The sequence below is a fragment of the Thunnus thynnus genome, chromosome 1 (genome assembly GCF_963924715.1).
Source record: "Thunnus thynnus chromosome 1, fThuThy2.1, whole genome shotgun sequence".
Taxonomy (NCBI): Eukaryota; Metazoa; Chordata; class Actinopteri; order Scombriformes; family Scombridae; genus Thunnus; species Thunnus thynnus.
The window spans coordinates 21,187,855-21,301,614 of record NC_089517.1 but is presented as its reverse complement, the minus strand read 5'-3'; the positions used below and the strand labels follow the sequence as shown (position 1 = coordinate 21,301,614).

At 39.4% G+C, this 113,760-nt stretch overlaps 10 protein-coding genes across 11 annotated transcripts; 3 read left to right on the top strand and 7 right to left on the bottom strand.

Moving 5' to 3' along the window:
• Positions 1-15,670: 15,670 nt before the first annotated feature.
• On the bottom strand, positions 15,671-23,874 carry cmtr2 (cap methyltransferase 2). The gene is made up of 3 exons (XM_067590514.1): positions 23,790-23,874; positions 19,741-21,000; positions 15,671-18,558 (listed from the first exon to the last, which is right to left on the bottom strand). The coding sequence occupies exons 2-3, from the start codon at positions 20,989-20,991 to the stop codon at positions 17,497-17,499; spliced, it is 2,313 nt and encodes a 770-aa protein (XP_067446615.1). The 5' UTR covers positions 20,992-21,000; positions 23,790-23,874; the 3' UTR covers positions 15,671-17,496.
• Positions 23,875-33,166: 9,292 nt separating this feature from the next.
• On the bottom strand, positions 33,167-42,068 carry slc38a8b (solute carrier family 38 member 8b). Its single transcript, XM_067590500.1, has 11 exons — positions 41,365-42,068; positions 40,632-41,177; positions 39,181-39,379; positions 37,143-37,299; positions 36,953-37,057; positions 36,794-36,851; positions 35,431-35,545; positions 35,198-35,345; positions 34,887-35,089; positions 34,092-34,143; positions 33,167-33,588 (listed from the first exon to the last, which is right to left on the bottom strand). Exons 2-11 carry the CDS (start codon positions 40,818-40,820, stop codon positions 33,486-33,488), a joined length of 1,329 nt encoding a protein of 442 aa, XP_067446601.1. The 5' UTR covers positions 40,821-41,177; positions 41,365-42,068; the 3' UTR covers positions 33,167-33,485.
• Positions 42,069-46,492: 4,424 nt separating this feature from the next.
• Positions 46,493-55,863, bottom strand: nrn1lb (neuritin 1-like b). Of its 2 annotated transcripts, none has more exons than XM_067590483.1 (3): positions 52,751-55,863; positions 50,667-50,817; positions 46,493-48,546 (listed from the first exon to the last, which is right to left on the bottom strand). In XM_067590483.1, exons 1-3 carry the CDS (start codon positions 52,806-52,808, stop codon positions 48,243-48,245), a joined length of 513 nt encoding a protein of 170 aa, XP_067446584.1. In that variant the 5' UTR covers positions 52,809-55,863; the 3' UTR covers positions 46,493-48,242. The 2 variants fall into 2 exon arrangements, with proteins under 2 accessions (XP_067446584.1, XP_067446589.1); XM_067590488.1 differs by having other exon boundaries at positions 50,667-50,814.
• A 1,916-nt stretch (positions 55,864-57,779) lies between these two features.
• thap11 (THAP domain containing 11) lies at positions 57,780-60,084 on the bottom strand. The gene has a single exon (XM_067590473.1). It carries the CDS (start codon positions 59,670-59,672, stop codon positions 58,839-58,841), a length of 834 nt encoding a protein of 277 aa, XP_067446574.1. The 5' UTR covers positions 59,673-60,084; the 3' UTR covers positions 57,780-58,838.
• A 2,889-nt stretch (positions 60,085-62,973) lies between these two features.
• On the top strand, positions 62,974-69,836 carry gfod2 (glucose-fructose oxidoreductase domain containing 2). The gene is made up of 3 exons (XM_067590459.1): positions 62,974-63,148; positions 64,678-65,058; positions 66,093-69,836. The coding sequence occupies exons 2-3, from the start codon at positions 64,806-64,808 to the stop codon at positions 66,992-66,994; spliced, it is 1,155 nt and encodes a 384-aa protein (XP_067446560.1). The 5' UTR covers positions 62,974-63,148; positions 64,678-64,805; the 3' UTR covers positions 66,995-69,836.
• A 2,348-nt stretch (positions 69,837-72,184) lies between these two features.
• On the top strand, positions 72,185-75,955 carry LOC137183409 (uncharacterized). The gene is made up of 3 exons (XM_067590444.1): positions 72,185-72,683; positions 73,605-74,039; positions 75,260-75,955. Exons 1-3 carry the CDS (start codon positions 72,398-72,400, stop codon positions 75,598-75,600), a joined length of 1,062 nt encoding a protein of 353 aa, XP_067446545.1. The 5' UTR covers positions 72,185-72,397; the 3' UTR covers positions 75,601-75,955.
• Positions 75,956-76,954: 999 nt separating this feature from the next.
• Positions 76,955-85,846, top strand: cog4 (component of oligomeric golgi complex 4). The gene is made up of 19 exons (XM_067590419.1): positions 76,955-77,294; positions 78,567-78,649; positions 78,791-78,905; positions 79,343-79,517; positions 79,767-79,960; positions 80,275-80,380; positions 80,468-80,625; positions 80,707-80,765; positions 80,843-80,967; positions 81,060-81,178; positions 81,876-82,042; positions 82,168-82,333; positions 83,271-83,333; positions 83,416-83,529; positions 83,897-83,989; positions 84,067-84,150; positions 84,243-84,344; positions 84,666-84,794; positions 85,351-85,846. The coding sequence occupies exons 1-19, from the start codon at positions 77,157-77,159 to the stop codon at positions 85,483-85,485; spliced, it is 2,325 nt and encodes a 774-aa protein (XP_067446520.1). The 5' UTR covers positions 76,955-77,156; the 3' UTR covers positions 85,486-85,846.
• Positions 85,847-86,376: 530 nt separating this feature from the next.
• On the bottom strand, positions 86,377-93,260 carry gnao1b (guanine nucleotide binding protein (G protein), alpha activating activity polypeptide O, b). Its single transcript, XM_067590432.1, has 8 exons — positions 92,883-93,260; positions 92,674-92,716; positions 89,968-90,109; positions 89,543-89,703; positions 89,323-89,451; positions 89,055-89,184; positions 88,233-88,386; positions 86,377-88,115 (listed from the first exon to the last, which is right to left on the bottom strand). Exons 1-8 carry the CDS (start codon positions 92,998-93,000, stop codon positions 87,928-87,930), a joined length of 1,065 nt encoding a protein of 354 aa, XP_067446533.1. The 5' UTR covers positions 93,001-93,260; the 3' UTR covers positions 86,377-87,927.
• Positions 93,261-94,346: 1,086 nt separating this feature from the next.
• On the bottom strand, positions 94,347-105,385 carry tradd (tnfrsf1a-associated via death domain). The gene is made up of 5 exons (XM_067590407.1): positions 105,274-105,385; positions 99,487-99,640; positions 99,103-99,383; positions 98,495-98,642; positions 94,347-96,252 (listed from the first exon to the last, which is right to left on the bottom strand). Exons 2-5 carry the CDS (start codon positions 99,635-99,637, stop codon positions 95,954-95,956), a joined length of 879 nt encoding a protein of 292 aa, XP_067446508.1. The 5' UTR covers positions 99,638-99,640; positions 105,274-105,385; the 3' UTR covers positions 94,347-95,953.
• A 1,594-nt stretch (positions 105,386-106,979) lies between these two features.
• Positions 106,980-113,386, bottom strand: ogfod1 (2-oxoglutarate and iron-dependent oxygenase domain containing 1). The gene is made up of 13 exons (XM_067590394.1): positions 113,129-113,386; positions 111,096-111,241; positions 110,956-111,002; positions 108,932-109,032; positions 108,719-108,835; positions 108,531-108,622; positions 108,320-108,448; positions 108,103-108,216; positions 107,952-108,031; positions 107,581-107,849; positions 107,377-107,505; positions 107,234-107,292; positions 106,980-107,146 (listed from the first exon to the last, which is right to left on the bottom strand). Exons 1-13 carry the CDS (start codon positions 113,289-113,291, stop codon positions 106,997-106,999), a joined length of 1,596 nt encoding a protein of 531 aa, XP_067446495.1. The 5' UTR covers positions 113,292-113,386; the 3' UTR covers positions 106,980-106,996.
• Between the last annotated feature and the right edge of the window lie 374 nt (positions 113,387-113,760).

Below are 113,760 nucleotides of genomic sequence, written 5' to 3'. Positions count from 1 at the left end.
GGCGTTCAGATGGAGAGGAGGCAGAAGAAGAAGAAGAAGACACTTTATCTCTTCCCTGCAGAGCTGTGCATTGATCAGAGAGAAGTGAAAGAAAACAAAAAGAGAGTTAGAGAAGACAGATAGTGTGCGCCTAAAAGTAGGATAAATGCATATGTACAAGTACTGTATGTATAAGTAGGAAAGGCAGAAATAGAGAGAAAATAAACAGAGTGGCAGGGTGGGGGAAGATATTTATAGGAACTCCCATTATAAACCCTAAACTGTATGAATAATAATCACAGAATTTATAGGAGTTGTTTGCTGAGCTCTCTGTTTAGAGTGATGGAATGAATAGTCTAATGGAAGAAATGTGACAACTATGATGGATAAGGGACACAGATGTTAATGGACCTCTGATCACCGTTCAAGTGGAGAAGTGTCATGTGAATATGAATACTTATGTGCATGTACATACAATATGTACACGTGCCGTACACACGGACACGCTCAAAGACAGGTGTACATGCACACATACAGTGTGAATTTTAAACAGGCTGCTGATAGGAAGGCAGAGGTGTTCGTTTTGCACGCCAGTCATTACACATTTGTGGGTCACAGATTATAGATAATTATGCAATCTTGTTAATGCTGTATTAAACACATTGTATGAAATTTAGATTAGCTGAAATGGCTCAATGTTGATAATTAACATGAAAAGGGAAAGTGGGAAGAGGAAATGTTGCAGGGTGGCCAGGTGTTTAAGAGGCTTTTCAGTTCACTTTAATTTTCTGAAATGCACTGAAAATGAAGCATTTTTGTTGTTATGAATTACGCAGCAAGCAGTGCAGAATGCCGGCTTGTGTTTAAACCAACAAAGAACTTATTGGTCATACTGAAAGATAATAAAACCATGACCTACAGGTCCAGGTGTACAGATGTACTAATGTAAACTGAATGAAGACTGGTTGTAATTGAAATAAGAACAGAAAAGTTGGTGCAGGTTGAAACTGTGAGTTAATGATTTTTCTTATGGATGATTATTACCTTCAGTGTCTGCCTGTCTACATCTGTCCTGCTTCAATCAATGAAAACCATTTACTCGTTCACTCTGTCTCAGCCCTCCATTAAGTAACATAAAGTAAAATCAAAGCTTTAATAGTTGAGATTTTAAATTATATAACTCAAGGCCTCATGCTTTCAATGTCTCTAAAAAACAAAGTTCTTGTGTCACGCTGTGATACAGCCTCCGAGAATGAACCTCATTCCTTTTCTTACAGACACTGACATTAATCCAAAGGAAGCATCTTTTCTCAAAGAGTCGACAATAATTTTAACCTTTTGAGAAGTAAAAGTGAAGCAAAAGTTGCCGAAGGTTTTCTTTCCTGGTTTATTTTGGTTTTGGTTTTGGGTGCTGGGATGCTATGGTTTATATGATGAGACCCTTATTTATGCTTGAAACAAATGCAGAGGAGTAAACATATTATATTAAACATTAGTGTCCTTTGAATAACACAAATGCATCAAAGAAAGGGTACAACTTCTTTCCTTTCACTACAGCGAGAAAAAGTCTGATGATTGCTGATTTACTGCAGTCAGCAAGAAACTGCTTGACATACTACTACTGCTCCCTACAAACTGTGAATGTGTGATGTACGTGTGCGTGTGTGGGAGGTATTTTTGAACCTGAATGCAGGACAGCAGCTGCCTGATGAGCTCCTTGCTGATGTTTGCGTGCGCTGAGTAACCAGCAGCATGCAGCCGAGTCATGGTTGAATCTCTCAGTGCCTCATTCTGATTTCTGCTCAACCAACAAACCAGCACGCAAACCAAAGAGTCAGATCACCTGACACCATCACTGAGCCCGACATGTATGGAGAGAACAGATCAGAGTTAAAAAAAAATAACAGTTTATAGAAAAGAGAGGTCAGAGGGTGTGAGGTGTCAGGGTGAGTGGTGGTGACGAAACATAAAACATGTTCTGCTCTGATCAATTGAACTTTGACCCCCGGCTGCTGACCCTGTTTGCAGACATTCAGATGTGGTTTGCTTTATTGGCTTTAGTAGATGTGAATAAATGTGATTCAGTTGGTTGTGTTGACCTCTCTGCAGAACATGAAGACTTAAAACATCCTCCATTGTTCTCTGGGACAAACACTTTGTGTCATCATAAACTACATGTAATGGTTGTTTCTGGAACTCCGACATTTTTAAGTCACAGATCCGCTCAAACGTGTTACGGGAAGAATGTTTATAATATAAAATCACTTGATGGTAACTGCCTACAAGCTGAGAAATCAGACGGCTGTAAAGTAACCATAGACTTATATAAAGATGGACCAGCATGGTGTGATATCACCTATTGGTTTGCATCAGAGCCGGTTTGAAGCCCAGAGTTGATTATTATGGTTGGCACCATCTTTTCATGTTTTCCATTTGGAGCCAGGACCTCCCAATTAAGGAAGGTAAACTTACTGAAATATTGCGGCAACAGTCCAATTTACTGCAAATCCCGGAACCAGGGAGAGCAGCAGGTGAGCAAGCTGTCAATTAACGCCCACACAGCAGACATCAAAGCTAGTATAAGTCTTCAAATCTTATTAATGGAGCAATCATTTCCAAAATGACCACCAGCACTCATTAGAGGGCCTGAATTTAGCAATTGAAACCAAAATGAGTCATCGAAAAAAATGATTTTTCGAGCCAGCATCTAGTGGACGTCGGTGTCATTGCACTTTAAGGTACTTCTACATTGGCTTTAGCTTCAAGCCATTGGAGTTGCACTTGAAAATAACAAAAAAATCTTCCAGCCACCTGTGTCAGCACTCAGCAATCTACTGCTAAGTGGCACGAGGAAGGAGTCCCGCATCATCTTTGATTTTGTATTGGCTTTAATGGAAGGAGAGCTTTTCATTCAAAATAAATCATGTTTTTGTTCATTTACAGCCACCTGTCATAATTTTTTTTTTTCCCCAGCTCGAAGGTCTTTAAATAGATTTTCCACCATCCCGTGGGTTTGTATTTTCAATTTGTCCTGTGACACATTTTATGATCCATGACTGAAATGTCGGAGTTCAAGCAAATATCCATGCAGGACCGTGATACAGTCCTGAATCATCCATGTTGGTTTAGTCCTGCATATCCACACATTAAAGATAACTGCAGGCAATATTCAGCATGCAGAGTACTGCATGCTGAATATTGCACTTACAACATGCCTACACTTGGTATTCAATACATACACCATCAGGACACATAAAAGCATGTACAATTCAGCAGACGATCACTCTTCTGAACAGCCAGGACGCTGTCCAATCAGGCCACTTTGGATAACAGTACAGTGACCCACGTGGCTGTTTGTCTCACCCACCTGTCATCATTAGCTCCGCAGCCGTTCAGGACAGGCGTGTTAATGTGCTCTCTGATGTGCAGGACGTCTCTAAACCTGAACTTTCACTTCCTCCAATAAACCTCTCACTCCTGTAGTTTCTCATCATTGCATCCACTCAGGAGTATCATCTGAAATGCATCAATGAAGTAAAAAATTTACATTGACATCCTCTTTTCTGATGTGACGCCACCGAGACAACAGCGCACATCTGAAACTGCATAATTACACGCTCAAAGGAACAATAAATACCAAATGTGCATATTGTTGGTAGGAATGGATATCACAGTGTGGGATTATTTGTGTGGAAGTGTGCACGTAGATTAAATTAGGCTTTCTGCGTTTGACTGCCAGAGACATTTGCTCCGGCGTTAATACGGTTGAGCAGCAGTCAGAGTGGGAGCGTACAATTTGTGTAAATTAGAGTGACAGAGTGCCTCATCGCAGTAATCAGCCATTTTTATCAGCTGCACAATGCAGACTGAGTAACTATAGAGTGATCATCACAGATAGTAACTGTTGGAGTTGCTAAAGGCCAGAAAACCTATGCTGAAAACAGATAAAAAGCAGAGTCCAATTTTCAGTCTATTTGGCAGATTGTGTTGTGATTTTCTTCCCTGCAGAACACTGGAACAGATAAACGCTGCACCTTACAATGAGAACAACTGAATCATGATTTACTGCATGCCACATGTGCGGGCAACAAATACATAGAGAATCACATACATTACTAGCAGCTCACCAAACACTAGCGTCACGCTGTGGCCTCCTGCTGAGATAGGAGCTGAGATATAAACTCACACAATGTGACCCAAACATCAGCATATGGCAATTCAGAGACGAGGCGTGTGTTAATCTCGACCGCCAGTTTCCCATGATAAAATTGTATTTTCTAGTTTGCTGAACAGTCAGAAGCAGGAAGACATTTCCCTGAGTGATGACAGGACAATATCCCCCCCCCCCTCCCACTCTCTATAGGGAACAATTAAGATTCTGGACCTCCCCAGAGCACATCTCCGAATTGCAAAAACAACCCTACTGCTGGTAATAATGTCACCCGAGACAAGAAGTGATTATTTGTTTTCATGATGCAACAGTGAGTCCTGCAGTGAAGCTGTGAGGCAAGAAGTTGATGAATACACAACAAGAAAAAGTGCTGGGAATGCAAAGTCTAATGAGTGTCAAGTTAATCAGAAAAGACATATTGTAGAGCTGGTGAGAGAAGAGTCGTTTGAGTGTTTAAGGAAACTTGATACACAAACACACACACACAAACACACACATATACGTATATATAGATATAGATATAGATATAGATATAGATATATAGATATAGATATAGATATATGCATCTTAAAGGAATGGTTAGTAAAAAAAAAATTAAAAATTAAATTAATTTGCTTTATTGTTCAGAATTAGATGCTAGTGGTATCCGTTGGTTAGCTTAGCTTAGCACAAAGACTGGAAACAGGGGGAATCAGCTGACTGGGTTGTTAGGTTGCCAGGCAACCAGCGTTTTACAGGAGTAAAACCACCATGTGTCGTTTCACACATAGGGTTTTGTACGGATTAAACAAATGAGGTATAATGTGATAATTAATGAGCTTTGGAGCTGCTGGTAGAGAGATTTTGTTATCTTTGGACAGAGCCAGGCTAGCTGATTGCTGTTTCTCGTCTTTATGCTAAGCTAAGCTAACTGGCTGGTAGCTGCAGCTTCATATTTATCATACAGACATGAGAGTGGTATTGATCTTAAGTGGATAAGCGTATTTCCCAAAATGTTGAATATTCCCAGAGTTTTACACATGTTTACCACAATTTTTTGGTAAACTTGCTAATCATAACCCACCAACACCAGTTTGTGAACATTCTCAGAGATCAGTTTCACCAATCTACATTCATATACTAGCTCACTGATATTTGCTTTCCCAACCCACATACAGGTGAAAAACACAGTCGTCCTCTAGGATTAAAACTTCTCTTCAGTTTTCTTCTACAAACAAAGTTACAGGACAGGTCATGAGAGATAGAAGCCTCTTAACATCCATCCTTTGTTTGGAATTTTTACCTATTTTGCATACCCAAAGGGAAAAGCTTATAACAGAAGAACTGTGAGGCCAAAAAGCATGAGTTAGGCTTCATTTGAAAGGTATCATCTTCTAGTTTCTGAAAATGTGTTTGCATTGTTTGCATTGTTTAGCATGTGGCCAAAACACAACATAAAAAAACAATATCAGTTCAAATATGGCTCAAAAAAGTGTTTTTGGTCCTTGTCTATAATGATTCATATTTGAATAACAATAAATAGGACATGCTTAATGCCAGAACTATGCAGATCACCACATACCTTCTACATCTTATCAACCACACCTGTATGAAATTTCAGACCTCTAGGTCTAACCTTACAGGCGCTTTTTAGTTTGTGGTGTCACTGGTGTCCCCAAACCTCCCCAGAACGTCTCCAAGTGGCCAAGTTGTGCCAGTTGCTTTTTCTCATTACTGCCTGATACTAAAGCCACTTACAGCTTTACAGCTTGGCATCACACAGAAATGTTTGTGGTTTATTACACCTATCTGACAGCAGTGGTATATTCTATGTGATACCCCAGAAACCTCCATCCACATTGTTTGATGCTCTCACAGTGTTCATGGAGGTTTCCAGGGTACCATAAAGCAAGTGTCCCCCCCGCCCCCCGCCACTTCCACATACACACACATTGTAGTTCAATTAAAGGCTTATGTCACACCCCAACCAGCATCCACCACTCTTCATCATCTGTGTTTTTTGGGAGGAGAAATATGAATTTGTGCAGACAAACATGGATCACACACATGCAGCTGTCTAATGGAGCTCAGAGCTGTGATGAATCATCCTGGGTTGACAAGCTTCCATAAGCAAACGCACTGAAGCACAACAAGTACGCCCACATACACATAAAGTACCCGATACGTACAGAACCGTAGCCTCAGTGTGTACTATATATGTGTGTGTGCGTATTGAATGCCAACAACAAGTGGACCCCTGGCCTGATTTGTGCCCTCCGCCCCACCTCTGTCCAGGCAATTCCTTTTATTGAGTCAATTCAATTCAGCGGGTGAACAGAGGTTTATTGATGTGCCTTCAAGCAGAACGACAGAGAGACAGACAGACAGCGAGACAGAGAAACACCAATGTAAAGTAAACACTGGCAAAGATTGAATCTATCAGCTATTGATTGTGTGATTGTTCAAACATAGAAGAGTAAAGGTTGTGAAATCAGTCCCTGTGATTGTGAGTGTTGAAGCAAATTTATCAAATTAAATTAAAACCATTGCAGACCATATGGGACATAATCTAGCTGGCAAACGGATGTAAAACATGTGTGACCCAGCAGATACGAAGCAGCTTCAAACAGTAACAGTTTTGGCAGCAGCACATTTAAAGCTTTGGCTTCATCGTGTTTTTATTTTGGACAGAAAAACGACACAATGAGCTCAAAGTACAAGCTGTTGGCTCTGAATACAGGCCAGGCAGGTTTTAACCTTACCAGATTAAAATTTTAGATTTTTTTCAGATTATAAATAAATATATAAATAATACATAAATGCATATATGCATCTAAAAAAAAAAAAAAAAGCTGATGTTTCGGTTTTCAATAGATTTTAGTCTCCTTAACATCTGTCTCACGAGGTGGAAATGACAGTATATGTTTTTGGAGTGATTAAAGACTATAATGATTCTTCAAAAGATCAATTTTAATGATTCAGTTTTGCCTTCTTCTTTTTAATCTTTCAAATATATTCCCCATATTGCTTCCAGTATCCAACCGAAGATTTTTCAGTAACAAAAAACTGCAAGTGAATCCAGTTTCTGTCTCTGTACATGTCCAACCTGTCACACATAAACACTGCTTCCTGTATTTGCATCACATTGCTTTGATTATACAACTACATTATAATGTAGTTTAGAGTTATAATTAACAAACCTTAGAATCACACATTCAGATGACTGAACCAGATGTTAAACAGAAATTTATTCCACTTCAAATGTGCATTGGACATAAAGCACATGTATGACAGAGGTTTTGTGTCCCAGTTCATGACCTGCATTTCCTGCTGGTTCCTCTCCCCACAGATGACTCTCAGAAGCAGGAACGCCTGTGAAGAGAGTTGAACTGATTAGCATTTTAAGAAGACAAACCCAAAGACCATTGTGGTATGGCAATAAATCTGCAACTATCCAACATGATTTACATACTCAATCCATAAAACCAGCCATTAGAACAGGAACTAAACTGCAATATTTCCAAGAATCGACAAAGATTGACACTCCAATTCTGGCCAGGTGTCAGAGGTTAATTGGCTGTTGTTGTTTATGAATGGAAATCACCTGCCACCATCACAGATTCATGACCCCCAAATTCCTCTTTTCCCCTCTGGTGAGTTTTTAATTTTTCCCTACAGGCGCCTAAGCTGTGTCTACAGCCTTGTGGTTGAGCTTCTAGCACTAAAACCATCCCTTTAACACAAATGAAAGTTGGATCAATTAATTCCTTCCTCCCACAGATTTTCCATCTTCTCTTTCAGGAAAGTCTTGAGGATTAATAAAAAATATACAGTATAGTATATATTCATCACTTCAAACATTATCTGCAGCAATCTTATAGCTTATATGCAGGAAATATCTCACGGGAAGATGATTCAAAGTCGACCCATCACAGTTTCGTTGGATTATATCTTCACAGCGCTATTGTTTCTTATCTGTGGTCTTGTTAGTGATTTCCATTTCCACTAATACAGCAGAAAATAGCTGAGCTTCATGCACTATCAGTGACTGTTCAGCAGAGTTCAGAGGCAGTAAATTTTAAAAGCCCTCTGCCTTTTCAGAAAGGATGTCAGAGGCTTCACCAGCCCCCTCTCCAGTGCTGTTAATGCAAATTAAAACCTGGCTTTTCATATTTGTTTATATCCCTGTTTATACTGTAAAAGTATTGTTTGTGTCTACCACGCCAGATGTGACATGCCTCATATCTCTTTCTAATTCAGAGATTGAGCTCCCTTCTCTCTGCTCAGATGATCCATCTTTCGTCTGTGAAAGCGACAGCGATGGTTTGTTGTCAGACAACAGGTGCAGGAGGAGAGGGAGCGGCTCGTTTGCATCGCTGCAGTGTCGCTGTGACAGAGAGCAGGTGTTCGCTGTGATTGCTTGGCGGTGTGTTTATTTCTACTCTGTTCCTCATCGAGTTGGAGCTGAGACATAACTGTCATCCTGCAGGAAGACTAACACTTCATTGTTCCAGAGTCATCCAAACTTTAAAAGCTTGACATGTATTTACCTTTCATATTTCATTGTCATTTTCTGTTGTGATACTATAATAGCCCTCATGGTGTAAACTGGTTCATTCTATTTGCTGCTATGCAAGTCTGTAATAACAATACTGAGAGTCCACAGCCGTGCTAGCAGCTCTGTGAGGCTGTGATTTGGCACAGTGGTGCTTTGATCTAAATGTTAACATGCTCACAATGACAATGCTAAGTTGTTAAGAAGATATAATGTTCACCATCTTGGTTGTTAATTAGCAGTAAACACAAAGTCCATCTGAGGTTGGTGGGAATTAATTTTCAGGAGCTATAGCGAAAGTTCAGTCAGGAAGACAATCTGCATGCATAAGCCTGTAGTTATATTTCTCATACCATCATGCTTGTCACATCTCTCATGCATGCTCAACCATAATATCCTTTGCTGTCATTATCCGGGGCTGTCAGTTGAGCTATCAGCTGGTCACATTTATCCAATAGCAGGGCAACACACCTCCATTGTCAGCCATCTTGTGGTTGTCTTTTTAAATACGTTTTTCTCCTTCTCTGCCTTTAGTGCTTTCATGCTGCATCATCACCATCACTGCCCAGTCTTCACAGATTCATCACTTCATCAACCTCATCAGCCTTATCAGTCTCAGTGGAAGTCAAAAGCCACCACCAACACCAGTGTCTGGACTCTATGGGGGGGATTTATCTTGATGCTGCTCAGGACTGATGTCCCTCCATTACAAAATCTCCCTGTAGAATCTAAACACCAAAGACATTTTATAAGACTAATTATCAATATCATCTGTACAAATAACAATTATCTTTGCTTAATTCATTGTCTCTCCTGATTGGAATAAGTATTTTAAGTAATTATCAAATTTAGATTTGACCCTGATGATGGCAGTCTTTGTAAAGCTTCAGTATGTGAACATATGTCAATTCTTTAAAATTAAATCAGTATTAATGTTCCAAATGTATGAACACAAGAGGTAAGAGATACAGCAGAGAAGATTATTTCTAAAATTATTCAAATGGATCAAAAGTTTTTAATATTAGGGTGTATCCAGAATAGCACAATTATATTAAAGGATTTGGCTGTTGATTTTCTATATTTTTCTTATTGTCAACAAATCTCATGTACAGAGCAAAACCAACAATGAACTCATTGACCAACAAATCTGATATGTCTTATTCCTCTGTGCCAAAGACCTCTGTTATTGTCCAAAACTATTAAAAATCTGTCAGTGAGCCACATCACTGCACTGGGTGATATGTATCTTTGCACCAAAGGCAATGGTTATGTTGGTTTGTTTAGAAATGTCTCCAAAAATTAATAACAGTGATAAGAATTTTAGTCTCAGGAGAGTAGTTCCTTGTACTGTGGACACCACTGAGCATGTGCAGGAACATGGTTCAGCTTCACTAGCTAGTTTACATATCACAATCTTTTCACTTTCAACTGAAGTAGTACAATGTAGTACAAAGAGGAATAACATACTCCACAATTTTAGTTATCATTTTATGATAACTGTTAATGACGTGGATTTCTGCGTCCCGATGACCAGCATGTAGTCTTGCCCGGCTGTTGAAGGGAAAATACACATAAAATAAAGAGAAATCCCTGTGATTTGTGACTGTAAGCTATTCGTTATCTAAACTTATCTTAAACATTACACACTGCTGTGTCACATTTTGCGTTGTGATGTGACAATTTACAACATGGGATAGAGCAGAATTAAGACTAGATTAATGTGATCATATAAACAGCTTCACCAGAGATTTTTTATTTTCTTTAATTTATTTCTAATCCACCCCTAAGTCTCCTCCATGAGGAAGAGGACTCACTGACTTTCTCTTCTTTTCTTTATTGTACTGCAAAGATGACACAGCAGCTGGTGGAGGCATCTGTTTCAATTCAATTAACATTTCCCAGTAGCAGTCTGGAAATAAATTCACTGTTTTTAGTGTTTCACCTAAAACTTTGACTCATCACAACACTTTGGTATTTTGGGATAATACACTTATTTGCTTTCTTGCTGTTCGATGGGAAGATCAATACCAACTTAATATCTTTCAGGTAGCTTGGCTTAGCATAAAGAATGGAAACAGCCAGCCTGGCTCTGTCCAAAGGTAAAAAAAAAATCCACCTTCCAGCACCTCATTGTAATTTCCTGAAGTCTTGGCAACACAGTGAGGCAACCAGCGAGACTCCCTGCTCATGCGTCTTTTTTTTTAAACAAACAAGATGTAACATGTTAATTAGAGAGAACTGGCAAATTTTGTTACCTTTGGATAAAGTCCAGCTTGCTGTTTCCAGTATATGTGCTAAGCTAAGCTGGTTATTTGTACAGAGCTTCATGTTTACTGTGCCAACAACACAGTGGTATTCAGCAACAACCACAGACTGTATATAAGGTTGGACGTAGCAAGTTGTGACATCACCCATCGGTTTGCGTTGGAGCCCGTTTGATGCCCAGCAGGTGAGCAAACTGTCAATCACAGCTGTCAATCAAACACCCACACGGCAGACATCAAAGCTACTATAAGTCCTCAAATCTCATTAACAACATCAATAATTTCCAAAATGACCACCAGCACACTTGCTAGAAGGCCCAAATTTAGCAATTGAGACCAGAATGACTCATCAAAAATAATGATTGATTTAGTATTCCTAGAGAGAAGTTGACACTTTTTGAATGGGAGACAGTTGGAGCATCTAGCGGCCGTCAATGACATTTGCACTTTAATGTACTTCCACACTGGCTTTAGCTTCAAGCCATGGTTGTTGCTGCTTGGCAAGAGCACAAAGAAAAATATTGAACTTTTCCTTTAAAAGTTGACTCCAGTTCCAAAAATGAGGACTTGAGACTTGACTGCCTTAAACCTTGAAACCTCTATTAATATACAATATGCACTTTAAAACAAGCACTTTAGTTGTAGTGTTTCTAGTTGTTACAATGTACTCCGTTATTATGCACTTTTTAGGATTTTTACAATTTATTGTGTCATTCTTTCTGGTGTGTTTTGTTGAGATGTGTTTGCTCTGCTGCGTGTACTTAAATTGCTCTGCCGGCGATAAATAAAGTTCTTTGAATTGAACTGAATTACACTGACCTGGTAAAATCCTGCAGCAATAAAGACATAGACAGAAGCAGTCAGGTCTTGAAAAGTCAAACACCTTTTAAATTTAATTATCAGGCTCATAAACTTTCAAGAAAACAATGAAAGGAGTAAAACAGAGACTTTAATTGTTGTCTTATGTTGAGGATGTTTTTAAGAATGTTTCTTTTCTGTAGCTGTGCAACTCATTTTATTTATCGCACAGACTGCAGTTACAAAGCAAAACTAACAAGACAGCTTCACTAAAAATGAGATCAGAGGGAGACACCTGACAGACTGAGCTGCAGTCTGCTGATGAACACGTCCTGCTCTGTGGGAAACACCGCTCTCCTCCTCACAGCTTTATACCTGCTGCCTGATTTGTGTTGCATAATGAAAGTCTTGCATTGCCTGATCTGTCAACATCGTCTCTTTGCAGACAGCAGAACGACTGGCAACTGGCGACTGGATGTAGAAACAGCTGCACTCATAGAATCAAGGAGTCAACATAGCCTTCATTTCAATCCCAAGATGCTGCTATTGTTAAGTTTTACAGCAATTTAGATGTTTTTACTGACAATATAACAATGTGTCATCACCCTGAATCATTATTACTTTTCTTTTCACCATAATAACCGTCTGAACAGCTTCATCAAAGCCTGTTTAATTTGTTTCCCTCCGTTTCAAAAGAAGCAGACAGGCCTGTAAACATGTCTTCACCTCATATAGTTGTAGTCGTGATAAAACAAGTTTTTATTACAGTTTTAATTGTCTGTATTATGGGATTTAAACCTCCAGCTAGCACACATAAAATGATGCACACTGGAATAATTAAGTGTTGGTGGTCGATAATTAATTAGATTAATTCAGAAACCACATTCATTTTCCAAAACTGTTTTGTTTCCATCTTGAATGAGTTCAGGATGAGACTGGACTGTATCAACTGCGGAGAAGTGTGTGTGTGTGTGTGTGTGTGTGTGTGTGTGTGTTCATATTTGGAAAGGACAGAGAGGTGACAGAACAGTATTGCACGGAGGAAGGATTACGTTTCTGTTACACAATACAACCCAATCATGACTCAATCTCTCTTTCTCTCACACACACACTTCCACACTTTCTTTTTTTCCAAACATCACTATCCTATGATCACATACTGTACACAATAATTAATTAATGCCTTCTCTTCTCATTTCATCTGCACAAAAAAATACCGCCTCCTGAAACATTCATTTGTCTTAATCTGTCTTATGTGAATTGTTTGTGTAGGTGTTGGTGTCCCTGGAGACTGACAGAGATTAGGGGAATATGACCTGCTGATTTGCACTGTGATCCAGTTTTAAACTGTAATCCATAATGCCACAGGAGACTCCACAGATATTAAACTGACAAATTAAAAAACTCTATGAGTAATCTTGGGTTAGTTTCCTGTGGTAAGGATGGAGCCAAAATACTAACTTATATCAGGGGTAAAACAATGAGTTGAACACAAGAGACAACAACCAAACTGCAATCGACAGATTAGAGTTTCATCCCTCGTTTGATCTACTGAGAAATCAGCAGGTAAATAAAAATGTTACGACTGTGTTATGTTTATATCTTGTTCTACTTCTGTTTGGATCTGTTTCAATTTTTTTTTTCAGGAAAAACAAGTGTTGCTGTTCTACTTTATAACCAAGATATCCTACTGTTAAAGAATAGCTCATGTGCACTATGTTGGAGAATTATTATAATTATAATTCTGTTCTTCATCAACAAGGTGAAGACATGCTGCAGTGCTACAATGAGCTGCCTCCATAAACTTCAGCCTCCTCTGATTATAAACAGATCCTGAGGAATTCTGGTTAATCAAAGTTAAATTACTCCACTCCGTCCGCAGGCACAGTAATTCACCATAACTGTAACAACAAAAAATCCATCATCAAATCCACCATCTGCCTGTTGAATATTACACGAAGTCAAGCAGCTGAAATATGATTGCTGTGGACGTCTGGTTGAGTTACGTGATTGATTGGCAGTGGGATGAAATATAAGAGTTACTACAGTTATCTCATATTAGTTACATAGGATGTGACAATACTACTGAAGACACTAATATAGAGGTTAAATTGAGAGTCGAACTGAATTATTACCACCATATATTTGAGTATAATGGAAAACATCAGGCTGTGATGTCACATTGTTTATCTACAGTGCTATCAAACAGGCTCCACACACTTACTAAAATCTGTTAAAATCTGTTTGAACCCTAAAAATGGTTGGGATTAATCTTATTATGCATTTTAATTCTCACACATAAAAATGCACAAATAAATGTTCCAAATCAGCAAGTCTTGTGTGTGTTAACACTGTTCTAATGTCTGCATGGGGTGTTGGATCTTCAAGTTTGATTATGCTAAATTAAACATTAACTTTGTGTCTATCACCATCACCTGACACTCTGTCTCCTCCTTCATGCAACAATCTGAAAATACTGATAGAAATCATAGTTTGTATTCAGTGGCTATTTATTTTAATTAATCTGCATGTTGCAAATCGCAGCACGTAGCTGTAATTCACATGTGCATTAGAATTACTAATTTGTAGACATTTTCAATTAATCAGTGGATTGTAATCATGTAATGTGATGCTAACAGCTGCTCTTATTAGACTCAGAGTCAGTCTGTGTATCTGTTGTCAGTTCAACACGGAGAAAATATCTTGATAAATTGTCTTTAAATTTTGTACTTTGGTCGCCAGCAGATGAACCAGCAGGCCAAAATTTCCACTTCTCTAATAGAGGAAGACAGAATAAACTAATGACCAAATCCTGCTTCAACTACACTTTGAGTTGAATGCTAACGTGCTGAATATTAGCGACTTACACTGATCTGGTGAATGTTACAAATGTTACCATTGATCTGTTTATTACAATGCAACACATCAGTCAATAATTTTATTAGTTACACTGTGGATGGATCAAAATGTCTGCTGTGAGAAACTTGTATTCAACTTTAATCCCACTCTTTTTCCCCTGTGTGTCTCTGCAGTGGCTCTGACCTCTCCCCCTAAACTTTACATTTTTGCCGCTCTAGTGGCACAGATCTAAGAGAAGCTTATAAATGGCACTAAATCAATACACATCCTCTGCGGTGCACCTGCATGAGAAGTGTTGGATGAGCATGTTTTTCCTTATCTGCCACTCCGGTTTTTAATTCATCTCTCTGTTTTGTTTTCTGTGTAATGAGCCTCCCATTAACTCCCAGACTGTTAGTTCTCACAGTATCTGATGATATTTTTTCCTCTTAATATTCTGGATAATCCGATTACAGCATCAATCTAAAATGAACCATTTCATATAAATCCTAAATTTGATCCTAGCAAATTGTGCTTTTATTAGAGAAGGTAATTTACTCATTTCTGCAAGGTTTCAAAATATTTTATTGTTGGAAGACACCAGACTTGTGCAACACCTTTAGTTAATATGAGGACCTCCACATTTTCACAATGTTAGTTAGTAAAAACTAAACATTTAAGCTGTTTAAGGGAACAGAAAACTTCAGGCTTCATGTCTGTCATCAGTGCACTTTTTAATTTTTTTATGAAAATAAACACCTCAGTTACATTGCATTGATATTAAAAACCAAAACCTAAAAATAAACATATGCATCTAGACGCATGTTTCCTTTCTTACCATTTTCCAAGCTGTATCCCTCATGCAGTATGAAACATTTTAATGCGCTCAGACTATCCACAAAAGAGAGAAACTCGGCTATAAGCTGCAACATGGCTAAAAGGCAAAAAGATCCACAACGTCCTGGGACAAAATAATGTGTTAACAAAGACAACAAGCACTCGAGGGTAAACTTCAGGCTCCCTCTGATGTGGGTTTCAACACAAACCATCTGTGACTGACAGGAGGTTTGGTGCTGAGGGTTAGACTATTGTTTATTCAACCTCCCCTAAAATCCTCTGTGAATTTAGTTACGGATGAATTCTGCTGATCAAATGTTGGAAGTAATTTGCATCTTCATGCACTGCATGTTTGTATAATCAGACAGTGTTGTTCTCGCCTGCAGGTTGTCAGTAGTGATTGTATGTGGCAATCTTAACATTTCGTTGAAACTGAAATGATAACAAAGACATTATTTGAACATGGATGAAGACCTAACTGGCTTAACTTACAGTACATGCTTTGTCTCTCGGCCAATACATGATGGTGTAAACTGCTGCCACACAGTCGCCCTGAAGATGAATAAGTGGGAACAATGAACGAATGGATGGATGAACTAGATGTGGTACACGCGTCCTGACAAATGGACTAATCACTGCATCGTCTTTAATAACTTCAAAGATGCTATACTGTAGCTCAATTAGAAAGTATCTTCAGAAAGATAAATAGGCCTATATATTTTGCCTGAAATACATGATTTTTGAGGCTGATACTGATATTGATGTTTAAAGCAGTATGTTGATTTTTTTTCTTGTGGCCACTTTGGAACAACAGAACAAACTGTAAACAAAAAATGACACATTATCACCTTATTACGTTGTTATGATGAATATGTTAGCGAACAGTTGCCTGTTTCAAGCAGTAGACATGTAGCAACATTAGCTTCCAGTTTGAGTCGTGTTTGTGTCCATCTGATGAATTTAAGTCTGATACTCACTCCCCTTTTAGCTCTGTTTTACTCTCCGCCAACTCCTGAGTGAAATATTTGGCCGTTTAGCTGCTACATGCTCCATTTTCACCAGCCATTAGCTAACTTTTTGCCTGCAGTTGGACACGATGTTGATGAGAGCGGTGTGACTGAACCAAAACAGTAAAGTTACAGGCCAGAAAACCAAAACAATGAGCTGAAAGACACCAAAAAGCCCCGTAGAGTTGAGGGGAAATGCAGAGTTTGGTGATAATTCTCTATGAGTTTGTCACTATGAGTGACTCCTTTCACATTTCACACATTTCATCTGACCCACTGTTAATATAAAAATATTGATTAGTGCAACTTAAACATTAGAAAAAATTGATAACAGCATATCAGCGAAAATATGTCATAAACAAACATTTTTAAAAAAGATCCCCTAAATGTGTTTTTTATTAATTGTAACCAAGATTTATACTGAGTTGAGTATTTTACCAGTGAAAAATATATTTGTCATTACTTTCTCTGACATTTCATACAGTATATGCTGATAAATATATCTGTGATCAGCTGAAATTGGCTGATAATATTATAACATTGGCCAAGTCAACGTATCCATCTGGCTCTGATTCTGTTCTACAACACTCTCTATTGTTTTCTGTTTGCTTTGTAGCCAAAACCATAGACTTCATATACAGTCTATGGTCAAAACTCAATACAATATCCAGAAGTGTCCTAATCTAAAAGGCAGAGTGTCCAATTGTCCTTTAAAACTTTGCCACCATGACACCATCCTCCTGAAGTCAGTAATTTTAATTTCTTCATCATTAGATTAACTAACAGAAAAACCCCTTAGAAACAGTATCCAATACATCATCATATCAGCTGGAGGGGAAAAAAGTCCATAATAATTAAAAGGCATTGAAAGCACAGTGTAATATGTAGCAGTTCATCTCTGCCGCAGAAGCATCATCATTAGCCTCAATATCAACATATAAAACTTATTCAGTAGCTTTAACTTGAACTTCATAAAGTTCGTGCACTCTGTTGATTCAACATGAATAAAACAGCCTGTAAAATAATAAGGGGATATCATGTATCGCAGTCACAGTTCACTAAACTGCGCTACGACTGCATTAGCAAATGTAGCTTCTGTCGGATGATTTCAGAGTTCATGGTCCACAGGAAGTCCGTCAGTCCTCCTGTGAGCAGTTCCTCCATGGGGACGAACTGTAACACCTGTCTGTCACATCCAGAAGATGGATTTTCACCCTCTTCTCCTCTTAACAACTGACCAATGTAGTTATGGACATCAGTAAGGACCGGGAGTATTCGGGCAGCAGCTTCAGGGTAGAAGCCAACACATACAAGCACTGCTCCGACCACGCCTGAGGGGGGCGGACTCCTGAACGTGACCGTGCGAAAACACGCGTGCAGGCAGAGCACAACTGCTGCAGTAACACGAGTGAAGGCAGAAAACACAGGCAGCAGGAGGGCGTCCCCAGAGTTCAGGTTCTGCAGGGAAAACACAACGCAGCCCAAGAGCTGGTGCTGATAAAGCGGCTCCCCGTCGTGCAGCGTGATGCAGCCTCTCTGAGGGAATGAAGGCTCCCCAGAAAATGTCAAGACTAAATCCCCAATTTGGCTCTCACAGGCGTCCCACAGTGAGCGACTGCCAAACACCAGACACCGCCTTTTCTCTTTGTTGCCTTCACTGTCAACTGTGAAGGTGCAAAGACCTGCCACATCTGACAAGATGGAGGCAGTGCAGACCGCATGGCAAGAGTCACAGGGAGACACACGAGTCCAGTCTACTGCTGATCTCTCAGCTGTGTCCACCAGTGCTTCATTCAAGTGGTTCAACAATCCTCCTTCACAGAACGGAGAGTTTCTGACTGCAGGCAGCGCAGCGCCGGCGATAATGTACCAGGAGTCAACGTGACAGTCAGACAGGGGTCCTTCCAGCACGCAGCCCGCTCCGCTGGTCTCAGTGCAGTGTCTCTGTATCCAGGTGGCATGGCAACCCCTCTCGATGCGCTCCCTCCAGCTCAGGGTCTGCAATTCCCTCCGCTCGTTGAAGGAGCCTGTTTGCTTCTTCTGTCCCAGAGGTCGCCCCGCTGAGACGCTGCAGCAGGCAGGACTCACCGTGTTACGAGAGATCCATCGACTCCGTGGAAGGAAGCTCACCTGAACACAGAGAAACGTGATTAAGTTTGATTTTAGACTCGTTGAGAGACAAACGTTGAATTTCAAATGAGTGCAAAATAAACTGCATGTCAGAATGTTCAATGCCTTCAGAGGGATATAATCCCTTTTGAGTTTTTTGAATTTTTAATTCAAAATGCTGCTTAGTAAGTCCTCAGAAAGTTTGCAAATAAACTTGTAAATGAGTCACAAGTATACAGACACTCCCATGACATTTATCTACAACTTAAATGGATTCCACCGAGAGAGAATGACAGATTTTGTTTATTTTGCTGAGCAGTCAATTAGTTGATCAATAAAAACAAAATAAACTAAGAACAATTTTGAAACTTGATTATTCAAAGTGATTCAGCAGGAAAAAACAACCAAACATCGGCTGGTTATACCTTCTATGCTCTGCTCATTTTGGTAAGAAAAATGCTGAATAATATGTTTAAAAAAGTTTTAAGATCTAATTTGGTCAGGCCTTTATCTGTAGTTTAGCTAATGTGGTCTCAGGTTCACACTTTCTAGTCCACCTCAGTACGGGTCAGTTCAGACATGAGGTGCTACAGGCAGGTCTCAAGATGAGGGGAAATCAAAACACAATAAATTAATCATTTCATATGTTGCATTTTGGGTGAGGAGGCCATCGTGGCCACTGAGATTTCCCCGTATGTTGCCTGCTGAGTGGATTTCACTCAGCCTACAGGTTTTTAGATTGTTATTTGTGGGTTTTTATGTGCAGCATTGCCACAGAAACAAGTAATAAATGGACATCACTGTGAAGGAGAGTTCCCACACTGGGTGTCCCTGACTATGGACGACCATTCTAACCACTCAGCCAAAGGGTCAACCTGCTAGCCAAGGGTCAGCGTGTCTAAGTCTTCCATGGTCGTTACTCTCTATAGTGCACGGGCCTGCACCAAGACAAAGTTTTCTATCTGTCTTAGAGCTGAAGAAGGTATCAAGAGGCAAACGCTCTACGTGCTATTTCTGGATTTTCTCATTGACCTCTACACTGTACTGCAGTCTGTCTTCTACCCAGATTTCTCATTGGTACATATATATTTTTTAATTATAAAATTGAATTTAAGTCTAAGAATGTGTTTCACTGAATCTAAAATGAGTTTAGAGAACATAGTAAACATGATGTCACGAGTTGCTGGTCTGCAGACATCATACCTGGAATCGCTGCAGGTATTCCTGAGCCGTACACTCCCTGATGTAGTCGAGTCGCTGCCTCTGCTCTGCGCTCGTCCCTTCAAACAGTCGCAGGTTTTCTGTGATCGTCTCCACCTGCAGTGTGTAGAAGTACGAGCACACCTCTTCGTGCTGTGTCACAAACGACTGCGGGATAAGAGAATCTGGGAAAAGTGCTTCTCGGTCAGCAAGGTGCGGTCCGTAATTACGAATGAGTTTCGAGAGCAGAGGCCTCACAGCCTCCTTGCCGTCATAGTTCAGACACACGACATAAACCTCGGAGTTCCCGGCCTTGCTGGTGGCAGGTTTGAAGACGTTGACGGAGCGGAAGCAGCAGTTGAGCAGGTAGAGGAGGCAGACGGAGGAGTGTTCATAAAGGGTGAACATCTTCAGTACAAAGGAGCCGCCGGGGCTGAGGAGCAGCAGTGCAGCTGTGACCTCGCAGTAATGCAGTGACGCCACCAGCGCCTCCTGCTCGTCAGGGTTCTCCTGGCAGTCGAAACTACCATCTGCCGTCACCATATCGACTCTACGCATGTTAGTCACAAACGCCTGCAGCTCCAACAAATGCTTCTGGAGCATGATGTTGCCTGTGTTATCTGAGCCAAAGAACCACCAGGGCAGCGTGTTAGCGATTAACCGATCATCTGCGATGGTTGTGCTCCCACCGTTAGCCTCGTGGTACGGGTTGAGAGTGTTGGCAGCCCAGCTCCAGTCACAGTAGCGCGTGGACTCGCTGGTTTTAATGTAATGGTTTAGAGCAGTTATAAAGGCTCCTGGAGCTTCACACAGGTGCACTGTGTTCAGCTCCCCATCGTGAAGGGCCTCCTCTGGAAGAAGATTAAAGCTTCCCAGGATCTCATAAAACTTGCACCAGGCCTGAGTGCAGATCTCCGCGTTGGCAACAGAACGAACGGCCGCAATGACCTTCCCGGCCCGGTTGGTGGAGTTGGTGTGCTGATGCCAGACCTGGACATTTTTGTCACTGAGCTGGTTCTTCACGGTGTTCAGCGACACCTTCAGGGACTGCAGCCGGCAATGCTCCTTCGCAGGGTGTCTGAGAGCAACATTTGGGTCAGGGATGCCCCACTCTCCATTGGATGGTTTCACATAGGTTTTAACTTTACTAAAAAGATCTTTAATCTCAGTTAGTATTTCAGGGTCAAACACCACCACATTGTTGAGCTGCTGCAGTCTGCCGACTTTCTTCCTGGTCGCGTTGCCGGAGCTCATCCTCCACACCTGTTGTAGCGGAGCCAGATGTTAGAAAAGCACCTTGATTAAAATGACAAACCTACACCACCCAGTTTCTGTTTTCATGTAATCCACCAGACTGTTTATGTGACCTGCATTCCTGCCAAAGAGTTGATTCTAATATTAAGAACAAAAAATCTGCAGTCAGTACGTTTCACATGGAAATACAGAGAGGCCCGGCTCTGCAATCCTTCATTTCTCTCTGCATGCATGAGCGGTGTTGAATTACTAATGTCGACTCATTGTGATGTGGCGCCCTTGGGCATCAGAGCAGACTGTAAATACTGGCGATTACTTCACCGGGCCGGGGCTTTACCCACTTGGAATAACAAGAGATTTTCTACATCACTACAAACACAGTCTCCTCTAATAAGACTTAAAAACAGCTAAATTTGCTTAACACTGCCATGATATATCAACATTTTCTTATTAGTTTAAACTATTGAGACGGTTACTTGAGGCTCCAAATTATCTTAATGATTTGTTGCTGTCCAGAGAAAACCAAATATGTCCAAATTGTTGACTTAATGAGCAAGAAAAACGTGTTTTAGCTTAGTGACACATCATTTTTCAGATAAGCCCATGGGTTTTTAAATGGGTTATATTTCTTATGAAATAGGAAAATATACTCAAAGGAACATTTAATTCTGAGATTTACTGAAAAATTAAAAAATCACCTAATTTAGAGATACATCGTTTTCCCTGGAGTAGGGCTGCAATTTAAGATTATTTTCTTTATCAATTAATATGTTGGTTATTTTCTCAATTAATTGATTAGTTGCTTGGTCTAGAAAATGGTGAAAAATGTAAAACAGTAAAAAGAAGGCCCAACTAACAGTCCATAACTTAAAGATACTGAGTTTACTATCATAGAAACCAGAAAATATTCTCATTTAAGAGGCTGGGACCAGAGAATTTTCACTTTTTTTCTTAAAGAATGAATCCAAACAAATATCAAAATAGTTAGCAACTAGTTTAACAGTTGGTAACTAATCGATTAATCATTGCAGCTCTACACTGGAGACTGACCATGTGTTTGTTTACCACAGTGTGTCTAATACAGGAGCATGTTCTTCAACATGGTGTTGAGACCTTTTACTTTGTCATATTAAAAATTCTCAAGGTGCAGTGAAAAGACTTTCAAACAATTCATGTTATTTTTAGGCAGAACTCATAACTCATGACATAAAGATAATTTACAGTCAAAATTAAATTAACCCAGAACTAATCCTCTGCTCGTGTGCACATGATTTAGGTGACAACACCGGGCAGGGGGACGTATTTCTGGGTCATTTCTTGATTAGTCTGCAGTGACTCGGTGATGAATTGCAATACATATGGCATATACGTAGCTAATGCCAGCACATTCATCAATAATTTCTCATAAATCATACTGTAAAGCGCTGCTACAGCGTATGAAAGTCATCTGCTCTGTGCTGCGTTTGTAAACCGCTCAGCTGCTAAACTAGCAAGAAAAACAGCCTGATGTGACTGTTTGCTCCATACAAGAGGTTCAGGAGGGTGATTAAGAGAGCTGAGATCAGTTTTCCATTTAGTGATAATTAATCAGGTCTGCGTGTAACACTGCAGACGTGCTGTAGGATCATAAAGACCTCAGCTGTAAATCAGTTAATACAAGCCAAAAGTAAAAGCCAGAACACAAATAAACACTAGCTTAGCATTAGTTATATGCTTGCTAGCCATTAGTGGCAAAACAAATTAGTTAATTTATTTGCTGGTCAATTGACAGAAAATTAACAGCAATTTTAATAATTCAATAATAATGATATGATAACAATAAAGTGCGACATAAAAATGCAAACATATGTGCATTGTAGCTTCTCAAATATGAGGATTTGCAGATTTTCTCTCATTTCATTATGAAGTGAATCCCTTTGTTTTTTCATAATAGCCAATTGGAAGACTACAACTTAAGCTGCAGGTATTTACGATTATTATATTACTAATAAACATCTAAAACATGTTTTACAGCAGTTAATATAAAAAATACTTGTATCATTTGTTGCAACATTAGTTCAAGATTTGTAGAGAACAATTTGTCCAAAATCATGAGATCTCACACTGTGAATGAAGATTCAACTGATCATTAATTTGAGATAGCAGTAGTGTCATATAAGAATATAAATGATCATATTGAACAATCACCCACTGAATTAACTGAATTATTGCCCAGAACTAGCTGAGTAACTTTTTTTACAGATATTCAGACGTAAAGGTTAGCTGTATACCTGCATACACTGAAAACAAAGGGATGCTGAATATGAAAACATCATCAGAAATGCTGGCGACATTAAGACTGAAGTGTTTAAATATCATGTATTTCCTGAATCATCTGCACCATGAAAAACACCTGCTTAGAAAATCAGAAACTCTGCTGTGATGCGATTGACTGAATGTGTGAATTAGACTTTTCAGCTGTATAAAGGTAAACATGTTTAATGTAGCTGCATATTTTGAACTATTTTAGGCCAGCGACAAGACTCTTGTTTGATTATTTATGTAACTGTTTGTGAAACAAAGCAAATTGCTGTATCGCAGAAGTTAACCCTCAGCTGAAGCTGAACGGGACGCATCCTGAAGCATGAAGCTTGAAACCGTGTTTTGTCTCTTTAAACTCGCAAAGATTCGTATTTTTCTGCCACATTGTGAAGTTTAAACTCTTTCAGAGAAAAGTTTCTGTTCGTCTGCTCACTCTGTGGAGCTGTCTGCTGATAACAGAGACAGAAACAGCCTGAAAACACTGAGCAGTAACTCACCGGTCTGTGCTGTAGCCAGGAACGGAAGCCACGGTGTCATCATGTGACTCAGAACTACACTGCGCATGTGCGTGAAAGAATGGGCGGGGCCTTTTTAAAGGAAAAGGACACTTTTTTTTAGTTCAAATCTGATAAATGACATCTGACTTAATAAAAATTATAAATCACGTGAAAATAAAAATGGCAATTAATGTGCAGGGAGAGAAAATCAGCTCAATAAAGAAATTATCTTTTTGATTACCCCTACATAACCGTAACTTTCACCAAATGACAAGAATAATTCCATAAGTTAGGATCTTATTACATATCTTATTGAAAATTAACATATTCTAGCAATTATGATGTTTGGGAAGATGAAGATAAGACAACTGTATGTGTCAGCTGAGTAAGGCTGAATTTGAGAATTAGTTTTAGAATTAGACATGAAATTATCTGGAACATTTCCAGCATCTTTTATATAAAAATACATATGTGGGAAACATATCATCAATACAATCATTAACGCAAATTGTGAGAAGTTGATCTTTCGGAAATAAAGATGTTGAAACAAAATGTCTTTAAATTTGTGTTGCTGGTGGTTTGTAATATTTGATATGCCATGTTTCTAGGTTTCTCTGTTTTATACATAATTAAAGAACAAGAAAGCCAACACATTAGATCGTTGTCTTGTAAAATCCACAGGAAATGCAATTTTGCCTCCAGATAATTGTCTTTGGAGTCTTACTGTTTTGACTGTTTGTAGATTCATTAACATAGATCATGACTCTGTAAACATCACATTCCCATTCAATATGCACATGTTTAATGCTCCATGATAATGACTCTAATAATACGGCTGCATCAAGTATTTTTAACAAATTACAATGTATACAGTATGTCCAACGGGTAAATGGCTTGATATATACAGTAGGTGCATTGTTAAGTATTTTAAATTTCTTGTTATGGGTGAATTCAGAAGAATTTAATGTTCTGGCTGTTGAATTCACTCTATTCTGCTTGTGTGCATCTTTCCAGCCAGATTATCCAAAGTGAACTGATCTGTGTCATCACGTTACATAATTATTAGAGCCCTTTAGCGTGTGAGCTCATGAAAACATTGTGTCTTAGTGCTACATTTAAATGGGCATTACGCATGTATCTTTCATGCCTCAGTGCTACCTCACATAGACACACATATGCTGCTCATCTGGGTAATGTAGGCTTTGGTAAGAAAGGTGTGACTAAAGAAAACAGGACGCTCGCAGTGACAGAGGGAGCCTCATTCATAAATAATGGACCTTTGGGATATACAGGTGCAATTAGGATTTCCAAAAATAGTGGGTGTAAACATTTTGTCTTATGATTTACTGCCAAAACAGTGACACCTCTTATAATATTAATGTGTGCATTGTGGAGTTGTACTTCTATTTATTTCTTGATGTTTCTGAATGTTCAGCACTGTTCAAATGTAGAGTCTCAAACTTTGACAGTCAGAGAAAAAACTGTGAATTCAAGCAGGTGTTTGGAAAAGTGGAAAAGGGGGGCATGGTTTATTGTGAGAATACATTCTTTATAACCAATAAATAAAAACTTAACAAATTTATCAGAAAATATAAAGATATTTCGCCATTATGCTCATTTTGTAAATCTGGAATAGAACATAACACACGTTTTTTAACTGCTGCTATTGGTCAGATGTGTGTTTGTCAATATTCAGTTTAATTAATATTTAGCTCAATATTTAGTTGCTTTTGTAAATTAATTTATTTGTCAAAATACTTGGTTTTGTTTAAAACCAATAACAGAACGATTGATGATGATATAACATTGTGCCCAATTTCAGGCTTTTTTCAATCGATGTAGAAAACTTTTATGCATCGGTTAGCACAAAAATCTGCTACTTCTCTGGAAAATATTGTGAAGCACATTTGATTTGATTTGTTTTGTTAAATTTACATTCATTTATTCATTTATTGGTTATATCAGTTATGTGACCTTTCTTTTTATATTGTCCCTGACTTATAATTTAACGGCTATGTCTGGGTAAAAAATGTGTCTGTCATTCCTCTGTTCTGGTTTATACATTATTAAATACTAGTGTCTCATTATTCTTGCCATAAACTTTGACTGAATGGTGATCGACTCTGCGACTTGTATTCAACACACATCTTGGCTCTGAAAGTCAATGTAAAGCCTGACTGGAAGTCTCATGGCTTCTACATGACCAAAGTTAAATATATGTAAAGAAAAATGACTGTTTTCAGTACATTTAGTATACTGCAGTTTTTGCTACAGTTGAGTGTGGTGTTATGTAAGTAGATTCCTAAATATGAGTATTGTTATACTCAAAAAAAACTGCAGACTTATTTGACTTTACATCTTTCTGTTATTCATCTGAGGTCATTTGAGAGGAGAGGGGCATCTATGTCCATGCTGGTGTTGGGTAATGGAGAAAAAGGAGACTACTGTCCTAAAAATGCTGACAACCTAAAGACACAATCCACCATTCAAACAATTCTTGATAAAAAAAAAACAACTTAAGTAACATAATAATAGCTTGCACGATTGAAAGAAAGATCTCAAGTGTTTCTGCATCTCTGTCACTTAAGATTCACACGGCTGCTATATTTAGGAGGAAAAAAGCTATTTCTAACATAATCATTTTAAATGTGTGTAGTCATGTAGAAAAACATCAAACAGGCCCTTAGGTGACATAGAAAGCTCTACAGAGTTTACAATATTCAAATACTATGTACACTGTATATCACAGTTGATATTAAGGAGATTGGGGTTTTAAAGGTCATGTGCGACTGTGAAAAAAATTAAATGTGCTCTGCAAATAGGAAGAGAGACAGCACCCATACTCATATGTGGTATGTTATTCCTAAAGGGCAGCCACTCCAGCTCACTCAGGTCTCCATTAACAACCCCAGAGCCAGCGACACCATCCTGTGCACTGAAAAACTACATGTGATCGCTAAAATGTAACTCATACATGCCCTTCAGACTGACTGTAGTTTAGGTAACACTGCAATGTTCTTTGCACTTCAGAGGGTTTGACATTGACACTGTGTATTTTATACATCCGGAAACATCTTCTATCTTTTCTTTGTTTTTGACAGGATATGGAGGAGGATATAACGGCTTCACATGTCCTAAGAGAGGACAGTCATTCCTTGCATGACTACAAAATGTTGCTTCTCAGAAAAACGTAGACGCATATTTTGCTTTAATCATTTAAGAAAAATGAACAGTTGTGTAGTTTGAATCGTCAAGTCATTACAATTTCTTAAATTAAAGCTGCACTTGGGGGCAGAATAACTCCAAAACAAGATGACAGACACAGAGTGTTGACATATGATCACCTGATAAAGGTGCAACCAACTGTCTGGGAAGACAAACCAACATTATTATCCTACTCTCTTTTGGTCTCCATCAAATCCTGAGTAAAATATGAGACCCTTTAGCTGCTAGATGTCAGAATTTCCTCACCAGCTAGTCACTATAACTTCTGTCTGCCATTTGATGCTGGGAAGACAGCAAACAGAGTGTTTATGAGAACTTTTTACTCTTAACAGCAACCTGCTCCAGGAAGAAATTAATGAGCATGGTGTGACTGGACCAAAACAGTAAAGTTTTGGCAAAAAACCAAAACAATGAGCTGAGAGATGCTAAAACTCTGTACAGCTGAGGAGAACTGCAGAGTCAAATGTGCTGCTGGGTAGGGGTGTGCCCGAATACAAATGCGTTATTTGGCAAAGCACAAATAGTGTTTTTTTAATGAATATTTGTTTCATACAAATATTTTTTAAATTACTTGTTTTTGGGAAGGAAAAAAACATGTCAAATACCAGTGCGCAGGTCAGTTATAATGCTATCTCAGTCTCTCTCCTCTGCTCTGCTGTTACATCTATCAGCAGGTCTCAATGGAGGGAGTCACATCCACCTGCCACATGACGCACATTTCTTTATTTGGACATCACTCCCACAGTTTGGGGTGTTCCCCAGAGATAAAGCTGAGCTACTGACACACACAAAGAGCTCTCAAGGGACTCTCCTTAACCTGCTGTTCCCCTTCTCCTTTCCACAAAGTTGGGTTGTAAAAAATAAGCAATAAATGAAAAGTGCAAAGTAAGAATCACCTTTGAAGTTCTTCCCTACACATTACATGCTGTCCTGTCTCTGTGTTATGGGTGCATAAAGAAGTAGAGGTCTATCTGCAATGAGGCGATGAGTTAAGTTTTAGCTCAGTAGTCACTGCGGTCATCTATGATCTGGGAGACTCCAGTTTGAGACCCAGTGTGGGGAAATTTCTAAAATTAAAAGCATAATAAAAACAAAAGCAGGATTTTTAAGCCTCTCTCCACTTTTATTCAAATACAAATACAAATAATTTTGCTGCCTCAACAAATACAGATACAAATACAAATAGTGGGCCCTCTGCAGATCCCTTGCTGTGGGTTTGTCTCTATGAGCGCAACCTATCGCATTACACATAATTATTAGACCTATTGTTATAATCTGTCTGCTATTTGGTACTGGACACATACAGTCATTATCAGAGTTAAATTCATAATTAAACATGTTTAAATCAGGCCAGAGTGAAGACTCATCTTGTGTCTTTTGATGATTTGTCTCCTGAACCAGAGGAACCAGAGGTCACTGTGACAATTCAGACAAGATGATCTCAGCTTTAACTAGTATCTGCTGTCAATGCTGATGCAATGGCTACACTGCACATTGCATTCACTCCTTATGTATTAACATAAGTGGATTTAGCATAATTTACTTCACCCCTTGACAGCTGTAACATTCTTTTATTTACTGAAAGCCTCTGAGTTAATTATAGATCATGTTATTCAATGCAGACATTTGAAAATTGTTTTTTTGTGTGTGTGCGATTAGATTAAAAAGGACAAAAGCCAAAAATCTTTTACTGTGGTCCCCATTTTTAAACATTTCATTATGTTTTTTGTCAGGATGCATTTTCTAGCAACACAATTGAATACTGCAGTCATGACTATGATGCTGGAATTAGATGGAGAGATAAAGGAAAGTGGGTGAGTGAAGCCTAATTGCGCATGAAATGGAGGACAAATTTATTATGCAGTCTTGCTGCTGTTTATATACCCTTCATTGTTATTCATAATCTCATATCCCTTGTGAATGCAGTGATAGCATTAAGTCTGCATCATGTTTCTTTGTCTATCTGTGCATACACCCTATCCAGCGACTGTGGTGAATGTAATTTATAAAGTTTCTGGAGCTTTGTAGATCTGACAAATCTCCTGCTTATGTTTGGTTTCAGCCGGTATCAGTAGTCTCACGGCTTTGTCTTGAGAAACGACTGTTTTCTTAAGACGCAAATGTATCAGCAGGAAAGATCCTCATTAGCTGGGCCACAATCTGTTATGTTTTTCAGATTCTTCATGATTTAAAGTTATTTTCACACACATTTTACAGAAATTTCAATTTCCAATGTCAGCTAAATCAAACATCTGTTACATCAAAATTGAAATTCCATCAGACCAGAAAGAAAGACCAGATATTTATTAATGACATTATTTGCCAGCATGTAATTAAATTGTTTTTTTGTGTCTATGGCTTGTTCACATTATATATTTTGTCTATAAATAAATCCAAATCCATTGTGTGCTACTGTGGATACACTGTTAAAACATTTAAAGACTGGTGTCATCAGGAAAAACATTAGTGCACTCTCAGTATCACATATAGGATTTAATGTCATCCTGATCTGCTGCACACACACAAGGTGACAGAGGCCTCTCCTTCACCTGAGCTCATTGCCACTGCAACGATTATCCCGCAGAGTTTGACCCGGAGGTCAAAGATCCGCTGTCACCACTTCAATAAAGGCAGAGCAGCAAAGTGATGGACGCATGTTATCTTCATCATGATGATCTCAGCCTAGTGGTTATAACCTTGATGCATAGAAAACAAGGTTGTACAGACACAAATTCATGTCATACATACAGAACATCATTGGACGCTTGCAGCCAGAACAGCGGTACAGAAACAATCCTCTTCTTGTTTGGTGTGGAGATAAAAATCATAAATACACAGACAGTGTTATAAAACCAGTTATCTCCAAATCAAACAGGAGAAGAAAAGTTCTTTTTTTCCATTTTGAAAACAAAAGAACTTGACAGGAAGATTTCAATCAGTGTGACACACACACACACACACACACACACACACACACACAGTAACAGAAATAACACGCAGCCATCCGTTTTCATTCAAGCCTTTTGCTGATGCTCTTATCAGGAACAATTAAGTGTTTAAAAGGGACGTCGCCACAAATCGCCATTTCATTAATTAGCAGTACGAGAGGCCTACATTACAAGTAATCTTTCAATAGCAAAGTAGCTACAGGGGACAGCATGATAATGAGGACTGGATATTATTTTCCAGAGGCAAAGGAAAATGAAAAGATAATCTAATGCACAGAATAATGGATGGTTTTCAGTCACGCTTTAACAATGTGGCTCTAGGCATGGCAACGTCTGCCAGTCCATCGGTCAGTCAGTTCACCATTTTTGTCTAGATTGAAATATCTCAACAACTATTAAATTAATTGACGTGACATTTTGTACAGATATTGATAGCTCCCAGAGAATGAATCCCAATTACATTCATTATCCTCTGACTGTTCATTTAGCACCACCAGCACATCAAAGTTTTCACTTACTCAGTGAAATATCTCAACATCTACTTAATGAATTGGCACCAAATCTTGTGCAGACGTTCAGGGCTCCCAGATGATGGATACTTCTGACTTCGCTGATCTCTGGACTTTTCCTGTAGCGCCACCATTTGTGGTTTTTGGTGAAATGTCTCAACAACTATGGTATAGATCACCATGACATTTTGCACAGACACGGTGATCCCTTAACTTTTCATCTAGCACCATCATCAGGTCAAAATTAATTAATTAAATTTGTCCAGTACTTTGTTTTATGACCTAAACACCTAAACTAATTACATTAGATCACACTGAATGACAAGAGATCAATTTATTTACAAAAGACAAAACGTTTTTGGGCATCTAGCCTTCACATATAGCTGCCTTTTAAGTAGCACACACACAGGTGATTCCCCTCAAGGTAATTAGCATTGCACCTGGTAAGTTAATCAAAAAAGCAGTGAGCATCCAGTATTAGACCAAGAAAGAAGGCAGAAACCAATTCACCACAGGGAAATGTGGGATTCTTTAAATGGGTCCACCATTCACTTTTTTCTATATCAAATATTAACAGACAATACAATTATTACTAGATAACACAATGAAACAGCTTACAAACAATATGTCTATATTTTTGTTTTTTAAATTTTATTAAGGTAGACATCATGCGTGCAGCCGTTTGTAAACTAATGACATTCCCATCAACCTCAGTTGTACTTTGTGTTCAGTGCTAATTAGCAAATGTTATCTAACACGCTAAAGTAAGATAAGTGATGCGGGCCAAAATCCACAAGCCTCCTTCTGTGCAAAAAATTATTTAAAAGTTTATTTGAAGCTAATATGAAGCTTCAACCGTACAAATGAGTAAAATCAAGTAGATATCTTTCGATGTTACAGTCTTTTTAGTGCCAAAGTCCCTCTTTTTGTTACTATGCTTCCATCACCGCTCAACAGGGAAACACTGTCAGAGGAAACACAAAGAGGGAATTTGATGCTAAAAAGGCCATACATGTGTCAGATATCTACTTGATATGACTAACTCAGACTGCTGAAGCCTCATATAAGCTTCAGGTAAACTTTTAAATGCATTTTTTCACAAAATGACTGTGTGGACACACTGTGGATTTTGGCCTCCATCACTTACATTAAAAGTGCATTTGAAGGGGATCTTTTAATAGCCAGTATGAACAGGAGGAATGATTACAGCGAGGAAAATCTCTTTCAGTGTTCATATGGACACCTGACTGTTGTTTTAAGACAAATTTGAAAAATTGTGAACCTGTCCTTTAACCCTGTAATTGTGAGCATGGTAAGGACTCTTAGTCTTTTTTATTTTCTTCTTCTTTGGTATGAAACAAGAGCTGTGGAGGAGTTCTAGCTGAGATAGGATATTTCTCCTGAAAGGGGTCAAACAAAGACAACTGAAGTGCTAAACTCTGTAGTTGTGTTTTCTCTGGACTTCTCCCTTACAAATGGGCAAGTTTACAGAGACTGCAGCTATAGGATTCAAGAAGGAGTTTATGTTTGTGTGATTTTCAAAGATTTTTTTTTTTTTTGCTGCATTTAGTGGATTTCGTCATTCGGCCAGCAGGATGAAATATAATCCCCTGGGCTAAACACAAGTAGAGTATCACAGTTTGAGGTTTTCCCTTAAGGACATTAATACCGCACGAGATGAAAAAAAAAACCTATTACATAACTGAAGCCTGATAAGGAGCCACTGTGTGTTTCTAGATGGTCTATTTTTGAATGAAGAATATATTCATTGTGTGTGTTCAGACAGATAAGTCTGTAGGCCTTCTGCATTTCTATGAAGTTAACGTGGTTGATATGTTGCTTTTAAGCAGACCCCTCCAGGCACACATACAATTTCTGGATTTACTGTAAATCATCATTCACTCATACATTAACACACGTGTGAGCACACACACACTCACAGGCAGTGTGCCATAACTCATTTAAGCTTAAAGTCAATAAACAATAAACAGTAATATTCAGCATACCTCAACCATCGCTCTGTGATCAGTGAAAGCGGCAGATTTATATCATTGATGTGATTCAGGCCATGTGGAGGTCAGTGGAAAAACAGAGGAGATGGTGCAGAGAAATGATAAGAATCATGCATTTGAAGGAAAATGAACGTAGTGATTCAGTCATTTTATCATCTGGGAAATGTAAACATGCATTTCAAGGACAATGAATCCATCTGTTTTCTGGTAAAAGAGTATACTCTCTTACGCAGTTTACATAGATGTGGCACTCCGGTGTCAAAATAATCCCTTAGACCAGTAGTTCTCTAAGTGGGGTCCAGGGACCCCCATTGGTGCTTGAGGGGGTTCCGAGAGGTCCCCAGCAAAAAGGGGAATAATTTATTTTCACTATAATTCAATTTATAAGTAACACAATGACTGAATGTATGACTATTTTGGTCCTGGGTTACATACACTTTCTGTAATAAAACATCTAAAAGCAAAAATCTTATCAGATGGGGGTCTGTGGTCTAATTTGTGTCAGTTTAGGGGTCCTTCTTCCTCTCATGTGTGTGTATGTATTACTACAAATGAATAACCACACAGATAAATAAATAATTCCTAAATGGTGCAATACTGCCCCCTGGCAGTGATTTGCAAGCACACATAAAGACTCAAACAGCCAACATTTTGTGATTTCTCATTTAATATATTATTGACATACAAAATAAAACAATAAAACAGAAACATACATTCAAACATTTTTTGCTATACATACTTAATAAGACACTTAACAATATATGTTGGTACAGTAATAACTGACTAATGATCAATTTAAATCCACTATTCATGCATCAAATATAACAGTCTCACATAACAAACACATTTTATATCCAGGCCGTGGACGACCTTGATGAGCATCACATTTACAACTAAAAACCACTTTTACAAATGCAACATTCAGATGTGCAAAACAGAAGAGCGTCAGGAAACGCTCTGAAGTCACAGTAAAGCTGCTGCTGCAGATAACAGTGGTGAATTTCAGAATTTGTGTAGAAGCTCCATGATAGCAATGGTTGTGCTCTGTCCGAAGATGAAGGCTCCAACAACGACAGTTATGATTCCCCAAACTGTTAAAATCACCCTGCAAATGAGAGAAGCAGGAGATCAGTTACACCAAGAGAAAGATGAGTACAGACAACTGTGAGGAGGAAAAAAAACAACTTTGGACAATAAATAATTAGGCAACAATATGAATCTTCTGCATAACATTAATTAATGATCATTCATGATATATCCCAACATCCTCCTTTTACAACACAATGGATCAAATCTATTTTGGCCCATAGAAGCTTTTTTTGTTGAAGGACGAGCCATTTAAGCTCTACAAAACATGGACCTCTTGTCTTTCATACTTGGGAGACGATGCAATCCTGACACAGGAGGACGTTGTGGACTCGCCTGACTAAGAGGAGCAACTTGCTGTGCACTGATGACTTGTAACATTAGTTCTGTACTTGTTACTCTGCAGTCCTCATTGTTGTGTTTATATGACCAGCAGCAGGTTTTTTTTCTCCTCTCTGCTAACTCATTTATGGTTTAATTTTTAAAAAAATCATAATTTCCTGCACATACAGTATGACTCACCTGACTCTGGGAGTCACAGTTTCAGTTTGCATTGTGAACACTAAGCAAAGACCTGCAACACAAGATAGACAAACAATTACCAGATTTACTTCACTGAGTCAAGAACATGGCCTCAATCACTTTATTTGTACAGTCTTTCATACAGATAAGTGCAATTTAAAGTGCTTTACTGGTGACTGACAAGCTAATAATAAGACGGAACAAATATATAATCGGTAGTGCTGCAACTACTGATTAATTTTATTATCAATTTATCTGTTGATTATTTTCTCAATTAATTAATTAGTTGTTTGGTCTATAAAATGTCAGAAAATGGTGAAAAATGTCTTGCACTTTTTCCCAAACCCCAAAGTGACGTCTTCAAAGTCTAGTTTTGTCCCGACCAACAGTCCACAACACAAAGATATTCAGTTTATTGTCACAGAAGACTAAAGAAACCAGAAAAATATTCATATTTGAGAGCTGGAATCAGGGGATTTGGACTCAAAATTATTATTCAATTATCAAAATATTTGGCCATTAATTTTCTGTTGATTGTTGACTAATCGATTAATCGACTAAACATTGCAGCTCTAACTTATTGTCCATACATATGTGATTATGTGGTAACAAACATAGATACACATATTAAAGATAGGATGTTTTGGTCATCTGGTGGCTTATATATATATACTGTGTAATATCCCCTGTTCAAATCTGTCTGGGGACCATTGTTGCATTTCTACCGTCCGCTTCAAATAAGGGCAAAATAAACCAAAAAATATCTGTTTCTTCAAATTATGATTGGTTTCATACCAGGAAAGATAAAGATGAAGAAGGCACTGATTCCTCCTATGACACTGATGACCTCTCCCATGTCGGGGACAAACATGGCAATGAGCAGAGTGATGGTGATCCAGATCACAGTGAGGACCACTCTGCAGCGACTCTCAAAGGAGTGAGTGACGATTCCCCGACGACGCCTTTGGACACGCAGCATCAGGTTCAGGATGACAGATCTGTTTGACACACACAGAGTTTAAAACACACACATAAACTCACAAATGATATGACACAACTTAACCTTATGAGTTCTGTGCTTACATGTGCACTCTGGTGTCACTTACCTCCCCAGAAGAAGAATAATAGGATAGATGGTAATAATCGATATTCCAAAAAGTAGTCTGGAAATGATCATGACCACATCATTTCCTGGATATGACATCAAAATATCTGAAGCAACATCTCGCCCGAAAGTCATGAAGCCGTACACACCTGGCAATGGAGAGAGCGGACATGGTTATCAGCTTTCAGGTGAACCCATTAAGCACCGAGGTTGATGCTGTAGAGGTCGACTCACCGGTGAGAGTGTAGATGAGCAAACAGAAAAACATGGAGACCACAGAGATGACCACCCAGTGGGAGAGCTTCTGGTTCTCCATGCTGCTGTAGATTGCTATACAGGCTTCATGGCACTGCAATCACACACACACACACACACACACACACACACACACACACACACACACACACACACACACACACACACACACACACACACACAAAGGCACACCAGTTAATGGGACACTTCCTACTGAGAGTCATTCTTTCTTCTCTGCTTGGAGTTTGAGAATCTGTTGAACAATGACGTTAAATTTGTTTACCTCAATACAAACATACATATATCTAAGGTAGCAACAGTTGATTTAACTCCATATGTAACTATTGTTCACAAACTATTCATATTCTTATTCATCTGTCATGGCTGATTACACCACCAGTGGGGCAGTGGTGGACTGAAGCTTAGAGATGCTTGCATGTGACTGCTGGTTCGATCCCCAGACTGGCAGGATAAATCTGGGTGGGGAATGTCAACCAGCGCAGCTTGCTGCCCCTCTACTGGAGCTGCTGATTAGTTGAACTGAGCAGCTTCCAGGTATAAAAGTGTATAACTGTGTGAGTTTGAACAGGAAGTTCCTGCAAAAGTAAGTGTCGCTCTCAGTGGAACCTCTCTGAATAAATAAAGGTTAAAAATACACTGTGTTGAGTTGATTTAAACATGAAGTGTCCAGAGATATATCAAGGTCTTTGCTAATTTAATAGTCAAATTAGCAACTTTATAAATACAGAAATTATACCTTTTCATAAAGTTAGGCCAGCATTTCATCCTTGCAGAAGTTTAAAATGAGTATTTCTCTTCTTTTTGGCACCTTGTTCCATAGACATGCAACTTACTATTAGTGTATAAGCAAAGACATAATAAAGGCATCAATGCCTCTTGGTAAGTGAGAAAAATATAACAATTCCCCAGAAATGCTGCCTTGAAGTGGCATTTTGTTGTCTTCACAAGATGACTCCATTTGAACAATATTATTCACAACTTCAGGGGTGGAAATTTTCTGATAGATCTGACACAAAAGTCGTGATTAACAGTACAAGAACGTATTTTAAAATGTCCATGGGAATTTATTTTTTATTTTGATATTAATTACTTTAATTGTTTATAATTTTCTCATTTCTTTTGAAATGGGAACAAAGCAATGTCCATATTTATTGTGAGCCACTTAGCAACAGCGTTCTCTAGACTTAAACTACTTGAATGTCAAGCATATATGTCTGTAAATTGTCACTTCTAAAACAACCTCATGAGTTCCACTTGAAGGCAACGTGTGACATTAAGAACTTTTAAACCCAAAACCAGCCTGAAGATGATATGATCCTACCTGGAAGCCAAAGCAGATGGTTGGCACAACACTGAACATCGATGCCCACGAACTTACACTGAAAGACACAGAACACACAGATATTAACAACAACAGCTGCATAAATTTTGTAAAAGCACTTAAATTATGATGCATCCATTAAAAATCACCGTCACTGACCCTTGGCTGTGCTCTGGAGTTATTATAACAGTGTGGCTCTCCATCAGGTAATATTTGACAATCACCGCCACACACAGATATGTAGCAGCAAGCGTTCCCAACACACTGATGAGAGGAGAAAAGAGTTAAAGCACAGATGAATTTACACTCAGCAGGATGCCGGTCAGACTGCAGATAAAGTGTCATGAACCTTGTGTATTTCTGGATGCCGATTTCTTTGGGGATGGACAACGGTAGGATGATGATGAGACACATGATGAAGAGGGCAAATCGCTGGTCGGTGTACCAGTGATACGGCATTTCTCCCTCACTCGACCCGGTCACCGTCTCATATAAAGAAATACACACTGGACAAACAAAAGCAGAGTTGAATAGAGTATTTATCTGTTGCACCATGAAGAAAATATGAAAAATATGCACATAAATATCCATAACCAAAATCTATAAGGCCTTTTAGATTTACATCCTGCTTAACAGTCTGGTTTGTGTTTTTTAATGCTGCAAGATAAATGCTTTCATGCTGGCAGATGAACATAAAGAATAATGAGAAACAGAGCATTCCTGTGTACGTGCATAAGGCATTTTGTCCTTCAGGAAATCTCAGTAAGTGCTCTGAGCCCATCTGCGAATTTCTGATCAAATGGGTTTTTGGGGGTTTTTTTGGGTGTGTTTGTAAATCCAATCAAATGCTCTGTTTAAAATTGGAACAGAGCAAAAACATTAAAAGGGATTTGAATGGTTTCAGATGGACAAAATGACAAAGGAAAAATGAAAAAGGGGGTTGTGTTACTGTTTCCAGCCACATGTTTACCCTACTACTGGCTAGAATGAAAATTAAAGTGCGGATGATTTGTGGCCTGAAAGAGATTAATTTTTTGATATGGGAAGTGGCTGATAAATTATTCACAAACTCAGTCAGGTATTTTAACAGCATGAAAAGACTCAAAACACTGTTGAGCTTCTAAAAAACAACACTGACTGTAAACAGACAAATGCTGCGAGATGATTAACAGATGGTATGAAGCATCACCAACGCAACGATGAGGATGATGATGAAAAACCTCCAGCAACTTAACATAGAGAACACATTCAATGCTAAAATAAAACGGGAAACGGAGGGCGATCGTTTCATATATTGTGGAGTTTCACAGCTTCCTGAAAACTGTCTCTCAAACCAGAACTATTAGTATTGAGCTGATGTACCTGTGTAAGTTGGAAGAACCTGAATAGATGAAGAAGGATAAATATATTTGTTGACAATACTGTTGGTGGCTTGTAAGAAATCCATAACTAAGAAATGGTTGAAGAAAGAAATACGCTGTGTTGTCGAAGGCTTTGATGGTAGTTTGATGGTACTAAAATATTTATGTAATGAAGAGAACTTGATACAACTTGAGAACCCAGAAGGATCCAATTTTTGAGAACTGTACAAAATTGATTATTTACATGTCATTCTTCAGACCAGACTTGTGTAAATATCCATCATCAATACACATTCGAGTTTTGTATATGTATGTATGTTATTTTATTTATCTATTCATAATTCACCCTAGACTGTTTTTTCTTTCTCCATCATGTTTAAAGGTCTTCATGTTCATGAAATGCTGATATTGTTTATATTCAGTTTATGTTCATTCTCTATTTAGAAGTCACTGGGGACTGTTAGAGTCATTTTTTTAATTGGTAATTATTTATGTTGATGTTATATATGTTATATGTTATGATGTCATAACATAGAAGTTCATACAGCAGTTTATGTCCATTTTCAGCACTGAATTATTAGCAGATTATGCTAACATTATGATTATATTTGGTATTATTCTGGACTGGTCTGAGGTGAAAATTTTATTTGTATAAGATGTTGATCAAAAACCTTCAAATAAACACTTGTTCAACCTTTTCTGCTGCCTGGACTTGTAATTATACTGGTTTAAAGTTAAAACTGAAGAATAACTCGCACAAGTGGCCTGAGGATTGTACTTAGATAATACAGCTTTGATCCACAATGTCTTAAACTGATCCTTGTGATTGATTGGGGGGCCTCAGAGGAAGGAAGGACCCGAAGCCCAGCACCTGATCTGCCTATAAGATGATCCACATGATGTTATTAACATTGATGTTGATATTCGGTTGTTCTCTGAAGTTATTAGGTCCAACACACTTACTGGACACACTTAAAAAAAGTAACGTTATTCATGGATGTTCTGGTTTGACTCAGCAGCACTTACGTTTCTCCAGCTGGTCCTGCACCACCACCAGGAAGGCCACACATATCATGAAGAGGTTGAAGCAGAAACAGACCTCGCACAGTTGGCCCACAGCTCGTCCACACACCTCTCGCACTACGTCCTGATAGGTCTTCTGTCTGCTGACAGACGAGGCATAGCCGAGGATGACCAAACCACTGATGAGAAATACCAGGGATACCTGCAGGGGCACCAAAGAGATAAACTCAACACTAATCTTTCCTCAGACCAGGCTGACATTGGCACACGAACACACACCATGGGTGGGTTATGAGACAAGGAGACCCCTGCGTCCTCCTGCCTGACCTGGCCACAAGAAATGTGTCGCTCGCTGTCATATTGAATCTTTGTTAGAGACATTTTGAAGGTGAGCCATAACTGCAAATTGCTCTTGGCTGAAAACTGAAGCTGAACTTCAGGATTTCATTCACACTGGAGATAAAGAGAGAAAATTCTTTCTAGGGTTGCAACTAACAAATATTGCCAAAATCAGTCTCAAAGTCAAATCTTAATTAATCTTTCAGTGGTTCGGTCCATAAAATGTCAGAAAATAGTAGAACATGCTGATCACAATTTCCAACAGTCCATTTCAGTTAAATGTGACAGAAGAATAATTAACATTTGCAAAGCTGGAACTGGGAAATGTTTGGCATTTCTGCCTTTAAGAATTACTTAAAAGTAAGTAAATTAATTATCAAATTAAATCATTAATCGACTGATTGTTTCAGCTCTGGTTCTTTCTAATGCTTCTTGCCATATATACACAATACAGGACACATAACATTACAGGACACCATCAAAAGAAACCTGTGATGCAAATTATGAGATTATTCTGCTCTCCAATATCCAAACTGTCTTATTAATTTTAATGTAGACTTACTGTGACCTACATACACACTGCACAGATGTGTTATGAAGGGAAAATAAACAAAAAAAGAGACTGAAACACTGAGCCTTCTGACTTCATTTGTTTCAAACCTACTGCACACTCTCATTTAGGGGCCCCCTAACCTCTTGGGCCCCAAGGTCTACTCGGAAAGTCCTTACTGTAATCCATCCACGACACACATGCATTTTTAGTGGATGCAGTGCAGTGAAAGTTCCTCACCTTAACTGGAAGCTTCATTAGAGCTCAACTGTGAAAAAAATGTGCCTCTTTCACACCAAGGAGACAAAGCGGTGTGGTGAGTCTATACTGTGCATACACACTTACTCAATTGCAGGCCAAAACTCCCAAAACCTCATGAATAGACACATTTTTAAAGACACATGGTCAGCAAGGTCAGTACAGTTAAATCACTTACAGTTAAGTTTCTAATTATTCAATGAAAAGTATTAAGAAGTGTTCATAAGCCTGTTTAGATGCACCTAATATTTATTCTAAACACTACAGGAATTAAGTTATTCCTGCAGGTGTTTGATGCTGTACTCACCAGCTCCACAGTGATGGCAGTTTTCACTCCTCCCGCCTTCTGGAAAGCCCAGGGGAAGTTGAGCAGTCCGGCTCCCAATGCAGACTTGAGCATGATGAACACCGCTCCAAACGAACCGAGCCGCGGAGGGTCTGCATGGGACGCAGACCGAGCCAGCAGGCTGATGCTCTCCCTGGCCAGTTCCTCCATGATCCTCCTGAACCTCCTCCGAGACTCACAACACCAACACTAGAAGCTTTTAACACCCACCTATCTTTAAAGCTTCTGCACTCGACTAACTTTTCCAGAGTAGTCCAGGTGTTTGGTTCATTCTGCTGCTTTGCTTCACAAGTAAACCTGGTGAGTGGTTAGCTGTGCATATATATATAGTCCTACACCCACACGCACACACGACGCACGTGGTCTAATTGGACATTTTGACTATTAAACATTTCACTTGGAGGTGACAAATTTGTCACTAAAGTGAGTATGTTTGCCTGTGTTCTCTCTCTCATTCTCTCAGTCTGTCACTGATATTTACTGCACTGAAGAGGAACCACAGCTGAACTGATAAGATACAGTAAGAAAAGATCAAATAAAATACAATAAGATATTATAAGATAAGATATAGTAAGATAACATAACATAAGATATCAATTAACGATATAAAGTCATATCTAAGTCATTAAAAAGAAAAATGCAGACATGCAACAAATTGTTGTCCTTTTGTGTTCTATGAGATCATGCTGCTTACCTGCTGGAGGCTCTGGGGCATAAATATGCTGCTTAACTTTGCATTTTTCTCATTCTCTTTGCAAGTTGTACATATTTCCTCTGCTGGAGTACTATCTTGCCTTAGGTTTGCTGCATGGTTAATTTACTACACGCATATCTATTTTAGAATATGCAATGTAGCCTCAAAACTCAAAAAATACAGTGTTGTCATATGTTGAATACTGGCTGCTGAATTCTGTATCACCCTACAATATTCCTCTATAAAGGAAAAAAATGCCAAAAAAGATTAGAAAATAAAGCGGCGCCCACGTTGACAAACATTACGCCAGGAATTTTCAGGGGTCTTTGGGGTTCTTTTCACAGTTTCCCTCTTTGCCAGATTGGAGTGGGACTTTTGAGGTGCAATGTCCCTCCCCCATGGCGTGTGTTTTGCATTTTTGCTTACATTTGATATTATGCAGACAAAAGCTGTTTTGGTGCATAATTTAATTGTGATGCAGCAGCCTAATTTAAGAGGAAGACCATCAATCATCAAATCTCGCACATAACTGCAAGATTAAGGGTGACCCGTAAGGTTAAAGGTTAAGCTCACCACTCAAAGAATTTTGGGAATTAGCATTAGCAAATAGTATGTATGGTGAAATGTATACAATGTATATCAAAAAAATTTGTTAAAGCAAATTCAACTGACAAACAATAAAGACACGTCCAGCTTAGAAGCAGAAGGAGACCAAGCTAACATTAACTTTAGCCCTGCTGCTGTCATCGGTTCACAGGGGATCGGGTGTGACTGTCAGTGGACCACAGCTTCAGCCTCCAGATGATCTTGGAAGTGAGAGACCTTCATTCTTAGTCTTGAGGAATGTCTTCACTGACCACCATTGGTCCATGCACCATGCACACAAGGTGTAGCTGGTGCAGCTGGCCTTACAGAGAGACCTCACAAGCAAATGTCTGAATGAATGGAAGGAGAAGGTCCTCAGGAGATTCCACACCGAGATGTGTCGCCTGAAACTCCTCTAAAGCTTTGTTTATACTTGTGCAAGACACCGTGGCACGGGCCTCCACAGATAGTGCATGAGCTACAATCATGCACAGCAGCGTTTATGCTCACCGCGTTGTTCATTGCATTATTCTCTGAAACGCCTGGAGGTATACACACAAAATATTCCATGAATAAGCAAGAAGTCAACAAGTGTTATTCGTTATCATTCTTGTTTTTGTTCATTAAGTTTGTATTAGAAAATCATCATGCTACACTGTGATGTGCTCTAACGTAGACATCGAGTGAACCCTTTTTTTGTTAAAAGTGTGTAATTAACAAGTTTGTAATGTGTTTTTGGATTAGAGCACACGTTGTTTAACATTATCTTGATATGAGGGGTCCCCCTGTGAAAACTGAATGCCCCCCGGTTCAATTTGTTCTGGCTACGGGCCTGCATCCCAGCGAGCATTGCTTTTCCTACAGCCACTTAGAGGGCTGATAAATGTCGCTCCTGCCCGCCCGCCTGCATGGCCAGGCTGCTTTCACACACAGAGACCCTACTGCTGCATCTACACACAGTTCACATTCACTTGTGAGGATATAAACCTCTCTCTCTTTCTTTCTCTCTCTCTCTCTATCTCTCTCTCTCTCTCTATCTCTATCTCACACACACACACAGAGCTGGGGCTCTATTGGAATTTCTTTGCATGATTTACAGTTCAAAAAACTCCTTATTCATCTTATACTAACCCTTCACACAGCCCTTCAGTTCAGCCTCTGTCTGAAACAGGCCGTTTTAGCTCCTGTCTCTTTAAGGACCCCCTCCTGACGAGCCCACTCTGTTCTGATTGGTGAGCTCTTGGAAGCTGACCATTGACAGACATCCTCCAGCTCTGGAGGCTACATCAACAAACCATGAAACAAACTATAGTAGCAGGATTTCACTAGTTTTTCTCATTCCTTGCTTGAAATGTCAACTTCTCAAATACATCCATACATGTTTGAGCCAAAATGTGATCCAAAATATGAGAGTGGACAACACAAAAAACATGGAAAAACCTTAGCAACAACATTAGCAAGCAGGGTTATGGAATGGACGGCCATTTATGATCATGCGCGACAAGCCAACGTCAGGGTAGAAAAAAACATCACAAACAAAAATAGACTGGAAAAAAATATGGACATAGTCACCGTGACATCACCCATTGGACTGTGTGGACTGCCACTTTGAAGCCTCGACTTTAGCAATTTGACCACCGCCATCTTGGATTTCACCTTTGCTATCTTTGATTTTTGGAGCCAGAAGTGACCATATTTGGACAAGAGGGTGGAGCTGAATCTAGTGAAGGCTGCTAGCTTGGTTAGCACGGTGCATTTACATTCTATGGTTAACTGTGATAATGCTAATGCTAATTTTCGCCAGCGAAAAACAGGCCTAAAACCATTCAAACAAAATGTACTAACCGGAAAAACTGAACATCCGACTCCTTAGAGGGTCTTTTAGTACAACTAAACACTGAACAAGACTTTTTTAGGTGACCAAAATGTTAGTTACCGTTCATGAACTGAAAACACACGGTGAAATAGCAGCAACTACACCTATACTCATTGAATCTGGAGTTGTGCCATGGTTATGTTACATAATCAACATTGACGCTGGGGCAGCGACTTGTCAATCACAAGGTAGCCACACCCTAAAGCATATGCTGCTTCATTGTTTATTTTACTTTAAATGGGGCCATAATTTACAAGATGAGCATCATGCTGTATTGAAGAAGATTTGAAACTAGCAACTGAGACCAGGAACTCATCAGGAAAGTGTTTAATGAGGTAATAAATCAGGTGAGAAGTAGGGTCATTTTCTCATAGACTTCTATACAATCTGCCTTCTTTTTGCAACCAGTGGAGTCGCCCCCTGCTGGCCATTAGAAAATATGCAGGTTTAAGGCACTTCTGCGTTGATTTCACCTTTCAGACGGGGAGCTGTCCACTTGCAAACAAAGCATTCAGAGCAGGTTGAAGCCCTGGTTTTTGACATGCAGGCAGCATTTCTACATACTTTAACCTCAAGTTGTGGAACTTTGACCATGTTTAGCATAGATATCCAACTTCATAGCTGTACATAAACAACAAAAAAACACAAAAAGCATGTCTCCTTTAAGTCACTGTGATATTTGTCGCTTTTATTCAGTACTGTAAGAGCTAAACATCATTGCCATCTGACAGTAAAGTACATGTTTATTTCTACAGCCAAAACCATAAATTTTCCCCCGAGCGCTTAACAATCTGTACAACATACAACACCCTCTATCCCCTTTAACAGGAGGTCAGTGTTCCTACAGCTGTCAGTGTTGATGTTAACATGTGCCAGCAGCTTGTATAGGTATTGGACTGCGCCACTGTGGATTTGTTTTTCATTTATTTACACAATCACATGCGCAGAAAGTTGGTGGGCGGTGCAGCTTACAGGATCACAGCGTTTGTTATGTCCTGGTCGTAAAGAACATAGTCCTCTATAGGTGGAATCCATAATCCCAGTGATTTATGCTGCATACCATCTGTTATCAAGAAGAGGGCGATGGTCAAAAAAATGTTGCTCCACATCTCTCAGCAGGGAGGAGAAAAAAAACCTCTTGCTTTATTTTGGACATTTAAAACAGCTGGGCGCAGAATGCGAGCGCTTTGAGGCACCGTAAAAAGATTTCATGGAGATGTTGCAGATTTTCTCAAGTGAAATGCAGGACAAAGACAGATTATAGGTAGCAGACTCACCAAGGTGTTCTGGGGACAGTTCAAAGACTTAATATTTTTTCCCTCCAGGCATGCGCTGTTTTCAGAAATATCCCAAGATTTAACTTTTAAAAAATGACATAAAAAGACCTTATTCACGTTTAATAAAGGTGCCCATGAACAAACCACAGAGTGAAAACAAGATGATGATGATCATTACATTATGTAAGAAAATTATGTTGAAATGTTGGACTAAAAAGGCAACAAGACTGAACAGGAAGTGAACCCAGAGCAACACCGTGCAAGTTTTCCTAAATGTTGTGCAGAAAGAACAACATCTTATAATTTCATTCACATTTTATAATTATTTAGACCATATATTTAGACTAAATTGTCATTGTTTCATTTTCTATTATTTGTATCCTGAAAAAACTGAGAAATGAGCAGCAATGTGGAGGTCTGGAACCAGACTAAAAATGATTGAAATTAGTCTTGGTGAAAAGGTGAAAAAACACACATTTTAAATCTGAATTGTCTGAAAAATACTGGCCTCACACATTATTGACTGATGTTTCCAGATGTTTACAGTCAAATAAATTGCCTTTGCCTCTTCAATCTACAATAACACCTTCATATTTGTCAGATTTCTTATGTGAAAATCAATTATATTTGATACACTCATGAAAGCTCTGACTGAGGCACAGTCCAGTCCTTCCCTCTCTGGCCATGGTGACCTGCCATGTTTGTTCACAATACTGAAAATAAGACATCATGGCCAAATTGGGCTCATAAACATGCAGTCTCTCAGCAGAAAGTACAAAAGCCAAAGACTTTTATCTCAAAACTAAAACCAATCATCAGCAAACTGCACCTGCAGTCAAGTGTGTAAACCTAAAGCTGTGAAGGTAGTGAAACAGCAATATTCGAATCAGTCACTAAACCTGTGAACTTTGGCTTACACGTTGGTGACCTGCATTTACAAAATTGACTTTAATCAGTGTAACACATGAATATTTAAGCAGAAGCAGAATATAAAGCAGGATGTCAAGTTGAGGTTTCAGTGACGGCTGCAATAACTTATATTCATCATGCTGCAGTCATGAAGTTATCACCTCTGACCGTTCGCTGTCATGTCAGTTCACGTCATGTTCATGTCATTGTTCATGACAATGACAACATAGCAACACGCCGCACAACCAGTCAGTCTGCCTGTCTGTCCTCCACACAGGTTCTCCGAGGGCACTAAGACTATTTTTAAGGGTTTTGAGGTGCAACCTGCTACACTGTGGATGAATAAAGACAGATTAGATTAAACTACTCATGATTCTGCTGTTATGAAACCGCTTAAGAGTATTAAGATCACACACAGACACACACATACAACAGACACAAAAATAACACAACTTCAAGGAAAGATGGTCTAAATTTAAAGTACTGTGTATGTGAAGATACCTTTAATTAGATTTTTTGTTGGGTTAAAAATCAGAGTGACACAAAGAGGATGGTACCACTCTATAATGTCATGAAAAATTACAATAGTGCAAATAATCAAAAACTAAATCAGAAAATATTACAGTAAATACATTGGTGTAAATGAAGTGAAAAACAGTGAACAGAGCTCACTCCATCAAAGAGAAATTATTGTGTATAATGTTAAATATCATCACAGTAACTGTTATAAGGATGAAACTTGACACTTTAATACTTTTAGCTGTTACTTTGCACTTTATACTTTTACACATTTTAATATTTTTAAATATCTTTGCATAATTGTGTCCTATATGTGTTTTATTGAAATATACATCTTTATGTGTGTTCTCTTACGTATACTTACATACTATATGTATCCTGAACTGGGGATGACTGAAGTTATTTAATTGATTTAATTGAAACTTTAGAATAGAATAAAAAAGAAACATATAGCTGCTTAAAAGGGACTTGAAAACCACTGGAATGAGTCGTCTAACATGAAAATAATCATGTAATCAACATCATGCACACACTGCAAGGAATGCTTCCACACAAAAATCTATTTTTCTGAGGTTAAACCAGTTATACAGGGTGATAAAAACAAAACTTGCTGCACAAAAAACACAGTTTTTCACCCTGTAATAATAATAATAACATTGTCCTCTGGATTACACCTGATTGGATCGAGAGTAGATCTGAAAACCTGGCATTAAAACGTCTCTCAAATCCCCTGTGTCCTAAAAATTATGTGGTTTTACTGATGAACTGCGGTAGTGTTTACCAAGAATATTAGCTTATAAATGAGGGTTTTTTTTCGGCTAAGTGATTTCACAAAGTCAGAGGGTCTGTTTTGTCAGTCCAGCAATATCACATAATGTAAATTCAATCGAACATTGGCAGCTGTTCTGCAGTCCGTTTATCTTAAGTGATGCAGTTAAACGGCAAAGTATATAATATTCTATATTAATATTTATTTAATGTTTCTTTCTGATTGAGTGTCTGAAATCCTGATCTTAGGATTGTTACATAATCATGATGACCTGTGACAAATGTTCCCGTGTGTTTGGATCATTGGGGGACGAGGACTCTCTGATGACCATCAGTCTGATTTGAAACCACCTACTATACTAGCAGTAGGTACTGATTTGGCCAGAATGTAGCATGAAGTATGCAGTAAGCAAACAAAAGCAAAAACTGCAGTTTGCCAATTATACCCAAATGTCGACTGATTTGGAAAAAATCTCCAGTATGCGTCCAACCAGTCTACCTCGCCTACTGTGTCCCACAATGCAAAGCACTGGAACAGTTTCAGCAACCAGTCATTTTTGAAATGGCAGAAAGCAACACGGCAGAGATTTTGAGCCAGGCTAAAAGCTGTAATTTTCGCTCTAGGACTGTTAATATGTCACTTTATTAAGTTCTAATATTTTTAAAGGCCATTTAGATTCCCAAAATGTGGTCATTTTATCCAAATAACACATATTTGGAAATTTGCTCCGACATTTTCAGTCACGTCGTCTGTTACCATTAGCCGTGCTATTGTTTACTTCCGCTTTCCAAATCTGGAAACTGGCTAAGCCTGGCCTAGCATACTGCAAATTAAATCGATTTAACAGTTTCATACTGCATATTATTCTGAAAAGCAGTATGCAGTATGTACTACATACTGCATATTGCGTTCGTCGGTAGTACATAGTAGGCGGATGACCTAACTAGATCCTGAGCAGAGCCAATAACGTGCTGCACACAGGGAAGATCAGTGTGGCGAGGGCGGGGCTATGCCTGTATGTTTGCCCTTTCAGTGTTTCCTGGTTGGTCTGGTCGGAGGTGGGGGGGCTCTGAGGTGCAGGCACAGTGCTGGGTGCAAGGGTGGTGCGGCTGGCACACATATCGTAGAGGTTTCCAGAGAACTGTGTCTTCCTGGATTCTTGTCTTAGAGACTCCCAGACTGCTGCTGCTTCTCCAGGACAGCCGGCCAGAGCTGAGTTGGCACAAACATGGAAAGCGTTCCAGGATCTTCAAGGAACCGGGAAGAAATGTCAGTGTTAAGTGTAGAAATGCAACAAAATGAAATACTGACTGCAATACATCATGAGCCAGGAGAAAGTTTAGAAAGTGAGCCACAATAATGGTTTCATGATATTACATACGGTAAACACCTGAGCAGATTATAAAGTTAAGATCCTTAGGATGTATGGTGTCTAATTAGTCTCAAAACCTGTGCACATAAAAACAGGCTCATGCACGTGATGCTAGCACACAGAACAGTATCTGCGAATGGGAAATCATCCCCACAAGGGAGCATTTCTGCTCTACGAGCACAAATGCGGTCCCACGAGCACGGGGCTGTGACGAGAGCGAGCTCGACCCTTCCTACATGCCTGCAACTGCTCAACACTCGCTTTCAAAAAGTAAAAATAACTTTGTTTTTAAGTGAAAAAGAGGAGCTCTACATGGCCATAACTGATGAAATGGAGAGACGTGGGATCATGCTGTGAATTTCCAGCCGAAAGATCAGTGAAATCGCCCTTTTTTGCGTTTTCACAAAAAGAGTAAAGGTTTCACAAATCTGAAACTGTGTTTTAGTGAGTCTCTGGAGTCTCCTTTTAATCTAGTCCAGATTTGACAAGTGTAAGTATAGTGGTTTTTGATCTGGACCTGGTCTAATGTGGTCTGAATGGAGAAATATCACTGAAATTGGCCTTTTTTTCTGTTTTCATAAGCAAAATAAAGGTTTCACAAATCTGAAAGTGGGTTTAAACAGCGTTGAGGCTTTTGCTACTATGTCTAACACTCTTTCCTTAGTGTAAGTAGTGAAAAAATGGAGAATCAGGTGTTAAATATCAATATTTATGTTTCCCTCTGTTGTCAGGCAACTGCCTGTCTTCGACTGTGTCAGTGATCAATCCAAACAGCCAATCAAAGGTCATGGTTGGTACTCAAAGTGACCAATAAAAGGAAAGCAGAAAGCGGACTGTCTATTCCATCCCAGCCTCCAAAGTTTCAGTAGTTAACTTGACAAGTCAGTGAGTGTGTATCAGTTGTGAGCACGTAGGGAGGGCCGAGCTCCCACCCGTCACAGTCCTGTGTCCTGTCAGAGCAGAAATGCTCCCTTGCAAAGATGCTTCTCCACTCACTGATACTGTTCTGTGCGCTCATATCATGTGCACGCGCCTGTTTTTTATGTGCACAGGTTTTGAGACTAATTAAATGTCATAAAGATGTCAGTCCTGGTTGACTTGGTGACTCGTGTGGTTAATGTTGGTAACGGCGAGTGTGTTTCTACACTACAGGTCCCAGAGTCAAAGCCGGTGTACTGTAAGGTTGAAACAAACTATTTTGTACATAGTGTTTTATCAGAAGGGTTAGACACAATAATCGATCAAACAGGGATAATGACGCACACTTTTGGACAGTATCTCCTCAAAGGCATTTATGGTGCACTTGGTTTCACTCAGAAGTAACAGGTGTACTTGTGTTAAGAATAAAAAAAGAGCTATAGAGAGAGAAGAAAAATCAAATGAAGTGGACATGTTTGTCAGATTGTTCGTTTCAGAAAATTACAGGACAGGACGCAGCCGCCTCAAATGTCGATATCAGAAAGGTTTGGTGGGGTAAAGGGTTTCAGACACTGTTCAACCATCCGAGAAGCACTTCGATTGAAGCATACTGACACCTTTATGTTCAAATTGACACGAGTGTCGACCACTAGGAGCAGGAAAAACGCTTTGAGTAGCAACTGTCAGAAATGCAACAGAGGAGCAGTTCATGCATCCGTTTACAGCACAGCCGAAACAAGTTTCAAGTCATTTTAAACCTGCATTAATTGATTTTTTGTGAACCAAAACTGTAAAGTTGCAGCCAGACAGCTGAACAATGAACTGTAACTCACTATAAAGCTCCATAAACAGTCAACAATATTGTCCTACACAATAAATCTGAACTCTTATACAAATGTTGGCTTCTGCGTTGAATGAAATGTGTTCATGCATCAGGTTTTCTCTTCCACATCATGTCCAGTACATGCATACATTGTTTCCTGTGAATCCGGCCATAAATAATGGGGTTTAATAAAAATCATAAGTAGTATCAAGGCAAGACAAGGTGTGTTACCATGGTGACGGGCAGATACTCACCTGCAGATTCCATCGATGTCCTGCGAACTCTGGTCTTTTTGTGTTTCCACCAAACTATCCCCAAGTGTGAGTAAACACTGAGCAAAACTCTTGTAGATGGAATCACATGAAACAGGAATTGCGGCTCCGAGACACAAAGGGACCAAACCTGCTGGAGAGGAAAAGACCAGATAAAAGTATATTATAATTCTACTACACTGAGATCATTTTACTGGTATAAATAAAGGAATGTGTATATGGGGAAACTGTGCATGTAGTATATATGTGTATATGTGCATAACAGGAAGCAAAACAATAAATTTTGGTTGAGGGTGAAAGAATAAATAAAATAAAATCAATTAATGCGTTGCTCTGAGGATTTCATCTAGTGAAATACAATGTTCATATGCTTATAAAGACATGATCCATCTGCTGTTTGGATGAATCAAATAGATGCAGAAATGTGTTGTATCCCGTTCATCTGGAGGGATTATTTATCCTCAAAGTCAATGTGAGGTTACAAAACCACGAGTGCATTGATCAGGTCATATATAACAACGTCCCTCTGTGTTTGTTTTGTGTTTCCAGGTACAAGGTGTGATTCAAGGTTTGACTGAAATATTGAAACATTTATATAGAACAGAGGACTTCTGGTGAAAGAAATCACCCAAAACTCAACCTATTAACAGATCATGAAGGGGTGGAGGTGTGTTTGAATTGTGGATGAGTATGTCTCTTCCTGTTCTGTTGGTATGTTGTAGATCTAGTTGTTGATGGCCTTAGATAAACTGTCCCAAAGTCAAAATAACAGTTTAATATTTACGGTAAAATATAAAACCACAGGCTTTAATATTCTGCCATAACGGCCTACACTCCTCTGGGAAAGCTTTGCATAAGAACCTGGCTGCAGGGATTTGTTCCCATTCAGCCACAAGAGCATTAATGAGGTCCAGCACTGATACTGGTCCATAAGGCCTGGCTCGTGGTTGCTGTTCCAGTTCATCCCAAAGTTGTTCGATGAGGTTGAGGTCAGAGCTCTGTGCAGGCCAGTCAAGTTCATCCAAACTGGGAATATCATGTCTTTGTAGACCAAAGTTTGTCCATGCAAGCATTGTTGTGTTGCAGAGCAATGTTTCAGTCTAACGAGAGTCAAATGTCACTCGACTATTATATTATTTTACAAAAGATATATGTTGTTTGGATCTTTTTTCCGACTTCTGCCTTCAGTTTGCTTTTTGATCCAGCACTTGTAACAGTTTTACTTACAGTTTGTACTTTATACTCCAAACTGTTGCCACGAGACAGGTATGCTTTCACATTAAGATTTTCCATAATTTGAGCTTGAAGACTCAAGCCTAAACCATAAAAAACTGCCCCAGATCAAAAAGAGAAAGGTGTGTCCAGATACTTTTGGCCACTTGGTGCATAAAACAGAGACTTGACAGCCTTAGAAACCTCAATTCCCAGACTGTGAAATCCTCTGCCTGAAGAGTTTCAGCAACCTGTGAGTTCCTGCAACCAGTCATCTTTAAAATTATTTAGTAATTCTGTTTATTATTATATCATAATTATAACTATATGTAGATAATCCTCATAGTTATAAATCTCACAACCGAACGGGTTTTATTCATGAATTGTAGAGTGTAATCTTACTGGACAGAAGCAAACTTAAACAAAATGCTCGATATAATGACATGAAATTTGCAATTCACAATGAAATACATGAAGTTGTATGCCAAATACATGTACACACACACACACACACACACACACACACACACACACACACACACAATCAGAGCATGAGGGGACATTTCATTAAGGTACAGTAAGTGCGTTTGTAAAACCTTCTCTCCTTAATTTTAGAACAAGCTGAATGGAATAATCTCATATCAGCCATGTTAACTACTTGGAGCTTTTCATGACAGAAGGATCAAGGTGAGTCTCTACCTGGATCCTGGACACATGAGAACAGGAAAATGGTATCAATGAACAAAATGGGACAGAAAAGAAACAAACTCAGCACTTACAATTTTTTTCCAGAAGACTAAAACTCACACACAACAAACACAGACAACAACTGTAGATGGCAGAAACATCCTTACTGAAGCAGAGAGCAAGAGGCAGCAGCAGAGTCACGGTGCCTGGATGGGACTTCATCATTCAGCTCAGCAGAGTCCCACCTCTGAACCGGAGGCTCTGATGTGAAGCTCCAACTGGCTGTAAATCCAAAGAGTATAAAGTTGCTCTACTTTAAAATGTGATGCGTCCTGCCATCCGTTGGGAATTCATCAGATTGCAGAAGTACAGCAATGCACAGGGGCACAACCCGGCTGGATTAACAGTGACAGGGGCCGATGCATCGCTGAGTGTAAAAGGATGAGTGTGTGTGTATGTGCTCTGGGGAGGGGCACAAGGCGAGTGCCATAGAGGGCTTGGAGGCAGCAAACCAATGACAGCCTCACAACACAGCACACTGGATTAAAGCTTTCTCATTTCCGGTCTTTAGTATTTAGAACATTTATCTGAAATAGAAATAAATTATATATAGTGTAATGGTGATTGTGTGCTCTGCTTGTCCACGCACGTACCTGCTGCAAAGCCCTGGTTTTACTATTGCTATTGAGTTTGTCACAGGAAACATGATCAGAGGTGTGAAGGGGATTTTTTTTTTTTTTTTTTTTTGGACAGATGGATGACGTCCCAGTGAGGATAAGAGAATCCGGCCCACCTGGGAGTCCGATGAGGAAGCAGAGCGCCCTCTGAGAATAGCAGCAGCCCATGTGAGAATCACCTATAGCTGCAGCTATGTGGGTCATGAAGGGTTATTGAACAGTGCCGTGATGTGTTGAACAGTCTTAACTAAATACTGGACAGCAACAGAGCACAAATATTACATGTACACTCTTTTAAGATGGCTGATTGTAAACCGTCTACCTTGAGATACACTCAGCCTTCCTTGCTTCTGTCCCTCTTCCTCTTAGCCTCCAAATCCCCTGCTACGCCCCCCAGATGGCTCACACTCTGTGCATTAGTATAAGTCCTAGTTCACATCTGTATACTAACACAGGAGGAATGGTAACCCATTGTTAATCTGCAGCTTAAAATAACCATTAACTGCAAAATAATCTGTCTGTGTCTGAAGCTGCTGCCCTGAATCAATACATCCTGGGAGCTACTTTGCAACAATTCCAACAGTGAGTCTTCCTGAAAACGTCTGTATTAGCTTGACGAATGTGACTTATAGTGGAGATTTTTTCATATTGAAGAATGGTAATGAAATAACTGTTTTCAAGTCATTCCATACATTTTCAGAGAGATTTGAGCCATCAGGACATTTCGATACATTTCATGTTAGCGTGCTGTTACGGGCTATTTTTCATGGTTTGGGTTTGTCCCCTTATATCTGAGGAAGATCTCAGTGAGTTTTAAACTTTGTGGAAACATTTGGGGTGAGACTTTCCTGATTCAACATGACAACGCCCCAAATCCCAAAGTGAGGTCATTAAAAAAGTGGTTTTCCTAGTTAGATGTGGAAAAACTTGACTGGTCCGCACAAAACCCTGAACTCAACCCCATCAAGCACCTTCAGGATGAACTGGGACACCAACTGAGAACCAGGCCTTATCACCTGAAATCCATTCTCGACCTTGCTGATGCTCTTGATTCCTGCAGCCAGGCTCCAAAATCTCATGGAAAGATGTCCGAGCACAGAGGACGCTGTTATAGCAGCATATGAATGTTCTTGATTTAGAAAAGAGGTGTTCAACAATCACATATGGGTGAATGTTAAGGTGTCCATATACTTGTAGTAATATATCACACCAGTGTAATAATGTCTTTGTCACTCTGAAGCAGGTGAATCATCCTTACCAATCCTCCCACAGCCTGATGCTGCTACCAGTGTGTTATCAGTGTTGTTTAAGTGTTATCTTGGTGTCTCTGTTTCTAGTGATTTTCAATACAGCTGAAGCGTGTAACTTTTATTGTCAGGTGAGTGAGTGTCCTCCTGCAAACAACTTTGTTCTCCTTCCAGCCACTCCTCCTACCACAACCAGAGAGCTTGTTCAAATCAGTGTATACAGTGTATTCATGTAAATCAAGTTGTAGAGACACATAATGTATATGTCAGGTTCACTCAAATGTACTGTATGTCGATACAGTTTCAGGTGATACGCCACCAAAAATCCCTCTGTGGAGTATGAAAACACTCCTTATTTACTGAAAGGTGGCTGTAAAATGATAAATACTCTCTTATGGTAAACAGAGATGCTTATTGTAAATTCACAGTGGTTAAAATGGATTGCAAGAGACCATTTTTAACAGTGAACAAAACATAGTAAAAGAAACCCCTTGCAGCATAATCCACTCCTCTGCCCTCCAGTCTAATGCTCAGTTTGCTGCCAACTTCAATTTTCTCACCAAAATTTGTCTAAATATTATTATCCTATTAAAGTGTTTTCTCCAGATCACACACACAAACTTGTACTGGTTTCTGCATGTTTGACCGCCTGTTTCTCCTCCTCTTTATTAAATTGTGAGATTTGAATAACTATAATGTTGTTTATTTTAGTGTAGGCTGTAACACCAAGAAAAACAACAACAACAACAAAAGTTGGATACTTTCTGGAGGCACAATCCTGAACTGAAAATTTGGACATGGGTGGCAATTTGACACTTTTACAATGACTTATTCCAAACATTTGAAATGTGTTAGGACAACATTTAACACATGAGAGGGGTTTGTAGAAACACTCTCATATGTTAAATGTCTTACCAAAGGCAGCCATTTGGAAAAAAAAAACTTTGCCTAAATGAGTCACAATATGAAATTTTAAAAAGGTTATAAGTGTGGTGAGACATTCAATGCGAGCTTTCGAATACCTTCTGACAGATTTTGTTGGTACCAAAAAAGTACTGAGATTTAATACCTAGCCCTAATGCTGCAAAATAAAAATCTCCATTAATTTTAGTAAAACATATATTAATCAGGGTATAAATGACAATCCATTGTTATATTCTCAGAAGAACTAAATTTATAATTATAAAAAAATCAGAAGTTATTCATAAAACACTCTTCGGAAAGCTAAAACTTCAATCCAGAAATGGCAAATGTTGTTATACATCTAGAAAAAAAGATCAATCTTGATTTGAATCTGTCCAGATTCCTGCGAACAATAAAGATCTCAATAACAGAAAAAAATCTAAGCAACGTGAGCGGCTGAGTGTGTGAGGATTTCACTGCAGACACCACAGCAGCAAACTAATCACCAGAATGACCTGGTGGAGTCTTTGAACAGAATGAAATCCTGCAGACTTCAACGGATGTGCATCACTTATCTTAAGTAGTGCACAGTGAACATTTTGGTGGACAGTTTAACAAATATTAACTGTAAAAGACGTGAAGTGTGCCACATATCTTCATTAGAGAAAAATGTATTTTCAATTTATAACTAGTCATAAAAAACCCAAAGGTTTCATTTTAGGCAGGTATATTTCAACAAGAAAATATCATGAATGAAAGATTTAAATATAATTACAACCCTTTTTTTTCCCCAAGAGCAGCTATCACACACATTATCTTTAGTCTTTATACTGTTTATACAGCACTTAATCTGATGTCAAACACTGGCTTTTAGGCTCATGTTTTGCAAACAATGTTTTACTTCATTCACATTACATAATTACTCTCAAAGGATGAGACAGTCTGACATGAGATGCTGTTGTGCGGCATGAATGTAAACAGCGCTGTAGTAACAACGGCCATAGAAAGAGATCAGAGTTGTGTAAGTTGGATTGACAGCTCTGGATTAAGGCATTATGCAACACTGTTGGGAGTAAAAAAAAATAAATCCAGATGAGATTAGGATCTGGACCCTCGCTCTCTCCAATTCTCTCCATCTATCCATTCATCCGTCTCTCCCTCTTTCTCCGTTTCATGTAACACATTATCACGATAGGTGTCCAAAATTACGCAGTTACAGTTTGGGCTTAGCAACTGCACTACGGCTTCACATTCACATGATGACATTCACCATTTCAGTGGTTTAATATGAGTACAATCAAGCAAATGACCATCCAAGCTGCCAACAAACACAGACGGACAGATAAAGCAAATTAGGCCATAGACTTTTATCCCACCGCCATCTAGAGGAGGAAAATCAGGCTGCAACATCTGCCAATCAAAGAACACACATTTTTACCTCTTGTAGTTTCTACTGTTAAATCAGATCTACAATCAACTTGTGAAAAAGTCAAGTATTCATTTATTTATCCCTTATACTCTCACTGGGGACACGCACTGAAACTACAGTGCTCAAATTATTAAAGATGATCAACAGTTTCTCAGTTTCCAAGTTTCTCAAATGTGACAATTTGTTGCTTTAAAAACTACATTTTGGGTTTTTATTTTTGGTCAAAAAAGAAACCTGAAGAAATAATTTTGTCCTGTTAATTCATCAGAAATAGTAGCGGATGCATAAATCAATAATAAACCTGAAACCTAAACAAGAATATCAGTGCATTTTTGTAGGTTTTGGGAAATTGTAGTTGTTTCTCACCAGTCAAACCCCAAGTACAACTCACATCTTCAATAATCATTCAAAAGAAAAAGCAAAAATGATGGGTTGTACACTTCATCACATCTGTCTTTATAAGGCAACATCTTTTGCAGGATGCTCTCTTCACACTGACACAGTACAGGTTAAGTTATGCTTTCAGCACCAGTTTGTGTCAAACTTCACCCAACAGGTGTACAAAACAGGGCAGCAATGTTGTTTCAGTTCATGTTTCTTTCCCATCACAAGTCTTTATAGTTGATGATGTAACTGGATACAACTAAACACAGCTGAAAACAAAATAATACTAAAACTATAATTTGACAATAGAGCTAAAGTCATTGGAAAACTCAAATTTGCACCGCTTTGTTTCTAAAAACAGACCAAACAAAAGATCCTTAGAGATGACAGCAACCCAGCAAGTTATTCACAGTGGTGGGTGAGTTGAAACCCCTTAACTTGAAGGTAATAACTTTCAAAATACTTGAGGATCCACCTGTTCCTGTTTTGTTAATATAACACTGGACAAAACCAGGACACATTTGATGAGTTGAGAAATTACTCAGCGTGAATCAGCTCTATTTCAAATGGAAATTTACTTCAAAAACGAGAAGGGCATAGCTGTCAAAAATCTGAAATGTATGTAACATCCTGTGCATAAAACACTCATGAACAGGACAGAGAGATGCAACCACTAAACGTCTGTGTGGAGAAACATCTGAACCATAAACAGGCACGTAAAAATTCACAAATCACACAGAAACAAGCAGGCGCTTTTTTCCCCTCACGTCAACCTCGGAGACAGACGTACATGTCCAAGTTGCATATCTCTACAAAATGTTTTGTAGTTCTCTCAAGAGTCCTACGAAAAAAAGCAAATCGTTGCACAAAAGTAACTTAATGCTTGTCTTCAAGAAACGTCCTTAACTAAGATTTCATCCTAGAGTGCCCTTTCAAGTTTTAAGGGATTCCTCAAAAGTCTGTTTTCTGTTGCACAAACGTCTTTAGCAACGGAAATTAAAGGAAATCAACTTAAGGTACCTTTAAGGGGAACTCAGAAATAGTCTTGGTAGAGTTTTAATCCATGGACTAACACCGTTAAAGTGTGCCAAGAATAGTGTTTTGTTACTAGATCCTATGGATAGTTCGTCTTGGCTTACTTTACCTTAACTTCCGCAATCTGCTTTGAGATGTTCTTTGCAACCTCCTCCAAATTTCAGTGAGAAAGTAAGGATATAAAAAACATTTTAAGAGAAATTTTACGGAGAAAAACTTTCTATGCAACTAGGCAGTCTTGAGCATCTTCCTCATCAGTCAAGTTATAAATATGCCTGCTTAACTTGTAAGTCTGTGCAAACTATGACTCTTCTGTATGGATAAAATGGGTATTATTGACCTTGGTTGAGCTGCAGACCAACAGTAGACTGTGCATGTTTCTAGGTGATTAGCAATGAGATTATTACTATCAGCTACATAACTAGCCAGCCAACTTTTTTTACATTAGGCCTACGAAAAAACAGCTCTACTTGTTGAAAATAAATTGTCATCGCTTGTAGTTTCATACAAAATAGGTCTTCAACGTCCTCGGTGTCAGTCTGAGTCTCTGTAACGGGTCGTGTCTGGTGATGTTCACCCATCACATTTTATTGCGGACGCTAACAAATGCCACAGATTTGCCGTACAGCAGCCGGTCCCGCTCCCGCACCTCCTCCTGCAGCTTGGCCTCTGCCACCCGGAGCTGGCGGATGGTCGCCTTCATCTCCTTCATCTTCACCTCCATGAGCGCGATGATGTCCCGCTGCTCGTTCAGTTTCCGCAGCAGCTCGGCGGACGTGGTGCCAGTGGTCAGAGAGTACGAGTGGTCCAGCGGGCTGCTAGTCACACTGACGTACTGCACGGGCGCCTGGTTCACCGTTTCCACCGATGAGTCGTCTGCGGTCAGGTCGTCGGAGCTGCAGATCGGCGCGGTATAGGACGTCCCCTCTGACTGTGCGGGCAGCCGCGCCGTGCCCAGGTACTCCCCGTTTTGGCCTATCTGCACCACGGTGATGCTGTCGTCGCTCGCCTCGCCGCCAGCATTAGCCTCGGCTCCTTCTACCGTGCTGCCCAGGACATTAACGTTAGTGATAACAATCCCCGAGGTCGCTGCAGCGGCGGGAGCGGGAGCTGCCGCGGACACTTTCCTCCCTCTGCCGCGCCGGCTCCGCCGCTCGTTCACCCCCCGCAGAGGGAAGAGGGACGGCACTCGGATGCTGTAGGTTTTCCTCCCGCCGGCGAAATGCACGCTGCAGACTCTGTGTCCCGTGGTGGGCTGGAAGGTGCTGAAGCAGCCGCTGACCCCGGCCCGGGAGATGTTCCGCAGCCACAGCTCCCGCAGCGCGCTATCTTTGGGAAACGTGTAGAAGCGCAGGTCCCGGTCCCGGTGCGAGTTGTTGTAGCAGCCAGGGACACAGCAGGTGAACCCGGGCATGTTTACCTCAACACCGAGCCTGAAAACACAGCCGCTGGATTCAGTTTACCTTATTTCTGTGTTGTTTCTTTATTCTGTGCGTTGTTATCAAGCTCAGCGGCCTGCAGGCGGAACTACACGTCCCACAACGCTAACAACTTCCTGTTTATTTTTCAGCAAAAGTGAGCCGCTGTTCGCTGCACGTCGACTAAATCCACGCCTTTTTATCCGGAGTCAACGCACACGAAGCTTATATTTATGTTGAATGCGTGGCAGATATTTAATTTTCAGCGGTAAATGGCTTGTTTTTGTTCTTCTCGGGTTTTAATCAAACCAACCGTCCGCCATTTAGAACTAAAAATCCCAGAATTCCTTGCGCTTCCTGCCCGAGTCCGTCCGTGAACTGCTGCCCCTGCTGGTCGCTCTGTGGTAACACACACCTGACTTCACTTAAAGATAAGATATAACAGAATATATGATATAAGTGAAATAAAGTCTTTGGGAATAGAAGTATGTTTCTAGTATGTTTATTAAATGTTGTCACCACACCAGTCAACACTCTCCACTTGTTGGTTAGCGTATGGCTCTATATAAACAACATGAATAAGCCAAGTTTTAAACTGAGCATATTCAGCTCAAAAGTAAATAAAATAAGCAAATCTCCACATCTATGCAGTGGCTAAATGAATATTATCACTAGAAACCCTAATTAAGGACTTAAAACTTCTTACTTTGTATAGAAGACAGCTTCAATCACTTACTTTTATTATCTAAATTAGCAGCTATAAAAAATATGGACTATTAAAAGGGAATGAATGCAGCCTTATTAAACATTACATACTCTAAACAGATTACTATGTTCTTACTTAAAACATCAATTGAACTGTCTCTTCAGCTGTGGAAACCCAGCTCCTAACAGGTTGAACATCTGCTAATTAACTTTCTCGCAGAGCTACCTCAGTGGACTAAGAGTCCTGGAAATGATCCAATCTGATTGACTATCACTGATAGGTGGTTATTAAGAGTGTCAGGTAAGAGGGCAGTGAATATCCACATCAGTTTATCTAGGGGCCTTTTCCACAATAAGATAAGATAAGACTTCATTTATCCTCAGACGGGAAATTCATATGTTACAGCAGTGCAGGAAACAAGGTAACTGATAAGAACTAGGGGTAATAAACACAACAAACTAAAAAGTCAAGTAAATGGAAATCAATCTACATACATTATAAACATTGTACACACTACAATAGTAATGGTTCTGGAAGATGTAGCAATAGATATGTATGTATATGTTATATAGGTGAAGTAATGAATACAAAATAAATTAAATATCCGGTAGTGTTACTGCATATTTGACACTACCTACTACTTGTTGGTATAATCTACATTTAGAGTCCCAATACATAAACTTTTCTGTGTGGAGTGTATTTCTTGAGATACAAATCAGTGCAGTTTTAATCTTAGTGTGTACATCTAATCAAGGAAGACATTAAAGTAAAAATGAATCATATTTCAGGTATTGTATATGACAAAGTTCTTAACATCTGTTCATCACCACTACTCCATCTGTCAGAAAAAAGACAGAAAATAGAAACCAAAGTCAATCCATAAATGTCAAAAGCAATGTGACATTAAAAGATGGGTTCACAATTTTTCAGATCTGTCTTAAAACAACAGTCAGGTGTCCAGATGAACATTGAAACAGGTTTTTCTCACCATAATCATTCTTCCTGTTCATACTGACCATCAGAAGATCCCTTCCTGATGCACCTACAATGTAAGTGATTGGGGCCAAAATCCACAGCCCTCCTTCTTTGTAAACATTTATTTAAAAGTTTATCTGAAGCTAATATGAAGCTACCTCACCCAAATGGGTCAAATCAAGTAAATATCTTTCAATGTTATAGTTGTTTTAGTTCCAACCTTCCTCTTTTTGTTACTTTACTTCCACCACAGCTCAACAGGGAAACACTGTCTGAGGAAACATAAAGAGGGTATTTTTCTAAAAAGACTGTAAATGTGGCAGATATCCACTTGATACGACTAACTCAAACTACTGAAGCCTCATATAAGCTTCAGATAAACTTTTAATTACTGTACGTTTTTGCACAAAATGACTGTGTGGCCACACTGTGGATTTTGGCCCCCATCATTTACATTGAAAGTGCATTTGAAGGGGATCTTTTAATAGCCAGTATGAACAGGAGGAATGATTACAGCGAGGAAAACCTCTTTCAGTGTTCATATGGACACCTGACTGTTGTTTTAAGACAGACTTGAAAAATTGTGAACCTGTCCTACACATATACACACATACCAGTATACACAAACTATATGAACAAACTATATGCTGTACATAACCACCAACCATAGATAACCACAGCACTCTTCATTTCTTTGCACTTTTTGTGTCCTGTTTACAGTTCACAGAAAGAGTTTCACCTGTATATAGTCATTTCTTGTGTATATATCTGAAGATTGTTGTGTAAGTACATTGAGAGCCACTAAACTGGAGTCAAATTCTTTGTATGTGTAAAGATAATTGGCTAATAATAAGGATGATTCTGATTCTAAATGTACATTCCTTCATACTGTTTAACTGAGAACATATTTGTGCAACTCTAACAAGTGTCCCTCATAATATTTAAAAAGTTAAAAGTGGAGTAAAAAGTCCCTCCTACCACCAAGTATATCCAAACGAAATTTTGGACTTGCACTGGCAGGCTTTATTGCCGCTTAAGGTATTGTTCTCCGCCATTGGAAGAGCCAGACAAAACCACATCTTACTAAATGGTTATAATTGATGACAGACATTACCTCTTTTGAATCTGTAATCACAAGGACTAATAATTACCAAGGAAAGTTTTATGAAGTTTGGTCTAATTTTCTGATGTATATAAACTAAGGAACCTAATATGAAGTAAATATTCCTACGACGTTGTTGTTGTTTTTAAGGAAAATGTTCTATCCCACATGCATGGTGCTCCCTTGTTTTTTATTTTTTATTGATTTACTGTAGCAACTGATCTTGTGTGTCATTATGTTTGTATATATGAAAAAAGTTAATAAAAACTACCAAAAAAGTGTAGTAAAAAGTGTAAATGTGTAAATTGGTCTATATGTAGTTTATTATGTATGTAGCTGATAAGCTCGCGCACTGATTCATGGGAAAACACGGCACCCGATCAAAGAATGCACTTGCTCTATCAATTAATACGATTCTTCATATTAATATTATTATTATGATTAGTTGTTTACTTCTTATCTGCAAACATATATTTCACAGGAACAAAGTTGCGTGTGTAACGTGTGTAAAGAGCCATATTTCGATATGTCCTAAGCTAGCGGCGTCCATGTATCCCTTCCTCAATCCTCCGGTGGTGACACATCTTCCGCCTGTTAGTGTCTCCGGCTGGGCTGAAGTTACCATTAGCAACTGGGCAGCGCCCGGATGAACACCGACCAACGCTGCTGATGTTGGGCTGGTAAATCCGGTAGGTAGTTATCGTTGCATTTCCTTATCGATTGTTTTCTTAAACAGTGTAAAGAAAGATAGAGAAGTTACGTTTAGATGTAAAGTGTGTTCAGTCTCAAGTTGCGTTTACCGGGAGCTGTTTGAATTCGATATGCGGCTGTCTGTCTGGCCGGCTAGCTTGTTAGCCGATGAACGTGCTAGCTCACGTTATGAAAATCTAGTCTATGTATGGGCGCTAGCTTTAAACGTTCTGGCTACTTTCCGCATGTTTTTGGCATAGAAAATTGACCCGAAGAAAGCCTAACAACTATGACAACTATGAATTTAATTACCGTGAATCTGTTATCTGACCGGGTCGTTAGCAACACAAGATAGCTACTTTACTGTTCAGAGTCCAATAAGAGATTGCTGACAGACTGTATGTTTGAGCACAATAGAGGACAAATGTATTTATTTCTTGAAAATTATTGAATATTTCCTGATACAGGATACAAATCCTCCGCACTAGACTCGACAACTCAAAATAAAACAAACCATGCAACAAAACAATGCCACATTATATTTACAAAATGCAATGAAAACTTCTTTATCTGTGTGTTATTGTACAGTGATACTGCTGAAGTAAGTTACAGAGAAACAAGCATATTCTCTCATGTTTATAATAATATAATGACATAAACCACTTTTTCGTCTTTGCATAACATCATTAGGGTCCAGCCAAAAAAAAGAACTGCTCACACTCGAGCTTGAAGCAGGTTTCAGCACAGTTGACACCCCACCCTTAAATTAATAACACTGTGGGGAGGTGCTCTCATCACACAGCCAAATCTAGGCGATAACATCAATTGCACATAATGACACATGATGAAATCCACCCAACAGTTGCAGGTCCATAACAATTAAATTAAAAAATCATCAAAGATAAGTGGAGAGGAGAGTTGAGCTGAACTGTACTTTGACAAACAACCTCCTGAACCAGCCGGTCTGACTGAAGGAAGAATACTATTAAGATAAATTGTTGACATTAATTAAGCAATCTAATGGGCAAGTATTTGTACAAAAATGCCACCAAATTAGTGTTTAACTTGGATAAGATCACGCACAGATAAATTGCACTTCCTAGAGAGGTAGAAGTGACGTTAACTTGTGGGTGTGGAACATCTGAGGAATGGCATGTTCACTATGTGGCAGGATACAATGTAAGTGGTTGTCAGAGACCACTGATAAGAGGAACTGGTCTAGACCTTCATCTGACGTGTTTGTTCTGTTTCTTGGTATATCTAGGAGATAAATAGGTATAATAGATATTGTACTATGAGGCTAGTTATTGAATGAGTTTTTGGTTATCATAACATTACAATAAAATCGCGCATTTCTTCCACATTTCTTTTCTCAGAGATCAATCATATCATTCACCTTTTACTTAAAGTATTGTGTGGAAGCAGTAGTAATTATTTCCCAGAATATTGTTGCTTTATTGAATTGTAAAAAATATATATATTTGAATTTGTCACCCAGCTTTAATAGTCTGTTTATTTATTTTTACAGGTGCAATAAGCTCTCCCTTATTTCCAGACAACAGTAAAGTCCTTTACAGACAAGTGGATCGTTGGCAGTTGGGATGTTAGTGAGGCTGGCCATGGTTCAGACGTAAGGTTGCAGTGAGTGGCACTGCCATGTTGCCAGGAGTCGGTGTATTTGGCACGGGGAGCACAGCCCGAGTGCTGGTCCCGCTGTTGAAAGCTGAAGGCTTTGAGGTCCATGCGCTCTGGGGGCGAAGTGAAGAGGAAGCGGGCTGCTTGGCAAAGGAGCTCGGCATCCCATTTCACACCAGCCGATCTGATGACGTCCTGCTGCACCAAGATGTCGACCTTGTTTGCATCTATATTCCACCCTCAATGACGCGGCAGATTGCTGTCAAAGCACTGGGTAAGAGATCATAAACACATGTACACCATCACTAGACTGCAGTATGTCAGCCACACTCACCAGAGCACTTTTTTCCTTTTGCCAAGCTGACCTGTCCAAATACCTTGGGCCATAAACTATACAGCATTTCTCTGGAAAAAAAAGAGAATATAGGTGGATACTCAGTCAACGCAGTTTAAAATTTTGGGGTTTATTGGAAGGAGGACACTCAAATAAGCTAATTTTTCCCCCAAAACACCAGGTTCAGGTCTTAAATAGTTTTCATTGACACTGAATTAGCATCTGACGTAATGTGACCTGATGCAGCTACAGGGCAGGTTTTCTGTGAAACAGATCCAGTGTTTGTGATTGTAATCACAGAACTCTTCAAAGCATGCTCATACTAAAAAAAGACTGTGTTCTACTGTTAAGTATCTTTCAAGTTTTGTCCTTTTTAAATGTGATTTTTGTTGATAATGGCCGTGATCACAGGATAAGTAGTCATTCCAGGATATTTCTCAAATCAGCAGGCAACATTAAACATACATGCATACAATGCATTCAGAGTCGAGTAGGTCTATCGAGTTAACATATCTAATGGAATTCCTGAGTGTTGACCTCAGCTTCCTGTTATAGTTGCAACTTCCTGAGTGTGTCCCCGCCAAAGGATTTATCCACGGCACTAACTCCAAGTGGCACTGAAGGCTGCCGATCTCTATATTTAAAAATTATACACGCCCGCTGGCGACTTTTTATTAATTTATACAAACAAGGAAAACTAAACTTTCCGAATTTATTAAAAATCACTTTTAACATAAAATGTATGCAACACTTTATAATAACTATAGAACTGTATTGAATGATCATGATGCTCACTACCACACAAAAGATTAATTCACACAAAGAAATCAATTGCTGAATTTTTATTTGTTGTAACATAAGATTGCCAAAAAGATAAAAGGATTTCTCAGAAGGTGGACTGGCAGATGAGAGATCAGTGAGTTTAATATTACCTGAATAATAATGATCTAAACCTTCCCCCCGTCTCTCTGCAGGTATTGGTAAGAATGTTGTGTGTGAGAAAGCTGCAACTGCCGTGGATTCATTCAAGATGGTGACTGCAGCCAGGTATTATCCACAGCTGCTCAGCATTATGGGTAATACCCTGCGCTTCCTGCCAGCTTTTGTCGCAATGCGCCAGCTGCTGGTGGAAGGATATGTTGGTGACGTGCAGGTGTGCGATGTCCGTGTCTATGGCCCTAGCCTCCTGGACCAGTCGTACGGCTGGACATGTGAGGAGCTGATGGGAGGAGGCGGTCTGCACACTGTCGGCTCTGCCATCATTGACCTTTTAAGTTACCTGACCGGGGCACGAGCCAATCGAGTTCATGGCTTACTGCGGACCTTTGTGCAACAAAACGGTTTGATCCGAGGCATTCGACGAGTCACCAGCGACGATTTCTGTTTCTTCCAAATGTTGATGGGTGGACCCGGGTCTTGCTCTGGCGGGGTGTGCTGCACCGTGACCCTGAACTTCAACATGCCGGGGTCGTTTGTGCACGAGGTTATGGTAGTCGGATCCACTGGGAGATTGGTCGCCAGAGGGACGGAACTGTATGGTCAACGCAACGGCAGTAAAGGTGAGGAGCTGTTGCTTGGGGACAGTGGGTGGGCCGGACCAGAGGTGAAAGAGATGCCTCTGCCTCATCTGCGGGGGCTGAGCTCCATGGTAAAGGCGCTGAGACAGTCGTTTCAGGCTCACGAGGAGCGCAGGTCCTGGGCGCGCGGACCAGTTGCCATGGCACCAACGTTTGAGGATGGCTTGTATGTGCAGACGGTGGTGGAGGCTGTGAAACGGTCCAGCTGCAGCGGAGAGTGGGAGTGCGTTGAGATCATGAGCCAAGAGCCAGATCCGAACCACAACCTGTGTGAGGCTCTGCAGAGAAATAAGAACTAAACATATATTTATACACCCAGTGCAACTACTACGTGTCTCTGACAAAACTGGGCTCCGAATGTTTTTCCTTCAGTTCAGTTGCTTAAGCGATTTACATTACCCATGACTACTTTCTGCATTTTCGCTCTTTGTCACATTTTGAGCAGAATTGTGAACTGTGTTGTACCCTCACAGTCGTGACGTACACTAAATCGGTGATTCACAGCTCCATTATTCTGATTCATAAAACAGGTGAATATTTAGTTTGAGTGTGTCAAAAAAAATGGACACAGTTCCTGTTTTCATTGAAGCTTGAAGTCATGGAGTCATGACTCCGAATTTCCTGCTAAATATGGTTTAAATACGTTTAAATACATAAAATGGTTTAAATAAGTTCCTGTCAAACACTGGCCGACGAGTCAAAAAGAACCTTTCAGTCCGACTGTCACCTTTCTCTTTACTTGCAGTTTGTTTGATCATATTTCTGTATTTAAAAAATGTACAGCATGTCTTTACTGATATTTTAAGATAGACCAAATAAGTGTATACCTCATCCTCGCAATTAGACAAGAGCACTGCTCTTCTTTAAGTTTTGCTAAAAGTCAAGACATCAGAACATCAGTGGCTGAATTGTTTGCAGGAGTTGGAGGTTAGCTACCCTGAGAAATAGCTGACAAGGCCTTAAAGCTATAAAATCAAGCTTCGGCACAAGCTTATACACAAAGCTTTCTTCTAACAGCCTCATGCTCATTTGGATTTTTATTCTGTATCAATTAATAAATCATCACTGGCAAATATCGGGGTTGTCCAAGCTGTGAATTCAGTAATTTGGCTCAGATTAAAAGCTTAAGTGTGAATGTTCAAGCCAACTGAGAAGATAATTGAATCTGTATTGTGGATGTTGATGTATGAATCAAACGTAATGATGTTAATTTACTTCCAACTTCAACAGCATCTGATTCCAAACGGGAGTGTTTACCTCCGCCATGAATGTTAATAATACAGCATGCGGATGATTTGACTAACAAAATACTCTGTGTTTGCAGTGTAGTGACACTGACACAATTCAGCTGGTGCTTCATTGATGGAGCTTGTGTAAATTTTTAGAATAAGAATAATGGAGCTGTGCAGACTTTAGATTTTTTTTTTTTAATTTTTGGAATGTGTAATAAGCGTAAACATATTTGAAAAATGGCGAGAGGGGCTCGTAGGTTTTTATGCCGCAGCACTGGAGACTGGAAGAGGATAATTACAGGAAGTAAAATATGTGAGATACCAGGGATTGTGTAAAATAAGCTATGTAGAAAATCAAATGAGAAAAAGTCAAATTTGTAGCATTGCCCTTCGAAATGCCCGATTCATGAAGTGATTCTTCATCTTAAATCTGTCACTCTAGTCTTGAAAAGAGGCTGTGAACAGTTTGTAGTTTCCTCCTTCACAGACAAAAGCAGCAGTGAGCTTGAACTGTGGATTTTAAAAGTTTCATCATGGTGGGAAAATTAAAACCTTCATCTATTCACCCACGTATTTGTAATTATCCAGAACAGATAAAAACACAGGAGGATTTTAGTGGATTCAGTGATATTTTAGAGTAACTTTGACATTTTAGAAAATATTTCTTGGGACTATTTGATCCTTTTTTCTACTATGAAAACTTCTCGACATTGTAATCTGTTATCCATTGATGCTGACGAATCAAAGAAGGAAACTACCAGCTCTCAACAGAAACCTTTCAAGCTTACAAAGAGTGAGCATTTGATACTCAAAAGATAGATTTTAAGTGGAGTTTTAAACCAAATCTTAGACTAGCAGAAACAGGCTTGTCCTAAAAAATGATAGATTAGTGATTTGTTAAACTGTTAAAGTTTTAGACGCAGAATCTGAGGGTATTTGAAAACTAAATGAGTTTAAAATGTGTGTAAAAAGGTTTGTTTACATTTGTTAACCTTTTGAAATAATTTTAGATGTTTTACAAGATTCTTTTCTGGCAATCTGTGCATTAAAAGCTGTTATCATGTTTAAATCCAGAGAGTTGGGGCAGCTATCAGCCCCTTTTACACTATTCACCCTGAAACCTTACTGATCTTTTCATTGAGTAAAACCACTGGATTTGATGTGCGTGAGTGTATAAATGTGTGGCTCAGACCAAGAGATAGGAAAAGTTTTCTTTAACAATTTAAGGTTGTAGTCGCTCACTGCATCTCAGTTTTGCTGAATATCCTGAACATTATCGGCCCTGCAGGTGTTGAAGACAGTAGCAGATTATTTTAGTGTAGATCTTATAGACTCACTCAGGATCTGCAGATACATACACGTTGCACGCTTACCTCACGCTATCCCAACAGTGCTTTACAAAAAAAATCAAGTTTACATTAAGTGTCTTCATAATAACACATCACATTTGCCTGCATAAAGTTCCTGACCCACCACTATTAAAATACATTCCAGCCGAGTTACCAAGTTCTTATTTAAAGTCGTTTTGGTTTGTGGGGGGGGTTTTTGCACTGATAAACTGATAATATGCCACATTATTTAAACCGCAGTGCAATTCTTGTTCCAGCTAGCTCACTGCAAAAATGAATTTAACATTTGTCTATGTAAGGAAGACGTTTTGTATTTATTTATGTTTCGGTGTGGAGAAATGCTTCCCGATGTTTATTCTGTTCAGTGTTTGTGTTTTCAGCCTGTGAATTTCTGTTAAAGCTGTAATATTTATCTTGTTTAGATTTAGTGTTGTTTTAAATGATAACATGGCTTTTTTTTTTTTTTTTTTAGCACATTGTGTTGCATTTAATTTGGGAAACTGTACTGTTCATCTGACTGACAGATATTTCCTTTAATAAATACGGTTGTATTCATTCATTGTCTGTGATTTCAATTAATTCCGCTCCTGTCAAGTAATTTTATAATTGTTTGTTTAAGTGTAGATAAATCAATAAATAGAGCAGAGATCTTAGTTATAAAACCTACTGTAGGTTAATCAAACTGGTAATGAGGAGCTCATTGAAACATCAACAACCGTTTTGCACATTGCAGTCTGGTTAACAGGGTTGCAGCTATTTATTAGTCAGTTAGTTAAAGCCTGTGACCCCACTTTGGGCGCAAGCCGCCAACAAAGGCCCTCCAGGAATCCCGGTCCTGGGCCAATTTCTCCAGCTGTCCTCATGTATGGCCAGGGCACAAGTGTGACCAATCCATCTCCAGCGTCTTCGGAGGATTTCTTCATCTGCAGGCTGCTGTTTTGTTCGCTGTCTCAGTTCCTGGTTACTGATAATATCTGGCCAGATGATTTGTAGGATTCCTCTGAGGCAGGTGTTGGTTAATGTCTGGATTCTCTTCATGGCTCCGACAGTTGTTCTCCAGGTCTCTGCTCCACACAGCAAAACAAGCTTCACAGTGGTGTTGAAGATCCTGATCTTGGTGTTGAAGGTCAGAACTGAGGATCTCCTTTTTTCAGCTGATGGAAAGCTGCCATTCCCACCCGACCGAAGCTATATACAATCACAAGATGCAAAACTGTTTATTTTAGTGTCTACATGAGTTTTGAATGTGTCTTTGATTGTAAAGTGTGCATCTCCTACCACACTTGATTAAAGTTATCCATGTTGATGGCACTTAACTCAGGCGCAATACACTTAGTGAGTCTGTTTGAGTAATTTGAGTGGAAGCAGCGTGTTACTGTTTCCACTCATAACTAAAGGCTCTCTCTTGTTCTTTTCTCCGGAGGCTTTGACACAACTGCAGATGTGCTAGATGTTTTGCATTTTCTTCAGTTTGACCTGTGTCTCCAAACAGTGTTGCATCAATGCAAATACAACTAATATGTTTATAAATGAATTATCAAAGTGTACGTTACCCACCCTGCCATCACAAATGCTCTGTCGGATATTATTGACCACATTGTTCAGACCAAAACCAAACAGTCATGTGGACCACCAAGGGAACCCTGGAAAAACTGTGAAAATGTGAGGATGATGAAGAGAATCTTCCAGCTGAGCAAAACCTGTTAAAACCTAAAAAAAAAGAAGCATTATTAGATTTATGTGAACATAAAAACAGTGTCTTGTAAAAGTGTGGGAAAGGGGACTACCTAAAATACATATCTGAATTTAATAAAGGGAGATTAATAAAATCTACATTTATGTAAATAATATTTTGCTATCACAATAATTTTCTTGACATGTTTAATCTTTTTGTCATGCAGAAAAAAAATCCATAAACAATGTCATTATACCGGAAAGTTGAAGTTTTGTTTTTCAAGCACAACTATTAGCTGAAAAAAATCAAACCTGCATCCATTTATATTATATTCATTTATAAATAAATGTGTCCTAATGATTCAATGTCTGCTTTACAAAATGGGCAAATATTAAATTCAATATTAAATTTGTGGTGTAGGAGTTCATTACATGTATACCTTTTGTTACATATTTTATCCTTGTTATGACATTGTCATCAAGGATTAAATTACACATGTACACATTTTGTAGTACAAGAACCAGAGAGCAAATCAAACAAGGCAAAAGAGACATAACTGCCTTTACAAAGACAAAAACAAACAGTGTCATCATTTTTCAACACCTAACTGGACATTAAATTCTGTGGGGTTTTTTCTACATTTTGTCAGTTTCAGGGCAGCATACGCTTCAGCATCCAAAATCTAAGAAATAAAAAGAAATATTTTTCTATTTTCTGCTATTTTGCTTCTTTTTTAAACCAACTGATTGGAGTTTAAATTCTGGGAGGGGGTGAGGTTCTACATTTTGTCAGTTTCAGGGTCCATATACAAATAAATTTCAGCATCTCAAAAGAAATATAAATAAATATTTTCTTTGTATTAGAAATAATGTGTTATTCTAAATTTCCAAATATTATGGGAATTTACATTGTGTTCATAAAAAGGTTTCCAATGTAGCAAGAAATATGAAATTAGGAGAGTTTTATAGAAAATTTTGGATGATGTCTAGATTTACGAAACCCTCGCGGGATTTGTACGCCTTCACTCATTGTGTACGTGTTGTTTGTCATTGTACTAAATAATTGTGTTTTATGATGTGACAACGTTGTAGTTAAAGTCTGGTTTAGACACAAAAAACCCACTTGGTTAGAGTTAGGGACAGATCATGGTTTGGGTTAAAATGATCACTCTCGCGAGATCCTGTGCAAATCTAGGGTTACCATGTAGACACTACAATAATCTTGTTTTAGCAACTGACGGTTAACAGCTGGCCCGGATGTGACGTTGCGTTGTAGCAACACCCTCCATTTAAAACAAGAAGCTCAACAGATAACGAGACTGTTACCGATACAAATCGTTACTAGTCAAGTCAAAGCTACCTCTGGATACCGTAAAAAACACCGAGCGGTGGAAACTGTCGCTGTAGATCCCTGACAACACAACAGAGTGTGAGCAGATGTGATTTAATGTTGTGTGTTGATAAACCGGAGATACCGATAAACATGGCCCGTAGGAGAAGTGTAGTGTGGGGCTTTTTTAAAGCAGTCGACTCAGACTCGGTCCAGTGTCTTCTCTGCAGAAATTATCTGGGGAAACGGGAGCAGGGCACCACAACAGCAATGCTGAGACATCTGCGTGTCAAACATCCCACCGAGGTCGCCATCGCCGAGAAAAGTGTGGGACAAGGACCTGAAACTGTTGCCAGCAACGGACACCGAGACCTGGAGACTGACAGCGGACAGTTCTGCTCCGGTATGGACCTCTACATCACCTACTGATGCTCCAGTCAGCCTCCCAGTCGGGGTTAAGGGGAAACATAAATGATGATATTTAGCGGCTGATTCTGTGTTTTTCCACTACTGACACTAGTGTAAACTTAGACATCGTAGCAAAAACCTTAACGCTGTTTAAACCCACTTTCAGATTTGTGAAACCTTTATTTTGCTTATGAAAACAGAAATAAAGGTGATTTCACTGATATTTGTCCATCCAGACCACATTAGACAAGGTCCAGATCAAAAACCACTATACTTAGACCTGTCAAATCTGGACTAGATTAACAAGGAGACTCATTAACACAGTTTCAGATTTTTCTGAAACAGACATCTGAAATGTGACCCTGACTACACGCTGCTTTATGGAAGATGTCAAAAATCAGAAAGGTTGGAAACCACTGTTCATCTTTAACAATGTGTTGTATTTTAAAAGCTTGTTATATCATCCATTGTGTCAAATCTGCATCTGAAAAGTAACTAAAGCTGTCAAATAAATGTAGTGGAGTAGAAAGTACAATATTTCCCTCTGAAATGTAGTGGAGTGGAAGTGTAAAGTAACATAAAATGGAAGTACTTCAAAATTGTGCTTAAGTACAGCACTTGAGTAAATGTACTTAGTTACTTCCCACCACTGATTATGAAGACAATTTCTAATGTTTCACAAGCTTTTGTGACAACATTGGATTATTCCACATTGACTTAAGCTTTTAAACTCACTTCAGTCAGTGCAGAGGAAGGTAAACATTGCTCCTGGGTCTCACTACACTCACCTGCTTCTCCTCTGTGTATTATAAACAGAGTTATCAGAACTAAGAGTGAACATAAAATGTACTGCCTTTTTTCCAAAGTCATGCCTGAGAATCTTTATTCACTATAGCTTTGTTTACCTCTTCTTAAGTGGAAGTGGCGCTGGAGGATGGAGACTCTGACACCATCACCACAGTGAATGAAGCTGACATTAATTCGGCTCTTAATGGCCTCCTGGAAGCTGCACAAGGAGCTCCAGTAGAACAAAGAACAGATGAAAAGGCAAGTGGTCACCGCTGTTTAAAACGCAGACGGAATACACGGAGCTTGATCTGGAGACACTTTGAGCGCTTGGAGAGTTTGGCTGCTGCTCGTTGCCGGATTTGCAAGAAAAAGATACAGTGCTTTGACAGCAGCACCAGCAACCTGCATCGACACATGTCAAAGAGGCACCCGGAGGCGTCTCAGGTAGCAGGTGATGTGCAGAACCCACCAATATCCAAGTCATCACGTGGCTCAAACGCTAACGGCGACACATCTACGTCGCCGGTGACTGTTGAGGTGACAGAGCAGAGACAGTTTTCAGGTAACCTTCAGTGCTGTTTGTTTATGTAATAAATTCAGACTTTTTCAAATACATCTTAATTAGTAAGTGAAAGGTATAACAAACACTTCTTCATTTAACAGAAGACAACAATTATTAAATGTTGTTTAAACACAAACCTAAATACAAAACAATTTAAAGAGTAACTAATGTTATCTTTGCTGACCTCTAGTGGTTTAACTTCTCAGCTTGCTGCAGTGTTGTGCAGGTGTACTTCAGGACCCCACAACATCATCAACTACATTTACATGCACAAAATACTTATTTTTTGCCCTTATTCCAAAAAAGGCAATATTCCTACTAAGCTGTTTACATGGTTACATGGGTTTTCAGGGTTTTCCTCTGCTCCAGTGTGAACAGGAATCACAAGATCTCCGCAGGCAGTGAAGTAAACCAGCAAGCTGAAAAACATTAGTGAGCTGCTGCCTGATATATATTATATTGAGTTACAGGCACGTCCAGTACCTCGGTTGTCCCATGATGTTTACTACCCTGCTGAGTGTTTTTGGTGCATCACACCAAGTCGTGACCGTCAGTCCACAGCTGCATGTCAGGATAATAAACAATCTCCTCCATCCCTGTCGTGGAGAAGGCACGCTCTGTTTTTCAGAACAGCTCTCCACTCTCCTCTCATTCCTCTCCTCTGTCTGCCTTCCTGCTCCAGTATATGTCATTTTGCCTGCTCTGGGTAAACAAGCAAGAGGGCTATGAGACCTATTGAGACACATATTCCAAATGTTCCTAAAACCAGAATAATATCAGCATATCCCACGTGTCTTAAAAAATGCTACATTCAGAATAAGGCCTATTTCGGAATATCCAAACAGAATATGCCATTTATATGACCCGTATTATATTCAGAATATTGTCATTGACAGAATAATAGCAGAATATTAGTGTGCATGTAAACATTGTCACTGTTGGGTTTGGTTACAGGTGCATCAGAGCACATTTCTGTAGTGAAACAAGGTGTGAAACTTTCAACCAGAGATGGCAGCAAAACACTAATTTTCAGCCTTAAAAGTGCAGTAAAATATTTAAATATTCCATATTCAACTACATGTGTTGTCAATGTAACTTTAAGAAAGTAATTAGTATCTTAGCAACCATAATTACTTAATATAAGTTGAGTGAACAATTCTGCTCCATTTTGTGTTTCTACTGTATTCAACTCGCAGCCTTCTCTTTCCTCCTTCTTGCAGATGTGATCAAAGATTCACGAGCCTCTGGAGGAGAAAGGCGTGTTTTCAGGAGGGAGCAGGAGCTGATAGAAGCTCTGAGGAGAGCGCAGCGGGAGGAGGCGCGCGCTCTGGAGCATCAGAGGGAGCTTCTTGAGAAGCTGCGTGCAGCGAATGCCAGAGAGGCAGCTGTGGAGAGGGAGCAAATCGAGTCACTGAGGAAAGCACAGCAGGAGGAAGCCAAAGACTTAAATAGACAGAGAGAAGAGCTGCAGACAGAAAAGGCAGAGCTACAGAAGAAACGGGAAGAGCTTCAGCAGGAAAAGGAAGAACTCCTGGTTTCCAGAGGACAGCCAGCCTCCTGATTCTGTGATGAGACTCAGGACCCAACAGGACTGACGGGTTTTGACTGTCATCATCCTCATTTCTTTAACGATTTAGGACTAACTCAACACATGACAGCATGAAAATGTAAACTCCTCTTATAGTAAGATTTTTGGATCCTTCTATACAGTTGTGTTTTACTGCCTTATGGTGTCTGAACATTTGAAAAGTTGTAATGTTGGAAGGAATCATTTAAAAGTGTAAAACAATGCATATTTATAAAGACACTTTTGATTAAGATCTTTATGTACAAAAGAAGATGTCGAAGAAAAGGAGATTACTGGACACTGTTCTTGCAACAAATGCCTTCATTAAATTAATACATCACCTCGAAAATTCTTGAAACTCCACAACTGGCAGGAGGTTTCCTTTTATCCTGAGTAACCAGGATATTGTTTCATGTGGGGGAAAAATTGCAAATACTGTTGAGTGTTTAAAATGTAATTTTGTTACTTCTTGAGCAACAAAATTGAAATTCCACAGTAGTGCCATTCGCAGTTGTATCAAGGTGGTGGCAGATATTTCAAAACCAACACCAAGGATGGATTACCAACAGACCCTCAGGTTCCCCAAAGGCCTCCAGGATCATTGTGTGACAGGTTGTGATTATCTGACATGGATTTATGGACGTGTTTTAGGTCATGTGTGTCTATTTCAGTACAGTATAAACTGAAATTATAACGGTGTTAAGGCAGCTCCGGTATATTTACCTCATCTTGAAGCCATGTCTTGTAGAGTGGTCAAAATCTAGTAATTATACCTTTATTATTTTAGTTTGTATTGCGCTTACATGGTGCAAATTCCTAAATAACCTGTATTTAATCAAATTAACACAAATGAAGTGACACAGGAAACATGGAGAGGGTAGTATTTGAAAGAAGAAGGTTGCCACATGTAGTCTGAAATTAGACCTCATTAGGAGTTTTTTTTGTTTTGTTTTTTGTAATTTGGGTGCGCCAACTCTTTTAAAACAATCTCACTGCTGTCTCTTGCCAATGAATGGCTTCCATTTCCATCCTATTACAAAATAATTATTTTTTTCTCCAGTTAAACAGCAGCAAAACTCTTCACTCTTCACAGGGATCCCTTGCAGGAGCCTCCAGAAGCTCCAGTACATTCAGAACAGCACTTTCATCCTAATTCTTATTACTATTTTCTTTATGTTCTGTGCTATTAATACTGTAGCACTTTGAGTTTCACTATGAATGAAAAGTGTGGTACAAATTAAATGTATTATTAAATATGATGCACAAAATCGCACAACGCATGCGTAAAATATTTGTGCGTGTTACCCTGAGTTTAGCCCCTCAGGCAGTGTTTGTAGACTGCCACGGCAACAAAAGCTTATGTGTGGGTACATGCTTAAGGGTAGTGTTACGGTCATGCTGAAGGTTATTACGGTCAGTGTATTTTAACATGAAAAGGCGGTGTGCTTGAGCCGACATTATCCTGCGAAGAAGCTCTGCCTGACAGGCTAATCCCAGGGAAAATCGTCACCGGTGCTGCTTCCTGAGTGCTGTCTCTGTGGCGGAAGAAGATGGCTGACAACGGTGGGCCCGTCGCAACGAAAAGATGCGATTCTGGCTCTATGTCCTCAGTGAGTATGGAGACTATCTCGGCCCTAACGGAGCTGGAGGACCTGGAGAAAGTTTATCAGCAGCTCTGCGTGGAGGAGGTTCGTATAAAACTATTAAACCACTGTTAACGGCAGTTGGTTTGACGTGTACACTTGCCGTCGTCATCGACGTAAACGTCTGTTCCGTACGTACGTTGCTGACTCAAAACACTGCTGTCAACATCTGAGGCAAAGGACTTAATTATGAAATTATGGCTGAATTAGCATAAAAGCAACCAAGCTCATGACCGTGCTCCACTAAAAAGTTTCTTTATCAGTGACTAGGTGCTAGCTATACATTTATGTCAGCTGGTCGGTAGTTAGTGGGTCCCATCAACTGAATCTGAGAGCTGTTACCATCATTGTAAAAACCATCCTAAATATATAATGTTACGTTACCCTGCTGCCTTCAGAGATGTTCCTCATGTTTAGATATTAAGTGTTTCTTATAATTAAATGGTGTGCCAACTTTATTGATAAATATGTGACCACATAAACACAATGAACACAGTAACCTGACCCAAATGGAGGATATGTTACACTGGCTCCAGCTGTGGTTTGTAACGAAAGGGGTCTGACTGTTTGTGCAAATGTGAGCCATGTTTTGTGCCATTAAAGGACAGGTTCACAATTTTTAAAGTCAGCCCTTAAACAGTAGTCAGTTGTCTATATGATCATTGAAACAGGTTTTGCTTGCTGTAATTATTCCTCCTGTTCATACTGACCAATAAGGGATTCCTTTGTAATGCACTTTCAATGTAAGTGATCCACAGCTCTCGTTTTGCGCAAAAATGTATTTAAAAGTATCTTAAGATAATATGAGGCTTCAGCTGTCAAATAGTCAAATAAAGTGGATATCAGCCACAGTTACAGTCTTTTTAACAGTAAGTTCCTTCTTTGAGCCTTGACGGACAGTGTTTTCCTGTTCAGCTGCAGTGGAAAATTGACACTAAAAAGACAGTAACTTTTAAGGTATCTACTTGATTTTACTAATTTGGGCAGCTAAAGCTTCATATTACCTTCAGATAAACATTGAAATACATTTTTGCACTGAAGGATTGGATTTTGTCCTACATCATTTACATTGTAAGTGCATTATGAAGGGATCTTTTAATGGCCAATATGAACAGCAGGAAAGATAACAGCAAGAAAAACATGTGTCAATGGTCATTGGGATGTCTAACTGTTTTAGGACAGACTAGAAAAAATGTGAACATATCCTTAACGCACAACAACCAAAATGAGAAAATAGATGATTGTTCAGAAATTAAATTATTAAATGTATAACACTATTCATTGCTGCTCATTACATGTTTTTGTTTTTTGTTACAGAAAGAAGTGGAGGCTGAGCTGGACAGACTGGTGGGACAAGAGGGGACCATTCACACGAAGATGCTGGCACTACAGAGGATGGGGTACAGTTTGTAGCTTGTACCGATCAGTCTAGTTTCCTAAGCACCCACTGATGATCACTGATTTGAGCTTCAACCACCATAATCTAAGATCTTTAAACAAGAATGTGTACTGTTGTGACAAATGTTGTCTGTGCTCTGCAGGCCCAACCTACAGCTGATTGGAGGAGATGCCAGTCAGCTGTCAGGTATGATCACATTTACCTGCAACCTGGCTGAGAACGTCAGCCGCAAAGTCAGACAGCTGGACCTGGCAAAGGTACACACACATACAAACTCATTCCATCTACCCTAGACATCCATTCTGCACCATCAGGGATGTCATGGGGTCAACCTGCATACACTCAGTTTTTGAACCTTTTTATTTTTTATTGACACAATGTCAAAAAACCTGTACAGTCTAATGCAATCCAGTGTCAGACTCTACAACACACCTCATCACTGCAAAACACTTTATTGTTGCTAACACTGTCTCAGATGTTTTTATTGAACTCTTAAGTGATATTTTTAGCAATTCTTTTACACCTTTGAGTCCATACAAAACCACAACTATAGCCTCATAAATGACCAAGTTTCCAGAGTGCAATCATCACATTTCTGACACAGTGTCAACAATTACACAAAGTATTAATCACAAGATGTTGTTATATTGGATCGCATGTCCTGTTCTCTTAGCATATATCTTATTTTTTGTAGACACGGCTGTATAACGTCATCCAGCGTGCTGATGATATCCTTGACCTGAAGTTCTGCACAGACGGCGTGCAGACAGCCCTGCGTAATGAAGATTACGAACAAGCTGCTGCCCACATCCATCGATACCTTTCTCTGGACCAGTCAGTTATTGAGCTGAGCAGGCAGGGAGAAGAAAGTACGAGGCCTCAAGTTCTCTGTCACAGTGCATGTTGTTGTGTCATTGTCAGATCATTGTAGGATTGTAGCATTTCATAGAAAATGTGATTGTGACTCAACAAAAGATCTTATTACAATAAATGTCATGTTTTAATGCTTTTTCACATACAGCAGGTACTGAGTAGATACAGTATGTGCCGTGGCTTGCATCTGTATTATCATGACTAGACAGACACTGTAACACTGTCGATGCCTCATGTCTGCACAGGCAGTGCCGTGGACGCCAGTCTGATAATGCTGCAGGAGGCAGAGCAGAAACTGAAGGTCATCGTCGCTGAGAAGCTGGATGAAGCTGTAGCAGCAGTTGATCTAGCGCAGGTGGAGAGGTTCTTTAAGATCTTCCCTCTGTTGGGCCTCCACCAGCAGGGCCTCGCCCGCTTTGGACAATATCTCTGCACTCAGGTCAGTAGTGAAATGCGTGAAACATGCTTAAGTGTCAGGGGAAGGCCAGTTCTTAGCTCTACAGGTTGGAAAGGATCATTTATGGTCAGAGTGTTGCCAGTATTGATTCCCATACTGGTAAAGAGTTGCAAAAATGCATATTTCTCTCATGCTCTTCTCTTCTATTACTGCTAGAAAGGAGGCAATGTGTGTCTTGTTTGCTCTTTGGTTTCCTTTGTCTTTTGGTCAAAAATATTGACATATATATTATGTCTTATTAATTCTGATCATACAGTATGAGTCATCTTTCTTTCTGTCTACAAACACTCACATAGCTTGCCTCCAAAGCTGAAGAGAACCTGCTCTTAGCTACAGGAGGAGATCTGGGCGAGAAGAGAGCACCACTGGTGTTTGCTGACACTCTGACACTTTTACTAGAAGGTGAGATAACAGCACTGATACACTGTTTGTGTGTTGTGTTTTTTTTTGTTGCCTTGGATCAAATAATATGTTGGTGTGTGTTGACAGGCATCGCTCGTGTTGTTGAGACTCATCAGCCTATTGTGGAGACGTATTACGGTCCGGGCCATCTGTACACGCTCATCACTCACCTGCAGCAGGAATGTGACCGACAGGCGCAGAAAATAGTTGATAAGTTCATCCAGCAGAGAGGATACCACAACAAGGTGCACATGGCATCTTAACCGCACGACACGGTTGATTTCACTGCATACCTGTACACACTGTGACCTGAACTCCTCCTGTAGTTTCAGATTGTCCAGAACAGCATGATGAAGAGCGTGCCAGGGGAGAGGATCGAGCCCAGGTATTTGTTTTTATCTCAGGATCATCATGCAGACCCCACCGTCTTTGTCTTTTTTAATATCTTTCTTACATGAACAGGGAACTGGACCCTGTACTGTCAGAAGTCACCCTGATGAATGCGAGGGCGGAGCTTTACCTGCGCTTTCTACGTCGTCGCATGATGGCCGACTTTGAAGTCGGAGATGCTCAGAGCATCACACAGGGTAGTTTTATATGAACATATGATTGTGCATGCAAAGCTATCTGTTTGTCAGTTGAAAATATGTATTTAAAATATATTCTTTCTAACACCCAGAGCATCAGCAGAATGTGGAGAAGCTACTGAAACACTGTTTGCTGAGCACGACGATGCAGGAGCTGATTGGCTACTACATTCCAATGGAAGAGTACTACATGAGAGAGTCTGTCAACAAGGTTAATTACTCAGTTTTATGTATTTATAAAGCATTTGTATATATGACAAAATAATCTTAACTCAAGGTCTTCATCAATGAATGGCGTTTCCATGGCGATTGTTAATTTGTCATCATGTGACCTAAGTTGAGAATTTCAATCATGTAATAGTAGTTAGATGTGGTTGAAAGCTCCAGAAAAAGCAGCTGCAAACTACTGTTCCAAAGGTCAAGAATGAACTTTAAAGCTCCAAATTATTTTTATAGTATTTTTGAGTACTGGCTGGTCGAAGATTGATGAATCAGATTCAGATGTGGAAACAAGAATGAGTTCCACTTTACTTACTGCATTTTATTTAGCTATGTCAATAGATTTTAGGCAGACTACTTATTTGGGTCTTAATGAGCAAAATTCATAGTCAATACTGAGCATTTTAGTATTGAAAAGTGACGAGAAAAATAAATGTTATGCTGTTATGTTTTGTCACAGAGAATTAATGTCTTGATGCAAATATGTTATTTGTACATGTTGTCCAAGTAGATTTTACATTGATCTAATCTGACAAAGCTGATTTTGATAAATATCAATTCTGACACTACAAATTTAATTTTAAGAACAGAATTTAATATTAAATAGATAACGTGAAAATGTTGTGTTGAACTTTTAGGAAAGCGAAAATAGTGTTTTATTTCCCATATTAATTAATATTCCTCTTCAGGCTGTTACTATGGACGCATACGAAAAGGGTCAGCTGACCTCCAGCATGGTGGACGACTGTTTCTACATCGTAAAGAAGTGCATCAGTAGAGCTTTATCCAGCTCCAGCATCGACTGTCTGTGTGCTATGATCAACCATGCTAACTCTGTGCTGGAGTCTGACTTCAGGTGCTCACTCTCTTATTTTCCAGTTCACATCTGAAATACTCTTCAGCTGCTCTTCATTCTTCATTTGTTCATATCTCTCTCGTGTGTGTGTGTGTGTCTCCCTTGTTCCTGCCCCCGCCTCTCAGGGAGGTGTTGTATAATAAGCTCCGGCAGGGCTTCCCCGCTACGACGCTTCAGGACATCCAGCGTGGCGTCAGCAGTGCAGTCAGTCTGATGCAGAGCAGCTTACAGCAGGGCAAGTTCAACACACTGGGCATTGAGAGTGCTGAGCACGCCAAGGCTGCTTTTCTGGTGAGATGGAAACACACACACACACACATATACCCGCCTCGCTCTCAGGCAATGGTTCTATGAAGCCTTGTTGCATGCAGTTGGACAGACAATGACGAAAATTCAGACTTAACAAAACTAAGCCTAAATTTAATTAATATATCCTGATTTAAGAGTCACCACCGAGGGTAAAAAAGGTTTGAATGGTTGTTACCTGCTTTTTTATGTTGCAGTGATGATGCGCAACAATGATACAAGGCTCATGGTGATGTTTTTGTATGTATTATTCCTGACAGGATACAGTAAAAAAAAAAAAAAACTAGAAAACATATTGTAACTTGGACGTTATCATTCAGTCATTGAGGCTCTAATCATTAACAGAGACCTCTATCAAGCGAAAAAAACGAAATTTTCATTACTTTTGTGCAGTTTGGAGTACCATCAACAGATTCCTGGCTACTCACTTTGACAAAGCTTTTTTACCTTTCTTTTTTGTTCACCAATAGAAGAAACATTCTTTCTCTCTCTCAGGATCTCATTTTCTAAATGTTGGATCTCAATGTGTAGTCTTAAAGTCTTAAATTGTGGTAATATCATCTGTTCTCCAGAGAGAAGCCTGGCTTCAGCATTCAGGTCTTTGTTTAAGGCTTGTTCAACGAGAGCAGCAGTAGTTTAAGGGAGGAATCAAATGGATGAATAATCTCATCTAATTTAATAGCTAAGTAGGGCTTTAATTTTTAAAATGGCTCTCAGCTGAACGAAGCACTACTTCAAAAACCTTTTAACCCGTTTGTCAAAAGTTAATTTGGACTCAGAGGTTCATAAATACCAGTTTCACCACAGAAGCCAGTTTTCTGCAGTTTATATTTGTAGAGAAAGATAGACAGAATATAAGTGAATCATACCAAACCAAACTATAAGAATCCTTCATTCACAGTTTTCTCTTTTTCTATTTCAGGTGACTCTGAATAATGTTGAGGTGTGTAGTGAGAATATCACAACTCTGAAGAGGAATCTGGAGGTAAGTTTCATATATGCACACTGCTTCTCTTCTATCCATCATATCATTCATAGTTTACCTCGCTGTTTTTCTCCCTCTGCAGAATGACTGTTCCAAGTTGTTCAGTCAGGGTGCCGGTCCTGGCGAACAAGCCAAGATTGAAAGCTGTCTGTCCGACCTCGTCAACACATCCACCAAGTTCAAGGATCTTTTACAGGTTGGAGGCACAAACACATTGATCAGAGCTTCTCAGCTGGGAGTTGTGTATATATTTACTTACAGTAGATGCCATGCAATGGGAATGGTTAGCGTGACAGATAGGGGAGGATAACTATTTGTCTGTTTTACAGGGAAATACACTGTATAGTCTGTTTTTAAAGGAGATATTTCCAGTTATTTTTTTCGGGGGAAAGAGAGCCTCTTTGCGAGATTGAATTTTTATTTTTATTTTACAGTAAAGTAAACATATATCCAAGGTGTTTGTCAGCTAGAGTTTGTTGTTAATGTGTGCAACTTGTGTTGCTAGAAGCCTCATTGGTAAAAGTGTCCACTGAGTGGTAAAAGTTACATACTCTGTTTCACAGGAGGGCCTGACTGAGTTAAATACAACAGCCATAAAGCCTCAAGTCAAACCCTGGATCAGCTGCTTCCTGTCCATCTCACACAACATAGAGGAGGTATAGTGTCACAGACTCGTTCACACACAATCATAGGTCATTAAACATTTCTCTGTAACTGCTGTTGTTCCTCACAGGAGGAGTTCAATGATTATGAAGCGAATGACCCCTGGGTGCAGCAGCTCATCGTTAACTTGGAGCAGCTCATGGGGGAGTTCAAGGTATCTCCTCCATTCAAACTACAACTTCTTATTAACTGAATATACATAATCTTCCTTTCCATATTTTAAACTCCTCCCTGTCTTCTCACCAGACGGCCCTCTCTCCTGTCATCTATGACACCCTGACCAGCCTGATGACCAGCTTGATATCTATTGAGATGGAGAAGACGGTCCTCAAGTGCTCGTTCAGCAGGGTGAGGAGCCGGGCTCGGCCACAAGGTGGCAGCCAGCACCCTGTGCATCACATTGCATCACATCACATCTCTGACACACGTGATGAAAAAGCCTCAAGCAATGATTTATTGATGAGTCTAGAAAGGCCTGTAGGAGAGGACGCTTCCTCTTGGCATGATAACATCTCTCCTATTTTGAGCAGCCTGTCTACTGATAGAAAGAACAGGAAACCTTTAAATAAGTGGCACCACTTTCTGCAGCATGTAGAAGAAAATATTGCTGTTCACAAAATGTATTCACTGGTTTTAATGGTTTGTATCATGCTGATCATTCTGTTTTAGCTGGGAGGGCTGCAGTTCGATAAAGAGCTTCGGTCTCTTGTGGCATACCTCACCACTGTGACCACCTGGACCATTAGGGATAAGTTTGCTCGTCTCACACAAATGGCCACAATCCTCAACCTGGAGCGGGTAATTTAGATTCTTACACACACACAATACACACAATACACATCTGTATAAAAGCTAATTTTATGTTTTTACTCCTAACATTAATGGCAGTCTACACAAGTGGTGGAAAAGTACATTTAGTGCTACTTGTACTTTACGGAGTATTTCTATTTCATACTATTTTATACTTCTACTCCACTACATTACTGAGAAAAACCTTGTAATTTTTTACATTTTATATACAAAACAGATCACAATTTTATCAAATATGATGCGTTGATACAAAATAATCTTCCCAACAGCATAAAAATAGTTAAATTAGAGCCACCTTGACCAACTACAGCAGTAAAATGCTTATTACACATTAATGCAACAGTAATATAATATTTAATATTGTAACAGTCACATTTTCTGCATTATGACTACTTTAATTTATGGTAATTTAAGTACAGTTTGCTAAAAAATACTTGAAATTGAGTATTTTCATAGTATGTTATTGCTCCTTTGTAAATGGTCTTCTTCCACCACTGATTCACACAGACTCACTTGTTTGTTTGTTTGTTTGTTTGTCCTGCAGGTAACTGAGATCTTGGATTACTGGGGCCCAAACTCTGGCCCCCTGACGTGGCGGCTGACCCCGGCGGAGGTGCGTCAGGTTCTGGCATTGCGTGTCGACTTCAGAAGTGAGGATATCAAGAGGCTGCGACTGTAACTTATCAGCGATTGTGCTGCAGTACCCACCTTGTGATGCATTTCACTAAAGAGCTCTGCACAATCCAGGTTTCTGTAAATGGATGTGGGCAGGGTGCGGGGCAAATGGCTGAGGGTTTCTTTTTTGTTGGAAACAAAACCGCTCGTTGTTGCTCTTTCAGGAGATTTCAGTCGGGTTTTCAGACTCTGTCGCCTTCTGCTCCACACCCGGCGATCCGTCAGTCTGTATTAGAGTTACAGCTGAGCTTTTTTAAAGGCAGGGTTTGAGGCTATGTGGCAGGGATGGTGAACTATTTGATATGAATGATCTGTAAAATACGAGACTATTCTTAAATGTGTAATTAAAAAGTGTAAATCTGTAATTGTGTCACTCTGGGAGTTCCAACCTTTTAACCTGTAACTGTCTCCATGAAATGAGGACACACTGGGAGGACACACTGGGACTGCGGCTGTCAGTGAAACAGAGCAGTAATGAACATCATACCCATTAAACTGACAGAAGCAGGTCAGACAGCTGATCCAGCCTAGTCATTCAATATATGAATAGCTCCTTGTCTGTGATGATGGAACACTTTTAACCTAATAAATTGAGAGCCGCTGCGCAACGCTTCTGATCCCTGCCATCCGCCACATTTCACGAAGTGCTGCCCTATTGCCATGCAAGACCTGTTCCCAATTTTTTATACACTGTACATATTCCTGACACTAAATACACCAGGCAATGAAGCATTAAAAGTGGTCCATTCTCATAATGTTCAGCCTAATTTCCTGGTTTAACCTTAATTCTCTGCACAGATTAAAGCAGGTCAGTGTGTTTAAACTTTTGCTGCGGTCACACAGTCAACCCTCTTACCTTTCAGCATAATCAGACTCAGACCATGAAACACAGGAGTAGTTAGGAAAAGTGTGGCTTTAATGTAAACACAACATTCGATTGGCTCAGCACAAACATTCCACATGAGAGCAACCAATAAACTACCGAATAGGATGAGGGTGCAGCACAAAAACATTCACAGTAAAAAAAAGTCTGGTATAATCATAATATATATATACAGTACGGTGCTTTTTAAGGTGAAAATGGAGATAGGATATGGGGACTGATATGTGATAGGTAAGAGTATACAGGAGTAGGAAGATGAATTTTTGGGTGCACAGGTGAAAATGGAGAGCTGTTACTTTTTCTCTGTGAAAAGAGAAACGTGACAGACGGGGGGGATGATGGTTCCCTGTTTACTTATCAGGGGAGAGGTGGGTTTAAAAAACCCCCAACTCCCCAGACAGAGGCTGCCTCAAATGATATTGTTCTCCTCGTGCAGTCTTCTATTTCTAAACAGATTCACATCGAAGGGTAAAGCACCACACAGAGAACAAGATGTCATTGGAGGGCTGCTTTCTACCCTCTGAACTGTAGACAGGTATTGGTGTATACCCCAGTTTTTCATGACAGGAAATAAATATGTGGCACGGGATTTCAGGAGGTAGGAGGAGGCATGTAGGGCATGAGGCTTAAATAAATAAATCATTCGATGATAATAAAGTGTTATATCTTTTACTTAAATAATATCAGTTGATAATATGAACATGAGCTATGATTTTTTTATCCTAATCCCCTATCTGTCGTTCTCAGATGGTTGGCACCGATGTGACTTCTTTTTTTTTTTTTCTTCCTTTTTTTTTCTTTTTTTTGAGATATCATTGGCTGATAGGCATTTCCTCACGCTACAGGAAGCCAATGGCAATGGGCAACCACTCTAAACAGAAGAATCCTCTCTTTCATTATGTTTTAAAGTAAAAGAGAAAACAAGTGGAACAGACCTGCAGGCTACTCAGTCATGTGTGGGTCTGAAGGAGAGGGGAGCTTTGTCCCGTCTGAAAGTTAAAATAGCCTCCTTCTTCCCAACCATGACCCTCAGCCACGAGCACAGCACCTCCCCAACATCATCATCTCCACCTTCATACACACAGCAGCTCTTCAAACGGAGCATCAGAGGCTATATTCAGTGCTGATAAATGCCTCGAGACTTGCACATAATAATGTCACATACAGAATGGTACTATAATCCATGTTGTGGTGAAAATGGCATTTCACACTCCTCGCGTTGCATTTTCTGCGCTGAGTTTTGCTAAACAAGGCGCAGGCTGAATACAACCCCGGTGCTGCCACTTCTGACCTTCCCAGTTGTTGACAAAGTCATCAACAAATCATGAAAACATTCAGCTCAAAAAACACATTTTTTTTATAAGACAAAACTGGGGTTGTGTACTGAAATCATAGTAAGAGGAAGGGAACAAATCATGACAATAATTCAGTGTGGTGTCTGACGGCAGCTCTTTGGGTCCATTTGGACGTGTAGAATTACATATTTATGTGTTTAAGTATCATCAAAATTATCATTATTAACACCTCATACTCTCCATGACAACCTCTGTGCTTGGCCAGGCCTCAGTATAAGCCACACCCTCTAAGGTTGTTTGCAATAATGATGTCAGTGACGGCATCAAACACTACCTGGATGTTTCCTGTGTCTGTGGCACAGGTCAGGTGACAGTAGATCTCCTTATTGGGAGAGCGGTTCTTACTCTCAAACTGAACCTGAATATATGCCGTAGCATCGTCGTAAGTATTAGCACCTGGAGACAAAACGGAGGGAATAGAGAGAATAAGAGACCAGAGAATATGAGAGACTTCATATGAATCTGTTTGCTCATAAAGCAGCTCCATTTAAGAATGAAAGGCGAGACGCTCACCTGTGTATTCTGGAAAACAGATCGTCAGCGGTGATTTCTTGATCTTCTCAGCGAACAGATCCTTCTTGTTGAGGAAGAGGATGATGGAGGTGTCGATGAAGAACTTGTTGTTACAGATGGAATCAAAGAGCATGAGCGACTCATGCATGCGGTTCTGCAGGAGGAATAAATAAAACAATGAGGTTAGTGTTACAATGAAGAGAAACATTGGACTAAAATAACTAAAACATGCAGCGTTACAACATGCAAGTTTAACTAATACAGCGCCTGTAAAAAATATTCAGTAAGACAGTAAAACACTGTCTTACGACGTTGATTTAAAAGTAGATTTTGTGGCTTTTTTTGATTAAATTAAATGTAAAAGTGAAAACAGATTTCTACAAACTGACTGAAAATATTAAATACACCATATATATCACAGTCAGTGTGATTCAAAGTCATAAAACACGGTACAGTTTGATTCGTATCTTAATATATAACTGATTTAATAGGTTTATTTAAGTGTCACTGTGTCCTTCCTCTCCAGCTTTTTATGAGGTTTCTGCCTTTTTTCTTGTTAAAGGTTTTTGTTTGAATTGAGGGTCTAAGGATAAATAATGTGTTAAAGCCTCTAGGACAAACTTGTGATTCTGACTGGGCTATATTAACGACATTGATCTGGCTTGACTTGAGCGGAGAAACAAACACTGAAAATTGTGTCTTTATAATGAATGAGAACACAAAATATTAGCTATCTTTCTAGAAATATCGGCCTTTATAAAAACACATCAATTGAAGCTCCACCATGAAGGATTCAGTCTGTGTTCACTGAGTCACACTTACAGTTGTTTCATCTTCATGGAGCACCTGATCGTAGCCGCTCAGAGCAACGCAAAAGATAATGGCTGTCACATCTTCAAAGCAGTGGATCCACTTCTTCCTCTCTGACCTCTGACCTCCTACATCAAACAGCCTGGAAAAAAACAATACAAGAAGTCAATTCGTATACAGAGCCACAATCCCTGAACCTAATCTTAGACAAAATGCCAGCAACAAAGGCCAAGTCTTGTAGTCATGAGCTATGACGGTGCAACGATTCGGCGCACGCTACCTGAAATGGAGGTTTTTGAAGGTGAAGTGGGTTTCGACGATACCGGTGGTCTTCACTCGGGTTCTCAGGATGTCCTGCTCTGTGGGCTGATAGTCTGCCGCCCCGATCCGGTCTAGACTGTCCAGGTAGCTGATGACAACAGGGACAAAAGATCAAATAGGTGTACATTTATATATTTTTCACAGGTATTTTTCTCGTTCTGTCCTTTCACTCTACTCACTATTGGGCAGAGTCGTTGAGCTGGTATTCCCGGGCACGGTTGAAGCACTCCTGAGTCCCAGCGTCCGTCCATACACGCTTCATGGCAGTGAGAAGCTCTGCAGAGTATGGCTCCGTGTCCTCCATACGACTGACCACATCGCATACCAGCTTAGCATCCGCCTGTAAGAAAACGTTTCACAACATCAGGGGAAAAGGGCAAAAAAACAGGATTTTTTTATTTAATATTGTAAATAAAGATACGCAGTGTAGTTTCAGCTAAAAAGATGCTGAAAAAGTGTTATTTTTATTTAATTTTTCCTCCATAACAGCCAGTTCTACTTTAGCACTTTGACATTTCATCCCCTAAATGTTAAGGATGTGTAAATAAAGGCTTTGCGGATTTGTGTGTGAACAATTCAGCAGGAGGGGGTAAAGGTGACTCACTTTTCTATCCTTGTCTCCAAACTCGATGCCCAGGGAGTCCATAGCTCGGAGGATGGCTGCCAAGCTCTGGATGGTGTTGCTGTAGACCACAGGCTTATACTGCTTCACATCATCCCCAGAAAAGCCATCTTCATGGATAATCCTGCATGCGCACACAGACATTAGCACACAGACACAAGAGTGGACTAAACAGAAAAAGTCTAAATATAACCATATGTTCCTGCAGATCCTAAACAATCGTCTCTTAGCCTTTGAGGATAAAGGTCTACATGCTTCTGCTGATACAGAGCTTTCTGTATGTGTGTGTGTAAGGCGATTCCTTCTTTTTGACATCCAACACTTACATCTTATCATCTCTCCTCCACTCCTCAAACCATCTCCAACTAAAAGGCATCTTTAAGTGTGTCAGTAGTGTATAATGGGACAGAAATTGATCACATTGTCAGTCTGTGATCTGTAATTGGACACTAATGTGATATTTAAGCCATTTATATTTTATGACGGCCAATGGAGTGGAATCAGTCAGAATACTGATCAATCACATAACACAGGACTCCACTGGTCTGGTCATCGTCAAATTATCCATCAGCATCGCTCTCACTCTGACCTCATATACACCAAATCTACACAATGTCTTTCCTGACACTCACCTGTAATCCACATTGAAACTGTCTCTAATATTTTAAACTTCTGCAGCTCCTCTTCACCCCCTTTATGATCAGTGATCGATAGTTTAAGAAGGAAGATAAATAAGGGATGATGATTTTTACCAGAAACAAAGACCACCTCTGCTAAAATCATATATAGTTTTATTAAATACAACGTTAAACTTCAGGGGAAAGGAGCAGAGGTGCTAGTTTACACAACAAAGGCCATTAAATAATTGTGACTATTGTTTAGATGCACCAGTATCTCACTGGTTTATCACCTCTGCTCAGTGTTTTAAGGGGGAAAACCCTGAAACAGGAGGCGTTTTTTTAATATTTTGTGCAGGCACATGTATGTAATTATGGATGAGAAGTCTGAAAAAGCCTCACAAGCCACAAAGAGAGAGTTTAAATTATATATTATATTATATATTATTATATTCATTAATGATTAATCTGCTGATTATTTTCTCGATTAATCATTCTGTCTATAAGAAATTAGTTAAATATGCTAATCACAGTTCCCCAGAGCCCAAGGTGACGTCTTCAAATTGCTTGTTTCATCCAACCAACTCAGCTCAATATCACATAATAAAACCAGTAAGTATTCACTTTTAATACAGTTGCAACCAGAACATTTTTGGCCCTTTTGCTTTAAAAAATGACTTAAATTGTTAACGGATTATGAAAATAGTTTGACTAATCCTTTCAGCTCTGTACAGTATGTGCAACTGATGAAAACTTACCTGACCAATCACAGAAAAGTGTAAAAATAGACTTCCCTGACATTTCTGCAGCTGCAACTGACTAGCATGGTTAGTACATCACCCATCAGGGAGGCTGCTTGTTGTTTAATTCATATAATTCATATCCCGTGAGCCTCACCGTGCATATATTTCCTTTTAACTATGATACTCCACTATTATGAGACACATTATCCGAATATTTTGAGGTTTTTAAAGTGTGCCTTTTTTTAGATTCTCTCTCACTCACATGCTGCAATGAGAGTGAAACGACAGGTGTAGTCTCACCTCATTCACACAATATAAAGACTGAATCTCCACCAACATACTAACCTGTGGACAAATAACAGCAGAGCATACAAAATATACCCCCCGAACTTTATGACCCACGATGTGTAGTAAAACCACGTCCATATGCTGCCTGCTTAGGCTAAAGTAAACCGTGAAAAATGTTTGTAAACACTATTTAGCCCTGTGTCTTGAGATCAGGGCAGAGCAGTGACTTATGGACCACCAGAGACCAAAGGGGGGGTGATGAGGTGAAGGGGAAGAAGAAGAAGAGGGGAGGAAGAGGGAGGGAGGTTGCAGTCAGTGCATTGCAGGCCGGGATGCGCTGAGCAGGACGGAGGCAGGCACACTGCTACCCACAAACACTGGTAGAGAGATGTTTTCACAGGACAAAATATACAATGGACGGTGACTGAAACATCTAGAAACTTAACTAAGAGGTTTAGAGAAAATAACAACAGTGATTTAAAACATCAAAGAGTGATTTAGCTTAGACAGGGGGAAGGTTTAGATGCGGTTTTAGAAGCCATATTTCTGCGTAAATCCGCTTTATAGGCAAAGTACTCCCGGCGATATCGGGCACTTAAAGCCATTAAGATTAAAAGCAGAGGTATTCACTAATGGAGCTGTAGTGACCTCACTGTAATTCACACACACACACACACACTCGCGCGCACACACACACATACACACACACACACACATATAGAGGAACAACACCCACACACATATCCCCTGTCACACACTCCCCGTAGCGAAGTAAAAACCCTTCGTTAACTACATTTTAGCACCCAGGCGGTGAATAGCACCATGGGACGCACCGGTGCGGCCTCCTCCGCAGCCTCACTGTCGGTCTGCAGGAGGTGCTCGAGTCACCGGCACTCCTCCTCCGGGGCTACGGCCTCTCGGAAACATGGCGGCTCAAACCTGCCTGAGCACAGATAGGGGGGAGGAGGGTGCAATCTCGGGCCTTTCACTCTGGGTTGTGACGGAGTGGGTTAAAAATGAGCAACACAAGAGCCACTTACTTCATCTGTTTGACGATGGTGCTTTTGCCGGACTCCCCGCCGCCTGTAAAGAACGGAGGACAGAGTGAGAGCCGGCAGGGAAATCAGCACCATGGAGAGCACCTCCGCCCCATGCAGCCCCACCGGGCTGCATGGGGCGGAGGTGCTCTCCGTGGTACTGATTTTCCCTGCCGGCAGCTCGCCCCGCGGCCGGAGAGGCTCCCTCTTACCGAGTAGGAGCAGTTTGACGTCCTTGGCGGCGACCATCCCGTCCTCTTTCAGGTTTTTCTCGATGGCCTTGCTCCGGTCCAGAGCTGCGCGCTCCTCGGCGCTCAGTGTACATCCCATGTTTCCAGGCGAATGAGCAATCCCGTCGTCTCTCCGGTCCGCCCTGTCCCTCGCCGACTCTCAATCAGTGCGTTGTCTCGCTCTCTCTCTCTCTCTCGCTCGCGCTCTCCTCCCCGCGCTGTCCGCTACAGCATTAGGCCCGGATTGAGGGCAAAACAGAGCCGGGAACCGTCTTTTCTCCGTGACTCCCGAGTGCTGTCTCTCTCGCTCCGTGCCCTCTCTCTGAGGGGGCTGGGGGGGTGGGGTCGTTGTGCTCGAGCCTGCGGGGTTGGGGTTGTTGTTAGGTGGGGAGGAGGAGGAGGAGGAGGAGGAGGGGCAGGGGGGTCTCCAGCTCTCTCTCTCTCTCTCTTTTCTTTCTTTCTCTCTCTCTCTCTCTCTCTCTCTCTCTCTCTCTCTCTCTCTCTCTCTGTCTCTCTCTCTCTCTCTCTACGGGGCGGCGCTGATGATGATGATGATGACAGCGAACGCGAGCGATTTCATCGTGTCTTTCGCGAAGACAAGGAGGGGCGCGAGAGGAAGAGGAGGGAAGCAAGAGGCTGGCTGCGCGAGACTCACCTAACGCAGACAATCTCGCTGACGTCAGAGCAGCCGAGGCAGGCGCTTTAATCACGTCCCATGAAAGATTATTCAAATGAAAGAGCCCTTTAAATGGCAAATGTTGCCCTCTTGTCTCTTGGTATTAGTGGGAATTGTGCTGTCAGCCCAACACTGATATTATTCTATTATTCAAGCGTTGCAGCAGAGTTTAAACCACACAGTCTACGATTTAAACATGTCAACAACGTAAACAGGCGTTAAACACACAGGCATGGTGGTGGACAAGGAGCACAGCAAGAAGATTTTTTAGAATTATATCAAAAATGTAGCCGGATTATCAGTTGTGGAGGAGTAGCTATACAAAAATGTAGAAAAAAGTGGTGAAAAATATTTAAAATACTCAATTATAATTAAAAGTCCTGCATTCAAAATGTTACTTAATTAAAAGTACATCAGTATTAGCAGTGAAATGTACTGTTAGGAAGATTAACCTATATTTTATAAGCTCATCACAGGTTTTGTAAATAATAACTTGATCTGTGAAGTAACTTCAGCTGTTAAATAAATGTAGTGGAGTATTAAGTACTGCAATATTTCTCTCTGAAGTGTGGGGGAGTAGAAGTATCTTTATACTTCTAGTATCTTTATACTTCTACTCCCCCACACATAAAATGGAAAATACTGTGAAAAATAAGCGCAAGCAAGTGCAATAATTGAGTAAATGTAGGCCTACATTTCCCTTTATTAAAAAATATAAGGATTCAAAATACATACAATAAGTACAAAAGTATTATCAGTATTTTTTTATTATCAAAAAAAAAACAACCCACAATGCATCAGATCAACTCCTGTCAAAGTATAATTAAGTGTGTTTTATGTAAAATCTCAAAGGTAGAATAATATCTGTTAGTTTCAAGGAGTTGTAGCCAGGATTTTAGAAATACTGAGATCCAACAAAACCCAACCAACCTGAAAAATGATGGATTAACTGTACAAAAGTTTCAGTATTTAAAAAATATAAATTCATAAAACACTTCAACTATATTTTATCTGTATTTTCTGGTCTATATGTTGTTTCAATGCTTTCTCTTCACTGCCAGGTCTGCAATTCTGTTGGAAATCACAAAATGCTTTTTATTTGATTTAGTTTCTGCCTGAAAACAGATTTAATATCAGAATCAGCCTTTAAAAACCCAACATACATAAGATCTGTGTCACTGCACAATGTAAATTTCTCTTGATGTCATTAAAACCCTTGAAATTCCCAAAAATATTACAGGACATGATCTGAGTGGCAGCTATCGCCGTGGTTACAGCAGAGGCAAAGAGAGATGTGTGTGTCTATCATAACTTATAAACTGTGTATGTTGGGGGTTGTGTCCATACCATATAGCAGTAATAAGTGTATGTGTGTGTGTGTGTGTGTGTGTGTGTGTGTGTGTGTGTGTGTGTGTGTGTGATAAAAGCTTCTAATCCACACATCACATCTGGATGGATGGTCAAGTGGAGTAAAAGGGGTTGGGGGGGGGGCTGTTGGGCTTTTTCCAGTGGACCTGAATGAAAACAGAAGGAGCTCAACCTGCAGCGACTCCATCCATCAGTGAATTTCCTCTTTGACAGCCAGGCTGAGATAAAACCTCCACACATACACACCTCAGCTGCAATCTCCACCTATCTGCCCTGGAGCTGCCGCAACGTGACACATGCAGGCGCATACACACATCCAGCGACGGCACCAGTAATCAACACAGTTTAATCATATGAGCATGTGCACGTGTGTGAGTGACAGGCAGTGATGGTAGTGGGGGGGGGGGATGAGGGGGTGTTAACACTAAATTACACCTGAGGGAATTTTGACAAAATTATGTTTTCAGTTTTAATTACACTAATGCATCCAACACAAACATGAGGACTTGTTTTTTTTTTACAACCATTTAATTTGTATGCACCCATTTTGTAGAAAAAAAAAAAATCAATATCCTTCAGTTGTGCAGTCATTAGCAACAAGACACAACAGGTTTCATCCGTAAATCAACATGAAGAGCAGAAATAAAAAGAGGTACATGATGAAATCGATTTAAACAGTGCTTTAAAAACTCACACAGCACACAGTAACAGTGATGACATTTCACCTAAATGAATAATACTAATAATTGAAAAGCAAATAAAGACGTTAAATCACTCAGTTCTCATAGAGATGTTGAAACATACACACACACACACACACACACACACACACACACATACACACACACGCACACATGCTCAGGAATGATTTTAAACACAAGGATGGACAGACATCGTTAAAGATCAGACATACTGCATATAAAAAGCAGGCAGGACAAAGTCAACAAATTGAAGACATGACCCCCTTCAGTTTTCAGACTGCTCTGCCTCTGCTGTCGTACGCACAGAGTTACTCTCGTGGCTGTATGTCCAGAATATTTTCAGCCAGGCTGGTGAGTTTGCAGTCCTCCAGTGCTTTGACCAGCCGGCTCAGCTTGGCCGCTCTCCCCTCCGCCTGGATGAATCGGCTGAGCAGCTGATAGGCTTGCTCATACAGCCCTTCTCTCTCGTACTCGTAGGCCAGGTTGTCTATGGCCGGACCCTTCAGAGCCCGGCAGCTCTTCCCCAGGGCCCTCCCTACATGCTTCCACTGACGGCCCACTCCGTTAGAAAAGCTCTGAACATCTGCTGCTGTCAGCATTCGGTCCTCTGATGGGCCAAAGGATAAAGGAGAAAAAAAAAAAAACATTAATGTAAACTGTACTTAATTCAGATTACATAAACTGTGGTTTGTAGACGGATGCAAGTGTAAACAGAAACATTTCCCAGAATAACTTTAAGACTGGCTGTGCACCTTCAACTTAAGGGACATAAACAAGATTTTTTTATATGTGAGACGTAAATCGTTATTCTGTCAATAGAAGCTGTTGCTCCATTAAATTTAAGAAAAATGTTTACGAAGCATAAAAGCAGCGTTCATTGATTTTTTGGGGGGCACTTGGGGACAGTGGAACAAATTGAAACACAATACTGACATATGATCCTCTATAAAGTTGTTGTGGCAAACATGTTAGCAACCAGTTTTCTATTTATACATCCAACAGACACCGTTCATTTGGATCCATGTTCGCCTGACAAATAAATGTCCAGTATTCAGTCTCCTTTTAGCTCTGATCTGGTCCTCAACAATTTCTGAGGGACTTATCTGGCTCTTCAGGTCCTAAATGCAGCACTATGTTAACAGGAACGCAGTGGGTTCATCAGAGGTGTTTTGCTAAAACTGGCTGCCTGCTGCTGCTACAATAAAGCTGCAGGCCATAAAACCAAAATGATGAGCTTGAACATGCTGAAATACTCTGTAGAGCTGTGAGGAACTGCAGTCGGGGGACAGATCTGTGGGTGTTTATTGCTACAAGTGATCCCTTTTATATCACACAATGTGATCTGATCTATTGTTCATATAAAAATATCAGTTAGAGAAGTTTTAATGTACACTTTTGTCAGTTGATAGTGATACTCAGGCTTTGTGTTGTTTTTAATTAAGACTAAGTGTTTCTAAATGGCCAAACTTTTACAAAATATTTGCTGCTTAAAATCAACTTATACATTTTAGTAATCATCACTCGTTACATTTTTTTCCTACTTTTCTTCGTCCCAGTAAAAACGTCAAACATCCTTTTCACAGGAAAAGAGTAAAAATTCAAAATCATTCATCAACTGGTCACCCTGGTGAAGGTAACAGTGATTAAACACTAGGATTTAACCTACAAAGCCGAGGAGGAAATTAATTGTGAGCTTTAGTATTACATTTCACATGTTGGTCAGCTGTGGTTTGTTTCAACGTCCCTCTGAAGTGAACTGTATTCCTACTTTTACTGAAAATACAAAGTTTCATGTGTTGATATTGAGGTAATTCATATTAACAATTACCTCTAAAACAACAGAAGATACATCAGACTGTTCAGTTTACACATGCAGTTATACTGAATTAGAGAATTCACAGAAATTAATTTGTAGAAAAACATTTTTTCTTCTGTTTTTCTATCATTTGAATTTGGTTTACTAAATATTAAATATATTTTCATAATTCACATTCAGCTTTGAACTTGGGGGCGACTGGCCTTGGAAGACTCAGGGAACAGAAGACCACTGATGAAGAGCACAGACTGTGTCAAACTTTACAAAAACTGAAACCAAATCTTATGTTAGCTAAATCCAGCAAAAATAATCAATCAATTTCCCTTTGAAGGTATTGTTTGTAGTGGCTCATCAAGTAATGTTTTCTTTTTAATTTAACAATTCAATATGAGGTTGACAATGTCAAATTAATGCAATCCAAATATATTATCTGCTGGCACTAATCTCCCCCATAGACTGACCATCAATTTATAAAAGGTTGGATTAGAGAGCCATCTGACAAACAGCAATGAATTTACATGCTACCAGAAAATCAAACACAATACAAACTGTGTTCAGTCTTGAAGGAAAAAGAAAACATGAATTTAATAGCAACCTGCATTTAAAAAAGCTGCTTATCAAATCTTAGATGCTGGAGCTTCAAACCAGGGAACAAACGCACCAACATAAAAGAGATTTAAATTCTTTTTAGAAAAATTGTGGTAAAAAAGAGTAATTGTCATCATTACAAGCAAGTTTCTTATCGTTACAACTTCACTGTAACATGCTCTTGAAATGAACCAAAACCAACAGGCAGTTTGTAGTTAATATCTTACATACAGAAACACTTCGATCCTTTCAAGTAGCCGTTACAGTTTCCTACTGATTCATTACAGCTTTGTGGTTCAGGTGTATCTAACAGAAGGTATCGAGCATCTTAAATTGAAGAGAGAAATCTTTTTATGTGTTATACATGGCAGTTTAATCTCCATTGTGACTCTGTGAAGGACGCACTAAACAAAACTCAAAAGTGAAAACGATCGTCTCGACTCACCAAACACTCTGTTCTGAAACTTGAAGCAGTTGCTGGGAACAGGAGACTCTTCCTGTGTGAGGGGGGTCGACAGTGGGCCGGGACCGAGGGCCTGACTCGTCAGCTGCTGCTCAAGATGATCAATCTCTTCATCACGCAGGCGCTCCGGCTGACAGAAAATGACAAAGATCACTTAAATGGAATAAAATGAATGAAAACATTTAGCGGAGAGCTCAATCAGACTCTCTGTGTTCTCCAGACTCAATCTCACCTGTAAATTCATAATTTCACATGACTCCCATTTATACTGATTTTCACTTTTATCTGTTTTAAGTTTTCAGCTGTGAGAAGCTCCTCTATTTAATTTGTGCATTGCATTGTGAGACAATTAAGTACATCGAGCATACTCAATCAAGCAGGTTTTAGCATTAGTACTAGTTGTGCCCATTGACAGATGTTCCCACCAGTTGGAGAATCAATTCTCCAATCAGAGAACAAATCAGCTAACAAGAACACAACGTCAGGCTGAATGAATGAAGTGAAACAAAATGGGAATTCAGTCTGATTATCAGGCTCAGTACCAACTACTAGAATTTATTTTTTAAATATTGGAGCTGCCATAAGTTTACCTGTGAAAGGTGGATGTGCTGTAGGCAAAGTTCCAGCTTGTCCAGACAGAAATCCAAGATGTGTGTACCGGCCTTGAGCTGGGTTTCCACAGTGAACTCTTGGGGCAGAGCAAGAAGCCGGCAGGCGTGCTGGGAGAGGGACTGACGCACCGCTCCAGTGCTGTAGCTCTCGAGGAACTGCTGACACGCCGCCACGTCCACAAACTTCACCTCCACCCCCAGAAAGGGATCAGCATCATGGACCTTTAGTATCTCATAACCACCCAGACCTCCTGCAGAGTCTGACCACGGAAAACAGATTAATGAACGTGACATCCAGAAAACATGAATGTCTCTTCTATCTTAATATGTTTAATAGATCCAAAGTAGAAAGTTGGTGCTCACCTATAAGCGTCAGTTTTATGACTTTGAAAACAATGAACTTTCCCTGTTTGTCTTTGTAGAGTGAGAGCAGGTTCACGCCGGGACAGAGTGACTGCAGAAACATAACTGCACATCCTGTCCATGGTCCACGATCCACAGTCTTGTCTGCCATTCTCTGAACACAATATGAAACATACATGATTCCAACGGACTAATGAGTTAAAGCCAAAGTAGGTGGATATTCCTCTTCATTACATCCTATATAACATCGATTGGTGGAAAAGATGCTGACTTATCTCGTGTGTCTGCAGCTCTTCCCTGTATGAGAGATGAGCCTTTAACTTAAGTAGTCTGAGTCGATGTTGAAACTATAACTGAAACTAATCAAATCCTCTGAAGGAACGTGTTTCATTGCAGGGCTCGACGTTAACTTTTTGAGTCACTTGTCCTTCAGATGAGTAAATTTACTTTTCACTTGTCTGGGTAAAAATCACTATACTTTACAAACAAACAGTTGGAAGCATCCAAACAGTGTCAACATATAAATAATTCAATTTATGCATTTGATTAAAGTCATTACTTCCCTGTTAATGATCTTTTCATTTGATCCTGAATTGTGAAGCATTTTGTAAAGTCTGTTTCAATATGAGCTCTATAGATTAATGATTGATCATCGTCCTGACGTTTAATAATGATGATTGACAGTGTTTCCACTAGGATTTTTTTCAGGGGGGTTGGTAGGCCGCCTGAAACTACTAGTTTTGTCACGGGGCAGGCGTGTCATGGATACGTGGTGTCGTCTGTCGTCATAGAAGCGGTTGTCCATATCGCTGTATTTCTCTACACTGAGCTGAAATGAAACAAGTGCACATAAATTAGGTAAATCAATATTAAATAAATATCAACAATATTTATTTACAGCACATAAATAAATGTAGCCCTTATGGATGATAGATGGACCAATCAGTCTCTATCTTAAAAACAAATGTGGAATCTCACACCGTCTAACCCTAACCCATTAAAATAGATCAATGTTTGAAATATAATAAAATAACAAAACTGAGTTATGGGGAATTAATTTGCTCAAACTTAAAGCTAAATCAAGACAAGTTTGACTGATAGATGAATCAGGATTTTGTGTTTCCTAATAACTGAACCTATCTGTCACTTTTAGTGCTGTTTACAACAGTTACTGATGTCAACAACCTTTTAATATTAATGTAGCTGATAGTTTGGAGAGCTGGACTACTGATGTATTCCCACTGTGTATCGCTTGTCCACATTACTGTGATTAACAACATACAAGTTAAAGTTTTGCTTCATACTCTGTCTGATTTTTAAAAGGAAAGTTTTTACATTTTCAGGGTGAGTGAATGAATCAGACAGAAGTACGGAAGTATCGCAGGATGTAACGTTAATGGTGTTGAAAGAAAAACAAAGTAAAGAAAATAAAGAACTGATTCAGGAAGGAAGAAGGTGCGACTGATTCGAGATTTGAAGAAACAATTTAAGGATGAAAGAGAAACACATAGGAGCAGCCTGGAGAGAGATGAACAAATCCAAGGCAGGAGGCAGAACAAACTGGTAATGTCTGACTTCCACCTGTTTCTAGATGAATTACTATTCTGTTATTATTTTTAAAAGCACAATTTGTTACCCAAATGTAAACTAAAGGAAATCCTAACAAACAAAACTCAAAGCACAAGATTAAAACCTGCTATAAAAGGATTTACAGATCTTTTAATAAAAGGTACCAACACTATACAACAACTATATTAATATGTTTTCTTCAGCTGTTAAAAGGTTGTTGACATCAGTAACTGTTGTAAACACAGCAGTAAAACTGACAGATAGGTTCAGTTATAGGGAAACAAAATCCTGATTCATCATCCATCTGACTTATTCATCTATAAGTCAAACTTGTCTTGATTTGGCTTTAAGTTATAGACGGTGTGAGATTCCACATTTGTTTTTAAGATAGAGACTGATTGGTCCATCTATCATCCATAAAGGCTACATTTATTTATGTGTTGTAAATAAATATTGTTAATATTTATTTACCTAATTTATGTGCACTTGTTTCATTTCAGCTCAGTGTAGAGAAATACAGCGACATGGACAACCGCTTCTATGACGACAGTCAACACCATGTATCCATAACACGCCTGCCCTGTGACAAAACTAGTAGTTTCAGGCGGCCTACCAACCCCCCTGAAAAAAATCCTAGTGGAAACACTGTCAATCATCATTATTAAACATCAGAAGGATGATCAATGATTAATCTATAGAGCTCATATTGAAACAGACTTAACAAAGTGCTTCACAATTCAGGATCAAATGAAAAAGATCATTAACAGGGAAGTAATGACTTTAATCAAATTAATAAATTCAATCATTTATATGTTGATACTGTTTGGATGCTTTCGACTGTTTGTTTGTAAATTATAGTGATTTTTACCCAGACAAGTGACTTTTGTACTTGGACAAGTGAAAAGTAAATTTACTTGTCTTAAGGACAAGTGTCTCAAAAAGTTAACATTGAGCCCTGCGATGCAAACTGAATATCTTTGGTCCATTCGTCGGACCAAACAAGCTGTCACCTGTTACTCTGGTAAACTGTGGTTGGTATATTTCACCATTTTCTGACCTGTTGTAGACTAAATGATGAAAAAAGATCAATAGATTAATGGCAGTACAATACAATATTAAAAAAAACAGATTATGACAGATCTAGCTGATATTGTCTCAGTTACACAACCATCACACTCTGAACTTAACATGTGATGTAATAACTAATACATGTTTCCCTTCATCTGAGCCAGAGGATATAGTTTCATATCACTTCAGAACAAAGTGATGAGACAAATAAATCTGACTGTCTGGACCAAAAAAATGTTTCCTCCTGGCGTTGAAACCATGTATGTCCTGGTTGTGGCCTCACTCCACCTTACCCTTTTTTACCCCAACCTCTTTTTGAAACCCTCATTACATAAAAACATGTTTAATCTCAGTCCTCCCCTCCCCCAGTCCAGCCCCTAACTCCTGTACTCTGGATGAACTACCGAAGCCTGCGAGCTCACTCTTGGTGTTGTCTCCATACACAGGATGCGCAGGGCTCTGCGTGGAAAGAGCATCCTTTGAGCTGGATTATATGCATGTCCTCATATTTCACTAATACACAGTATGCTTGGCCACTGGGTCTACAGGAATCTCCACAACTTAGCCAGTATGTAATTATATGCTATCCTATCTACCGGTACTCTGGAAGTATACTGTGAGATTAGTTCACCAGCTGTATGAGGATTAAGTGATCATCAGGAGCTTAAAATATATCATTTAGCTTTTGCTGCCAAAAGACAACCTCTAGTATTCCCTGGACAGTCAGGTTGGCTGACATTTGGGTGAAAAAAAATGGTTCTACACAAGAATAAACCTCCAGAAATTAGTAATTTAACATCTTTGTGATGGAGTGATGCTTGTTTCTGTGTTTTTTACTGTTTTGTTTTTTTATAACTCCAGATGTTAACGTCACAGACCCGTGGAAAACAGACTGGATGAGACTCATGTAACATTTAATGTAATAACTTGTAGTGCTGCCACTAATGATAATTTTTTAGTATTGATTATTTATGATTAGTCTAAAATATCAAAATATATTGTGAGAGGAGCCCATCACACTTTCCCACATTCAAATGTGTACATGTACAAAGTTGTTGTTTTGTCCAACTAACAGTCCAAAACCCAAAGACATTTCATTTACAACGATATAAAACAGAGAAAAGCAGTACGTTCTCACATTTGAAAGGTAGGAATCAGTAAAAGTTTGGTATTTTTTTGTTTGATAAATCACCTAAACAATAAGTAAATTATCAAAATTGTTGGCAATTAATTTTCTGACACTCAGCTAATTCATTAATCAACTAATCATTTCAGCAACAACAAAATGTATGACACTATTTAAATTATTTTTTTTTAATCCAGGTAATTTAGAGGCAGTATACATCTCCAAAAGTAAAATAATTTTCACACTTTTTGTCCACGTTTACTCAATTTAAAGGTCCTGCACACAAACACAGATGTATCCAGTTACTGAGTAGGCTAATTAGATATCTGCTCATGTATTATCAGAGTTATTGTAACTACAACTTCCTGACTTGTGAATAGTGTCTGTTATATCTGAATTATATAATTCTTAGTGACTGAAAACCCAACAAACAAGGACGCCTCACATCAGCCAGAATACAATGTTCAAGGAAATTAAACCCCACATTTAATGAATATAGTGTTATATAGTAACAGTAACAGTCTTAGTAGCCCCCACAAAACCAACTCTGCAACTCATAAACATGGAAATCAGGATAAAGTTGGATGAATATAATGGGATTTATATGATGTCACAAAACTCATGTACTACTATGATAAAAGGTGTATGTTTTACACAACAGGTGCAACAAAACTAACAGGACAGTGAGGGAGACGTCAGTCAAGCACAGTCTGTACAGTACAAACACACAGTCCTGAGAGGCGGTTTAGTCTGGCAGAATAAGTGAAAATACCTGTGTAGGTGGACCGCTGGTGCCTTTAAAGGACGGGTTCACAATTTTTCAAGTTGTCTTAAAACAACAGTCAGGTGCCCAAATGAACATTGAAACATTGAGATCCCTTCATAATGCACTTACAATGTAAGTGATGTGGGCCAAAATCCACAGTCCTCCTCCTGTGCAAAAATGTATTTTAAAGTTTATCTGACGCTAATATGAAGTTTCAGTCATCTAAATGAGTCAAATCAAGAAGACATCTTTCAACTTTACAGTCTTTTTAGTGCCAAAGTTCCTCTTTTTGTTACTGTACTTCAACCGCAGCTCAACAGGGAAAAACTGTCCGAGGAAACACAAAGAGGGAATTTGATGCTAAAAAGACTGTAAATGTGGCAGATATCCACTTGATATGACTAACTCAGACTGCTGAAGACTCATATAAGTTTCAGATAAACCTTTAAATACATTCTTGCACAGAATGACTGTGTGGACACACAGTGTGTGGACTGATTACAGAGAGGAAAACCTCTTTCTGTGTTCATATGGACACCTGACTGTTGTTTTAAGACACACTATAAAAATTGTGCACCTATCCTTTAAGATTGGCTGCATCTATACAGTAAAACTACTGTTTTATTTACACATTTCACATTGTTTACAGTGTCTAGTGTTGCTTTGTGTATCAAAACATTCCAAAAACCAATTAAATATCGCTAAAATATGCTTTGGAGTATTTCTAGAGATGCACTTTTATACTGCAACTTAGGTACGAAAAAATATAGCCAAAATACACAATTTTTCACGTTATTTAAATATAAATTTGAGGAAATGTTATTATTAATAATTTAAACAACAGGCCTAACTAAAGAAGTGGTTGCTAAGCGACCCAGTAGAGCAGGAGGTGATTAATGGTTAGCGCACGTACAAATAGTTTACCTGAAACAGGTTTTAGTATTATAAGGGTTTTATATTGTGATTTGACTACCTGGAGACAGCACCAGTACACTTAATAAAACTTTTAACATTTGGAGAGTAATGTTAAGAAGATACGGGGACTTCGTGGGTTTGGTGTGAGAGTAACTTTAAGTTGGTGTTAGTAAACCTGACGTACAGTGGACACAACTGCCGTAAATCGTCCAGATACAGTTACACAGTTAAACAGACTGTACAGCTACAAGGCGCGGGGCCAGGCTGACGACGTGGACACTAACTAATCCCTATTTTGCTTTCGCTTTAAAGTCATACTTCGTTAAAGTCGACATAGACTTACCTCAAAACTTTGTGATATTGTTCGGAGACGCTTCCTCCTCGGGGATCACGTCCACTAACACGGTAAGATTTTCCTCGCCTTCCATTGGCTGAACGCACACCAAGAAACGCTCTGATTGGTGGAAATCAACATGCCGGGAGAAAATAATGACGGGAAGGAAGTGATGTTTTTTCTTTTCTTTGAAGTAGGAGTCCATATGTAGGGCAACACATTTATATATCCATACAGAGATATACAGCTTTAAAATTCAAATACTTAAATCGTAATCACTTATGTAAGAGGGTAAAACTGATGAGAGTTGAAACAATTAATGAAATAGAACAACAAGGAAATGGTGGAGAGCCAAATCATTAATGGTTATACTAGTGATACTGTCATTTCTGAACAACATACTGTCAGTTTTAACAGATATATACTGTAGATTTTTACACCTTACTGTGATTCAGGCTCTTACTGTAGGGATTTAAATTATTTTATTCATGTTAACAGCTGCTGAGAAAACTAAAAATGTAAAGGTCTATATATGCCATTGGCAGGAACAGGAGCATACACAGGAACATACACAGTAGCCTACTGTGCACAGGTTTTAGGTGCTAAAATAATGACTATATATAAATAATGAATAAATAAAGCCATAAATAGTTTTTATTTATCAATTAACTTCATACAAAGTTCAGTAAATAGAAGAAACCTAAATGAAATCAATATTCAGTGTGAGCACGCTTTGACTTTAAAACAGCGCCAGTTCTGACACCTGCAGTTTTTCAAGGTACTTGGCAGAATTTGGTTGTTAGTCAAAACCTTTTGTAGCTACAGTTCACTCTTTATGGGGACAGTTTTACATGATTGTTATGGGGAAACTCACTCCCTAACTAAAAAGGAACTAAGGGATAACTTTCAATAATATACGTTTTTCCAAAACATGTAAACATTAAGTTCGTAAATTTGTGCATCTCTTTTTTAATCTCACCACTGTCTGACATAAATGTCATGAAAAGATATCACTATTATTCTTTCATTTAAACTGTTATTTTCCAGCTCAAACTCGATCTTACAGATGAAGAGGACCCAAGGATCTTTATTCACAGTTCTTACATGAACCAAACTATTTACATTTTCATGAGCAAAGCTTTTTTTTTTAAATATAAATTAACCTGTATTTCAAAAACTTGATTTTTTTGATAACTGATAATCTTCACCAGAATCTGTTTAATGAGTTAGTTAGGACAGGATTACTTAAAGATTAGAGTCACAAAGACTGCTTTACTTCTCTTCAGTCAATAAAATGAACAATCCGTCTCATCTGTAAGCAGAAAGTATTGAATGCAGCCAACTAGTCCCACCCGCTCCTTGTCTTGTCACCCATATCCTCTTCTAGACTTTCAGAAGGCTACAGGGTGAACTGCAATAACAATAGCAGTGCCAATTTCAGCAAAATATTCTGCTTGTATTTGCAATAAGAAAAGAATGGACGTGTTCTGAAAGGGAGCTATGACTGAAAAACCTCAGCAGACTTGATTGTACGGCTCAGTAGTTTCTATTAAACAGAAAAAAGTTGCAAGTGTCCTTGAGCAAGAAACTGCACCTGTCTTAAATGAGAAGGCCAGGACACCGTGGATGTGTGTGTCCTGTTCTTAGGTTGAAATTTAAAATGTACATAACACCTAAGATACAAAAAGCTGTCAAAAAAAACCCCACAAGACAGATGAATATGTGAACATATTTATTCGTAATACACAAAAGAGAAGTCATAAAACGCTCTGTCAGCAGAATCACAACAGCTTTTGTGGTTGACATGTTTGACAAATTTGAGGGTTTCCTTGTCTCTGTAGACCAAGGCCAGTGAGTTATCCTCTGGATACACCGTCAGCAGCTGTGAGGAGGAGAACAACAAAGTAATTATGACTACAATATTGCCTCCACGTGTACGTCTGCACTTTATACTGTGATTTACATTCACCTCCTCATCCTCTTCGTTAGCAACGTAACATGTGAAGCCCCCAAACTCTGACTGCCAGTCTGAAAGAGTCAAGTTTAAAGAGTCTTATCAGTTGCAATTATTGATTGACAATTGAACTGTGTGTCTGTGTGTGTGTGACTCACCCGCACAACCGAAAGGCAAAACGAGGTCCAGAGCGTACTCTGCCCGTGCTGCTTCTCCATCATGTAATAAAGTGTAGCCACCATGAGACCATCGACGCAGTTCACCGCAACATTCAGGTGTGCTGAGCTCTACAGAACACAGAGTTAAAAACAGACAAACACAGATGTCTGAAGATCTGAACAAACACATTCATACATACACACCTGAGTCTCTGCTTTTATTTGCTGATGCTGCTGCTGCTGCTGCTGATGATGATTCAGTCGAAGACCCTGTGGCTTCTCCATCGCCTTGCTCCTTCTTCTCTTTCTCTTCATCTTTATTCTCGTCGTCGTCATCATCAGCGGGACACAGGTAGTGCAATCGAAGGCCAGTAAAGTTGGAGAGAAGCAGGAAGAAAGCCTCTGAACGAAGCAGCTCCAAACATGCACTCACAGACTGAGGCAACGTGTCCAGAGAAGCCACGTCGTAGCATCTTAATTCACACAAATACAGACCGTGGAATCAGTCTTAAATATTCTCTCCAACACAAAGCAGATAATGTTAACAAGTCAAATGACGTGTGAAACATCCCCACCTCTTATTGGCCGGACTTCTCCTCGTCCACTGAATCTGAGCAAGTCGTAGTGCTTCACTCACTTCTCTGAATTTCTCCTCCTGATGACAGACACATGATCAGCCGGCAAGAAAAAGTGGAAACAGTCAAGGCAGAAAAAAAGAGAAGTTACCTTGAGAAAATCTTTGAGCTGAATTTCAGAGCTATCCTCAAACTCCTCCTGAATCTGCTCTTGATAGGAAATATCCAGGTACACTGGATTAACCCACTCCAGCAGCAACGTCTCCTGTGATTAACGCACAACAAACACACGTGAGGAGGATCGTAAGCTGTGCCCTAAAGATAGTGAAATAAAACTGTTTGTTTAAAACAAGTTTGACCAAACGCACGTCTCTCGGTAAGTGCGGGTTCCGAGGGACGGGGGGCTCTATGTGGCGCGGAGGACGTTCTAAAGACGGCCCATGAAACCAGCCACTCAGAGACAGACGACACTTGTCCTGCGACAAAACCTCCGCCACCTGGACAAACACAACACGTGTCATTGATCTGCAATCGCCGCCTCTTCTTTGAGATTAAAAGGCAGCAGGCGGCTATTCTTACTTGATGAAAGGAGACGGGAGAAACTTCGAAGAGGACAAGTGTGTTCCAAGAGGGTACGAGCGACTTCACTATACTCTGGGGTTGGAAATCACCTGATGACAAGAATTAAATTATTCAAAGCGTCTGTTGTCTAAACACACACACACACACACACACACACACACACACACACACAAAATGGGGCTCACTGTTTGTCGTGTAAAGATCCAGCGTTCCCCCGTCACTGCTCTGCCACGGAGGCACGAGATACAGAATGAAAGCAACGCGCCTCCCCTCCAACTCATCATCATGACACAAAAGAACATCTAGAAATGAGAGAATTTTCTTTATATTTACAAATGATTAGACATTAAAATGCATCATGAGGGACCTTCCTTCTGGAGTTTTAGGACAAACCTCACCCGTGTATTCATATCTGGCACAAGAAATATCCACCGTGGGCTCCAGTTCAACCCCCAACACCTCCCCAAGCCAGGAACGGAAACGCCCAAACAGTGCTGACCTGAAATCAGTGATACAGAGATATTTGTGTACTGCATTTCATCCCGTCTTGGATTATACAATGACAATAATGCTGAACTTTGAACTCTGTATAAAATGATAAACGTTGGAAGCCACACAGACAGATTGTTCTGCTGTCTAAACCTAGCATGACATTTTTGACATAAATAATAGATGATCCCCAGAGGAAGCCGCTATTGTGCATTTAATTACAGTATTTATTCACCAGGGGTGTGTTTCTTCAGTATGTTGAGCACCATATTATCACAAATACATATTTAGAAGAAATTACATGTTGCAGTTTCTCCAGTGTAAACACAGCTTGTCATAATCCTAAAAAAACTGTTCATCTACATAAAGGAGATGTTTTTACATTATTTTGCTATTTAGGTAATGTAGGTGACACAAAGGTGTTGATGTGAATACAGACTTGACACCTCGCTCGTATACATCTTGATTTACACGTTGAGATCTTAATTTTTCTCTGACTTGGCTCCAACCCTGAACTTCTGGGCAGGCTTGGCAGCTCTCACTGTTCCATATTTCTACAAAAACAAATTTGTATCTAGGTGTTTATTTGAGCTCTCCACCATTTACACGGCTGTAATGATTTACAGTGTGTTGGCCTTGAATTCACTGCCAAGTTCAGCACATAATCAGACTGAAGCTGAAACAGAATCAGCTCCAACAAGGATTGTATTGACTTTATTGTGCAGATTGCATTCAGCTGCTGCCATTTTCCATTAGGTTTACCACACAGTCCTGCTTTGCCAAATGTTAATGCTAACTTTCAGAATCATCACCACTTAATGAAGGATGTGTACTAATTAGGTAGCAGACGTAATCTCTGGCTCCACCTGGTGGAGCTGATAAATCTCAAAATGTCTTCAGCATTTCAGTCTTGTGATTTCTATCTGCCAACATAAAACAGCTTAACCTTCTTAACACTTAGAACTTTAACCAAATCAGAAACTGGTGAAAAAGATACAGATTTAAAGCTCTGTCTGTTGCCAAATTTAAAATGTAACTCCCTAAAAGGAGCTCTGGTAAATGTCTCTTGAATAATTTTGGACTATATGAGGTAAAGGAATGACAGAAATAGACTAAGTGTCAGACATAATATCTGTGCAGCATTTGCAGCACTGAGATCAGCAGCGACTAACAACAGTTTTCCTGACAGTTTAAGCTGCTCTCTGCGGATGAGCTACCAGTGCAGTAAAAGTGCTTCAAAGTAAAGAAGCTCATTCTGCCAGGTAGAAAGTATCTGTAAAAAGTAACTATCAAATGTACCTCATTCTGTCAGGTGGAAAAAAGCCACAAAATCAAAACAACCCACCAGTAACATCACCTGGCATTAAAGGAAGGCAGGTTATTCTGTCAGGTAGGAAAAAATTTGGATTTTGACAGACGACCATTACTGTAGTTGAAATGTCCATCCACCCGTCAATCATCTATACTAACTGGGACCGTTGGAGGAAACCTGTACAGACATGTGTGCTTTAAATAAAAGTAGGTCTTTCTATCAGGGGGATACTGAACCCCAAAGTGCAAAGTGTGTGTAAAGATTCAATGATTGAGTGTTTAAAATTGATCAACTGAATGTGATGTAATGTCAATAAGAACATACAACCTAACAATTTAATAACAATATTCCTAAAAACAAATCGGATTTTTTTTTTTAAATCAAATTATGGATTCAAAATAATTTGGATCAAATCAAGCTTATTTTCCATCTGACAGGATGATAAACTTTCTTTAAAGCACTTTATTTACACTTGCAGCTCATATTGTCAGAACTCCAGACATCATCCTCACCTTTTCTTTATGTGTATTTATTCTGTTACTCATAAAAAAAATCCCTCACAGCAACAAACATAAGGTCTGTTAAATTATTCACATACACAGACAAAGAATACAAGCTCACCTCAAGGCTGTGATGTGTGGCTCCGTCCTCTTCCTCAAGTCATCTGACTGCACAGGAACACAGTAAAAATGATAAGAGGACGACGACGACAACAACAACAACAACACAAACCCACTGGAATAAATCAGATTGACGGTCACCTGTTTGAATTTGTACAGATCGTTGGACTTCTCGTGGAAGTTGAGCCCCAGCAGCTCTCTCTGCAGGTTCTCTACAAAGGTCTCGCTGCGGATGAAGTTCTTGATGATGCAGTGAGGGAAAGGATGGCAGTCCAGCTCCACATCCCCTGTTCAACAATAACAAAGGATTAGCTGCTGACAAATAACTACAGCCCCACCAATACTCACTTTTTTGAGGCTGATACTGATTTTTGAGAGTATTAAAAAATCAGATACAATTGATTTCCCAGTTTCCTTTATTTAAACATAAAAGCAAACATAATAACTCATTTAAATGTATTGAAATATTTTCTGGTACAAATCCTCCACAGCAGACCCTACAAGTAAAAAAAAAAACAGAGCAAAACAATAAACCAATATATCTATTTAAAATAATAATAATTCTACAAATAGTCACAGGTCAACTTTAATTATTTTAATCATTTTTAAAACAAAAATGACAAAGATTAGCAGGTTTCAGCTTCTCAGATGTGAAGATTGATGTTTTTTTGGTCATACATGACTCTTAACTTTGGATTTTGGACTGTTAGTCGGACGAAACATCTGAAGACATCAGCTGCGGGTGTGAGGAACTATAACGGATATTTTTCACTACTTTTTGACATTTTACAGACAAGATGATTAATTGATTAATCAACAAATTAACAGGTAGATTGATCGATAATGAAAAGTTAGTTTCAGCTCTAAAGCACTGTGACAGACCTGTACTCAGCTTGACATTTTACTACTTAAATATAAACTTGTCAGTGCTCAGAGCTTTTAAATGGAGACTTCTGAAGTACTTCAAACATTTCTTTGGCATGTACTGATGTTTCTTTGACTTATCAGTCAACATACAGCACCAGTCAAATGTTTAGACACTTTTTTAGTTCTTCATTATATTTAGACTTGTCAAATAGAATAAAGGTTTCTCTGAAGTCTCCTTGTTAATCTAATCCAGATTTGACAGTTCTAAGTATAGTGGTTTTTGATCTGGACCTGGTCTAATGTGGTCTGGAGGGAGATATAACAGTGAATTCGCCCTTTTTGTGTTTCATAAGCAAACTAAAGGTTTCACAGATCTGAAAGTGGGTTTAAACAAGGCAAGGTTTTTGCTGCGATGTCTAAAAGTTTCATAAGTGTAAGTGGTGCAAAAACGAAGAATCTGCTGCTAAATATCATCATTTATGTTTCCCCTTAACTTTCCCCTTAACCCTGACTCGGAAGCTGACTTCTAATAACATAACTAATTTGATGTTATGTGTAAAAATGAATAAGTAATTGTAAGTTCAGTTTCAAATGCAAATGGAAAAGCTTGTGTTTGTGCAATATGCTGTTTGTGCTTTTGTGTAAGAATGCCTCAACTTGTTGATGCTGGCATTAAATAATTACTGACTATTTCACAGAGCACTGCTATCCTGCAGTTTGTGTTAAGTTGTACTGGGATCGTTACTGAAAATGACTGAATAAGCGGCCTTGTTCCATCTTACATTATCTACATCCTCACCTCTTACAACCCTGTTCATAGTCTCAGATCTGCAGAACAGCTGTTGCTCTTTTATGCATTTATTTATTCTTACGATTTGTATTCATTATCTTTTATCTGTATCTATTTCTTTTGAACTTATTCTAATTTGTGATTGCATTGTAATTGAGTATTTTCTGTTTTTATGTCTGTGAAACACTTTGTAAACTTGTTTTTGAAAAGTGCTGCATGAATAAAGACTATTATTGTTGTCATTATTATTATGGCACAGCCACACTTTGAACATATTTAACCAGCCGCCACTGTGGAAACATTAAAACCAGGTCAAAGTGAAGATCAGCTGATCATTGTTTTGTTTTTGTAGAAGTTAAAACCCAGAACAGAAAGTTTTACAATTAACGTTACTGTATCCAGCTGTCACAGTCTGACAAGTCTGTGATCTCTGTCTGTCTGTATGTCTGTCTGTCTGTCTGTCTGTCTGTCAGTTAATGAAGTTTCATGTCAGTGTTTTGATGTCTTGTCCTCTCACCGTGGTCGTAGTGAGTCCTGCGGCTCCACGCCTCCTTCACTGCGCTCTTCACCTGCTCATCTTCCACAGCTGAACACAGATGTGCTGTCTCTTCACTCGTCTTCTTCTTCTTCTTCTTCTTGTCCGTGTTTACACTCTCGTCTTGTCGTCGTTTGGAGCTCATCGTAGAGTTTATGAAGACAGCTCTGACAACACTCTCCGTAATAACGTGGATGTGAAATGTGCGTCGTGCGTCGCCGGGAAATGACGTTATGATCGTTGTTGTTTTTGCCCCGAGTTCAGACTGTCAGGCAGCGTTGGAAAACTGAGAAATTAACTATTAACTTATTAACATATTTGGTCCCACTTAACTGTTTGATTTATTTTGTTATTGACCTCTTGTCACCTTTTACATGAGAACATTTGGATTTCTTTTTAAGATCAGTGATATTAAATTTCCCTGATTATTTATGTTTTCCACAAGTTCATTATCAAATGTTGAGTGCAGCCTTGTTTGCACTCAAGAATTAAAAGTAATCTATACTTAAGTCAAATCTCTGAGATGTATGATATACATTACTCAGTGGTTTAACTTCTGAGTGATTAATATTATGTGCTCTCACTTCATCTATTTTTGTTAACTATTGGTTCAT

Excerpts from the sequence above, each read along its gene's own strand:
- tradd (XM_067590407.1), bottom strand. The coding sequence starts at position 99,637 with ATGGCAGACAAGACTGTGGATCGTGGACCATGGACAGGATGTGCAGTT. Across the intron at positions 98,643-99,102 it reads AGCACATCCACCTTTCACAG|CCGGAGCGCCTGCGTGATGA; the intron begins GTAAACTTATGG and ends ATTTTCTGTCAG. Across the intron at positions 96,253-98,494 it reads GTTTCAGAACAGAGTGTTTG|AGGACCGAATGCTGACAGCA; the intron begins GTGAGTCGAGAC and ends TTGGCCCATCAG.
- slc38a8b (XM_067590500.1), bottom strand. The coding sequence starts at position 40,820 with ATGGAGGAACTGGCCAGGGAGAGCATCAGCCTGCTGGCTCGGTCTGCG. Across the intron at positions 36,852-36,952 it reads ACTCCAGAGCACAGCCAAGG|TGTAAGTTCGTGGGCATCGA; the intron begins GTCAGTGACGGT and ends TGTGTCTTTCAG. Across the intron at positions 35,346-35,430 it reads GCTCATCTACACTCTCACCG|GTGTGTACGGCTTCATGACT; the intron begins GTGAGTCGACCT and ends CTCCATTGCCAG.
- ogfod1 (XM_067590394.1), bottom strand. The coding sequence starts at position 113,291 with ATGAGCTCCAAACGACGACAAGACGAGAGTGTAAACACGGACAAGAAG. Across the intron at positions 109,033-110,955 it reads CCACACATCACAGCCTTGAG|GTCAGCACTGTTTGGGCGTT; the intron begins GTGAGCTTGTAT and ends CACTGATTTCAG. Across the intron at positions 107,850-107,951 it reads AGAAGTCCGGCCAATAAGAG|ATGCTACGACGTGGCTTCTC; the intron begins GTGGGGATGTTT and ends GTGTGAATTAAG.
- gfod2 (XM_067590459.1), top strand. The coding sequence starts at position 64,806 with ATGTTGCCAGGAGTCGGTGTATTTGGCACGGGGAGCACAGCCCGAGTG. Across the intron at positions 65,059-66,092 it reads GATTGCTGTCAAAGCACTGG|GTATTGGTAAGAATGTTGTG; the intron begins GTAAGAGATCAT and ends GTCTCTCTGCAG.
- gnao1b (XM_067590432.1), bottom strand. The coding sequence starts at position 93,000 with ATGGGATGTACACTGAGCGCCGAGGAGCGCGCAGCTCTGGACCGGAGC. Across the intron at positions 88,387-89,054 it reads TCCATGAAGATGAAACAACT|AACCGCATGCATGAGTCGCT; the intron begins GTAAGTGTGACT and ends TTCCTCCTGCAG. Across the intron at positions 88,116-88,232 it reads CTGTTTTCCAGAATACACAG|GTGCTAATACTTACGACGAT; the intron begins GTGAGCGTCTCG and ends TTTTGTCTCCAG.
- cmtr2 (XM_067590514.1), bottom strand. The coding sequence starts at position 20,991 with ATGAGCTCCGGCAACGCGACCAGGAAGAAAGTCGGCAGACTGCAGCAG. Across the intron at positions 18,559-19,740 it reads AATACCTGCAGCGATTCCAG|GTGAGCTTCCTTCCACGGAG; the intron begins GTATGATGTCTG and ends CTCTGTGTTCAG.
- cog4 (XM_067590419.1), top strand. The coding sequence starts at position 77,157 with ATGGCTGACAACGGTGGGCCCGTCGCAACGAAAAGATGCGATTCTGGC. Across the intron at positions 79,961-80,274 it reads GACAATATCTCTGCACTCAG|CTTGCCTCCAAAGCTGAAGA; the intron begins GTCAGTAGTGAA and ends ACACTCACATAG. Across the intron at positions 82,334-83,270 it reads ACGCCAAGGCTGCTTTTCTG|GTGACTCTGAATAATGTTGA; the intron begins GTGAGATGGAAA and ends TTTCTATTTCAG.
- LOC137183409 (XM_067590444.1), top strand. The coding sequence starts at position 72,398 with ATGTTGTGTGTTGATAAACCGGAGATACCGATAAACATGGCCCGTAGG. Across the intron at positions 72,684-73,604 it reads CAGCGGACAGTTCTGCTCCG|TGGAAGTGGCGCTGGAGGAT; the intron begins GTATGGACCTCT and ends CCTCTTCTTAAG. Across the intron at positions 74,040-75,259 it reads AGAGCAGAGACAGTTTTCAG|ATGTGATCAAAGATTCACGA; the intron begins GTAACCTTCAGT and ends TCCTTCTTGCAG.
- nrn1lb (XM_067590483.1), bottom strand. The coding sequence starts at position 52,808 with ATGATGAAGTCCCATCCAGGCACCGTGACTCTGCTGCTGCCTCTTGCT. Across the intron at positions 50,818-52,750 it reads GCCTCTTGCTCTCTGCTTCA|CAGGTTTGGTCCCTTTGTGT; the intron begins GTAAGGATGTTT and ends TTTCCTCTCCAG. Across the intron at positions 48,547-50,666 it reads GACATCGATGGAATCTGCAG|ATCCTGGAACGCTTTCCATG; the intron begins GTGAGTATCTGC and ends GGTTCCTTGAAG.
- thap11 (XM_067590473.1), bottom strand. The coding sequence starts at position 59,672 with ATGCCCGGGTTCACCTGCTGTGTCCCTGGCTGCTACAACAACTCGCAC.